Genomic DNA, 122,090 nt, shown 5'->3' on the forward strand with positions numbered 1-122,090 from the left:
TATGAAGAAGTATAGAAATTGAAAAAATAACATTTTCAGGCGTTTTCTTCATGGACCAGGTAATTTATCAACATTCATCTCTGTTGTAATATGTTAATATGAACAGCTCCCCAGGGAGTTGAATCCAGTCCTTGTCTACAAAAATTTGGACAAACTGAAAATATTGTTGATAAATTACCTGGTCCATGAAGAAGTATAGAAATTGAAAAAATAATATTTACTGGCGTTGCCTAGTCTAGTATGTAGGTGAAATAATTTAATTAGATGAATCTCACCCGCATAAATAAAGGTTTCAGCTCTTTAACTTCACAAACATCAACAGATGAAAGAATTGAAGGAATATAGATGTTTATATATAAGATGACCTTTATTGATGCGGGTGAGATTCATCTGATATTTTTCAATTTCTTCTTTTTGGACCAGGTGAATTCATCAACAATGTTTTGAGTTTGTCTAAATTTTTTCAACAAAAACTGGATTCCACGCCTTAGGAAGCTGTTGAAATTAATTACATATAACTTAGACCAGCTAATGACAGATCATAAGCTTGGTAGATGCCTAGACTTCTATATTCCCTTCTCTAAAATATTCTCCGTCTCTGTTGTAATATGTTAATTTTAACAGCTCCCTAAGGGGTTGAATCCAGTTCTAGTCTTCAAAATTTGGACACACTCAAAACATTGTTGACATACAATTTCCTTCATTTTTATTAGACTTCTCCCTTTACTATGGAGTTTTACCAAGAAATATCTAAGAAAAACTTATTTTGTCAATTTTAACTGGTGTAGGAGCCCCCGTATCCCTCACAAACCTAAATTATACCATTTTTACACTATATTCCATCATAAAAATTTTTTTTCAACATAATCAAAATATTATTGAATATATTTTTGTTTATTTTTTAACAGCCACAACAAATTGGAAGAATTGGACCACGCCGTGTTGGCAGTTGGCTACGGCACGATGAACGGCGAGGATTACTGGCTGATCAAGAACTCCTGGTCCAACTACTGGGGGAACGATGGCTACGTACTCATGTCCGCCAAAAACAACAACTGCGGAGTCCAAACTTCTCCCACTTATGTCACCATGTAAACATATAATAAAAATTATTTCCTAATTTTAAACTTTGGTTGTTATTACATTTAATTACGCCGATTAAAAGGTGCCACCGATTAAATGCCCGTATTATTGGGCTCGGAAAATCAGATTTTGAATCGTAAAATGTTGTGTTATGCAATACACATTTCAATATTTTTAGCTTCATTGTGCAGTGGTTAGCGTTACTACACATTACTCGTGTGTCTGTGTCAACTAATTGCTCGTCCCAACCCTACACAGGACTCTTAGTCCCATGGAGTTGGGACTTGTGTCTCAAATAATGCGTAGTAAACTGTCTTTAAATAAATGAACAATAAATCAAAGCCAACAAAAATAGCTTCAAATGATTCTAGAATTGAATTAAATTTACGATACGTTATTTTAAATATAAACATTAACTTTGTAGTGAGATTTTTCAACAGAGAGGTGGTTTTTTTGTGGACTATGGAATTCTTGACGTCTACAGAGCTCGTAATTTGTCATTGGCACGTTTGAGTGATGACTTTACACACCATGAAAATTCACCATTCTCCCTATGTTTGAACTTGTGACATCTCACAATTGAGAGCACGAATGTTTTATCTTAAACACCTTTGCAAAACTTGCTGAACTAACGCCATATTTTATCAAAAGGCAAAAGCAGTTGGTGTAAATCAAAATGGTGCTCTTTAAATCCTCGGGGCACAAATTACCATGGAAAGTTAACAGATTTATTTTTAATTGTCCATAAAGTAAAATCCGATTTTCTGTACGAAAATGTTTATACAGGTTGGCTGGAGAAGTGACGTCCAAAGGTAAAATGTAGGTGCCTCATATTGAGGGGTATCCGAATCACCCCCATGTGTGTTCCACGATTTTGCGTAGTTTTTGAGTTATAATTTTTTTTATGGGTTTTGAAAATTTTTGACCTGATCATGTTTGATTACACATGACAATAAGGCTGACTTACCTCCATTTGATTTCCTCATTCGGGATTTTTGCCTGAGAGCTGCCATCGAGTCAAATTCGATTAGACTTTTCAGATAACTCTTAACTTTCCTTTATAATATGAACCCAATTTGTCTTGAAATTTAATGTCCTGTGCAGTGTTTATATTTTAACAGCTCATGATTATAAACTTACATAAAAATGTGTGATATTAAAAACATTTTTTTTTTTTTTTTTAAAAAGAAATAATTGCGTTCTTATGATTTACCCAAATATTTAATTTTGAGGGCCATTTTCAACGAGTTGTAACTAACTCACTATTAGAAAATGGAATCGAGTTGGGGTAGAGTGGGATTTGAACCACGGACCTTTGGTCCGTGAGTCCGAGACACTAGCCACAGGACCACAACCCGATTTATTATAGTAAGTACCTATGTAAAAATATGTAATAATTAGATTCTCATTTTTTTTTGTTTAACTAAATCAAGGCTAACAAAAGTGTAGTAATTATTCAATATATGAACTCAATATGAAGCCAGTATCAAAGATGGCCAAACGCTAAAAATAGTGTCAAAAGTGGCCAACTGCATATTTAATACTGAATAAAAATAGTGTTTCTTGTAATGTCAACCTTTAGGTTAATTGTTCAAAGTGATAATGACACCAAATATTATCAAATAAATAAATAATATTTTTGTAAATATTTAAATCAAAAAGTGTTATTATCGTTTGGCCATCTTTGATACCGAGGGCCTCATGTTTTATGTATCCGATGTTTATTTAAGTGTGATGCGACTTTAAATTAAAATAAAAGATGCTAATATTTGTTGGAATGATTTTACTTTTATTGTGTTCAAAATGATGAAAGTTCATTCGGTGTCCCCATGGTACTATAAAAATGTACTTACCAAATGTAATTCTAATGTTGCCAGTACAGTAAAATTCCAACTATCCCGATTAATGAGTGCCAGACGTTATCCGAAAATGCAGGAATGAAAATAATTGGATTAACCCTTAAATTAAGGGAATGTTTTGAAATAGGTCGCTGGTTCAAATCCGGCTCGAAGGACCATGCGAGTCTTGAAAATGAACAATTATCCGTCTCTATAGGACCATGATGGTGGAAAAACGGATTCCCACCATTATGAACCAGAAAGAAAAAGCAAAATTTACTTTTAGATAACTTTTTTATTGCTTTTGAAACAATTCAGAGAATTGGAATCACATTAAAAACTTACTTAAGGTGATTCTAAACGAAAATATGAAACTAATTATTTTTAGATGGCGCTTTTATAATTTTTTATTGAAAAAATAAGATAAATATTGTTTGTTTTTTACACCATTTTGTGAAAACGACCTAAATTATATTGTTATGATATTTGTTACAATCAATATAGTGTAAAGTTTCCGCAAACCAAGTTTTGTAAAATTTCTTAGTTTTTAATAAAAAATGATAAAAGCGCCATCTATGAATAATTAGTTTCATATTTTTGCTTAGAATCACCTTGTCCAAAAAAGTATTTTTTGTTTTGTTATTTTAACACCTCTATTTTTTATTTCCTGATAATGATCCGGATATTTGGCAATTCAGATGACTGGAGATCGTATAAATGGAGTTCTACTGTACACAAAAAAAATTGTCAAATGATACCTGACAAATGTCCTTCGTGACTAGCAGCGATCCAGCGCATTCTGTCGGCCGATTTTTCACCGAAATGATGCGCGTTATATTAGCATCTAATGCTTCGAGAGTTGTTGGATTTCCATAGACCATGTACTTTTATAAGTAATAGTATAACTTAACTAAATTAAAATTTTGTTTAATTCTATTCTTGTGAAACTAAACTTAGAACATTTTGCAGCTTTCTTTTATTTCTTAATGGCACGTCAGATTTTATATGGCTAAACCAAGTATTGATATTATTTTTTATGTGATTCTCTCTAGCATCAATTCACCTTGAATTCTAATCATATTAATGTTTAAAATAATATCTTGGGATAGTTACTAAGACTAGGTAGCTTCAAAATCAGCATTTTTGATTTCGCCATTAAAAACATATCTTTTTATCTTCCTCCATTAATGCTACAAATAGACGAGTCGTGATGCATTCAAATAGTATTATGATGATTCAAATGCACATCTATTTGTGGCATTCAGAGAGGAGGATACAAAGATGTGTTTTAGTGATTAACTTTAAAATCCTGATTTTGAAGTTACTACAGCTGTCAAACTAATTTCATAAGTGATCGAAAATTACTGATCACCGATCAAATCGATTTTATCAGTTATTTCATGCAATCATGAAACTCTGTTCCGAAAATTGATATATAAAACACAAAAACAAGCCTAATATAGTGTGTTTAACACAATTATTCACCAAAAAATAAGACATTTATACTTTTCATGAACAACGAACTATTTTTTTATTTGATCAATTTGTTCCATCTCTAATGTTTTTGCATAATGATGTAACCTTGTAAGAACGTTGTTAATAATAAGGTTTATTTTAGTTTTTTTTAGTTTTAAAGCTGATTTAATATATTAATGTTTTATGTGTCAAGCATTGTATTTTTAAAAATAATTAACACGCCAGATACAAATGATTTTTCGTGTCAATATAAATAACTCCTTAGACGTTACTACAAAGTTATGTCGTCACTTTTTCTAACAAATGTCATTCTAATCAAGCTATATTTTAAGGACTATAGTTGTAGTAACTACCCCACATTATTATTTAATTTGCCAAATAAAATCTTTAGATGTAATCTCAAAACTCACAAATGAAGATCTGTTAAATTCTAAAGATATTTTAACAATATTATGTATGTAATGTATAAGCAATAATCAATAAAAAATGTTTTTACCTTTTATAAATGCTTTTTAATGTATTTTTGTATGACTCCACATATTTAATTAGTCCATTTTTACCTCGCGAGTTTATTTTCCAATTTAAACACAAAAACTGTGCCATTTTTAACTATTATACTTTTAATTAACATATTACAACAAAGATGAAGAACATTTAAGAGTAGGTATTATAGAAGTCTGGAATGTTACACAGTGTGTAAAGTGGCCACTTAAACCAGCCATTGACAGGTCATAAGCCATGTAGATGCCTAGACTTCTATATTACCTTCTCTTAAATGTTCTTCATCTTTGTTGTAATATGTTAATATAAACAGCTCTCCAGGGAGTTGAATCCAGACCTTGTCTACAAAAATTTGGACAAACTCAAAATATTGTTATTATACTTTTGTTAAACAATATTATTTATAATGGTTCTGTGTCAAGGCGGATCCTCAGCGGGCCTCAGAGTAATAATTCTCCAGTGGTTTTTTTGTTTTTTTTTTTAAGAAAAGAAATATTTGCGTTCTTTTGATTTACCCAAATATTTAATTTTGAGGGCCATTTTTAACGAGTTGTAAATAACTCACTATTAGAAAATGGGTAGAAAACACAAGTTGAGGTAGAGCAGAATTTGAACCACGGACCTTTGAGCTGTGAGTCCGATACACTAGCCACGGGACCACAACCTGATCATTGGTTTTTAGTTTAACAACAAACGTGTAACGGATGGTTTCGGTTAACGCTTGCAATTCTCAACCCAAGTACCTACAGGCCGTTGATTGCTGTAATCTGTAACTACCTTCGTGGTAAATAATAATAGAATTATTTTTCTCCATATGGGCGACTCTATTAGGTTATTACTCTAAGAATGATACAGTCCTGTCCTTCCTAGGTTCAATTCCTGGCAGGTTAATTGTACATGCACACCTGGACTAGCACATGAAGTAGTTTCCGTGTAACAACATGATCCTGATGCTGCGATCGGAGCACTAATGCAGTGCCCTATGCTCCATTAGGTGCGAATGAGAGAATAAACAAGAAAATTTAGATTTCGCCTGAAAAATATTTATAAAAATAACGTACTTGTAGGAATGAGGTTTTGTTTTATCACGAGTGCAAAATAATATGAAGATTAATTCAACTTTTTATTTCTAGCTTAGTTTGCACAGAATGTGCGAAAAGTTTTAAGCAATTTTCTAATAAGAAAAATAATATTATATTTTGTTGTGATAGTAGAACAACGACGGACGTGCGAAAAATGCAACATTGGCTTTCTTTCACATTTGATATTCTAGGTCTAAAAAACAAATTATAAACAGGATGTTCATTAAGCCCTGTCACATCCAAAACCACGTGGATCAGTATGAGCAAGAAGACATATTGGCAGATAAAATAATTTTTTTAGAATAAATAAAAATAAAAAAAAATCAAAAAAAGCAAATGGTTTCTTACTTCTGCAGGGGTAAAACGAGGAGGGGGGGAGGAGAGAGTCTACACTACGCCGCGCTCCCCTCACTTCTCCCCTGCAGAAGTAATCAACCATTTGTTTTTTTAAATAATTTATTTTTAAAATTTTTCCTTGTTCCAAATACTTTTTTAAATATGCTAATATGTCTTCTTGCCCACACTGATCATCGTGGTTTCGGATGTGACCGGGTTTAAAGAACACTCGGTATTTGTTTAAATTTAATGTTGTGCACACAGTGCTATGTTAATATAAATCTAGACAATATTACGAACAAAAAATAAACCTAACACAGCACCAATTACGTACACAACACAATATATGAAACAACTATCTAACAGTACAACAAGATGTAAGAAGAATTTGTGCTTTGTGTGAATTTACTAGTGATTGTGTTTTTATTGTTGTGAGTATGAAATGTAGTGCGTGGAGTGAGGTGTATGGAGTGATGTGTATAAGATGTGGTGTTTATGTAGTGTGTATTCTGGTAGTACCTAGTTTAGTATTAATTGTTTCTGTTTATTTTCAAAGAGGCTAAATGATACTAATATTACAGTAACTTTAAACTTTGAAGTATGGCACACATAAGCAAATTCCCTTATGTGCTCTAATAAAAACAATAATAATATGAGTAATACTAAACATTAAAATCTATAAGACTCAGCTTCCGTTTGTAGCAGAGAGCTGAGTCGTTAAAGATGTCTAAATCGTACATCTTTTCAATTTTAGAAAAGTTACTAACTGCTTTCCTAAGAGCGAATTTTGAGCTGCTCTGGTGTTGCATTTGTTGTAGCTCAGTAATACAGTATGTCGAGTGCGACGAATAGGAGTATTAAAGTTTATTTATTTATTTCAGTCGGTATGCAGGTGACTGGAACTGTACCCGCCATAGCAAATTTGCACATGGACGAGGTCATTTGCTAATTATTGGACCTTACTTTCCCTAGCTAAAGTTTTATAGTTTGGGAGATATGTCTATTTTTATACTTTTTTGAGATTTTTCCAAAGTTTGACCTCCAAGCATTCAGGACTTTATTTTTTTTATTATTTTAGTATTTTTTTATTATTTGTCGTCTCCGAATAAAGAATGAGGAGATAAGACGCCGTACAAAGGTGACCGATATCGCAGAAAGCATGGGAAGACAAAAATGGCAGTGGGGGGTCATGTGGCGAGACAAGAAGTCGATAGGTGGACCCCCAGAATACTAAACTGGAGACTCTACAGAAGTAAAAGGAAAGTAGGGAGACCACAAAGGAGATAGACTGATGACGTCGTCCAACTCGTGGGCCATGGATGGAAACAGAGTGCCCGGGATAAAAGAACATGGAAAAATTTAGAAGAGGCCTTTATCCAGCAGTGGAGAGAAATGGGCTGATAAGAAGAAGAAGAAGATCTTTTGGCTATTCATAGATCTCTTACCATTAACACGGAGTAGGACAAAGATGGATTGCCATGGGTAGCTCGAAGTCTTATTTGTTTTTGAATATATTGTATTTCATAATTTTATTACCCTTGTTCGTCTTTGCTACATAGTTTTATGTTCTTTTTGTTCAGTTTCTTGTACATATGTTTCTTCATATAACTGATAAATTATCATTTATCAGTCATATTAATAGCATTCATAATAGATCTCTAGAATGTTGGGTTTATTATCAGATCCATTCAAGATTTCAAAAATATCGGTGCACTTAAAATAATGTACACGTCACTTGTAAGAAGCGTTTTGGAGTACAACTCTACAATCTGGGCTCCTCATTATTCTAGGCACCAATATTGTATTGAAAAGGTCCAAAATAAGTTTTTACGATTTATTAATTTTAAATTAGGTGTTGGTATTGAATTTTTAAATTATAATTTGTTACTGTTTATTTTGAAAATATTAAGACTAAGCGATATGAGAGTTATAACTGATTTATTAAATTTGTATAAAATAATCCATGTTCGACATCCCTGCAATTTTATCACTAATTAATTTTAATTTCCCGAAAAGGACAACTCGGCAAACCTACCAATACTGTGGCAACAATACTTTGACATCATATGGTAAAAATGCAGTCATCAATAGACTTCACACTCTAGGCAATGAGTACCAGGACGTTGGTGACTCATTTCACATGAAATTTAGTGCATATAAAACGGCTCTTCTCCTGTATTTCATTAGTAATAGTTCTAGATAACTATTTGTTACTATTGTTAAAAATTGTTTTAACTACTCTATTAGTGTTTTTTTTCCTTTTCTTAAATTTATTTATAAATACAAAATATTTCTTTTCATCAATTTTTTTTTTACATCATATATTTTAATACATAAATATATACTATTTACCTTAGTATTAGTTCTAAATAATAATACATACAATTTTTGTTATTTTTATCATTTAATGTTTTTCAAAATGGTTTTCTTAGTTTTTTTTAACTGGTTCAAAGTATTTCTAATACCAAATTATAATTTTTTATCGACAATTCTATAATTGGTAATATTTAAATTTTTATATGGTTTATCTTTTTTAGACATTCTTAATTTGTTAATTAATAATTTATTTTTTAAATGCTCTGTATTACTCATAGTTAAACTTACATGAATGTTTATTTAATTATATTTATAACTAATATGTAAAAGGCACTAAGTGCCGTTTATTTCAATAAAATAAAATAAAACTTTTGTAATTGGCTTGGGCCCTTTACGAGTCAAAATCTGATTGTCTGATCACAATAATAAGAGCTTTATAATCGGTGACATCTTTTAATCGGTATAATTAAATGTAATAACAATCAAAGTTTAAAATTACGAAATCTTTTTTTCCATAGTGACATAAGTGGGACATGTCAAAACTCCGCAGTTGTTGTTTTTGACGGCCATGAGAATGTAGCCATCGTTCCCCCAATATGTGGACCAGGAATTCTTAAGCACCCAGAAATCCTCACCGTTCAATGTACCATAGCCAACTGCTAACATAGAGTGATTCAAGTCTTCCATATTGCTGCCGCTGTTGAAAAATAAATGAAAATATATCAATTAATATTTTAGGTAATTTCACATATAATTTGTAATGGCATTTTTATGATAGACCACTTATAAAAGATCGAACCTTTAGACTTTAGGTCGGTAGGCGATACGGGAGCTCATACGCCAGTTAAAGATGACAAACAAGTCTGATCTGATTAAGGGAATCATACGATTTTTCCATTTGATATGCCATTCTTTAAAATTAACACAATTATTACCAATGGTGTTCATTTATTATTACAAATACATTATTACCAAGAAAATTAACATAAGATTTAAAACTATCATTTTGAAAAATATACTGTAAGTTTTGTAAAACTAAAAAATAATTAATAACCAATATTACAAATTAAGCCTCTTGAAAACTTAACTAAAGACACGTTGCTACCAAGATTTGTTTGTATAATTTAAAGATAATAAATTAAATAAAAAAGGGGTTGAAAGAAAATCTAAAATTTTTGTTTTTTGAAAAGAAATATAAATATTTAAATTTGTTGCAGCAGAGAGGGAAAACATTTTAGAGAAGAGAATATGGGAGTCTAGGCATCTAGGCAGGGCTTATGACCTGTCATTGGCTGGTTTAAGTGACCACTTTACACTCCCTTCTCCAAAATGTTTTCCCTCTCTGTTGCAACAAATTTAAATATGAACAACTCCCTAGGGAGAAAATCCAGCTAGTCTGCAAGCATTTGTACATACTGAAAACATTGTTGAAATATAACTATTTTAAATCACAAAAAAATTGTGATATATTTTTTAAATTGTAGGTTTTATAATGCCTAATTTAAATAAATAATAAAAAATAAAAAAATAATAATAAAATATATAATAAAATAAAATTTTAGTTCAAATCCTCTTTTGAGAAAGCCGTCGTAGAGGTAAAAAAAGATTTTTGTTGTGCAGCAGGGAACTGTGTCTGAAATTGACGGAAAATGTGATTTGGACTATCAAAAATGACGAAGTTTTGATTGATTTTGTAAGAAAATAATGAAAAATTTAATTAATCCTTAAAATGCACATTTATAAACATATTACTCTCCTCCAAATGATAGTTTGCGACTTCCGACGACCCTTCATCTTCCAAATATACCTACTCTTAATGTGAAGTTGGTCTAGGTTGTCCATTTTCTGCTCCAGGATATTCTAGTTTTATTAAATTAGTTGATCAGTTAATCAAATGAGTGATCATGGCCGCTCTCTTTAAGTTGACACCTCTGGTCGCCGTTAAGACGGCCATCTTGTTATGCCCACTGCATCGTGGCCGGATAAAGGCACTGCCAGCTTAGGAAACCACAGCTTAACATTGTATTTGAAAATAAAACTCACCATTCGGGTTCATAGTAAATCCCACTACCGTATAAGTTGAATGATTTGTGAGATGCATCGAAACCCACAGAGACTGGCCCGTGTTTGACGATAGCAAGCTGAAAGAAATTATCCACATTAAAACCAAATAATACCATACTTACATTCTTATCTTTAATACAGGCCTTTCATGTCTGCTTTCGAAACGACTAGACTTGCATTTTTTGTTTATTTAACCATGCCACATCTTTCTTGGTTGCTTTTGTCCTACATTACCATTAATTCTTGCCATACACATCGGTTGTACAACTTTTTTGACATCTGTATTGTACTGGTATTATTTTTGCTACGGGAACTTGGTAGTCTTGTTAATCGAAATGTAGAAAAACACTTTTGATTAAACTTTCCTTTCACAAATTTAAAAGTACCACAATAACAAACAGGTAAATGTCGACTGCCAAGATAAGGCGTAAGAAAGTAGATGAAGCGAGGTTCATATACAGAGAGTAATACGGCGTTCTAGCCTCTCCGCCTATCCCCGCGGGGGAATGGCGCGAGTAACACACTCCACTGATCAAACTAACTGTTTGACTGTTTCTTTATTCTGACTACAATCTGATGGTGTTTTCAACGCAAAAAGAGAACCATTAGCTTGTTGTTAAATAAAATGGCCGGCATCAAGACGCCATAGTTAAAAATAAATAAGTGTAAAACAAAACTGCGTAATTCCAAACATGACCAAGTTTCCTGTTTAAGAAATATTACTACGCAGCAAATTTAACAATATAAGAGCTTTACATACGAATTGCATTGTTCAAAGAAATAAAGTCATACCCAAATATATTTTTCTTAAAGCGCCTTGTTTTACTGACTCTTATAATGTAACCAACACCATAGGTACACATTGTTTCTTATTCATGACACAATAGCCTAAAAATAATGATTAGGCAAAAGTACATCTTTAAAGCTTCAAAACTTAAATACAAGTACAAGAAAATGTTAGTATTAATTACGTCATACAAAACAACATCCATGTGCTTACTCGATAAGACATTATCAGAATACTCTAGTAGGCCAAATAGAAAAATAAAATATCGTCAGAAATCTGCTCATAAAAGGTCTAAACTATATTTATTTGTTAAACCATTTAAATTTCTTAATTTTATCAATTGAACCTGTCTCAGATTTGCACTCTCGCCTGATTTCATCATCCTTAATCCTGTTATTTTAAAAGACTATGCTGAAAGCTTCCTCTGCAAACGGTGCTGTAATGTCATGTTACATTAAGCAAAGGACCATATGTTTTAAAATACAGGTATTAAAAAAAAACTAAAGAAATCGTCCAATTTTTTTTTTAAGAAATATTTGTGTTCATATAATTTACCCGTGTATTTCATTTTTGGGCCCATTTTAAACGAGTTGTAAATAACTAACTCTTAGAAAATGAGAGGGATAGAGTGGGGTATGAACCACGGATCCTTGATCCGTGAGTCAGAGACACTAGCCTTGGAACCACAACTCGATTCTAATCTAATCTATCTTCTTATAATTCATATAATTTATTTATTTCAAGAAATATGATTTCATTAAACAAGTCTTGACTAAACTTGTCTAGGTTATTAATTTCCGTGTGTCGTTGGCACTCATGTATAGCATTTCGGAGCACATTACAGCGCCCATCATCAGGGTTGTGACATAATAGAGAAAAAATCATTGTGCGTCTAAATGGCCATAAAAATCTAAGAAAGTTAATCAGCAGAAGTACTGTTTTCAGTCTTTGGCTAGTGGCATTGTTTGTCTGTCGGGTTTTTTATGAAAGTGTCATTATTGGAATAGTCTAGTGTCTAGTACTGGGAACTCTGCATAAAGTCTGTCGGTCCGTCTCTGTAGGACATTTTGTTGGCTGCTATCAGAAAGGCTTTTTGTGCTTTGATTAATGAATTATTCCGTAATTGATAGCTTATATGTTTACATATTTTCTTGTTTTTGTGAAAAATTAACTTACCCGTAGAGCAGCAGGATCATTTGCAGTGACATTTACATATCCGGTTATAGGAGCCACTAGATTAACATCATTTGCGTGACAATATCCACCCTGTAAATATGAATACATGTCAAATTATATTATTAAAATTTTGACAAACTCAAAACATTATTGCAATTAATGTTTAAAAATAGCAATAATTCTGCAGTATTATTTTAAAACAGTGTAAAAAGATAATATTTTAATATTCGAAAGGCGGTAAACCCACTGAATTCCTAAATTTAAATATTCTACTTTGTCATACCTGTCCCAGATATGGGCCGTACTCATCTTCTAAGGGGACTCCCCCATGTTTCATAATCCACTGGTAGCCGCGAGAATCTTCACCACCATCACATCCATTGTTACCAAAACTGTAGATAATATAATAGGACCAATTAAACATACGAATCCACAAAGAATACAGATTTATTACTACCCTACCCGTCGAGTACAAAACACTGGACCAGGGTTTTGGTTCTTTTTCACACACAGAACTGCATTCATCATTGCTAAATTTATATATCTTAAATCAGCTCTCTTGAATAACAACTGTAAATGCTTTTGAAGTGTACATAGTAATAATCTACCCATCCATCATCATTATTCCATGTCCGCTCCCTAGTTGGAGCATATGGTATCCACAAAGAGCCTCCATGCATCCCTATCGCGTCCTCCCAAGTCAATTTCTCATCCCGAAGTTCTGACATAAACTGCCGACGTGCAGTGGACGTCTAGGACGTCGAGAACCAGATGTCTTGTAAAGGCATCATCTCTCATTACTTCATTCCTCACAAAGTCATCAGTCATTCAGTCAGTCATTCTTCATCACCGCACACCCAGATTCTTCGGAGACACCTGTTCTTAAAATTCAGAATAGGCTCTTTTGGGCCCTAGTGAGGTGCCGTGATTCGGATCCATGGAGGAGAATAATAGGTGTCTACACATTACTTTAATTTAGACATTATAAATCATATTTCAATTACATTTTCGTATAATAGTATTATCTTAATTTCAAGGAATCGAACCCAGGAACTCAAGAAAGGTAGGCGAACACGCCAACCACTACGCAACGAGGCAGACTTATCTTCACTTGATTTCCTTATTCGGAATTTTCACCCGAGAGCTGCTGAAACGTCGGAAACACCCATCGAGGGTTCCTGGTTCTATTTCACAAACATAACTGTCTTCGCCATCCGCCTGATCACAGAGATATCTGTAATATAATATTTATATTCCCTGGTCATTTGGTCAATGTTTTATCTGTACGTAAAGCTATTTTAACCATATTCATAAATTAAACACTGAATTAGTATCAGATTCCGTTCAAGTGGATTTAACAAATTTTTTATTTTTTTTATTTTTTTATTTAAATCTTAAAATAGGGCACACATATCATACATATTGTTATGTGTGTTCTAATAATAACATTACAAATATATTTAATTTATAAATTGTTTATCACATATGTCTTGACCATTATTTTAAATTTTGATATGTTTTTTTCTTCATAAATATTTTTTTTCATTTCGTAATACTTTTTAATTGCTTTAAATAAAATTGAATTTTGTGACTTTGCCTTTTTCCTAAATGGAAGTCTAATTTTGTTCTTTTCTCTAGTATTGTGATTGTGTTCATGCTGGTTCCGATCAATTTTTTTCCAAAATTCTGTTTTTTTATTAGAGTTTATAATTTTATGAACAAATATCATTGTATTGTAAAATATTCTTTGTTTATATGTTAATAATTTCATTTCATTTACCATCGACTTTACCCTCGTATATCTGTTTTTTTTCAAAATGATTCTAAAGGCTTTATTTTGTAATACAGTTAGTTTATCTATGTTTTCTTTGTTTGATAAAAATAAAATGCTACTACAGTAGTTAACGTGTGGTTCAATAATTGCTTTGTAAATAGTTTTGCAGGAGTCCTTATCAATAAATCTTCTGATCCTTCCCAAAATTGATATTTTTTTTGCAATCTTATTTATCACCATCTTAGCGTTTTGGTGAAATGTAAGTTTTGAATCCAACATTACACCTAAATATTTAATTTCAGTGACTTCATTAAGTTTTTCATTTTCTATTACAATTGATGGTGTAATTTCTATTCTTTTGTTTCCTATATTCATATATTTAGTTTTGTTAACATTTAATTTTAATTTATTAATTTTTAGCCACAGTGATACACTATTAAGATCATGATTTAGTCTGTCCATAATTGTTTTATAATTTTCTCCCGATATATATATTAAGGCATCGTCTGCAAAGAGTCTTATTTTTGAATATTTTAATGTTTCGACAATATCATTTATGTATATAATAAACAAAACCGGTCCGAGAACCGATCCTTGTGGTACTCCCAATGAAATTTTGAGGGGCTCGGAAATTTCATCATTCACCTTCGTTATTTGGTATCTATCGTCAAGGTACTCTTCAAACCATTTTATAGTTTTTCCTTTTATTCCTATTTTTTTCAATTTTTTAATAATTATTTCTCGGTCTATTGTTTCGAAGGCTCTTTTAAAATCCAAGAAAACTGCAATTACGAACATGTTCTTATCGGTTTCCTCTTTCCAATCTTCTAAAACCAAGTTAATAGCCATTTCACAAGATTGATTGGTTCGAAATCCACATTGTTCTTTGCATAATACTTCCCATTGTTCCAAAAAATTAACTAACTCATTCTTTACAATATATTCCAATAATTGTTCATATTTTGGAAGGGTGTTTATGGGCCTGTATTCTTCACACTTCACTGAACTTTTTATTTTTGCTATTGGAATGACACATGATGTTTTCCATGATTTCGGGAAGACTCCATGCAATAACGATTCATTTATAATATCCAATAAGTAATTTCCTATGATGGGTAGAGTCTTTTCCAATAATTTAATTGTAATTCCATCTGGACTAGGTTTTGATTTAATTGTTTTAATTATTGCGTAAAGATCTTTTTGTGTTAATTTTTTGAATGTTAATTTGGTTTCCTGTTCGTCATCTAAGTTAAAATTATAATTTATATGTTCTATATTCTCATTTATCTCTTCCACGCTTCTTATAAAATATTTGTTAAATTTATTAGATATATTAGATCCCTCTATTCCATTAGGAAATTGTATGTTTTCATTTATTTGTTTTTCTTTACTTTTTAACAATGATTTAATTGTATTCCACATTTTTCCACAAATGGTCAACTTTTCTGGCATGCAATAATCGGCGACAACCGACTGTAATCTGCTGGTTCATATTATTTTTAATATTTGATTCCTGGGGATTAAAATCAAAAGAAGAGTGACCTAAGTATTACAAAAAAGTTCTTATACCCCCAAGAGCAGTCTATGAGTGCTTGAGGACTGAGTCTCTTTAGATGTCCACCATTATGTAAGAAAAGCGCTCCTTCAACAGCCCCGAGAGCACTAAACGACCAGCATGATCCACACACCGATTGATCTGAAAAAAACATGAATTATTTTAGATGGATTCCAACTAATTTAAGATAATATTGTGAGGTAATAACTGCAACTAGATAACTTTAAAATCAGCATTTGTGAGTTACCTATTTAAAACATTTAAAATTTAGGATAAATTATTGATTCTAATTTTAGTTGGGGTTTTATATTGATGGAATCTGCAACAGATTAAGGTACTGGCTTTAAGTCATTTATGAAGTCAAAAGTATACTACCTTTTAAAACCTTAAGATACATATATACCTTGCTCATTGAATCCTTTATATCTTACGGAATGCGTGTCTGGGGTCTCACCTTCCAGTCTCATCTGAGTAAAATTTATGATATTCAGGGGAGACTGCTAAAAGGGATAGTACCGAGTAGCATAATCTGTGAGGCAATGTTTACGGGCGAAGGTGTATATTTAAAATTCTGTAATGTCGGCCTCGTGGTGTAATGGTCAGCGCGTTAGCCTGCCATGCAAGAGGTCTCGGGTTTGATTCCCGACATAGTTGATATGAAATATTTATTTAAAAGGATGTTTTCACACTAGAATCTTTCATAGTCCCTGGACTGGTACCTAAAGCGTAAGACTGATCATCTCACCTTCATGTAACAAAAATGATGCAGATACGTTGCGATTGGTGTACCAATGCAGCGCCCTATGCACCATTAAGTGCGGAAAGGGAAAGGGAATGATGTTGTTATTTCCTGTTGGTAAAACAACTTTGTGACTGCAAATTATTAAGCTCTCAAGGACAAAAACTATTTTCAAGAAAGGAGTTAAGGACTGGATTTTCCTTAGTGGGGGGGATTTAAGTGGGAAACTCTTTGATGATTTTTCAAATACTTGAGTTAACTGTTTACCATATTGATGTGCTATATATGTTTCTTAAAAAAATAATATTTTTTATGTTTCTGACCCTATATTTGTGGTGATATACTCATGTGTCTGTGTCATTTAATTGCTTGTCCCGTCTCAACACAGGACTTTTAGTCCCATGAGGTTGGGACTTATGTCTCAAATAATGTACAATAAACTTATGTATGTAAATAAGTAAAATTGATTGTAATTACTTTGTTGATCCGAAATATAAAAAAGAGTTTTCCACACTCACAAATCTAGAGTAAAAACTTAGGGTTCATATAATGAGAGACATTTTAACCTTAACTTACCTTTGACAGGATTCACAGCACCATAGTGTCTCCAGTCCCAGCTGGCGGGCAATTTCTCAACAATCTTAGTTACTTCCAGGTTGTCATAAGGGAAAAGGCTGGCCCCGTTGTCCAGCGTGGTAAATTGCTTGCCACATAGATATTTTGTTTCCTCGATAGTGCGGTCGGCCAGGTAGTTCATGGAGAGAGTGTAAGTAAGATTAGCGCGGTTAGTAGATTGGACATATCTGTAAAGAAATGTATACTTCTGTTGATCAATAGAAGAGATAATTTTAGTTGATCAATTGAATAATTCGAATTCATTTAGTTTTGTTTGGAGGTTTTTGGCATTAAATGGCATGTACTTGAGTCACCTCAGATTCGCAGATGACATAATAAAAATAATGTTTGGATAATTTCTATAGCGCCATTTTTGTGAAAATCACCTCAAGGGCGCTGTACAATAAATAAATATCCCAACATGTCTTGCAGCTACAGAGCGCATGGACAGTAAGAAATCTAGCCCCTTATTTACATTTTTATTTTTAAAATGTTTATTTGACAATGAAGTTTAGAGTTTAAGTGATATTTTAAAAACAAAATAAAAAGCAAATTTATAAAATTAGAAGTTAGATAACAACAAGTCTTGCAGCTACTGAGCGCATGGACAGTTGAAATTCTAGACCCCATTTACTAAATTTAGATATTTGATAGTTGATAACATTTACATAATATGATAAAAATAAGATAGCTAACATCACAAAAAGTCTTGCAGCTTCAAAACGCATCAACAAATGGAATTTAAACAACACAAGAATGATTTTAAAAAGTTAATAATAAAAAAGGATTTTAAAAAACGCAATAATAATACATCGAGCAAAGAACTAGTAAGTATGGCAATTAAGTGAACACGTAACAGCACAAAAAGTAAAATATAAAAAACTAAACAAAGATGGCATTCCTTTACTTATTATTAAGGTTAACAAGACAATAGACGATACTCAAACTCAAACTCGTCCCTGTTTTATTTTGGTATGCAGTAAACAGGATCTATTGTCCTTTTCCTAGTAAATAACTTTAAAAACATTTCGTTCACATTTGCCTGTTCCCTGAAAGATGATAGTAGAAACGCATCTGTGTGCGTAGTGTAGAGTGTAGGTACCAAGGAAGACATAGTGGTCATAAGTAAAGCCATGGATGAACTAGGCGAAATTATTATGGAACTACATGAGGCTTTAACTCTAGTGTGGCTGTGATGTCACACTAGTCGACATACGATACAAGACTTGAGATATCACTCTTATTTTTTTAAATGACATACTCGTATTTTTTGTAATCTTCAAATGGAAATGTTACACTGGATTTGGAAAGTAAAATTTGTATAACTATGCTGGATGTTAATTTAAAAAATATTTATCCTCGCTATGCGAAGAATGAATGGCCGCTAATTCAGCAACACATCTGTATAAGGGAGAGCACGAAAATATAGCTCATAACAAAGAAGACAGAGAGGCTGTTCTGTGGCGGGTGTTGTGTAAAACAGATACAGTGTATTGGATACAATATCCGTACTGTATAATGCTTTCACACCACATAGTGTATTAAAAATGTAATAAATCACCTCAAGTTCTGCCTGAAAATATCCTGTCTTCTAGTATGTTCCAAATCATCGTCGTACGTTTTGTTGTGATTGTCCTTAAAACTGAAATAAAAAATAAAATAGACAGATACAGTCATAGGTCATACGTAAGCACATTCTAGAGAACTGGACCGCTGTACACGTGCAAGCCACGAAGCCCACTGCGTGATACCACTTGATTGGCCCATTTTACACCAGAGTGTGTGCGGACCAATTACGGCTTTACAAAATTATGACCGAAATAGTTGACTGTACAGAACTACTTAGTTTAATAACAATACATGTGACAGACAGGATTTGTAAACGGTACCACTTGTTTAATGTACCAATAAGTGAAACATTGCATGTTAAAAATGCTTTTTTTCATAGGAATTTTTCAGTGTACAATACAAAATTTAAAAATATAGATTACACAAACATCACTCTGTCAGATTTAAAATTTACACTAAAAATGCATTATGTAACTTAGTAGACATTATAATAATAAATATGTACATTTCTCTTCCCCTCCTTATCCTCTCTTAAAGCATTCTTGCCCAAATCCCACCCAATTTATAATAACTTACTGTTCTAAAAAAAAAAAAAATCTTTGATTATCGAAAAATATTTACCAGTACATGAAAACAACATTTTTACATGTATAAAATTATATGTATTTATTTAATGTGTAATATATTTTCTTTACTAACTTTGTATACTTTGTGGAAATCTGTTATTAGTTCCGAGTTTGTACAATATATCTGTTTTTTTACTATAAATATGTATGTAGAACTGTTGATTTCCCAAATAAAATAAAATAATTCAATAAAATAACATAGGGAGAGTTGATATTTATGTTTTTGTTGTTTTTAATGCTAAGCAAACGCGATAACCAGTACATCATGAGGCCGACTAATCCTCCACTCCATTTTGTTTTGCAGGATTTCGATCTGAGAGTAGAGATAATTTTCCATTTTTTGTACTTCTTCTTGGACCAATTGGTATGAGTTACAATATTTTAAGTTTGTCCAAACTTATGAAGACAAAATAATGCATTTTAATCGTTTTCAGGCGTTCCCTAGTAATGTGAAATAATTTAATCAGATCAATCTTTTCACAACAATAAAGGTTTCAGAGATATAATTATAATAGTCCAGAAACCGAGTACGCACATCAAACTGAAGCCAAATAAGTTGTTTTAGGTTTTGGCCATTAGTTACTCTGTAGACGTAGCTTAGTACGCAAGTGCCAATTTAAACTCAATCATGGCGTGTTGTGTCGTTTCTAAGTGTCAACATACTGAACGGATTAAAAAAGAATAGGGTGGGATCACATTTCAAGTGTAATTATTATTTAAGAATTTGATTATTTTACCACCTGTCAGATTGTTAAATAAAACAAGATAAACATTTTATTACTATTGCCAGGGTGGTCGATTTTTCATAAAAATTTCGATCAAAGAGTCAATACGTAGGTACAAACCTGGAGAATTCACTATTAACATGATCTGTACTAATTGGGTGAATGAACTCTTTCATAGGGTTGAATGTGTGCAAATATTTCAGTCCTCTTCCGGGGAATGTACTGCATTCCATATCTGAAAATGAATTCATCGTAATATTATATTATGGTGAAGGTGTACAGTTGGATTTACACGTGAGTGTAATTAGTATCCTGAGGAAGCGACGGGTACGTCTCGAAACCGGTAGACATACAAAAGTTGGTAAGTGGTTATGTACAATTATTTATTAACATTGAATCAATTCATCATTTCTGCATTTTATTTTAAAACATCTTTTTCATCTTTTAAGAGATCCTAAGATCTTTGTTTACAGAAAACTAGTTGTTCTCCTGAGATAATGATGTCCAGCTGTTCCTTCATTTCTTGAGTGGTCTTTCAGACGAAAATTGTCGAGATGAGATTTCATTAGCTGCTGCAGCGTACACAAGTATATAATTTAAACCTATAATGTAAGAAATTCAATACTGATTTGAGTCTACTGAACACTTTATTTTAAAATAAAATAAATAAAACATTTTTGTTTTTAACCACTAATTCTTATTTTCCACCGACCGGTTTCAAAGCAAACAAGCTTCTTCGTCAAGGTTTACGTAACTAATGAATTGATTCCTTTTTTATTTTTATCATGTTCACTAAATACTAAACGTGGATCCAATAAATCAAGTCGTTTTTTCCTTACACGGATGGTAATTTGATATCATTATTTTCGAAGTAAGACAGGAGAGGACTAAAAGAATTATTGTTTATTTGGTTATTAATTATTGTTTTCTTATTATGAATCGCTTTTTTAATTTCTAAGATTTCTAAGTTGTCTAGTTTTAATATTTTATTTTCAACATGAAGTACTTTTAATCCAGTGTCTTTATTGAAGTTATGATTATTTTCTATCAGATGATTTGCGAATTCAGAAAAATTATTATCATTTAAGCATCTTAAGTGTTCTTTTACTCTGATATTAAAGTTTCTTTTAGTTTTTCCAATGTAGATTGAATCGCAATCATTACAATTAGTGGTTAAAAATAAAGTCGATTTATTTATTTTATTATAATGAATAACCACAAAGTTAGTGCTTCAAATATAACCTTTATATTTACATTATTTCATTTTTACAAATAAAAAACAAAAATTTCGTGCCAATTGTTTTGCCATTTCAACCGCGTTCACTCAGCTTTCATCCTTCCTCTGCCAGTTCCATGTTTCACTTCCATACATAAATGTTGTGACTAAAACTCTGCTGTGCACTGCCAGTTTAGCTTCAGTTGTCATATTTTTATAAGCAATTACTGTGCTTAGTGGGCCGTTCATTTTATTGCCCGCATTCACTCTCCTTTCAATATCTTTTTCTACTCTTCGATCTCTTGAAAACACGCTTCCCAGATACACAAATTCTTCTACTTCCCATCTCAAAAATATTTTCCCTCACTGTTGCAATAAATTAAGATTTTAATTCTCTCAAAGGAAGATTTTAATTCTCTCCACCTAGCCTGTCGACAAACAGTTGGACATACTCAAAATTTTGTTGGTTGAACTTACCAGGTTTTAGGCTAAATATTTCTTTGGGAATATCACCCACAATGTAGTCTTCATAGTCAAAATGATAGTGGTCATAGTGAGAGTGTAGAAGAGTGTTGTACCCTAGCATTTCATACCTAAAAAAATCACTTATAAAAATACATATTGACGCTGGAAAGGAAAAGTTACCACGTGGCATATGTAGTAATTTTGAAAAAGAGCCAATAAAAATATTAAAAAAAAAAAAATTAGAATCTTGCATTTTAAATTTTGATTTAAATTATGTAGGAATCACGCCTAAATAATATGTAGGTATGTGGTGGAAAAATGAATTCCTTCGCGGATGCGGGGCAAGAAGTAGCGGAGGGGTGAAGCCCTAGGGCTTCTACAATATTATTTAGCGGAGTGAACTCTATTTAATTTTAATGAAAATAAGAGAGTATCCTCGATATGCGGTATGCCGTGTCAAACGGTCACAACTCCAACAAATGAGATGGATTAGGAATGGATGCCACTAATCTTATCTTCGTTCTGAGATCCGACTGGTCACTTGCGAGCGGCACTAACACTAGGGCAGGCTGAACACTGGTGGTTGGTGGAAACAAAGTTTATGATGCGGCGTTCAACAAAATAAACGCGTGATTCATGACGCGAGGTCTTAATGTGGCGGGTGATCAAAGGATACTCAGGTGGGAAGTGAACAGTGGTTTTGGGTAAAAAGGATGTAGAAGTTGTGACAATACTTGACCAATGCATACCCACATAATTCGCAACCAGCATGTATGAAATTTTATTATTAATTGAAAAAAAGAAACTTCAGCCCTTCAATGCCCAATTTTTCTAATTCCAACTAAAAACATATTTTTATGGATGTTTTTTGATGCAATTGGAAAAACAATGAAAAAAAAAGTTTAATCTTTTCGATTTTAATTTCATATTTTAGTTTATGTGGACAATATGCTATACCAGGCATTAAACGGTTATTAAATACAAGAATGTAAGGAAAACAAGAAATGATGATTCATATAAACATCTTTTTATATAACAATGAAAGTTGCAGAAACAATTATAACTTCAAATCTATAAAAAAAACGAGGAAATCACCCTTTGAACTTTAGCTAAATTACGTGTTTGGCAGAATACGTGCAACTGACTTTTTATATCAAATTTATCGAAAAAATTTATCCTGGTGGCGACTTTTTAAAATAAATTATAATGGCTAGAATATGATAAACTAGTCACCGAGCGATAAACATGTTTGAAATCACCTTTGTACATTGATTAATTAATTTAATCAAGCTATATTTTAAAGACTATAGATATTGTAGGGTTAACAATTGGCTCTTCTGTAAAGTTGCTACATGTCACTTTGTAAATTTTTCCTTTCCAGCGTCGATATTATAATGTTAAAATTAAAATCAGGTAACAGAATAGGGCCGTAGCCACGACAGGCTCCTTTGTAAAGTGATTTTGGAACAGGCCACCCCAGTGAGGGCAAATAATTATTTCATGTTTAAAATATTTTTCAAATAAATAAATGTATACCAAACTAGCTGGGATTAAAGGGGTTAAAGTTATAAAAAAATTTAATACAAATAAAAAAAACATGCCTGACTGGAACAGGAAGGGGATCCACCGTTTCTCCGCATGGCTTCGTGTATTTAATCCACATGATGTATTCGTTGGTCTTTTCTCCATACTTCTCTTCCAATTTCCACTTCTGCGTCCGGTCGCCTCGGATCACCTCTTCGCCGGAGTACCGGAAGCCAGTCAGGTCGGGAAGGATAGACTGGATTGTCGTAGCGGTCTCGTTGGTGCCTTTGACCTGGAAGCAGGTGTGCTTGTTCAACTGTTCCTCGGTGGTGACGGGGACGATTTTGTAGCTGCTTCCGAAGTCGCCAATGACATCGGAAGTGAGCTGGTAGGTCTCGACCATACCGTCATAGTAGTCAATACGGGATGCTCCGTACGGTTGGTTATACCTGCAAAAAAAAAATTAACATTTATTACTCATTTTCGTTTCCATGTTTTCAATCCGATGATTAGGTACTACGTAAAACTGCTGTTCCAAGCCAGCATCAGGGATGGGCTGCAGGGAGCTCGGTGGGGCTCGCGCGAGCCCCTTGTTAAATTTGACTTGGGCCGGCGAGCCCCTTTGTTAAATTAAGAGAAATCAATATTCTCAGATCAAATCAGTGCATAAATGCAACTTCATTGGATGGTTCAAATGTATTATGAAACATAAAATTTTGTTGCCCTTTGAAATTTCTCGAGAAATATATTTATTAGGGATACGCAAAAAAAGAGACCTATCCGTTTTTTGTCTATATACTGTAAGAATCGCCCGCAATCGCCTAACACTGCTTTAAAACGCCGATGTATGATAATACACTATATTGCTTCCATATGTTCTTAAATGTTCAACGCAACATTTTTGCGATTCTTTAAACGATTATCCATCTTGCTTCATGCGTGCACATTTTTTTTCCCTTTACTGTAATTGGGCACTATTAGGCACAAATGAGTACACATATAAATAACATTTAAGTTAATATTAACATATTACAACAGAGATGAAGAATATTTAAGAGAAGGTAATATGGAAGTCTAGGCATCTACAGGGCTTATGACCTGTCATTGGCTGGTTTAAGTGGCCACTTTACACACTGTGTAACATTCATCATTCTGCCCATATTTGAAAATCTATATTCCTTAAATTCTTTCATCTGTTGATGTTTGTGAAGTTAAAGAGCTGCAAAACTAAAGTGATGACTGTGGCCCGTAAGAGGCAGCAAAAAATGTAGTCATGTTAGGAGCAACTCTGCAAAATGGGGAAGAGTTTGTGTAATTAGGAAGGATGATCATCTCTGGGACGGTAGAATAGAAAGAGTAGTCGACTGTCGCATACTTCAAACGAGGCTTGCTTTTGACAAAAAATCAAAGATTTTCGACTCAAGTAACACAGCTAGGTCTAAAGCGCTACAGGCAACTTGTTCTATGGATGTTCAAACATAGGCAAAATGGTGAATGTTACACAGTGTGTAAAGTGGCTACTTAAACCAGCCAATGACAGGTCATAAGCCCTGTAAATGCATTGACTTCCATATTCCCTTATTTAAGGTATTCTCCATACCTGTTGTGATTTGTTAATCTTAATGACCCCCGAGGGGGTGAAATCCAGTCTTTTGTCTCTGAACATTTGGACAAACTCAAATATTGTAATGAAACTAACTGGTCCAAGAAGAAGTTTAAAAATTGAAAAAAAAATTCAGGCGTTGCCTAGTATGTGAAATAAGTCAGTCAGATGAATCTCTTCACAACAATAAAGGTTTCAGCTCTTTAACTTCACTAAAATCAACAGATGGAAGAGTTGAAGAAATATGGATGTTCAAACATAGGCAAAATGGTGAATGTTACACAGTGTGTAAAGTGGCCACTTAAACCAGCCAATTACAGGTCATAAGCCCTGTAAATGCCTTGACTTCCATATTCCCTTATTTAAGGTATTCTCCGTCCCTGTTGTAATTTGTTAACTTGTTAAGACATGTGCATGGAGCATATTAATGTATGGCTGTGAGACATGGTGCCTTACATTTATAAGCAAAGGTGAATATGACTAACAAAAGTAAGCCAAGTGACATTAAAAAACAAAGGTGAATATGACTAAAGCTAGGGTTTCCTAGGACAGCGGTGCCCGTATCTTAACGGCCGTAGTGAACGGTAATGCGGTGGACAGCCGTCGTAACGGTGACTAGAGAGTGGTTTTATTTTTTAACGGTTTTATCAACACCGTTTTCCTAGGAAACCATTTTCTAGGCACCGTTACGACGGCTGTCCACCGCATCACCGTTCACTACGGCCGTTACGATACGGGCACCGCTGTCCTAGGAAACCCTAGCTTAACAATGAGTAAAGTGAGCTAAGTTATAAAATCACTAAAGGTGAAGTTAACTCATTACTTTTGTTAATTTTTTATAATCAGCTCAACCAAAAAGTTATTTTTCCGTGATCATTATGTACGAAACATCAATGTTAATTAAAAATATCAAACAGGTTTCTTAAAGGATAAGGCAAAAAGCTCATAGAGTTGAAACTTTGAATACAAACGTTTGTCCATTTTGTCGGTTGGAGCACTTCACCTGTAATGGGCTTAAATATTGTCCACAAATGAAATGGGGAATCAAAATAAGTATTTTCCTGTGTTCAATATTAAACTTACCACACTTGGAATGGCTCCTTGAGTTCTGCAGCTGGAATATACAGAACCCCCTTTACTGAATAAACATCACTCCACTTCGGCGGTTCATTTTTAGGATCTGAAAGAGTAAGGTAAAATGGGTAAATATGGTACCATGGAGAATACACCGCACTAACACGGACTTCAGTCATTTATCTTACTTCATTTGTTTGGTGTTTCTGTGTCATATTGTCACACAAAGAGTGTGATTTTTGTAGGAAAGGGTAAGAAGTGTATCAAAATATTTTCATCATTCTTTTTTCCTAGCCATTCTTCAACAGTGTGCCACTTATAAACGACTCATTATATAAGGATCAATGCTTCATTGATGTATTACATATCTCAAGCCGCTTCGAGTTTCTTTGCTCCTCAATGACATGACGTTTAGTGTATGACGATTTTAATTATATTATGGGATACTTATTTACGCCTGAGAGATTAGGTAATAAGTATAACCCCTTATATTATTTTTAGTACTTATTGGTTAAGTACTTATATTGCATGATTTTTACTATTCATTTACTCATTCATTCATTCATTATTCCCTTTTCACACCTAATGGTGCATAGGGCACTGCATAGGTACACCAATCTCAATCTATTTTGAGTATATTTGTTACATGTCCAAAGATGTGCTACAAAAATCTCAAAAATAAATTGAAAGGATGCCCTACCACGTTAGATTAAAATCACTGTAGTCCTAAAAATTGAGCTTAATTAAAATGACAGCTGCCAAACTAATGTCAATAGTGATGAGAAATTATTGCTCACTTATCATGTACCGAACAAATCGATTTTATCAGTTTTTTCATGCAAACATGAAACTCTGTTTCCGAAAATTGATATAAAAACGAAAAAAATTGGCTATTATAGTGTGTTTAAGACAATTATTCACCAAAAAATAAGACATTTATACTTTTTGCATGAACAACATCACATGAATTATTTTTTTATTAGATCAATTTACATTGATCAATTTGTCCCATCTCTAACATTTTTGCAAAATGATGTAACTTTGTAAGAACGTCGTTTATAATTAGGTTTATTTTTTAGTTTTAAAGCTGATTTTATACATTTATGTTGATTTATATGTCAAGCATTGTATTGAAAAAATAAATTAACATGCCAGATACAAATGATTTTTCATGTGTCAATATAAATCACTCCTTAGACGTTACTACGTCATTCTAATAAAGCTGTATTTTAAGGACTATAGGACTAACATAATTATAAAAATGACGGAAGAGAGGGGACTTGATATCTTGACTCAAATCGGATTGTGGTCCCGTGGCTAGTGTCTCTAATATACGGCTCAAAGGTCCGTGGTTCGAATCCCACTCTATCACAACTCAATTATCATATTTTAATAGTGACTTATTTACAATTTGTTAAAAATAGCCTTCAAAATTCAATATTTTGGTAAATCATAAGAACGTAAATGTTTATTTACTCAATGATTATTATGACTGCCCCCTGCATGAGATGTATCAATCAAATCCAAGCACAAATTTACGAAGTCATAACTGGAAGCTCTATCGTCCCCAGTTCTACTTCAATCCCGACAAAAACTTCCTTTCCAGCAGGGTGGTTTGAAACTGAAATAAATTGCCAAGCCCAGTTGTCCATTTAATTAGGGATAAGATGTTACGGATCGACTTGAAGATATGGGAAAGTTGTCTAATTTTTTGGGTTTTGTATTCTATGTGTTCTGTCCATTTATCAATAATTATAAATATAAGTTATTACATCATTATTATTTGATAACAAATGTAAACTAAAAAAAAGGTAAATAAATTAAATAAATAGGCTGACTTTGTGACAGAGGTGACTGGTGTCTCTCTTCAAACAACTAAGAAGATGCATTATTTGCTTTCAAATTTGTTATGTAATGATTACTTATTAAAAAAACAATGAAAAATGTTATTGGCTTGATACGTCACTGAAAATCAAATGCTGACCAAATATTTACCTTGAGAGATATATTGCGTAAGTACCACCTGTTCACTGATTTCCATGCAGCCTTTTACAGCATCAACAGATAAAAACTTTACAGTGCAATAGATATACCAGCAAAACCCTCTGACAATGTTCGAAGTACAATGCCAGATTAAAGTACTATCAGATGCTGATCTGATAGCTTTAGAACATACAATAACGTGAGACAGGGGAACGCCTTAACATGTCTCCTGTTCAACATGGCACTAGAGAAAGCCATAAGAGACTCGAGTATTGAAACAAACAGGAGCATATACACAAAGTCAGTTTAGATATTGGCTTATGCTGATGATGTTGACACTATCCATAGATCAGAATCAATAAAAAAAAGTGGGGCTTCGCATTAATGAGTCCAAATGTTTCCTGGCTGTTTCCAATCTTTCGACATAAACATCAATGACTGCACATTTTGATATTGTGGAGCAGTTCACATATCCTATTCAATAATAAGGAGAGGTATCAGCAAAATGCCCGTTCGAAGTTTTCCCAAAGCACGAATTATGTCATACTCAAAACCTGTACGACTTTTTCTCAGAGATATCTCTCATTTGTCGCACCAAGAGTATTCAATATTTTGGAAGAGCGTATTAAGCTCTCAAGGACAAAAACTGTCTTCAAGAAAAGAGTTAAGGACTGGATTTTCCTTAGTGGGAGGGATTTGAGTAGGAAACTCCTTAATGATTTTCCGAATGTTTGAGTTTACTGTTTACCATAATGATGTGCCAAATATATATATTTTTTGGGTTTCTGACCCTTTATTTATGGCGATATAGTCATGTGTCTGTGTCAACTAATTGCTCGTCCCATCTCAATAAAGAACTTTCAGCCCATGGAGTTGGGATTTATGTCTTAAATAATGGATAATAAACTACATGTGTGTAAATAAATCAATAAAATAAATAAATAACATTAAAAATGATGCCAGTGAAGAAATCAGAAAGAGGGTATTTGCAAACCGGAGTTATTTTGGCCTCATTAAGCAATTTAAGTCGCGTCTACTATCCAAAAAAACAAAGACCACATTATGTGAAAAACTGATTAGATTAGTTTTAACGTATGACTCGGAGACTTGGACACTTGCTAAACATTAGACCACTTCAAAAGGAAAATGAATCAGAATCCACTGAGCCTTTATGGATGGTCAGACATGGAAGAAAAGATTCAACACGATGCTCTACAATGTATACCAGAAAGCCAGCGTAGTCAAGTTTATTAAAATGATCAGATTACTTTGGCTAGGGTTACTCAAAGCGCACTCAAAAATAAATTGTTTAACAAACCAAGTGGGATAAAAAAGTGTTGATAGACTGAAACTGCGATGTTTGGATGTTGGATGGTGGTGGAGACGTTTCTGGGAGGAAGCTAAGACCCACCGAGGGTTGTAATGCTGAGAAGATAGATAAATGGACATGGAACGGAGGTCGGCAAACTGCGGCTCTTTAGCCACTTGACCGCGGCTCACACAGCCCAAGTTTCACCTCTATTTGATTTATTTTGGTTCTAAAGAAGAACTTTTAGTTGGTTCTAATGAATTACTACCTGGTAAAAGAGGAAGTATAAAAATTGGAAAATTGTTTTTAGGCGTTGCCTAGTAGGTGATTTGGTTCAGCCGGATGAATCTCACCCACGTGATAAAGGTTTCAGCTCTTTTACTTCACAAAAGTCAAGAGATGGAAGAGTTGAGGAAATGTGGATGTTCAAACATGGGCAGAATGGTGAATGTTACACAGTGTGTAAAGTGGCCACTTAAACCAGCCAATGACAGGTCATAAGCCCTGTAAATGCCTAGACTTCCATATTCCCTTCTCAGAAAAAAAAAAATTCCCTCTCTGTTGAAATAAATTTAAATAAGAACTTTTAGGATTATTGCCACTGAAAGTTCCCACACGTGGCGAGAATATTGAAAATTCTGTCAATGTATGGAAAACATCATAGTGTGGGTATACTGGCAAGATATATTAACTAAAAAATATGCGGATTTGACTTAATGATGCAGTTTTGTAAAGTTTATAACGCTCTACAAGCTGGCAAAATACACTAAGTCATGTTAAATTTCATATATCTGTAGTTTTAAAAATAAATTTAAGATAAGTCGTATACCCGGTTTTTTATTCAGGCTAAAAGCTTCAAACAACTTAACATATATGTAATATTAAATTAAGAAACAGACAAATTAAAAACATGTTCTTAAATGAGCACTTCACATCTTACTCAATTTAAATGAGATTTAAAAAAGCAAAATTGGAACAAAACTTAAATGCTTGATTTCTCAAAACAGGGATTTGAGAGTCAAAGCTTTTTGCCAGTATACCTACGATATTAAATTCGATAAAATTGTTTCAATGATGCAGATAGGGCAAAATGTCTTTTTTTAATATGTTGAAGTTAAAAATTAATCGCGAAATACTTCTTTACCATTGCATCATTCAATAAGAATCACCTTGTGCGCATTTCCAGAAAAAAATATTTAATGATCAATATTGTCATCACAGTTTTAGCGAAAGATTTTTGTCATTGCCAATTTAAAGAATTTCTAGTTAAAATGAAGAGCAAATACGCATATTTTCTGCTGGCTTGTACACGTACTTTATTATTAAGGCTCGTTGGCATTACAGAAGAAACAGTTCAAAAGATAAGGAATTTGGCTCTCAAATGAAATCTTAATCTTTTAAATTTATTTCAACAGAGAGGGAAAACATTGTTGATAAGAATATGGACGTCTAGGCATTTACAGGGCTTATGACCTGTCATTGGCTGGTTTAAGTGGCCACTTTACACAATGTGTAACATTCACCATTCTGCCCATGTTTAAACATCTACATTTACTCAACTCTTCCCTCTGTTGACTTTTGGCATGGCATCTGTTGCATATGTTGGCATCTGTTGACGTTTAAACATGGGCAGAATGGTGAATGTTACACAGTGTGTAAAGTGGCCACTTAAACCAGCCAATGACAGGTCATGCGTGGCCATGACGGTGTATCAGACTCCCCCCTCTCCTCTCCTCGCTTCACCCTCGCAGAAGTAAGCAACCATTTGTTTTTTTTAATATTTAATTTTGTAAATTTTATTAGTTTTTCAATAAAGATTTTTTAGTAAATTTTTGTAAGTTTACTTAATTATGTTCAATCTTAAAAGGAAACGCGGTCTGATTTTTCTTCATACAAACGTATTCACGTATTTTCTCTCTGAATTATGGCACTAGAGAAATGGTTCTTTTAGAATAACAACAACAACAAACTATCACGCCGCTTTCCCGTAAGGGTAGGCTGAGAGGATAGAACGCCTCATTACTCAATCTTTGCATTCAGATCTCGCTTTCTCTACATTCATAGATCTTCTCATGCACGCGCGCCGATTATTCCGACTTTTGCCATATCCATCATCAAGTATTTGTTGGATTTGGTCATGCCATGTCTTTTTCGGTCTTCCTCTATTTCTGCATCTATGAAAATTCGCATTGTAAATATTTTTAGCCGTTCTTTCGTTGTCCATTCGCTCTACATGTCCAAACCAGCGCAGAGCTCTTTTTTACTATAGATATTTACATGCGGTCCCTATATTGTTTTGTTTTATAAAAAATGGTTTATTATGGGAACTAGAACCACCCAAACCCGTGAAAAAGCACAGTTTTATCTGCTGTCTTCGGGCGCACGGCGCACGGTATACAAATATAACTATTTTTGAAAAACGCAAAACATTCCGATACTGAAAATTTTATTCTGATACTCTGTTTAAAAAAATAACAAACTCTGTTCAGTTTTGAGGTGCGGAAAACGGTAGAGCGAAACGTCGATTTTGTCAATTCTAACAAAAGGTCCGACATGCAGTTGTCTTTTTCGCACAGTATCGGGGAGGCATCTGCAAGACTGGGACAGGAAACAATTTATCTAAACCAAAACACAAACATAATAATGTATACGTAAATTTAGACATTTAAAGAATATAATTTGTATATATTTGCTAAAAATCAAAAACTCAAATCTAGCAATAGCAAAGCATTGCCGGGTTCACCTCGTGTATAATAAAAAACAAATATAAAGCAATGATAAAGATATAAATAATATGTATACCAATTATTTAAAGTACTTCGTTTTTTATCTACATAATATTTATATGTCCAGTTATTTTTATTTTAAAATTTGTTTTACATTTTGAGTCTTTTATATTTGGCAATAAATCATTAAATATTTTTGGAGCAATTACATTGTATTGCTTTTTACCAAAGGCGGTTGATATCAATATTTGTATAAATGGGACAATACAGTTAATTTGTGTTGCTGAACGAGTGTTTATATTTTGTTGGGTTCATTTGACATCACTTAATTTATTTATGTTTATTGACATAACAATATGATATTTTCACAAGTCGAGAATGACGTTAAAAATATAATATATATTTAAAACAGATTTTTACGATTCTAATGATGTAACTATCAATGTATTCAAAACAAGCTTTCATTAATAATTTTCGGGTTTAAAAATTAGAACATAAAACGGCTCTCAGTTGGCATTACGTCATTTTGACGTCACGCGTTACGACCGCCGACTAAGCTTCTAATAAACATTTATTTATTTATTTAATGCACAAAATACACAATTTTACGTAAACACAATTATATGTTTTTTATGTCCCGACTTGTTAGAAAATCCCGTGTTAAGTCGGGACTCTTCGATATATAAATCAAAAATATTTATTTACATATTAAAACAATATACAGGTAATCAAAACAATATGCAAAACAATCAAAACAATAATAGAAAAATAAAAATAATAAAAATTTATAATACATGTCGAAAATGGAATCAAAAGTTATAAAATAACACGTATGACAGTGATGACATACACATATACAATATACGTATATGGATAATAATGAAAACAGCAGCGATGTTATGCATTTATTCCCGAAGCAATCTCATACAGTGGTCTCTACCCCTCGATACAATCCAATTATGGATCTTCGTCTTAAATATAGACGTTGTTTAGGAGAACTTAATATGTTCATCCAAGACGTTGAACACTCTTGGAGCTACGAGTATATATGAAAAGTGTCTCCGAGCAAACATCGTACGCGTTCTCGGTATTAAGAAGTTTATGTCACGCGAAAACCTCGTACGGGCATTCTGTTGGGAGTTGGGACCTCCTTCCGTAGTCGCCTGACCAGAAAATTGTCAATACATTCTTGATAAAGATTTGACGAATATCAAGAACTTTTAACAATTGAAATAATGGTTCAGATGGGTACATGGCGACATTGCGTACAGGTTTGGCGCTAAACGCGCCGTTTGTCCCGCGGGACGCGAAACGCCTCGTTTTCGAGTAATTCAAAACATGCATATTTTAAATTTTCGTAGAAAATTTATCCGACGTTGCACGAAAAAAATATCAATACCGTCAGTACCTATCGTATTTTTTTCGCTTATTTAATTTAATTTTATTTTGTTTATTTAGAAAAACAACAGCAATACAAAAAAATATACACAACATTATAAAAAAAAATAATTAAATTAAACCAAATCAGTTTTCCACATAAATACAATTATAAAAATCCAGTTCAGTTAGATATAATTCATAGAAGTGCATGTGTGCGAGTTTTTTTTTGTGTGAGGATGCGTGTGTAAAAAAGTGGAGTGTGGTTTTGGTAGGTATGTGAATATGTGTGTGATTGTATAGGGTGTGAGGGTAGGTTTATGGACAGGGTGAGTGTGTGTTTAAAATTAAAAAAACTTGAAAAGACCCTATTCCTATAATCTACTACATTTTTGTGGTTACAATTTTCTCTGGATTGTGTGCAGTCTGCTTAACTGATGGAATATAAATGGAATATTTGCATTCTAACGATTTCCAGAAATATTTCAATTTTGGGGGGCATTTTCAATGAGTTATAAATAACATTTTTTTTAAAAAAATATTTTTTTTAATATGGGAGTTGCTTTATTATTTAAATTGCTTATAATATACAAGGTTTATATTTCAAAAAGTGGATTTTTCTGCAATTAAATATTTTAAAATTTATATAAACTATTGAGATCAGGAGAGATATATTTTTATTTGACTTTTTGTACATAATGTTATTTGTACAATGGCGGGCTTATTGCCAAATGGCATTTTTTTCCAACCAACTTTATAATTCAAATTACAGAACATATTCAATAGAAAAAAAAATTAAAAAGCTAAAGATACATAAAAATAGAAATAAATTTATAAATAACCTTAAATCAAAACTATTACTCAATGGTAAAAAGGAAAAAAGAGGAAAGAGGAAAAGGAAAGAAGGAGAGATTAAGGATGAGAAATGAGATGTTTCTTCAGACGTGATTTAAACAGAGGTAATGTAGTAACATCTTTGATGGTGGATGGGAGATGATTCCACAGTCGAGCCGCATGGACACTATATGAGTTAGAGAAGAAAGAGGAATTGTGTATGGGTATTAAGAGAGTGCCTTGAGAATCAGAACGAAGAGGTAAACCATGAACTTATATGATATAAAAGTGTTCGACATTTTGTTCCCTACTTTGGTTTAAATTACCAATTGCCTGCACGTTATAATAACTCACTATTAGAAAATGGGAACCAAGTTGCAATAGAGAGGGGTGCGAACCTCGGACCTCTGATCCGTGAATCTGCGGTACTAGCCACACGACCACAATCAGATTCTAAAATTCAACCCCTAGTATTAAAAAAAAAAATTGTCAGCGCGTTCGTCTACCGTTTAAGAGGTCTCGGGTTCGGTTCCGACATGGTTGACATAAAATATTTATTTAAATAGGTGTTTTAACATAAAAATATTTCATAGTCCCTGGACTCGCACCTGAAGCGTAAGACTAATCATCTTATCTTCGTGTTACAAAAATTATCAGGATACGCTGCGGTTGGCGTACCAATGTACCAATGAAGTGCCCTATGCACCATTAGGTGCGAGACGGGAATGATGATGATTTAAAAACAAACACATGAGTAGTATTCATTCATTTCATTGGGAGGGTCCGATGTCCTGCGGGGCACCCGCTGGCACAGCGCGGGTTTAAATTGTGCAACTAGGTAATGAGCCTTACGCTCAGATCAGCTACATCTGCGTCAAAAGGAAAAGTTATTATGCCTCTACGCAAACAGCGCACTAAATTCGGCGAACGCACATTTGCGGTCGCAGGCCCTACGGCATGGAATGCTCTCCCAGCAGAGGTGCAAGGCTGTGAGAGTGAAGTGATGTTTCGGAATAAAATGATAACCCACTTGTTCTCTAAATCATTTGAATAAATCCGTAGCATGTGGTAACAAAATAAATTAAAACTAACTCAGCTTAATTTTTAAATTTATTTATTTACATTATCACTTTGTAAAGCGCCCATGAGGTATTGTATTACGAAAATGGCGCCATATAAGTTATCGATAAAAATAATATCGACACTGGAAAAAAAAAGTTACCAAGCCATGTAGTAATTTTACGGAAGAACCAACTAAAGTAAAAAAAAAAAAAAAGAAACGATTGAACGTATGAGTTTTTTTTTTTTTTTTTTTTAATATTTAAAAAGGATTAACCCGCTAAGCCTTTATTGCAGAGGCTTGTCAGCAGGTAGAAAATAAAATAAATTTACAAATTATACACCACAACACCCAGACGAATGGAGATTTTTTATATCTTAAATCAATAGAGAATCTCAAGTTTTAAATTTAAATTATGTAGGAATCACGCCAATATGTACGTATAAGTTTTTGTATTTTTTTATGGAATAACCCGCTAAGCGTCTATTGTTGAAATAAAGGGCGCGGAAGGAATTTATGAATTATACACCACAACACTCAGACCAATTGAGAATAAAAATATTATTATTTTTTATTTAAATTATGTAGGAATCACGCCAAAATAAAACGAATGTATGAGTTTTTTTAATTAATTAAAAAAAAAAATTTTAAGGAATAACCCGCTAAGCCTCTATTAGAGGCAGGTAGAAAATAAAGGACATTGAAGGAATTTATGAATTACACTCCACAACACCCCGACGAATGGATTTTTTTTATCTTAAATTAATAGAGAATCTCGAATTTGAAAATTCGCAATTAATCGGGTTGTGGTCCCGTGGCTAGTGTCTCGGACTCACAGACCAAAGGTCCGTGGTTCGAATCCCACTCTACCCCAACTTGATTCCATTTTCTAATAGTGAGTTATTTACAACTCGTTGAAAATGGCCCTCAAAATTAAATATTTGGGTAAATCATAAGAACGCAAATATTTCTTTTAAAAAAAAAAAAAAAATTGAAATTGAAATTTTAATTGTATAGGAATCAAACCAAAATAAAACGTATGTAAGAGTTTTTAAATTAATTAAAAAAAAAAACAAGATATTTAAATAAAAAATCCTCTAAGCTTTTTATGTAGAGGCTTGTCAAGAGGTAAGCAATAAAGGATATGTAAGGAATTTATGAATTATACACCACAACACCTAAACCAATTAAAAAAAATAAAATAATCCCGTGTTTTAAATATTTATTTAAATTATGTAGAAATTACGCCTAAATAAAACGTATGTATAAGTTTTTAAATTAATTTTAAAATAAAACAAGATACTTATGGTCTAAAAAAAACCCCTATAAGCTTTTTATGTAGAGGCTTGTCAGCAGGTAGGCAATAAAGGATATGAAGGAATAGAATAAATATTTAAAAAAAATAGAATAGAATGTAAGGAATTTATGAATTATTTAAATTTTTTATTTAAATTATGTAGGAACCTCGCAAAAATAAAACGTATGTAAGAGTTTTTTAATTAATTTTAAAAAAAGAAATGTTTTTTTTATTTAATAAATAGCCCGCTAAGCTTTTTATGTACAGGCTTGTCAGCAGGTAAGCAATAAAAGACATGGAAGACATTTATTTATTTTATTTACCACAACACTCAGACCAATAACTAACTGTAACTGTAGTAGCTGGCGGGAATCGAACCCGCGACGCCAATTTCACAGTTAGTCGGCTAGCCAACAACGCATGTTCCGCCGCCGTTCTTATTTAAAGTTGTTACATTTCGCTTGGTAGCTTTTTCTTTCCATGTGATTGCAAGTCTCGTCAAAGGTACGTTATGAGTAAAGCATCCGTGATAAAAAATGCAATAATGAGTTATTAATTTTAAAAGTTTTTTCGATTTCCGTAAGATTAAGTCTGCGTTTTAATCTTACGATTCGCGTTCGGTTAAATGAATTTTATAATTACCCGCAATCGTTAATCCTGTTAGAAGAAAAACAGACAATAAATGCAGTAACATTCTGCCAGCAATGGAGATTCAGTCCAAAGGAGCTAAAACGTCCGCTGCGCTCGAAAGACACGGAATTTGTGAGTGGATAAAAATGCAATTATTCATTTATAAACGGGCCAACTGTGATTTCAAGCGACGCGGGTCATCCAAAGTTAAACATATTGACAATACAGCCGTGCTACTAAAGCACGCATATTTCCCTCTCAAATAGAAGAACATATCTTCTTCTTCTTCAGCCATTTTGTATCCACTACTGCATAAACGCTTCTTCCAATCGTCTCCATTCCTTCCAATCATCCGTGTTCGGACCAAATCTACACCTACCTACCCATCCTTCACATTTCCTAGCGCATTCCATGTAACAATAATTCTACTTGTGAGTGCCGAAACAAATATTTTATAATCAGTACAAAATCTAGTGAAGTTCTTTACTAATATTTCCTCAAGCGAGCTGTGCCTGCGTCATTTTAGACCGCCGGATCCGTCTAGACAAGCTGTGCAGCGTCTTCCGACCGCCGGCTTCACCAGGGTTCCAGCACTCATCACGCCTTATCATCAGCAGGTTAGTGGAGTTGCGCAACCTTCCTTCCTAACAATACAGTCCACTTATTAAATTTTCCTCCTCCTAGGACGAGGTATTCTTCACACCCTGTCCACTCCTCAACAATCCGCTTTCATCATCAGTGTTTTACTGGCCATAGAGGTCCACCTGCCATCATTTTGCCTCGCCACGTGTCCTGCCCACTGCCATTTCAATTTTGCTGCACGATCCGTGATATCCACGACTCCGGTTCGGCGCCTTATTTCTTCATTTCTTATTCTGTCTCTTAGGCATACACCGAGCATCTGTCTTTCCATGGATCGTTGCGTGCATTTTAATTTCTGGCTACTTTTCCGTGTTACAGACATGGTTTCTAGTCCGTATGCTGTCACCGGCAATACGCACGATTCATAGACTTGTCTCTTTAAGCATATAAGGACTTCTTTATTAAAAAAAAAAATAGTTTGCCGAAAGCAGCCCAACTTAGCCCTATTCTTCTTGGTAACTCTGGTCTTTGCCAAGTTTGACTTTGTGTCTTAGATATATATTTTCATCATCTAAGTATTGATAAATCATTTGCTCGATTGAATAACCAAGGTAATAACCAAATATTCTTGGCAAATATAAAATAAAATTGGCCTGGTTCCACATTTATATTTACGGATGGATCTAAAACTGCCCCAGATTGCGGTGCGCCATTTTATATTCCAACTTTTCAATTAAGTAGACTTTTCAAACTGCCCTTCGACTCTTTAGTTTTTACCGCCGAGTGCATTGCACTAAAGAGGCTTTGATGGAAGTTATTCACCTGGGGTGGTATTCTGAACGCAAAAGCGCGCGTAGAAAACGTATTTTTAACGTGTGCCTATTTACGTACTAAATACACGCTAACGGAGCGATCTCTTCGCGCGCAATTCGGTTCAGAATACCAGCCCTGGGGTGCTATTCTGAACCGCTCTCGTGGCACGAGAAAACAGTTTTTCGCCGGTACTTAAAATATTAAAATCAAACTATTACTAAGTCACTCTTCAAGCACAAAAGCTAGTCTCTTTTTTGGCTACGAACTGACTCAAATCCTCACAGGCCACGGAGGTTTTATGAGCTATCTTCACCGTTTTAAGCTCTCGGAAATCAATAGCTGTCCATGTGATGACGAGACACCCCAAGATGTCCCTCATTTGTTGATGCGTTGTCCCCTTTTCAGCTTAGAGCGAATGCAGACGTCTGAATAATGACCTAGAAGATATCGTAACAGTAATAAGTCAAAAGGACTTATCTCATGAGGTAATATCATACATGGTAAAAATACTAAAGGTGATTATTGAAATAAATAAAAATAGGACACAAAATGGCGAACACTGTCAAAGTGGAACGGAAGGTCGGTTGATGCCTGTCAATAGTCCGGCTTCTCCTGAATGAGTTTTCTGTGGTTTCCTCTTTTTAAAGCAAATGTGGAGAAGTTTCTTAACAAGGCCACAGCCGATTATCCCACCAGATCCTCACACTATAGTCCGAGTAATTAGAAGGAACATTCCTTTTGCAGTTAATATAAACCTTGTACATAATAAGCAAGTTAAAAAATAAGCAACTCCTTTAAAAAAAATTAAATTCGTCCTCTTTTAGAATGTGCATCCTCCCTTCTATGTAGGCCGGATAAATCATATCGAATCGGTGCAACATCGTTTGCTAAGAAAAGTAGCATAGATGATCGGCCTCAAGAGGGGAGACTACACTTACGGAGAAATGGAGTCAATGTAAAAAATCTCAAATCTACAGACGTAGAAATAACATTGACTCCATATTTATGTTTAATTTGCCGAATGGCTTAATTGATGTACCATCGTTACTGGAACAAGTGGCATTCAATGTTCCGATCCGCCGGTTGCGAAATAATAATGTGCTGTTCCTCGATCAACACAGCACAAACTATGGCTTGCATGCGCCACTGTCCCGATTGCGTCGTATTGTAAACTCGAGACAAGATCTGGACTTTTTTGGTATAAGTATTTATAGATTTAAACATTCACTAAGGTATACCGGATCTTGTCTTGGGAGAGTATTTTTTTTTGTCCTAGCTTTAATTTTATTTTATTAGTACCTGTATTTATTATAAGAAATTGTATTTACCATCGTTAGAATGGACTGCACAAGTCCGTCAAATAAATAAATAAAAAAGTCTATTTTTGGAAAGTAGTAGATTATATATATATATTTATATTTTGTTTGTCTGTGCTCTATATTAATTTGTTAACTATTATAATATATTAAAATGTAATTGCCTAGCTTAGAACGGGGTATGTACCCTTGTTAGCTGGGCAAAGTGAACATGGAATTGTATTTTGATAAAGAGTGTGAATAAATAAATAAATAAGTACAGAAAAAAATGTTTCTATTATTTAATTAAATTAATCAATAAAAAAAACACTGATTAGAATGTAAAAAACTGTTTATTTTATTTTCAAACACAAAAAACGATACTCGATTGACTAGAGTCTAGACATAGTGTTTGTACTTTTTTGACTAGACGGGCCAGCTGTTTGAGTTGCCACATCAAATATTGACTGTGAAGTCAAAACAATAGTATCAGCATGTGTATCGTTTGGCACAGTTTATCTTTTTTTTTCAATATCTTTCTTATGTTACGTCTAGGTCAAAAATATCCGCAGCCTTTCTCAAGGATTTTTCCATCACCACGTCTTCATACGCCTATTGACATGCACAATGTTCTTTGAGTTTCTGTTTCCTGAGCTGATATTCCAAACGCTCTCGCGGCCGTATTATCTCGCGTATTTACATACAAAATACACGAGAAAAACTGTTTCTTCGTGACCTAGGAGTGGTTCAGAATAGCAGGCTCTGTAGCTCAATCACAAATAACTATCGACGTGCTTAAAAACATGCTAAGCCTTTAAGCGATCACAATGAACAATAAAGAACACGCGTGTGTAATCGCTAAGTCAACGCTCGTGTCGGTTTGTTTTCTTGTTTTCCTCGTAAAAAAATACAGTTCGCTTGCGAAAAATCGGCGTTTACTATAAAAAATAATACAATATATTGCATTTGCAAAATAGTAAGGAGTATCTAATACAAAAAAAGTGAAAATTAAATTACAATTACTATGGCGACTGCTTTTCTTGACATTTGGTTTGCCAACCACCGCGCCGGCTAAATGCAATGAATAGCATGATAATAAATAAATAAATAAAAATAGCAGTTTTCGAAAAATACGTCGCAAAACGTAAATATTTTGACATATAATATTAGGTGTTCACGGATGTTCTATTGTGATCGCGAATACGATAAACAACCATGGTGAGAAATTGTTATTACGTCGCTTATTAGCACGTCGATAGTTATTTGTGATTGAGCTACTGGCATCTGAAGGAAAGAAATGGTTTTTGCCTTCCATTTTTCTGACACAATTTTGCTGTTCGCGAACTCAAATCAAAGTGATCATGAAATCTGGCACGAGAACTATCATTTTCATACAAACAACGTTTATCAGATCATAGTATAGTAGTTACTATTACTACTGCTACTACTACCATCACGCCATTTCCCCGTAGGAGTAGGCATAGAGAATGGACCGCCACACACGTCTATCCTGGCATACAATCCTAGCCTCTTCCACATTCATACATCTTGTCATACATGCCCTTCGGTTCTGTCTGCTTTTGACATGACCAGACTTGAGATTTTGGTTTATCTGATCATGCCACGTCTTCCTTGGTCGTCCTCGTCTAACGTTGCCGTTCATTTTTGCAATATATACTTGTTTAACCATTCTCTTGTCGTCCATTCGTTCTACGTGACCAAACCATCTCAAAGACCCTTTCTTAATCTTATCAATTATACTTGTCTCAGATTTACACTCTCGCCTGATTTCATTATTCGTAACCCTGTCATACATTGATTTCCCACACATTCGAGAGATCGCATTACAACCGCGTTCACTCGGCTTTCATCCTTCCTCTGCCAGTTCCATGTTTCACTTCCATACATAAGTGTTGGGACTAAAACTCCGTTGTGCACTGCCAGTTTAGCTTCGATTGACATATTAGTAGTTTTTCTCCGGAATTAGCTAATAGTGTATCAGTTTTAGTCTACAATATTTGATTTAAATATGTGCAGCTAGTGCTTCCTTCAACTGGCCACTTGAGTTCGCGAATAGGCAAAAAATGTACCTAAAATGTGGAAATATTCTTCGTCCCTTTCAGTGGGAAACGCCTTGATGATTTTCCGAATGTTTGAGTTTGCTGTTTACCACATTAATGTGTCATGTATTTACTTTTTAAATTTATTATTATGTTTCTGACCCAATGCAATATTTGTAATGATATACTCGTATGTCTGTGTCAACTAATTACACGTTTAATCCCATGGAGTTGTGACTTATGTCTCAAAAAATGGGTCTTAAACTACTTATAAGGAAATAAATGAGGAATATTTTTCTTTAATGAAATGAACAAAGATAATAAAAAGTACAGTCAGGAATACAATATTTTTAACCTTTACCGTACTGAAACTCAAAAAATTACGCTGGTTCCGAAGGGGTCTGAAATTACCCCAATGTACCTATTCATATTCATATACAACAAAATATTACGCATTTCGTCTCTTCGCGTGGTCCCATCTGGTCCGCAGGGGGCAGCGTATACTTTTTAAATATAGACGGTTTACAGAGCAATTATTTTCATAAAAAAATGACATAATTAATTAATGCGCCGGACACCAATTTTAAAATTTGAAATTTTATTTATCTTTTTTTTAATAATATTTTATATGCAATTTAGGAGATGTTATTCCGGATTCCCATTAATATCTTGCTGCAATTTTAATTCATACTTATTGGAAATTTTATATTTCATATTTTATATATTCAAAATGATTTCATATTTTATATATGAACTTTATATTTATTTTAGATGGTCCGACGCTCTCCGATTTTAATTTTGTTTAAGTTATTAATTTAGAATCATTTCGGTTGCACGGGTCATTTATTTCAGACTTTTAGTAACCACTTATTAATTTTCACCCCTTAAATTTTAATTTTCCCGTCGCTGCTGCGCCGTTTCGATTTGCCAAAACGCCCGGGCCTATTTACTTGATTCGCATTGAACACTATTTTTTGACTTGAGTGTTTTTCGTGTAGAATCAGGTAAAGAACTCGAATCCATCTTCGTTGGTGATTTCCGCGACAAAATCGGTCCCGGGGGGCGCCCGCCGCCACCTTGCAAAGTTTCAGCTGGTCGCGGAGGAAAGCGCGAAATTTTAAATTCAACCAGTTCAACATGGAGAGGGCGCCGGGCGGCAGCTGGTGCCTTTTTAAATTATTTACAATTCGGCATAAAAAAATGCACACACTTTTACATTTCAGTATTAACTTTTTGTTTTTTTTACAGTATACTTGTAAATTTTTTTGATTTAATAGCATAATTATACATTTTTACAATTTAAAAAAAAAAAAAAAATCACTTGTTATATTTTTGCTAAAACTAAAATCCCACCAAGCCACTTTTTGTAGCTTGTTGGTGAAGATTATATTTATACTGACTTAATAATATTATTTACATTTATAAAAACAATGAATAACATATAAAAATTAACATTCATACATTTTTTAAAGCGACCTGAGAAAGGATACCTGTAGCTCAATCACAAATAACTATCGACGTGCTTAAAAAACATGCTAAGCATTTGAGCGATCACAATGAGCGATAATGAAAACGCTTAAGTTATCACAGTCATAAGTCAATACGTGTGTAATCTCTAAATCAACGCTCGTTTCGGTTTGTAATACAGTTCACTGGTAAAAATCGACGTTTACCATAAAAAATTATACAATATATTGCATTTGAAAAATAGTAAAGAGTATCTAATAATAAATTAAATTAATTTGGCTTGCCGACCGCCTGCTGAATGCAATAAATAGCATGATAAATAATAAATAAATAAATAAATACAAATATCAGTTTTGGAATATTTTCCATATTTATACCGGTGAAATTCAAATATGTGATTGCGAATCGTAGATATTATGACATTTAATATTAGGTGTTCACGGATGTTTCATTGTGATCGCGAATACGATAAATAACCATGGTGAGATATTGTTATCACGTCGATAATAATTTGTGATTGAGCTACAGATCTGAGAATTTGCTGCTCCACAGTGGCGCAGTTTTTTTTTTGAAACTTGTAAACCAGCATCTGTGTCGAACTGTGTCAAGTAAAGTTCATTGACACTTGTTTTGCGAGGATGTGCGACGCAAGCTGGCGTAGTCTTATTTGCTCTGGGGTGGTATTCCAAACGCTCTCGCGGCCGTATTGTCTCGTGTATTTACATATATTTCTCGTGACGCAGGATCAGTTCAGAATAGAACCCCTGAACGGTCTAAAACAGTGTTTCCCAGCTTTCTTTATGCCATGCCCCACTGCAGTCTTTTTAAAAGTCAGATTCAATTCAGTCGAACGTCATGGTCTTTGAAAGAAATGTAACTATGACTGAATGTAAGATTGTAGTAAATGGAGATAGTTTGAAACAGGTCGAAGAATTTGTATATCTGGGTAGTATGTTTACAGAGATGGAAATGTGGACAAGGATATTGAAAGGAGGGTTAGTGCCGGTAACAGAGTTAATGGTGCCTTAAAGTCTGTCGTAGCAAATAAGTGTCTATCGCAAGAGGCTAAATTAGCAGTTCATAATGGAGTTCTGGTACCAACCCTAATGTATGGAAGCGAAGCATGGAGTTGGAAAAAAAGGGACGAAAGTAGACTGAATGCTGTTGAAATGCGATCCCTCAGGCGAATGTGCGGAAAAACAATGTATGATAGGTGCCCTAATGTCGAAATTAGAGCAGAATGCAAGGCTGAGTTAAGCATTATCGACAAAACTAAGAAAGGTCTTTTGCGATGGTTCGGTCATGCGGAGCGAATGAATGATGAAAGAACGGCTAAAAAGATTTATGATGCGAATGTGTCTGGTTGTAGAAGTCGAGGAAGGCCGAGAAAGACATGGCATGATCAAGTACAACAAATTCTTGAAAGTGGTCATGTGAAAAGTCGGAATAATCGACGTTCGTGCATGAGAAGATGTATGAATGTGAAGGAAGCAAAGGAAATGTGCCAGGACAGAGTGGTGTGGCGTTCTATCCTCTCTGCCTACCCCTCCGGGGAAATGGCGTGATGGTTAGTTAGTTAGTTAGTTAGATTCAATTCAATTCAATTCAATTCAATTCAATTCAATTCAATTCAATTCAATTTATTTATTTTAAATATAACATGTACATTACAAAAATATATTCAATACGTACATATTATGAAAAAGAAAAAAATACACGAAAGAGACTCATGTCAAAGTAGTCGAAGAATCCTGCTCCGGAAAACCCCTTCGGATACATGGAACAGATCAGATATCCAGAGCGAGCGATGTTGTTCAGCACAGCGGTAGCCCTTCCAACAGGCATAACCATAGGCAGGTTGGTCCTGAATATCGGAATATGAAACAATCTATGCTGACGCTGTCTTAGGTAATTATCAGGAACATACAAACCAATGCTCATCATAATTTCAGAATTATCGATCATACCGCGCAACAATCGATAAAAATGTGTAGTCAAATACACATTCCTTCTAGTCTCTAAACTGTTGTAGCCGAGCATACCCTGGAGAAACTCGGCCGGGTAGAGCCGAGGATAATACCCGCACTCTCTCATGTAGAGATATCTCAGAAACTTCTTTTGGATTTTCTCTATCAGATGCCCCACCGGCATCTTTTTTAACTAAACAGCAGGTAAATTTTCAAATCATATTGTAATATGTTTGTAAACATATGAACCCCTAATGGAATCAAATAAAACCTATTCTAATACATATATTATAACTGAAACGATTGCTAAACACAAATTGAGAATGTAATTAAGCAGAATAAAATAAAAATGAAAACAATAATAAAATACAAATGACAATTGAAATTGTGTACAAACACACATAATTTTGACGCCTAATTCATGATTAAATTCAGAAACGCTTGCTACAAAGAAATTTGAGATCCGGATCTAACTTAGTTAATTTCAGTCTCATGTCCCCTCTATACCTCTATTAGTTATTTATTTTTTTTATTTTTTTATTTATTTACAATTTTAAAAAACCCGTTAGGGTTACATTAGAAATTTAATATTGTCTAGTCATTTTATGTCTCGTCTAGTCTAGTTAGTTCAGTCATCATGTGCTTTTTCAGATTGATTTTAAATTTGTCTCCATTAAAAGTTTTCAAGTAGTAAGGTAGGTCGTTGTAGTGTTTAAGTCCATTATGTAGTATTTTTGACTGTCCTGTGTTTGTCTTTGCTTTTTCAATATGATAGTGTTTTTGTTGTCTGGTGTTATATTTATGTATGTCAGCATTTTTGACTAATATTATGTCGTCGTCTTGTATGTTTCCCAGTGTTATTTTGTGCACAATTTTTAAGGTCTCAATTTTAGTCAAGTAGTTTATGTCAAACTGGTGTGTTTTTTTGTACAGTTCAGTCGTAGAGGTCAGGTAGGGTAGGTTGTATGTTAGTTTAAGAATTTTATTTTGTTGTCTTTGTATTCTTGTTATGTCTGTCTTGTTACCAGTTCCCCAGAAGGCGATCATGTAACTCAATTTACTTTTGACATAGGCTTCGTACATCATAATTTTTTCTTTTCTTGATATAAAATCTTTAATTTTGTAGAAGAGACTATGTAGTGATGCCATTACTTTAGTGAGTCCGTCTATGTGTTTTGTCCATTTTAATTGTCTGTCCATTGTGAGTCCTAGGTAAGTCATATGTTCTAGTTCTAATCGATATTGTTTTTTAATGAGTAAATCGCTTATGACGCTAAAACCACATTCCACCAAATAAGACGAGGGAAATGTTAATAATGATTTTCTGGCATGCGAAGTAATATTAGGATAGTTTGTGTTAGTTTCTTCATGGTCTCCATTCTATGTCAATCGCATAAATCACATTGAATCAGTCCAACATCGCTTGCTTTGAAAAATAGCGTGGAAGCTCAGACTAGAGAGAGATAATTATTCTTACGCTGAAATAGAGTAAATGTTAAATATTTCTAGTCTACAAAAACGTAGAACTAATATTGACTCCATATATATCTTCGGCATACTAAATGGTATAATCGATGTTCCATCATTACTGGGACAAGTAAAATTCAATATTCCGACTCGTAGATTGAGAAAGAATGAAGTACTGTTCATCGATCAGCATAGAACAAACTATGGCCTAAATTCTCCAATGACCCGTCTTTGTCGTATTGTTAACTCAAGACAAGATCTGGACTTTTTTGGTTTAAGTTTACAACGATTTAAACGAGCACTAAATAAATAGTCCAGATCTTGTCTCGATGTCCCTTATGTTTGTCAATGCTTTTTTAATTTTTTTTTTAATGTTTTAAACTATTCTTTTATTGTAATATTTAAACCTTATAAATTGTATACATGGACAATGTCCGTTAATAAATAAATAAATAAATCCATGCCATTATTCCTTATCCCTGCACAGTTACTGTGTTTTTAGATAATTATTGAAATTGTAACGAGTTTCATTCTATTTTAAATACAATTTGGCGTATATTACAATTTTGTACATCTCAGGCATTTTTTTGTATGACCGATGAGTATTCCTCTTGATATGTGGAATGCCGACGTGTCTCATCTCTGAAGCGTGGTGCCCCACGCCCCACCTCTGCGGCGTTATGGCCTACCGGTGGGGCGTACGCCCCCTTGGGAAACACTTGTCTAAAACGTTCAGCAAAACTGTTCTTCAACGCTGCTGGGCCTCAATTATGAACGCTATATTAACTTCTGTACTATATATATCTTACCTCGGTATGTTCTATCTACTTGTTATATCGTAATCATATGATCGAAACAAACCAATGAATGACCGCAAATATTAGTCCACGTTCCTTACTTCATTAACATTTAAAATAGTTTTATTTTATTTTATTTTATTTCATTGGAAAGCCAACAGACATTTATACATTTATAAGAATCAATTATACCTTAAATACATATCATAAAGTCCAATTAGAGGCTTCCACATAATATTGTTATTGTAAATGTTGTCACATAAAAATTATACATAACATAAAATAACTAATCATACAAAACTTATAATATTACTTGAAATGTAAATGAATATTGGTCACACAGTTGCACATTACAATAAATAATACAACTATAGTTGACCATACAGTGTTCATTTATTATTATTGTCATTATTTATTATTATTGTTCTCATTTATATTTTAAATAGGCTTCTGTGATAGAAAGTGCCCACTTCAAAGCAATTATAAACTCCAATAAATCCCAATTCAAGCTAAAAAAGCTCGCTAGAATATGATTTTTATGCGACTTTTAACCATTGCCAAAACGATATGCTAAACGATCGTCTGCATTTATCTACTGAGATAGTACTGAGCGTTTTCTAGGCTGACACTCGATACGTTCTCTCAGAAAGATAATAAAACAGATGGAAAAAATATAATGACTAAATTATTTTTTACAATGGTATACATAGACTTTTTTAAAAAAGTCTCTTTTATTTTAACAAATAAATAACATACATAATTGTATTTTTGCTCCCGCAAAGTTAAAGCTTGTCTGCGGGTTACATTATATGTTTTTTTTGTATTAAATATAACAGTTTTGGTACTACACTCCCCATTGTTCTATCTCCATAGTAGTTCTTATGTCGTGGCACCGTCAGCTGCTGTGCCGATACTTGTCGGGTCACGATCTGGTGGGTTATTTTGGATTTAAAACTGCAATTGAGGAAATGATCTGTCATTATCTTGTACTGACACTGTTATAATCAAATAATATTATATTCCCTTCTGTAAAATCTTCTCCATGTCTGTTGTAATATGTCAATAATTTAAATTATTGTTTTAAGTGTAAACAGTTAGCTACGTAGCCATTTTTTTTTTAAATTTTTATGTATCGTTTTATCAGCGCTATGATTTTTTAACGTTTTCTATTTCTGAAATCAATCCGCATGTGACGTCGTAAGTTCTCTTCCGCTTCTTCGCGGTTAGTTCTGTCGATTGGTCCATCGACGATCGGTAAACCGGAAATCTTCAATCCTCCACTTTTTAAAAATTGACTTAAATTTATCGTCTTATATTTCATTTAAACATTTGATGATTCTTCTCATCGTTTCTTTGAATCCCATAAAATATGTTTGTAAATTATGTTTTTACTTTTTGGAAATGTGTTGTTTTTTTTACATCTGACCATGTTTTTGATTCTTTATTTTAATTCTTACTTTTTAATTACTTTTACATTTTTTTTTCTTCATTTTTAATATTATTTCCATTCGTAAATACTAACTACAAACTTTAAAATAACTTTGATTTTAATTTTTAAACAACTCCCATTTTCGTTTTTTTTTCTTATCATTTTCGAAGTTAAGTTTAAAAAGAGGAAAATTTATTAAACGGTGTAACATTGAATAGAATGCGGAATGTTTTTGACATTCAATTCCTGACGAAGAGACGGGTACGTCTCGAAACCGGTAGACATGGAAAAGTCGGTAAGTGGTTATATACAAATATTTAATAACATTTAGTAAAATGTTCGACCACAAAGTTAATGATTTATATGTCCAAGGAGACGTTTAAAAATTGAAAAATTGTTTTTAGGCGTTGCCTAGTATGTGAAATAATTCAGTTAGATGAGTCTCTTCGCAACAATAAAGGTTTCAGCTCTTTAACTTCACTAAAATCAACAAATGGAAGAATTCAAGAAATATGGATGTTCAAACATAGGCGAAACGGCGAATGTTACACAGTGTGTAAAGTGGCCGCTTAAACCAGCCAACGACAGGTCACAAGCCCTGTAAATGCCTAGACTTCCATATTCCCTTATTTTAGGTATTCTCCATCCCTGTTGTAATTTGTTAATATGAATAAAAAATTATTTGATTGAAAATCATGTTATTTAGTCAGTTTCCAGGCTAATATTGTTGGCAGTAATAATTTAGTCCTCGTGTCGGTTGTCGGCCTTGTGGTGCAATTGTCAGCGCGTTTGCCTACCACGCAAGAGGTCTCGGGTTCGATTCCCGCCATGGTTGATGTGAAATATTTATTTAAAAGGGCGTTTTCACACTAGAATATTTCATAGTCCCTGGACTGGTACCTGAATTGTAAGACTGATCACCTTACCTTCATGTAACAAAATTAATCGAGATATGCTGGGATTGGTGTACCAGTCCAGTGCCCTATGCACCATTCGGTGCGGAAAGGGAATGACGATGATGATGAATAACTTCGTCCATGCAACAGCAACAGTGTTGGTAAAACTAACTTTGAACTGTTCCACTCAAAAGAAGTCATTTTGCAGAACCGACATTGTTAAACGGACCATCGATATGTACGTAGATAGATCAAGTCAAACGAGGAATCGTGTGTTAGAAATACCACATTGTAAAACGAGGCTCGCACAGAGACATGCATATTTTATAGGCCCAAATTTTTAATTCCTTTTTTACTGATAATATTTCATTGATCGCAAACTTTCTAAATTTTCCTTCTTTTAAAAAACACACACTATCCTGGATACAAACTAAAGATATAAAGTCTTTTTTTCCATGATATATTTTATCGCCCTTTAATAATGAGAAATATTTTTATGTTTTTTTTGTATTTTTTATTTCCTTTTTTAATTACAAAAAAAAATACCTTTTAATCTTTAACACAATATTTTCTTTTCTCTTTCTTATATTACAGTAAAAAATTATAACTGTCTATTTATTATAGGAGCAAAAATTCATAAATATTTTTTGTATACCTTTGTGAGATTTTTTGTTTACTATTTTTACTGTTAATATGTATTTCATTGCTATGTAATTGTCCTTTATTTTTTTAATGCTCTGTTTTACCTCTTTTGTAAATTGTAAAAAAACCAAAAATAAATAAATATTTTTTTTAATTTTTTTTATTTTTTAAATGTAAACTATATAATACAGTCGTATGACAATTTGTTATGGCCACCCTCAATTTCTCTCTAAAACCGTGGTTAAGTATGAATTTTTCATATTTGCTAGTAATTTTTTTGCTAAAAGGTTATCATAAATTATGAAATAGGGTTTGTATTGACAAACAAAACACAGTTTTCTCCAAAAATTCAATTTTATTAAAAAATAATTACGAAATTCGGTCAACAGTACTAATATTTTGTTACTCCCCCTTTTGCCTCTTTTCTTTTTTTCTCTCTTCTCTTCTCTTTTCAGCATGCTTACAATACAATTTTCTGCCATTTCTTTGAGTCTACTGTTACAATTCAAGTGGAAGATGATTTTTTCTATCAAATATACTTTATCTGTGACATTTTCCTTCGCTATTTTCTTTTTAAGCAACTCCCAAACATTCTCTGTTGCATTAAGGTCCGGGGAATTTCCCGGCCAGTCCAACAATGAAATATTGTGCTCCTTCAGAAAATTTTAAACCGATTTAGCCATATGACATGGTGCCCCATCTTGCATAAAGGTTTTTTGTCTTCTGGAGAAAACCATTCTGCTAATTGGGGCAACAACTTTTTTCCAAGGCATTTTTGTATTGCACCTGATTCATCATTCCTTCAACAATGTACTTTCGTCCCATCTCTCAACCACATATCACGGACCAAATCATCACTGACGTTGGATGTTTAACCGTCCGAGTGATGCAGCTGGATAAATATTTTTCTCCGACTTTTCTCTTCACATATTGAGCCTTCTTTGTCAATACTTGGAAAGTACTCTCGTCACTAAAGCAGACATAAAATGCAATAACTTCGTTGGCAATTTCAGAAGGTTGGTAAAAATTTGTAAATTATATTTTTAAAGTGAATCTTACTGATTTCCAATCATCTTCAGTTATGTTCCTGTATTTTTTTTGTTCATTGTAGCCTTCTTTGCATATTTTTTTATGTCAATTTTGGTTTTTTTGCTGGACGTCTCGAATTTTAACCGAGAGCTCGTAGAAGACGTTGAACTGTCCGCTTGGACATCTTGATTCCAGATTCCTCCAATTTGTCAGTTATTGCATCATTTGTTGCCTGTCTGTTTTCTAAGACTATTTTCGTCCCACGCGGTGTTAAAATGAATTTTTTACCACATTTGCACACCCTTTTTGGTGATAAGTTCTCCACATGAGCCATTTTTTGCTGTATATTTTGAACAGATACTCGAGAAACATCACATTTTTTAGCAATTTCTCTTTGGAAATAACGAATATTAGCGAGTAGCGATCGAATTTCAGCAATTATTTGGGGTGATAATTTTTTTTTCTTGCCCATATTTAAAAACAAAGAACACATTTTAGTAAAATAGTTGAGTATTTGTTTGAACACACGTATTTAATACATAAATATTTATATGATCAGATATAGAAAATAATTCACAAAATAATATATATACTAACCGATTTTAGTACTTACTTCAACTTTAGCAATTAAGTACTCTCGAGTAAAATCCACATGTGCACTAAGAAAAAATGGCGTAATAAGATGGCGTTGTAAAAAAAGTGTTGCCAACAGCATAAAAAATGCACCTATTATTAAGTGTAGTTTACACCGTCATATACATTAAATACAATAATTTATCACTTCAAAATTAGAAAAAGAGGATTATATTTTAATATTTTTAATTTAAAAGGTGGCCATAACAAATTGTCATACGACTGAAAAAGACGATAAAGTGTTTAAATATATAAATGTCGTTCAAAGAACTCGAATGTTGCTCTTTTAAAATATGTTGCTTTTTATTCTCAAATATATTTTTTCATCCTTTTTTCTTTCCTTGGTTCCTCTTTCTCTCTCCTTCCAAACTCATTATCTGATCCCATATTCCCCATCATTTAATATGTATAACGTGTCCTTTTTTAAATCATTTTATTATGTTAATATTTGCAAGCCTTATCTCTCAATTAAAAAACAGCTGTTATTTTTAATAATTCAGGGGTTTTTTTTATTATTTAAACATGTGTATGTATCTTTTGATATATTTTTATGTTTTTTTAGTAAAAAAATTTGACCAATCTCTTCTTTTGAATATTCTGTTTTTTGGTTGGCTGGAAGATATTGCTTTTTGCAATAACTCCGTCAAAGTACTTATTCTTTGAACTTGAAGTTTTAAATGAATAAAATAAATAAATAAAAATTTGGGTGTTCTGTGTTGCAATTCACTACTGTAATTGGGCCTCCTGGCCTGTTGTGGTGCAAAAAAAAACTGTTTTTCTGTGATTTCTGAAAAGTTTACTCTGACTGACTATAGGGTTTCTCAAATGACCGAATAAATTAAAAATAAAAGAATTTGAGATAAATAAGTCACTCACATACCAACATAATATTAAAATTCCCAAATTCCACACAAGTCATGGTCAAAATAGCTTTGTCTTCAAAGGTGTAAAAAATTATAATAATCTTCCCAATGAACTAAAAACTATTAAAAACACTAAATCAATAAATAAATTTAAAGTTAATCTGGAGAAATTTTTTGAACACGTGTAAAAACAACATTAAATTTTAATTAGTATGAATGTATTATAGTTTTATGTTTTTTCTTTGTATATCCTATGTTTTTATTTTCATTTTTCATGTACTTGTATTTAAAATTATATAAACTCCTATAAATAAACAACTAAAACAGTGTAAGTCACTCTCCAAGCACAAGAGTTAGTCTCTTTTTTTTGAGAGTTACAGTGATAACATTTACTAGATGTGTTAAAGTAGATAAGTTTAGAATTTTAAAAAACATGTACTTTTTATAAAATTCATTAATAAAAAATATAAAAAATAATGTGGTTTGCCAATATTTTTCAGGCTTAAAGGACAATTGTAATGCTCAGAATCGGACGAATCTGGTCTCTGATTAAGTGATTTGTCAGTCTGTTGTACTGACAGCTGTTTGATATTTAAATAACCCGCGTCACCAGAAATTATTATTGATTCGTTATAAACTTATATTTAAAACTTAATTAAAATTCATACATTTAATTTTTGCCTTTCGTGCACAGTGGACGTTTTAGGAAGCAGTAATAGGTCTCCATTGCTAGCAGAATGTTACTGCATTTACTGGTTTTTCTTCTGGCAGGATTAACGATTGCGGGTAATTATAAAAATCCATTTAATTACAAAAAAAATGTGTATAAAAACCAGTTTTTGTTTGATCTTACGGAAATCTGAAAAATACAGATTTTAAAAAAACAACTTTAAGTAATAAGTTTATTGCTATATTTTTATCATAAATGCTTTACTTATGGCGTTTTTTTGACGAGATTTCCAATCACAATTTTTTAAATCATTTTTTTTCACTAAACAAACACAGTTTTGGAGACTTGACTTTTAAAATCTTTTAAATACTTCATTATACATAATATATAACACATGAGTAACATGAATGTCTCCTTGTTTAGACTACACACAATCTAGAGAAATATATTCTTGCCTAAAAAATGACGTAGATATTATTAGAACTGGTCTTTTCAGTTGCAATTTTACAAATTAAACTGTTTCTAAATAATAGTTAGGAGCAGCGTGGGCAAAATATTAAGTACTGGCAACTGCTGAAGCACAAAGATGAATTAAACTGTTACTTAAAACAAGTCACGCTGTTTTAAACTGCTATTTAAGAAACAGTTTCACAAAATGGTTTAATTTGTGAAATGGTAGCTGCTACTACGACTTCTTATAATAACTGAAACTCCCATCTCGAATAGCTACTATATTTTTGTGGGAATAATTTATTGCTCGTGTGTAGTCTGCATTAAGGGACTTCTAATTTCGCATAAATAAAGCGTTTTTACTGTTTATAATTTGATAGGATATTTTATAAGGTATATAGTGTATCGTACGCGTTACCACACGACTTGCTGGTTCGTCACCCGCGTCTGCCGCAGTCAGACTCCCCGGCGTAAACGGGAAGCCACCTCCTCCCAAACAGAGTCATAAGACGGAGTCGGAAGGTAGGGACACGACTGCATCGACTGCAAGTCAACCTCAACAGTCCTGAAAAGGACTTTCCACCTGGTCAAAGTGGTCTGGCGAGGCGATGGCAGTCAGCCAGCAGGGCGGAGCAAAGAGCGATGAGCGGGAGCACATAAGGCGGAGAAACAAAGTAAAACGCGCGTTCACTGTACATAGTTTGGAGCCCAACTGATTTATTCATTGAAATTCCACCCATTATATAGCGGCGCAGTGTCGAGCTCAGCGGGGCTGGCTGCGATACTGCGGCGGGGGTAGCTCTATCCCCACCATTCGAGGTACACTGCCGGCCTCAGGTCTCGTAAATAGAGGCGCGCACCGCTTTAACGGTCCATTACATTGATAGTTGCGACGCTCGAAACATGTTAAATACAATACAACGGTACTCTATAGGGCAGTACAAATATGGTTTGCATTTAAAAAGTATTCAGCCAGGCCTGAAAGCAAACCATTTGTCTTTATTGAGGGCCTAGAACTCAGCTAACAAATACCGGGGTATTTAACTATCATACTTATTCATTCATAACAATCTATTTATATTTATGTATATCTAGCTGGTAAATAATTGTATACAACCATTTACTAACATTTCTATATCTACCGGTTTGGAATCGTACCTAGTGCGCACATTTAATACATCTTAGCCAATCTATTTGTCTACCATCAGCATTACAACCCTCGGCGGGTCGTGCGGGTATTATCCTTGGCTCTACCCGACCTAGTTTCTCCAGGGTATGCTTGACTACAACAGTTTAGAGACTAGAAGGAATGTGTATTTGACTACACATTATTATCGATTGTTGCGCGGTGTGATCGATAGTTCTGAGATTATGATGAGCATTGGTTTGTATGTTCCTGACAATTACCTAAGACAGTGTCAGCGTAGATTGTTTCATACTCCGGTATACAGGACCAACCTGCCTACGGTTTTGCCCGTTGGAAGGGCTACCGCTACGCTGAACAACATCGCTCTGGATATTGATCTGTTCCATGACGAAGTATAGAAATTGAAAAAATAACATTTTCAGGCGTTGCCTAATATGTAGGTGAAATAATTCAATTAAATGAATCTCACCGGCATAAATAAAGGTTTCAGCTCTTGAACTTTACAAACATCAATAAATGAAATAATTGAAGGAATATAGATGTTCAAATATGGGCAGAATGCTGAATGTTACACAGTGTGTAAAGTGCCCACTTAAACCAGCCATTGACAGGTCATAAGCCCTGTAGATGCCTAGACTTCTATATTACCTTCTCTTTAATGTTCTTCATCTCTGTTGTAATATGTTAATATAAACAGCTCCCCAAGGAGTTGAATCCAGTCCTTGTCTACAAAAATTTAGACAAACTCAAAATATTGTTGACATTTGGACTCATTAATGCAAAGTCTCACTCCTCTGGCTGACGACTCAAGAGCAACAAATGTTTCATCTGATTCATTTTGATCTTGCGATAATTTCAATATCATCTGCAATACCTCAACTTACTTTGCGTATATGCTCCCGTGTGTTTCAATGTTCGAGTCTCCTATGGCTTTCTCTAGTGCTATATTGAACAGGAGACATGTTAAGGCGTCCCCCTGTCTCACGTTATCGTATGTTCTTAAGCTATCGGATAAGTCTGATTGTTCTTTAATCCGAAACTGTATTTCGGACATTGTTGGTCAGTTTTGCTGGTATATCAAGACTATCCATGGCTCTATAAAGTTTTTCTCTGTTGATTCTGTAATAGGCTGTCTGGAAATCAATGAACAGGTGGCACATGTCAATATGAAATTCATGAGTTTTCTGCAATATTTCTCTCAATGTAAATATTTGCTCAGCACTTGATTTTCTGTCACGTATTCAAGCCAATTCTTATTGTTTTTTTAATAAATACTTATTGCATAACGAATTTGAAAACATGCAATCATTATTTTTGTCCACCATCTGAATATATACCAATATATTCGTCGCTTGCGCCTTGTAGACACAGGCTTTTAGTTTTCTTAGAACATTTTGGATTCATTGTCTCCTTTTTGATTTCAATGGCCGGTTAAGTAGCTTTTTTAACCTCAATTACGCTTGGTGACGTCAAAATTTGCACATGTTGTTAACGATTGGAAGCATTCTCTACGAATAAATAAGACTACAAAAAGATTTCCCGCCTATAGTGCGAGGCATCTTTAACTATAAGAAATTAAGTAAATATTAAACGCTATGCAGTAAATATTACTACTCGTCTACCTCGTGGTGCGGTCAGCGGTTTTACCTACCTTGCATGAGGCCTCAGGTTAGATTCTCGACATGGTTGACATGAAATATTTATTTAAAGAGGTGTTTTTACACTAGAATTTTTCATATTCCCTGAACTGGCACCCGAAGCGAAAGACTGATCATTTTATCTTCATGTAACAAAAATGTTCCATATCTATTTGGTGTCACCACCATTTGCAATAAATGCATGGTTCATGGTGTACTGTTGGGTGGGTTTGTATGATCGAATTCATTACCAAGCAAACAATATGGCTTTTCTGAGATATCAAAAATTGTAAACGAAATTTACGAATGAAATTATTGATTATTGACTTTTTTAAACACTAAAATAATATTTGAGAAATCTTTAATATGTACAATTTAATACCCTATTCTGTCCCCTATGCGCCTATGTGCGAAAAGGGAATAATTAATGAATGAGTATTTATAAAGTAAGATTCATGTTACATAAGTACTAAAAATAATATTGTATGTATTACTCAATCCCTCTGAAAGAAAAGTAAGCACCTACTTCGAAATTGGGTTGTGGTCCCGCGGCTAGCGTCTCAGACTCACGGCTCAAAGATCCGTGGTTCGAATCCCACTCTACCCCAACTTGATTATCATTTTCTGATAGTGAGTTATTTACAACTCGTTGAAAATGGCCCTCAAAATGAAATATTCGGGTAAATCATAAAAGCTCAAATATTTATTTAAAAAAAAAAGTTAAAAAACTAATCCAAAAATTATGAAACATTGATCCTTATATCGAGGCTTTACCAAAAAAAGTCATTAAAACAACTTCCGAGATAATCGCATTTAAAGCTTTTTTATTATTTAACTCATTATTTCTCCAGCAATTTTCTTTTTTACTTTTTTTTTAAAGCTTTGAAAGAGTAATTTTTATTCCAGACATAGCATAAAATTTGAAATCAGCATTTTTTTTATTAAAAAATATTTGAAACATATTATAGAGGCTGTATACTTAATGCATTCTGTCAGTATAGCCTCGATATAATGGGAGTTTATATAAGTGGCTTACAGTTGAAGAATGGTTAGTAAAAAAGTATGATGATAATATTTTGAAACACATATTGAATTTTCTTACGAAAATCGTACTTTTTGTATAATGTGACAAAGAAACACCGAATAAATTAAGGATTTTTAAGTATTTAAAAAAATATATATATTTTTAATTTATTTATTGACAATTACGGATTATTACATTAATTTATTTCAAACAACTATATTCTATTTTATGTAACTCAATTATAACTTATGGCATAATAGGATGGGGAGGCACTAATAAATCGATATTAAAACCTCTCGAATCTGCTCAAAAATCATTCATTCAAATAATTTTTAAAAGCCCTTCAGGTACCCCAGCGTCAAGTTATTTGAGGAATTTGAGATCCATATGTTTAGAATAATAATGTTTGTGCAAGTATTTAATTATTCTATCAAATCCCAAAAGGTATACTCTCACACTACCAGAAGTCAAACAAGAGGATGGGTCATGGGGTCTACCACAATTTTTTTTCTGGGCTTCTGGGCCCCAAAATATTCAATATGTTTCCCAAAGATTGCAAAACCACGACCCGGATTCAATTTAACAAATTTGTAAAAAAATGGTTACTGGGTTTAGGCCGAAAAAATTGGAAAATTTACTCAAAAATAAATAAACTGTAAACTGTAACTGTAAAAAAAAAATAAACTGGATAGTAAATTAACTAGTAGGTAGTATTGTTATTGTTTATTTTTGCATAAAAATGTCTGCCTTAAAGTTGTACCTAGTTAGGCAGACTAGGCATGATCCATAGAAATCTTTTACCTAAATGTTATGGTTTATTTTTGCATAAAAATGTCTGCCTTAAAACAGGTTGTACCTAGTTAGGCAGACTAGACATGATCCAGAGAAATCTTTTACCTAATTGTTATTGTTTATTTTTGCATAAAAATGTCTGCCTTAAAACAGGTTGTACCTAGTTAGGCAGACTAGACATGATCCAGAGAAATCTATTATCTAAGTGTGTAAAATCATCAGTGTGGCCATTTTATGAAGCAAAGTTTCGTCACATTGAAAAAATAAAAATATTCAAGTTTATCATTTTTTAGGGGTAGAGTAGATCCATAATACTTCCCCTGGGTTCTGAGAGAGCCTTTATTTATCAAATTCAAATAATAAAAAATAATTGTGTAAATTGTTTAGGGGTTTATTTAACGAATTTTGTCTTATTTATGCCGTAAAAAAACTTGAAAGCACTATTTCTGCAGATTTGTGTTTTGGTCTGTTGGACGAAAACGGACTGAAGCGACGATATCTGTACAAGTTTTGAAATTTAAAAAATCCAATGCGTTAGTGCGGCATATTCCCCGTGGTGCCATATTTACTATTTTACCTTATTCTTTCAGATTCTAATAAAGAACCACCGAAATGGAGTGAAATTTATACAGTAAAGGGGGTTCTGTCTATTCCAGCCGCAAAACTCAACGAGCCTTTCCATGTTTGGTAAGTTTTATTAATGTTAAACATAGGAAAATAATCATTTCGATTCCCCATTTCATTTATTGACAATATTTGAGCCCATTGCAGGAGAAGTGATATTCGCCTTTGCTTATTAATGTCACTTGGCTTACTTTTGTTAGTCATATTCAATATTCACCATTGCTTATCAATGTCACTTGGCTTACTTTTGTTAGTCACATTCACCTTTGCTTATCAATGTCACTTTATTAACTTTTGTTACTCATATTCACTTTTGTTTATTAATGTCACTTGGCTTACTTTTGTTAGTCATATTCAATATTCACCATTGCTTATCAATGTCACTTGGCTTACTTTTGTTAATCACATTCACCTTTGCTTATCAATGTCACTTTATTAACTTTTGTTACTCATATTCACTTTTGTTTATTAATGTCACTTGGCTTACTTTTGTTAGTCATATTCAATATTCACCATTGCTTATTAATGTCACTTGGCTTACTTTTGTTGGTCATATTCAATATTCACCATTGCTTATCAATGTCACTTAGCTTACTTTTGCTAGTCATATTCAATATTCACCTTTGCTTATTAATGTCACTTGGCTTTCTTTTGTTAGTCATATTCACCTTTCCTTATTAATGTCACTTGGCTTACTTTTGTTAGTCATATTCACCTTTGCTTATTCATGTTACTTGGCTTATTTTTGTTAGTCATATTCAATATTCACCTTTGCTTATTCATGTCACTTGACTTACTTTTGCTAGTTATAAAATAAATGGACCTCTGTTTCGTTTTGATGCATCATATCAATTTGCCAAAAACCAATATATTTACTAATTGTTCGTTATCCTATCCCTCGAAAATATTTCTGAAGTATCCTGACACCATGTTCTTCACGTTTACCTATAACCTATAAAAAGATTTCTTTAACTATCGAAACTACCTCGAGTGTAGGTAAAAATGTAATATATTTTATTTATGTTCCCCGTGTTATAAAAAAATATATTTTGGATATTGTTTATGTTGAAATGCTTTTTCTGTTAAATGTAAAAAAATACAATCGAAACAAATTTCATTATTAAACTACACATTTTTCGATCCCATCAAAAAATGTCCACAATGAAATAACTCACGGAAAATAGCACTAAATACCTATATTACGAAAAACTAAAGTTTATAAATATTACAATTTTATGGTGAGGTTTTTTATTTGAAGGTAATTTTAATGTTGACGTTTGTATTTATTCTGATTTTGATATTTGAAGTCGGCCTTTGCTTTCATTTTTTTTTCTTAGATTTAAGGCTGGTGAGTTTATCTATACGTTATGAGATATATGCGTGCATAATCTCTTAATTGACTGACAACAGCGCGCTTGGCAAAAAATGAGTAGCGCTGTGGTTTGTAGCTAAATTAATAGCAAATACTACAGTGCCATTCGTGGTCGTTACGGAAATCAGTCATTTTAAACGCAATATTTCAAGCCAAAAAAAGCTTTGAGCCTTTGAAAAAATATATTTCCGTTTGATTTCAGTAAATTTGGCACATTAAGGAGGAAAGTAGATTTATGTCACTAACTTCACTCGGAAGCTTTTGTCACTAACTTTACTCAGTGGCTTGTCAAAACCTGTAAAAGTGCGCGTGTAATTTGTTGCGGGCCAGTGTTTTTTAATATACCCGATGGCAAAGACATAGGTAATTTTTTCTTGTTGCATGATATAGACAAAGATTTTCAGATCATTTTGTGTTTATTATGTGCTGTCAGTAGCTTAAATCAAGAATTATGACGATTGGCAAATCAACCCGCATAAGTTGAGCCTCTGGGGTGTCAATTTCGCCCAAACGAAAAAGTGTGTTAGGGTTGTCACTTTCTTATTTTCATAATTAGTTTAAATTAACTAACTAACTAACTAACCATCACGCCATTTCCCCGGAGAGGTAGGCAGAGAGGATAGAACGCCACACCACTCTGTCCTGGCACACTTCCTTTGCTTCCTTCACATTCATACATCTTCTCATGCACGCACGTCGATTATTCCGACTTTTCACATGACCACTTTCAAGAATTTGTTGTACTTGATCATGCCATGTCTTTCTCGGCCTTCCTCGACTTCTACAACCAGACACATTCGCATCATAAATCTTTTTAGCCGTTCTTTCATCATTCATTCGCTCCACATGACCGAACCATCGCAAAAGACCTTTCTTAATGTTGTCGATAATGCTTAACTCAGCCTTGCATTCTGCTCTAATTTCGACATTAGGGCACCTATCATACATTGTTTTTCCGCACATTCGCCTGAGGGATCGCATTTCAACAGCATTCAGTCTACTTTCGTCCCTTTTTTTCTAACTCCATGCTTCGCTTCCATACATTAGTTTAAATTAAATTATAATTATTATGAAGGTTTTGCACACATTAATTTTAGATTATCAAAAGTATTATCATTATTGTGGATAATTTAATTTAATTATTCTTTGCCTTTCTTAATTCATTTGATAATGTGTTTTTATATTCCTTTTATTGGTTTTTAATAGTTTCTGAAGCATTTCTATTTTTTTGCTTGGTATACAATTTGTTTCTAGATTAGATCATTTTCATTATACCTGGAGTAAACCGGTTATTATCCGCCCTCAAACGATATTTTTTTAGTTTCGTAGCTATAGACTTAGATTCCGAAATAATTGCTATTGATTTTTAAAATTGATGTCGTCTGGTTTAAACCTTTTTAGTTGTTCATTAACTATATTCCTGAAACAGTTATTATTTTTCACAACATAGGTATAAGTATTTATTTTTATTTATATCCCTACAGAGATGAGGTAGAATTTTTCAAATTCAGGATTATGGATATTCGAGCGTTTACAGGGCTTATGACCTGTCATTGGCTGGGTTAAGTGGCCACTTTAAGTACTACAACACTCCCCACTCCGCTTATTAGCGAATATTGTGTGTGTACAAGTACACGTACCAAAAATAATGTTGTGTATAAGTATTTGCCATTTCAAAAAAGGTGTGTACCTACCTACCTGATATTAAAAATGGTCATTTTGGTGATTAAGACTAGGATTATTGGTATGTGTACTTAAATAAAACATTAATTTCAATAAACAAGATTAATTCATTTGTCTTAAGTTATCAACCAGATTTTGACAACTCTAAGGCCTATAAGTTGCTTGTATGAAAACAGATAGAGTTTGGCGGGCAAATTTTCCCACTTGTTTTCGGACGAATATTTTATTAGTTGGCTATTGAAAATATGTTCAAACGACAATTTTGCCTTGCGTTGATAATTCAATAAAGTAGTTCTTTGACAAGAACACCATGTAAGCTACAGTTCAACAAATAATTGTCGCGGGCAAACATGGACAAACATGAAGATAATTTTGCCCAACATAATTTTTTTTAATTGCTTGGAATCGCATTTAAATATGATTGAAGTTACAATTGTACCCTAATTCAATGATTTACCATGGTCATTCTCAGAAATTAAAAAGTAGGGCATACGATTTTTTTTTTTTAAAATCATCATAATTGTAAAAAAGCGGGTAACATTGGACGGTTTTGCGGTACGTGAACTAACCTAGGCTGTGACACGCATTTGTATCGAGTGTCCCGTTTACTGTTAAAAAAAGGCACCCCATATAACTGTGTCCATACTCTTGTGTGTGCGTAAGCTAATTCGCGACCAACAACTGTATTAAAAAGATTTATTTCACACACAAGTGTTTTTTTAGAGACCCGATGTTGGCTGTGTTGTTCTTTGCGGAACACACTCGCGTATATATGTATTTTACAAGTATCTGTTTATTAAAGTTTACATGGGTTTGCACCTTTTGTATATGTTCACTATTTATATTACTGTATCAATATGTAAGGCATATCTGCTGCCATTATTAGAACAAAATGGCCGATAAGAATACATATTATATTTACTAAAACAAATAAGTTTTGTTTTCATTTGGCTTAAATGCCCCCCGAACTGTATGTTTAATCTGGCATTAGTTTGCTTGGTGTCATAGAATTATAATATACTCTATGCTTGGTGTATGCATAAATTATTTTTCTAACATAAGAATTTTTGTTGACGCAGCTTTCATATTTTCTGTGTTACATTTTTCTCCTAGTACTTAAAATGTTAACAATAGACTTCTTGACTATTCAAGAGCGTTATTTATTTCAATCAGGTTGTTGAATTGTTGTCATTGAAGAATAATAACGTCACAACCACTGACATATCGAGCAATGGTCGCCACAACATTGTTACCAACAAAAACAATATTTTACATGAGAACATTTCTTCCTCTCAATTAACAAGGAATACATTTTCAGAATTAAACTCTGTTTCTAAAACAAACATTTGAAACAAAACTTGGTTTTCAAAGTATGTTCCTTAATCATAGAGTATTATCACTTGAGAGGAATTTCGGATTTAACCTACTCTACAAATAAAAGATTTTTTAAAGATTCTCCTAGTATTTATCTAATCCCTTATAATGAATATTTTCATTCATTATTTTCGTTTGGAAAATAAGGTCTTTCGAAAACTATCGTTTCGTAAGTTGGTAATAAATTTTGTCACAGAAGTTCACGAGTAATGCATTGATTTTAATGTTGGTAATGCCACAGGCCACCGATACAAATATAAGGAGAGTTGTCTATGCATATTATCTGAAGCCCCCTCCCTTACCCCCTCCACACTCCAGTTCCAGGCACTGACAGATGAAAGTGAAATCGGATTACATCTTACATCTCGATTTTTTTAAATTATTATATGGTTTTCAACCTCTTGACACAAAGAAAAATGAAGCTATCTACAATAGTTTATAAAATCCATAGATATTGATTTAAAAAATCCGATGACGTCACAAAACATCCAAAGACGCCATACTTAATGACGTCACAATTTGTTTGTTTTGGCACCATTCAAATGACTAGAATTTAATCCTTTATATCTCCCTTATTTCTTAACAGAATTCAATAAGAATAGTACCAATTGGCTTGTGATTTTTTAGATTAATTTATTAGCTAATAAAAAAATAAATGATAATTGCCCATTATCCTTTAACATACTCACTTGAGTCACTGTGTGGTAACCTGAGGTTAGGAAATGATTGCCAGACAATCTTTGTCTCTTTTCATCTTGTTAAAATAATATGTGTTTCTTGCGCAGATGCGTATAAATAGATTACATCTCGACAATGTTTTGAGTATGTCCAAATGCTTACAGTCTGACTGGATTTCCTTCCTGGGAAGTTATTCAAATTTAAATTTGTGACAACAAAGAGAGAAAACATTTTTGAGAAGGTAATATGGAGATCTAGGCATTTACAGGGATTATGTCCTATCATTGGCTGGTTTAAGTGGACAATTTATACACTGTGTAACATTTACCATTCTGTCTATGTTTGAACATCCACATTTTCTCAACTCATCCATCTGTTGAAATGTTTTCCCTCTCTTTTGTCACAAATTTAAATACGAATAACTGCCTGGGGAGGAAACCCAACCAGTCTGCGAGCATTTGGACATACTCAAAACACTGTTGAATTAACTACCTGGTAAAAGAAGAAGTATAAAATTAGAAAATTGTTTTTAGGCGTTGCCTAGTAGGTGGATTGATTCAGCCGGATGAATCTCATTCACATTAATAAAGGTTTCAGCTCTTTTACTTCGAAAAGTGAACAGGATAGCACGTGCCAAAGGTTGACAATATCTCTCAATTCTTATCTATATGTAATTTGATGTGGACATCCTTGGACGGTAAATACAAAAGGCGACTGCCGATGGACGTTTTGAGATCCATGGCGACTCTAAGCAACTCTCGAACAAATGATATTTTTAACATTTTATTCGTGTTTTTTTAAAGAAAACTCTGTTAAATCTGGTTGGATAATTTTTACTTATGTCTCTTGTTGAAGCGGATTTTTTTTGAATGATTGATGAAGAGGGGTAGCTCGCTATTAATTTTAACATACCATCCGAGAAACCGATCTCATACAGCTTATTTAATAAGGCATCATGGTCGACAGTATCAAAGGCCTTGGCGAAGTCATTATATGAACAGTCTACCTGATGTCCTGCATCCAGAGCTTCCGTGACATAATTTGTAAAAACCATTAGATTGATTCACATCAAAGTGTGATGATTATCGAATATTACGAATATGGGGTTGAGAAACATAAAAGTTCTACTGAAAATCTAGATACATAGGTAGATTCAGTACTAAGACTTGTTGAAAAAGCTCTGGAGTCACTTAAAATAAAAAACACCTTTTTAATATGCTGTTTCAAATGTTTTATCATTTGGCTTTGGAGGCTAAACTTCAGCTTACAGATATTAGACGGGAGTTTCTTTACTCGTATAGCTGCGGCGTGGTTTTGGCAAAAGAGATCCTTCCCCGCGTGCAATAGTACCGTAAAAGCATACAACTTGGGACAATTTTCAACTTCAACTGATTATATCTTTTTATATATTCAATAGCCGATGACGCAGTCCTCCTAGCTGACAGCGAAGAGGAACTGCAATCCTCGGTTACAAAGGTTTACGAAGTGTGCAAGGAGAGTGATTTGCTAATGAATGTGCAAAAGTCGAACGTCATGGTCTTTGAAAGAAATGTAACTATGCCCAAATGTAAGATTGTAGTAAATGGAGATAGTTTGAAACAGGTCGAAAAATTTGTATATCTGGGTAGTATGTTTACTAGAGATGGAAATATGGACAAGGATATTGAAAGGAGGGTTAGTGCCGGTAACAGAGTTAATGGTGCCTTAAAGTCTGTCGTAGCAAATAAGTGTCTATCGCAAGAGGCTAAATTAGCAGTTCATAATGGAGTTCTGGTACCAACCATAATGTATGGAAGCGAAGCATGGAGTTGGAAAAAAGGGACGAAAGTAGACAGAATGCTGTTGAAATGCGATCCCTCAGGCGAATGTGCGGAAAAACAATGTATGATAGGTGCCCTAATGTCGAAATTAGAGCAGAATGCAAGGCTGAGTTAAGCATTATCGACAAAATTAAGAAAGGTCTTTTGCAATGGTTCGGTCATGTGGAGCGAATGAATGATGAAAAAACGGCTAAAAAGATTTATGATGCGAATGTGTCTGGTTGTAGAAGTCGAGGAAGGCCGAGAAAGACATGGCATGATCAAGTACAACAAATTCTTGAAAGTGGTCATGTGAAAAGTCGGAATAATCGACGTGCGTGCATGAGAAGATGTATGAATGTGAAGGAAGCAAAGGAAGTGTGCCGGGACAGAGTGGTGTGGCGTTCTATCCTCTCTGCCTACCCCTCCGGGGAAATGGCGTGATGGTTAGTTAGTTAGTTAGTTATTCAATAGTACGCTTTCAAATTTCAACGCAAATTTGAGTCAAAGTTTCAGGTTACAGAAGCATACCACATGTGTGGACATATTAATATCCTTTAATTTATTTTGTATTTTTTTAAATGTTGCAAACATGAGACACAGTTAGAAAGTTGTAGTTTCCCATGTTGTAGCATTTTATTGTTTTAACCACGAGACAATAAAAAATTAAAAAATATTCAGTTTCCATATTGTAAATAATTCATGCACAATTAGAGAAATTAAATAAAACAAATTTTCAGCTTTATAAAGCATAATATAATTTGAAACACTTACGTCATCAAAAAAAAATCCAATCTAAAACAAAATTAAACCCTTTTCAAAAATCGTAAAAAAAAACAAATTTAAAACTCAAAATTGAGACATGTATAATGCTAAATCAATAATAAAATGCATTCACTATCTTCACAGTCTGTACTTTTTTGTAATAAAATAACTAGGTACTGTAGTCGTACCTAATTATAAAATAATTGAGTTTTCTCCTAATTCTTAAATATAACTATCAGTAGAGATTTGAGACAATTTGAGACAATTTGAGACTTAATAATTGAGACTCCCGCACCTTATTTGAGACATAGTCTCAATTTACCTTCCAAAAGTTAGTTTCACTCTACCAACCTACGCCGAAAGTGTCAAACATGGCGTAGACTTGTTTACGGAAAAGTGCCTCACGATCACTGGCGGCTCCTGACCGAAAACATTGGCAGTGCATTTCTTTACATTTTGTCAACTTGTAACTTCAATAATATTATAACAATATGACATGATAAACGGGCAATAGTATGACAGATGACAGCCCGCGCATCGATACCAGAAACGCTAAATTCGCCTAATATTATACGCACGTTATAGGATACTGAATCAACTAAATTTGTACCAATATGTCATTACGCATGTTCAAAGTGACATTGCAAACGCACTTTAAACTTCAAATATGCGCATGCGTTGGCAATGCCCGGAGTATGTATATTATCTTCTCTCTCTAACGCACGGTTCACCGGTATAAATTATTATTATTATTATGGATAACTTATATAGAGCCATTTTCGTAATAAAATACCCCAAGGGCGCTTTACATAGTGATTCTATTGTATAAAGCGTTGTCTTTCTCGCTCAAATGACGATCTTAAGAGAAATGACATATTTCATAGAAATTCAGGGTAAAGAATTGTCCAAAACAGAACACGCACAGGGACGATTGCGCATGCGTAGACAAGATGTGAAAATCATCCGCTAGAGTCGATCTCGCTAGATCTTTTGGCGCTAGTATTGAATATTATGATGTTTATGAGTATAATATTGCAACGAATCCCTGTTTTTTTACCTATAACATATTTTTACTATCAATAAAATTACTTATTTATTTGAACATATTTTTACTTGGCAGTGCGCTGCACTTATGCACATACTAAGGAACCGCCTCTGCTCACGATATCGTATTACTAAATCGATTTAGATCATCACAGTTTTTTTTTTACTAACAATAGAGTTTCGAGGCATATGTAATTCAGAAAAATTAAAAATCAATGTCAATTTCTCAATAAATACTGTTTACCTTGTCTTAATTTCCTCTTGACAGCAATTGTACACTGAAATTGTGACTCTGCCAGTGCTGGCTGAGTAGCAATATGATACCACATTTAATATTATGTGCCGCGGAAGTTTCGTCTCAAACTACATTCAAGTCTCATGTTGTATGCTTTTACGGTAGTAGATGTTTCTGCAAATTTCCCTTATGGGCTCACGAGAAACTGCGCTCGTTACACGTGTAGAAAATTGTGTTTTTGCAAGACCTGCCTTCGAGCCAATAGTAATTCCAATTTCGATCATGGGGACGCAGCGCCAGTGGCGGTGGGAGTGACGCGAATATGGAAAATACTGCCAAAAATATGGCCAAAAAACTATCAAAATGTGACGATGTTCCACTTGTAGCAGTCATGGAGTTGAAAACATGGACACGAGAATTAATATAAATATTTTTTTTATAGGTTCGACAATTCGACAGGATTGTCCCGTATTGACTACTATGACGGCATGGTCAAGACCTACCAGCTCTCTGTCAAGGCCTTCAAAGAGTTTGGCACCAGCTACAAATTCGCCCCCGTTACTACCGAGGAACAGTTGAACAAAGAGACCTGCTTTCAGATCAACGGTACCGAAGATAACCCCATGACAGTCCAGTCCATCCTTCCCGACCTGACCGATTTCCTGTACTGCGGCGAAGAGATGGTCCGAGGGCTGAAGACGCAGAAGTGGAAATTGGAAGAGGAGTTTGGAGAAAAGACTAACAAATACATCATGTGGCTTAGCTACAGGAAGCCATGCGGAGACATGGTGGATCCCCTTCCAGTCCCAGTTAGGTATGTTTTTTTATTTGTACTGTATTTTTTTTTATTTACTATTTATTCAGTCCATTTACCAATGAAAAATAAACGTTCTTCTTACCACTTTGTATCCCGGAGCCGTGTAAACACGTGATTATATGACCACGCGTTGTGTCCCGGTCCCGTGTTTTCACGTTGTTTACCAGCTGTTCAAAAAAGTGCATTTTACTGAGAAAACATTTATCAATTAAATTCAAATAAAAATAATATTTTTAATAAATAATTAAAATTGTTTTTGACGAGTTTTGTCTCGAGTTGTGGTCATTTTTCATGCGTATTTCGTAAAAAAACTTTAAAGCTGTATTTCTGCAGATTTGTGATTTGGTCTGTTGGACAAAAACAGACTGAAGCGACGAAAAGATAAACAATGAATACATTGGTTGTTTTTATCTAACAAATATGATTATAATTATGTGTTTGACCAGTTTTAATGATTTTTGAAGTACAGTTAGATTTTTCTAGTGCTGTAGGTGTTTTCTGCAAATTAACACTTTGAGTACCGGCTGAATACACATAGAATTTACCCTGTGCCCGGCCCATTTTTGTGAAATTTCATACTTTGTGAAGGGTTTCTTAAAAGTGTTATAATTATGAAAATACCAGGTTAAATCAATTAAAACTTCTCCTATTTATTTTAAACAATTTAAAAAGTCATTTTTGTATGAGAGTATTGCCAACATTGGCCTTTAGGGAGAGTCACATTGCACATTGCAATGTTCGCACATACACAGGACTCGCTCCTTTTTTGTGCTTTGTATCCCGGAGCCGTGTAAACACGTGATTATATGACCACGCCATAATGGCAAAGGTTGGCAAAACTATAATACACAAATGACTTATTAAATTGTTTTAAATAAATGATCGGGTTGTGGTCCTGTGGCTAGTGTCTCGGACTCACAGACCAAAGGTCTGTGGTTCGAATCCCACTCTACCCCAACTTGATTCAATTTTCTAAAAGTGAGTTATTTACAACTCGTTGAAAATGGCCCTCAAAATTAAATATTTGGGTAAATCATAAGAACGCAAATATTTCTTTTTTTAAAAAATAAAAAAAATCTTTTCACGAATTTTTACCTAAGAGTACCCATCGATTACAAAACACTGGACCATGGTTCTGGTTCTTTTTTACACACAAAACTGTATTTTTCATCCGCCTGGTCAACGCAAATATTTATTTTTTTTAAACAAAAAAAAAAATAAAAAAATATGAGAAGTTACGATTGATTTAACCAAGTATTTTCATAATTACGACAAGTAACCCTTAACAAAACATGAAATTTCACAAAAATTGGCCGGGCACAGGGAAAATTCTATGTGTATTCGGCCGGTACTCAAAGTGTTAAATGACGCAAAAGACATTTTTTTTTACTTCCTCGATTTAGTTATGTAGTATTCATTCCGCTGGAATATTTTCAGAAATTTCAAATTTTTATATATTGTATGTCGCATATTTTCGCTATGTACATATTTCCCAGTTAAACTGAATTTTCGTTGAATCGAAGCCTCAACGGTCCCATCAAATTCGGTTAAACGGGACTGTACGAGTAGTGTATTGTAAGACTTTTAATTTAAAGTTGAAAGTTCAAATCCAACTCGCTCGAACTTAAATTCTGCATTTTAGGTAAAAAAAATTGTAGCTTCTATTAATGTTACGAAGCTGATTATATTACGCGTGAAAGTACAATAAAAAAATGAGTTACGAAAAACAATCCTGAAAAAAACTTCCAAAAATTGAAAAAAATAATCAAAAACCGATCCGCTCGAAAATTTTCAAAAATTCATGACAATATTTGAGTTTGTCCAAATGTTTGTAGACAAACTAAAACATTGTACAAACTCAAATATTGTAATAAAACCGACTGGTCCAAGAAGAAGTTTAAAAATTGGAATATTGTTTTCAAGCATTTCCTAGTATGTGAAATAGTTCAGTCAGATGAATCTCTTCACGACAGTAAAAGTTGAGGAAATGTGGATGTTCGAACATAGGCAAAATGGGGAATGTTGCACGGTGTGGGGAGTGGCCACTTAAACTGGCCAATGACATGATAGTCGTAGGCCCTGTAAATGCCTGGACTTCCATGTTCCCTTCTATAAGGTGTTCTCCATCCGTATTGTAATTTGTAAAAAACTCATAACTTGAAAACAACACAAAGTCACAGAACATGCATCGGGGTCATTCGGATACCCCTCAACATGGGGCACTTACATTTTCCTTTTGGACGTCACTTCTCCGGCCATCCTGTATATCTTTATATATATATAATTCGTCTATACGTGCGCTTAACGGATTTACGTGCGGTTTTCAGCAAAATGTAGATCTTTGCGCTGTGCGTGTTCGTAGATATTAAAATTTTCTATCGATTCTGTGAAAAAAAAGTAAGAAGCATACATCTTTTTTTCATCGACCTACCAGGGTTGCATTCGACGAGAATGCATATACAAAAAAATAGAAGGATATTGTTTTTTTTGTGTTTAAAAATAGTTTGTTTTTGAATGGTTACAAACAACATTTGCTTTTTATGGATCCCGATCAGATTCTTTCCTTGCATTCCTTATAATTTTTTCCCATTTATTTATTTTTACTGGATCTTTAGTAAAACTAAAATAAGAAAACCGCATTCATGAGTAAAGTGCTCCCCTGTTGGTGAGAAGAGCCGAGTTTGACATTTGCCAAAAAATTCAATATTTGAATATGAATTATTTTTAGTTTTTGAATTCAACCATAAACAAGTACCTATTTATCAATGAAAAGTCTTTTCCTGAGCTAATAGCAGGCAAGCCAACGTTCGGGCAGGACAACGTCTGTCGGGTCCGCTAGTATACATATATACACAATAAGTTTCTTGGTATGTGATATTTTTTTCAGGTACGAAATGCTGGGGATGAACCCTCTTCTCCGCTCTCACTACGACCACTACTTTTTGGATTACGAAGACTACAGTGTGGACGCTGTTCCAAGTGAAATATTTTACCTAGATCCCAGTAAGTTCAACCAACAATATTTTGAGTGTGTCCGAATGTTTGATTATCAGATCATGGTAATTTAAACGACAAATTATCATCTATTTAACACTGTTTATTCCTCTTTGTGGTGGTGCGGATATCCTAATCAATCTTCTGAACACATCCTGTGGTCTTGTCCCTTTCCCCCTCTCCATGAATACCAAATGGTACTTATTTATTTATCACTTTATATACATATACAATAAATATACATAAAAGGGCGGGCATATTACCTTAAGGCTTAACCTCAATATCAAATACATAGATGGCGCTCCAAACGCGCTAGCGAAAGCTTTCCTAGTTTCATGACATATATACAAAAACCAAAAATGTCACCGATATGGATATTCGCTAATAAGCGGAATGGGGAATGTTGTAGAGTACCTACATAAAAGTGGCCACTTGAACCCAACCTATGACAGGTCATAAGCCCTGTAAACGCTCGAATATCTATAATCTTGAAACAAAAATTCTACCCATCTCTGTAGTGATATAAATAAAAATATACCTTAAGGCAATTTCTTCCAACCTACCCAAACCGTTCAGTTTGAGAAAATTATAAGTACATGGACATATTGAATCTTACAATTTTATACAAAGATTAAAAAAATATAAATATATACAAAAAATTAACACATTACTCATGAGTATGAAAAATAAAATAAAACACTATACTATGAAGAGAGGAGAGGGGATGGGAAGGAAAGAAAAAGGATAAAGGAACAATTTAAGTATTTAGATTGTGATATTTCAATCTTGATTTAAATGTAAATAAAGAAGGCCTCTAAAATTAGGGGGTAGATTATTCCACAATCGAGCAGCTACTACTGTGAAAGAGGAGGCGAGAACATTAGAGCGATGAGAGGGTACTAAAAGGGTTCTCTCAACACTAGAACGAAGAGATAGTCCGTGTTGTGATAGAGGTTGGAAGAGCTCTCTCAGATAAACAGGCGAAGTGGGATTATTCGAAAGATTGTGAAGAAGTGATAGAATGCAAATGTTTCTTCCATGCCTGATACTGAGCCAGTGTAGTTGCGTGCGATATTCGGTTATGTGGTCGAATTTGCGAAGATCAAAGCTATAACGGATACATTCTGCAATCGTTCCAACTTATCAAGTAATTCAGAGTTAGCACTTCTCGCTAGTATCCATGGCTCTGTTATATCATGTCAGATTTCGAATCCGGTGGCTTCCGAAAGGAATTTCAAAGCTTAAAAATGAGTAAATTTGCTTGAAAATGTAATATTTCTTCATCGGTAACCTATAATTGAACACGAAGAAAAAAATGTATGCATATTCTGCTTTTCATACAGAAAACCATAGATTTAAGAATAGTCCAGAAAGAGCGTAGAATCATATTTGAATACATCGGACTGTGTTTAATAATTCCCCTACTTAGACACTAGACACACTTTCGCCGCGCACATACTTGAAGTCACCGGGTAATATTGCCAGATCGCGAAGAATATAACCATAACATAAATGTAAGGTTAAAAAAAAGCAATCTGTTAATTTCTCTAAAATTTTATTGTGCACGCGGAAATATTGATCGACACAACAGAGTAGATAAGTAAAGGGTCATTTAATAAGACTAATTGCATTAAAGAACTTTGAACTTAAAATAAAAAACAAATTTTATTTGACATGAAACGGATATTTTTATATCATGTCAAATAATATTTGATGATTTGAAGATAATGTCGGTCATACGTCCACCACAGAGTTGTTTAATTCGAGATTCAATTTTCTTTGATTCTCTCATTAGATGAGCAAAGTAGAGTAAAAAAAAATACTACCCTGGCAACACAAACGAAATTTCCATTTTGTATTTTCGACAATCTGACAGATGGACAAATAATTAAATTTTAAGCAATGCACTTGCTACTTAAACATTTGTTTGTTAATTACGCGTGAAATGTGATGACATCCTGTTTCTTTAAGATCCTATCAGTATTTTTTACACTTGAAAGGACACAACACGGCATAGTTTACAAAGAAACTAATGGGTCAAAACGTAAACCTACTTATTTATGAGTAGTTTAGTCGCCTACTGTTTGATGTGCGTATGCTGTTTCTGGACTATTCTTAATTCTTTGCAGATAACTTAATTTTACTTTATAGATAAAATTAAACATAAATGTAAACTTCTCATTGTAATCAGGGCCCTTAGATGGTATTTTAAACGCTCTGGCGGCCGTATTATTGCGCAAATTTTCATACAAAATACACGAAAAAAACTGTTTTCTCGTGCCGCTAAAGCGGTTCAGAAAAGCATCCCTAGAGTTAACTTGTAGCAACATAGAGGGAAAACATTTTTGAGAAGGAAATATGGACGTCTGGGAATATACAGGGCTTATGACCTGTCATTGGCCGGTTGAAGTGGCCACTTTACACACTGTTCAACATTCACCATTCTGCTATGTTTTAACATCCACATTTCCTCAACTCTTCCATCTGACATCTGAAGTAAAACAGCTGAAACCTTTATCATGTCAGATGTCGCATGGAAGAGTTGAGGAAATGTGGATGTTAAAACAAACGCAGAATGGTGAATGAAACTTGGTGTGTAAAGTGGCCACTTAAACCAGCCATTGACAGGTCATAAGCCCTGTAGATGCCTAGACTTTTTTATTACCTTTTCTTAAATGTTCTAATTTGGACAAACTCAAAATATTGTTGATTTTCATATGTCACTAGCTTTTCTATTTTTATTTTTTATTGAACATGTTTTGTGACTTGAAATTTAAAAATAAAACTTTAATTTTATTGATTGGTATGCAGTAATTGCCTTTGGTAATAAGCCCGCCAATGTACAACTAACATTATGTACAAAAAGTTAAACAAATAAAAAAAATGGAAGTCTAGGCATTTACGAGGCTTATGCCCTGTCGTTGGTTGCTTTGAGTGATCACTTAACGCACTCTGAAACATTTTGAATTGCCTATGTTTGAACATCTATATTTCCTCAACTCTTAGATATGTTTACAAGAGGATGGAACCTAGTCTTCGTCTACAAGCATAAGGACATAAATATAAACGAGAAGAGAACTCGCGCCGTACTAAAATACTAATAACAAAATATTGCATACAAATAGGATAATTTAAATATTTGTACTCAAGCAAAAATTAATAATAATTTATAAGATAAAACGTCTTAATATTTGTAGACTAGGCTGATTTTACTTCCATTAAAATGTAAAAGTAGACATAACATGGATTATAATATGTATGACTCTATTTAGATATGCAGATTTTCAAATAATAGCAGAATTTATTATATAAATAAAACACAAGTGATACTTTAATCCACAAATTTGGAATATCCAGTGACCGGTTTCATCGCTTTCGCGACATCTTCGAGACTGGTATCTTTATTAAAAAGTTAAATGTATTCATACAGAACAGAGGTAAGGATACATAATTCAAAGTTATATGTAAGTAAATTAAATAAAGTTATTTTTATCTTAAAGATCATTACCAACGAATTTTCTATGGGTTAACTAATGAATTGATATAATGCTATTTTAATAAGTTTAAGTATTTTATTTTATTTTTGGTGTCTCAAATACATTTAACTTTTTAATAAAGATACCAGTCTCGAAGATGTCGCGAAAGCGATGAAACCGGTCACTGGATATTCCAAATTTGTGGATTAAAGTATCACTCGTGTTTTATTTATATAATAAATTACAATGAACTTCCATCAAGAATTTTCACTTACAAACTTAAATGTTTTAATAGCAGAATGGCAAATAATACAGTTTAAAGTGGCCATTTAAACAAGACAATGACAAGTCAAAAGTCCTGTTAATTCTTAGACTTCCATATTAATGTTCTTCTTCTTTGCGCAATCAATGTTAAAATTCAAAAATAAAAAATGTGTTTTTTATTTAAGATTAAAAAAAAAAAAAAAATCAAAATAAGTTTACAATGTTAAATGGATGAAATTTAGTACTTGTCCGCAAAGATTACGACGTACCCAAAATACCTTTGAGATCCCCAAAAATCGGCTTAGATGGTAAAATGAAACAGTCTCTCAGCGAGTAAATAAGAAACAAATATCCTTACGGCGTAATCATGCCAACAGCTGGGAGACGCGCATAGCCGGGCGTCATGACAACGCCAACGCCTTAATAAGATACGCCCACAAAAAGGATTCTGAAGAGACTTTTGAATTCAACTCGTTGGCGTTGATCTGAAATTGACTTAGCCCGTAAAACTCTTCCGAATTCGATTAATTGCTGAAACTTGAGAGGAATAAAGGAGCAGATCAGATAAAGAAAGGGTTCATTTGATTAAGTTTTGTGTATGTACAAATGTTTCTTGAATTTTGCCATTTTCAATCAATATTTAACATCCTTTTTCAAATTTAAATATTCTCGTTAGACAGTCAAGGCAACTTTATACTGTCGTATGTTTATTTGTTTACTTTTCCATACATATATTTACATAGAGTTTTAATAACAAAAATACACTTTAAAAAAAATGCATTTTAAAATTAAGCAATAATGTAAATTGGAAAAAATGCTCACAAAGACTTCAGCATCTGAGCGTAGGCCATTCTTTTTTTAAATTATTATTAATTTTATAGCATATAAATATGACATGACATAACCATGAAAAGAAAAGAAAAGAGAAACAAAATTAACATATGCTGATATTATGAAAACAGGATTCATTTGCAGTATGCATTTTATTTTTAATTTTTTTTTTTTTTTTAAAAGGTGTATATCTACTCGTTTGTATACTTTTATGTCAATGATATAATAAATATAAAAACATATGATAATACTCGTACTACTACTACCATTTCGGCGCCGCAGTTTGATTCAACAATATTGTAAGTATGGCCAAATGTTTGAAGACCAAATGTCTCAATTTATTGCAATAAAAAAGGAAAACATTTTTGAGAAAAGAATAAAGAAGTCTATAATTTGGCTGTTGGCTTCGTGTTGTAATGGTCAGTGCGTTTGCCTACCATGCAAAAGGTCTCGGGTTCGATTACCAACGTGGTTGAAACGTAATAATTATTTCGGCGAATCGATCATATCTAATCAATTTAATTCCTGTCAGTGAAGAATTCTCTTTTCTGATTTCCTCAATATGTGTATTCTAGATTATCTTCTTTTAGCACGGCACCTTTAGCAAGGCTACCAGATTACAGAGAAATCCCTCGGGCAGTTTTTCTTGTTAGGTAATGAGCATTTTTTCTTTGCAATTTTTTCCTACTATTCACTTTCACCATAGATAATAATTTAGTATCATACATGGTCCATATAGTGCAGGCCATTGGTAAAATAAACCAAAGTAAGGAACGAAATGCCGAACACTCTTCTAGTGGAACGGCAGGCCTGTTGACTGCTGCCAACAGGCCGGCTTCTCCTGAAGAGTTTTAAGTGGTTTCTTCTCCACATGAGGAAATGCTGAGAAGTTCCCGGTTGGCCCACTTAAGTTTATCCTTCCTGATCCCAATAGTTTAGCTAAGTTTAAAGTAATAAAATTGCAGAAAAATCCACTTTTTGAAATATAAACCATGTATACTATAAGCAAGGTAAAAAATAAAGCAACTCCCATAAAAAAATATTAAAAATAACTAGGGTCAAAGCACCAGTAAATGACCACCCCCAAGTAAATGACCATTGGTTAATAAAACACAATATAATAAGAATTGCTAAATTACATATTTTGGTGAGAAACAAATCTATCAGTTTTGAGCTGTGAGTTGTCAAAAGGTAATAGTGCGTCTTCCCGTTATTGTTCTGAGATTGATCGTGTTTTTATAAGGAAGTGTTTTATTTGATGCTATTTCTTATGTAATTCTTTGAATACATCCATATTCTAATGTGTTAGGGTGTTTTATAATGTTATAATGTAACTGAATCTGAGTATTATTTTTACTGGGATAGGTAGTGGTCGTTCACTGGTAATTCTGCTGTTTTTTTAGAGTAATATTTATTATAATTGTAGTACTAGTGTACTTTTACTATTTCAATAAAAAAGTAAAAGTACTTAGAAAAATTAATGTGTTTTTTATTGGTTTCTTTTATTTTGTACGCTTAAATAATGAAATTTATCCCTTTAATGTGGATTTCACTACAATCTGAACCTTAAATGGTCATTCGTGGGTGCTTTTACCGTATTTTATTATGATGAATTTATTTTCAGATGAGGAATGCAAAACATTCCCCGGACCAGGGCAGAGAAAACTGTACTCATTCAACCCCATTCGAGAGTTTGTCTACCCAACCAGTACACACCATATTGATAGCGAATTTTCCAGGTTTGAGACCATGTATTAAATGCACCAGCAGAAAACACAGGAGGCTGTAACATGCTAAAACTCAACCAGTAAAACATTTTTCATCAACCCCATGTCAAACAGAATTACAGACACAAGTGGAGGAAGGCATTATATCACAAATTTTATCAAGATTTGTTTACTTTTCTTTGACAATTCATATTGAACGTGTTATCAATAATTCTTCAAACTCCTCGGATTTATTAACGAAAGCACAACTGACTTAAAAAAATATCAGCACTCTTAAAACTCTCTTCTGTTCCCTAGTTCGCCCGCACCTCGAGTATTCCTGCTATCTGGTCTCCGTGTTATGATGTTCACATCAAAAATATCAAATCAGTTCAATGTCGATTTTTAAGAAAGATAGGCAAGAGGTTGGGCCAAAGACCAATAAACGTATGAGTTAGAAACTAGCTTAAATATATCTTCTCTTCAAGACCGTTGGAATAAATCCAACCTTCTAGTCCTATTTAAAATTCTCAACTCACTCTCACTCTTTGATGCGCCTAAACTACTGAGCTTAATAAAATTAAATACCCCAACTAGAAACCTCAGACAAAACTTACTCTTTCATACCGATAACCATAGAACTAACAATGGTTTTCATTCCCCTATGCCCAGAATTCTCAGGTCTGCCAACAAACATACCAGTTTTGATTTTTTTTATATCAAGTTATCCTCTTTCAAAGGATCACTGAATCAAATTCAATTATTAACCCTCCCTCCCCGGTAATGTGTAGCTAATACACATTGCATCTAATAACTATAATATCTTAGAAATATAGTAAATATTGGGTTTAGATTTTCAGTTTTCCTCCATTACACTTTTACACATCGACTGAAACTATTTGTTATTAAATAATAAGTACTTATAAGGCACAAAAAATCTGAAATCGGGGATAAATTACAAATATCATCAAAAGTATACTCTCAGTCAGTCACTAGTCCAGTACTATAAAGCTACTTAGTAGCTCTCGGGAAGTTGGCGCGAGTGCTCGTTTCGCCCGATTCGTTAGTGATACCCATGGTTTTTTCATGTTTTGAAATAGATTTGAAATATTATCATCTTTGAATTAAATTATACTTAATTAAAGCCATTCCCTATAAATATTCCATTTTCCCTTTTCAAATCTCTTATTTTTTTAATGCGTAGTGACTACACAGCACCGTAACCCGCGGGTGTATTTAGGACAGTAAAGGAATGGTTAAGACCTCTCTCCCGCTTCCACTCCCACCAAGTGTAGACTATATACCATTGTGTCTTTCTACTTTCCTTTATAGTAATTTTCTGCGGATAAATATGTCTTTAAATACGCACACTGGGCGTATATAAAAAAAAAATACATTTGCCTCTTAAACATAGTTTCTCAAAGATGTGATAGATGTCTTTTGATGTTTGACTGCTCTTCCAATCGGTATAACTAGATGAACTAGAGGCAGGTTGGTTTTGGAAGTCGGGAGGTAAAACAGTATGTGCTGACGCTGTCGGAGATAACCAAAAATTAATTCTCTTTAAAATCGCTGAGTTCTCGATAAAACTTCTTACCAGGTCGAAAAAATTGGTCAGTGTGAACCCATCCCTTTTAAGTTGCTAATTGTTGGTCCCAGGCATGCTAAACGAATATTTATTTATTTATTTACGGACTTATTCAGTTCATTCAACAATGGCAAATATATTTCCCTATAATCAGTGGCGGCGTTAGGGTAGGGCGCGGTTGGGCGACCGCCCAGGTCGCCAGATGTAAAGGGACGCTGCAGGCGCCCCATTTTATCCTCTCGCTTATCGAGCGAGTCCAATTTACCCGTAAATTTCCTAAATCTAGCGACAAACTCGTTGTAGTGTCCCATGATGAGCCTATAACTTCTCCAAAAAATAAATTTTAAGTTTAATTTTTCTACAGCCTTTTGGACACTACCTTAATTTCACTCAATGAAGGGTTTCAAAAATATAATGAGTTTGGTTAAAACCAAGATTTCGAGGTTTTTAAAACCAGACCTTGAAAAACTCTGTCGTAATTTCCAATTGAAATTAATAGTATATTCTAAATACGATATATATGGTTGTATGTTGTGTCATGAACTCATAAGCCTGAAATCATATTTGCCTGATCAGAATGTGGTTAATCCTGTCATTGTTTTGAATTTTATCAAAGATCGTAACTAACAAGAACTGTATGGATAGCGTTGCGAATATCGATCACTATACCTGCAAAGGTTGCTAGTGCGGAAAGGAGTTTTTCTAAGCTTAAACTGATAAAAACTTATCTACGATCGACAATATCTCAATCTAGATTGACAAACTTAGCATCTTTGTCAATCGAAACGAAATTTCGGAAGTTGTCGTCCTACTTGTGTATTTATAAAAGAGTTCGTTGAAAGAAAGGCTTGAAAAGTACATTTTTTTTGTATTTTTCAATAAATGGTTATTTCATTATAAACTTTGCCTTTTTCGTATGGGTTTAAAGGGGTGCAAAATAGGGGGCGCCGTAGAAATCCCGCCCAAGGAGTTAGTAGTGCTAAAACCGTCGCTGTCTAATGCATACAGGTACAATTTAAATAAAATACATCTAAAGAAAATTAAAGCTAGGACAAAAAAATTCATTACTACCTCAAGACAAGATCTGGTCTATCTTAGTGATTGTTTAAATTTAGAACGTATAACACCAAAAAAGTCCATATATTGTCCCGAGTTTACAATGCGGCACAATCGGGACATTGGTGAATGCAAGCCATAGTTAGTACTGTGTTGATCAAGGAACAGCACGTTATTATTTCGCAACCGGCGGATCAGAACATTGAATGCCATTTGTTCCAGTAACGATGGTACATCAATTAAGTCATTCAGCATCATCCATGATACTTTTCTCAGCAAACGATGTTGCACCAATCTGATATGATTTATCCGGCCTGTAAAGAAGGGAGACCAGATCACGGAGCCATATTCTAAAAGAAGACGAACAAGTGAGCGATAGAATGCTTTGACTGTGAATATATTAGTAAAGTCACTGATGTCCTGCTAACGAAACCTAATAATGTGGTGGGGTAGAGCAACTAGCCAAATAGAGCCACGATGATGCTTAGATCGTGGTTTTCACATGTACAGCAGTCTGATCTTCGCTCATGTGCTTTAAATATAAATATCCCATGCCTGTATCAGATCTGTCTAATTTCTTTTTCATTTCAGTTATAAAGAAAATCACAACAAAACATATGAAGATGATTTGGAACATACTATAAGGCAGGACATTTTCAGACAGAACTTAAGGTGATTTATTTTATTTTTAATACATTATGTGCAAACCATTACAAAATATAGTAACCAACTCATTTTTTATAATACTTGAACACACTTGGCTAGATCCATTCCTAAAAATTCGTGCACAATCCATCTCCATTATCCTCTTTATAAAAGTTGTTTTACATCGCAAGTACTTACATAATTATAATAGTTGTCCCTGTGGACATGTAGTTATCAAATAAAGTGCCGCGAAACCGTCCAATTTTGCCATGGATGGATATTTCGGTAAATTTGGTACCAAATTTACCGAAATCAAATAGAAGTATGTTTTTTTAAATGTTGATCATAGATTAGACTGTTTGGGCAAAATATCCATCCAGGGCAAAATTGGACGGTTTCGCGGTACTAAAAATCCTTTCATTGAAGTAGTTAATAACCTTAAAATAAGTGGTTTTAATATATTGGGTGTTAACATAAGTTGAGTCCGATTTTTTCCAAATGAAGAGATCAAGAAGACACAACACCAAAAATGACAATAATTTATTCTCTATCATTATTTGATAACAAATTAGTCAATAATTCATGGCATCTTTGTTGTACACTGCGCAAATATCACAAACAAATCTGTTGCCAAATCTAGCAGCTTTATTTCCTTGATTGAACGCAAACAGAAGATGGTGTGGAAAATGCTCAATTTTGTCTACTTCACATTTATTTTTTAAAGGCTTGTAATCAAATAAAATAATATATGTAATGTAAAAGGAAAACTTTCTTGTTCCATTGATTAACTAAAATCATCTGTTATGTCAATCAATTCCATTGATCAATTAAAATCATCTAATATCTTATGTATTCCATTGATCAACCAAAATTATCTGTTATATCTATCTGTTCAATTGATTTATCTTAACTGTCTCTTTGATACATCTTTGATGGGCGGATATAAAAGTACAACTGCATTTTTGTCAATTTTGTGATTTATATGCAAAAATGTTCCTTGTACATGCCTGCATCAATGGTATTAACAGTACACTTGTACGACTACTCAAAACACAAACAACTTTGTCCTTATTAAACTTTGGTCTTAATAAAATAAGTATGCACATTTGTGTCATATTTTCAGGGGCACAAATAGAACGAGATGGTCTCAGTAATATAAATAGACTCATTTCTATCATTCATTGAGTAGTACAAACAGTAGACTCATTTCTGTCCCATCTTTAATGGTTCAAGTAGTATATCTGGAATATTTCTGTTATTTGTACAAATTACTTAAATGTTGTTACACAAATGAAATTATCTATAAATAACAACCCATTTTGTAAAATATGAGTTCTGTAGTTGAATAATTGGGTTCATAATAACGTTTTTTGGTCTCCTGAAAAGTTGCACTTTTGCAGTTATACTTTTATGTCCGCCCATTAAAAATAAAATGAAATATCTATAGAATTAAAAATAGTCCAGAAGGAGCGTAGAATCATATTTGAATACATCGGACTGTGTCCGATAATTCCCCCACTGTGCCTCACTTTCGCCGCGCGCATTTGTGAGGTCGCAGCGTAATGTTGCTCGATGGAAAAAAAAAATCATAACACAAATGTAAGGTAAAAAAAAAGCAATCTGTTAATTTCTCTTAAATTTTATTGTGCACGCGGAGATATTAATTGACTCAACAAAGTAGATAAGTAAATGGTCATTCAATAAGAGTAATTGAATTAATGAACTTTAAACTTAAATTATAAAACAAATTTTATTTTACATAAAACGGATATTTTTATATCATATTAAATAATATTTGATGTTTTGTAGATAATGTCGGTCAAATTTCCACCACAGAGTTGTTTAATCCGAGATCCAATTTTCATTAATTCTCTCATTAGATGAGCAAAGTAGGGTAAAAAACTTTACTACTCTGGCAACACTAGCGAAATTTCCATTTTATTTCTTCGATAATCTGACAGATGGAAAAATAATTCAATTTTTCAGTAATTTATTTGCTACTTACACATTCATTTGCTAATTACAATGAAATGTGATCCGATCCTTTTTCTTTAAGATCCTAGCAGTATTTCTGCACTTTAAAAGGACACAACACAGCATAGTTGAATTCAAATCAGGATTTGCGTACTGAGCGACGTCTACAATGAAACTAATGGGTCAAAACGTAAACCTACTCATTTATGAGTAATTGAGTCGCCTTCTGTTTGATGTGCGTATGCGGTTTCTGGACTATTCTTTATTCTATGGTAATATCATTAGAAATTTATATTAGTTCTTAAGATGTTGTGAAATGACATAATACAGTTAATGTGAAATATAAATATCTGTAATTCCATTAATCAACCAAAATATTATATTATACACCGCAAGACAAAAAAAATTACGAGTTTACCTGCTACCGCGCCCCTTGACTTTACTGAACCCTTTTTCTAAGAAATCCTTTATCGATACCTCTTTCTTTTGTTTAATAAATTAAGGACACTATGTGTCACCTTTCTACAATATTTACATTTTAAAATGTCTCAACAGTCTTGTTTTACCCGCGTTTGAGTGAACATAACACAACAATCATGGAAAGTGCAAAGCAAATGTCGATTGCGATAAAATCCAAAATAATCACATTGTCGCAAGAAAACATATCTAATTGTGAAATATCTCGTCGAGTTGGGTATTCAGAAGGTGCAGTGAGGTTTTTATTTAAAAAAATCCAAGAAACTGGATCCATAGAACGGAAAAAAGGAAGCGGACGGGGGCGCGTGACATCTGCCCGAGATGATCGCTTAATAAAAAAAATTGTTATGCGCGATCGATTTTTAACGGCACCTGAAATACACGCAGAGGTGCAGTCTACCAGCACATCAACATTTTCAGTAAAAACAGTGTCCAGGCGGCTGTTGGAGCATGGTTTCCAAGCACGGAGTCCCGCAAAGAAACCATTACTCACGGACAAAATGAAGAAGGCTAGACTGGATTGGGCGAAAGAGCACCAGAATTGGACCTTGGAGGATTGGCAAAATGTTGTTTTCTCTGATGAATCAAAATTCAACCTTTTTGGTCCAGACGGCAGAAAGATAGTTCGACGAAAACGTGGGGAAAGATATCATCCGTCGTGCGTCACTCGAACCGTTAAACATTCACCCTACGTGATGATTTGGGGGTGCATGACAGCATACGGTTTAGGACCTCTAAATTTTGTACAGGGTACGATGAATGCCATTCAGTACAAAAAAGTGTTAAAAAAACATATTATTCCAACAATCGAGGACATTACGCAGTATACCGCGGACCCAATTTTTCAGGACGATTCTGCGCCGTGCCATAGAGCCCGCACTGTGAGTACAAATATATATATTTTTAAATGCATTTTGTGACCACATGATAAATAATTTATTGTTTTTTTATAGATCAATGAATTCAAGGAGAAAATTGGCTTAAAATCGTTGACGTGGCCCGGGAATAGCCCTGATTTGAACCCGATAGAAAATTTATGGGCGATTATGAAAAAAAAAGTCGGGAAAAAAAAATCAAAAAACATTGAGGAATTTAAAAAAAACTTAATTCAAGTTTGGGAAGAAGAAATAACATCATAAATTTTAGATTCGCTTTACGCTTCTCTAAATAATAGAATTTTACATGTTATAAAAAATAAAGGTGAATTCACCAAGTACTAAATATTTTTAAATGTTATAAATATGTTTAAATGTAAAATACTTTAATTTAAAATAAAGCGATAAGAACCTACTTCTTAAATATGAATTAAAAAATAACATGTCTTTTATTATTCCATCACAAACACTCGACCATAAATGAACCGTTATGGGTCTCTAAGGTTCGGGTAATCTGATACCTGATATATAATGGCAATTTCTAAGTACAATTCATGAGTAAGATTTTTTATTTTAACCTTGAAATAACGAGTAGTCATCACATATGTCAAACAATATAAAAAAAACTAATTAAATATCAAGAATAATTCATTATATGTCAATTTTAGTTTTTTTTGAGAACTCGTAAATTTATTTGTCTTGCGGTGTATCTGGTTATTCCATTGATCTACTGAAATTATCCATTACATCCAATTACTGAATTGATCAAACGAAATCATCTTTTCCATTGATCAACCACAATCATCTTTCATATCCATCTTCACCATTGATGAACCGAATTACACATTTCTTCGCAGATTCATCGAATCTATTAACCGCTCTAATCTGACTTACACTCTCGCCACGAACTACCTGGCCGACCGCGCTATCGAAGACACCTTGTATCTACGTGGCAAGATATTTACCACGCAAGACAACGGGGGCAGCCTATTCCCTTATGACAAGGAGCACGTGACTAAGATTGCTGAGAAATTGCCCGCCAGCTGGGACTGGAGACACTATGGCGCTGTGAATCCCGTGAAAGGTAAGTTAGGGTTATGGTAGCCTGCTCGACGGCAAAGTGGGAGCGAGATTCGTTCCTTTTGAGAGTGATCAAGAATTACCAGGCAGAACATTTAAATTAGATAATTTCTAATAAAATAAATAGAACAACTTTGTTTTTAACCACTAATTTTTATTTTTCACCGACCGGTTTCAAAGCAAACAAGCTTCTTTGTCAAGGTTTACGTAACTAATGAATTGATTCCTTTTTATTTTATTTCTATCATGTTCACTAAATACTACACGTGGACCCAATAAATCAAGTGGTTTTTTATTACACGGGTGGTAATTTGATATCATTATTTTCGAAGTAAGACAGGAGAGGACTAAAAGAAATATTGTTAATTTGGTTATTAATTATTATTTCTAAGATTTCTAAGTTGTCTAATTTTAATATTTTATTTTCAACATGAAGTACTTTTAATCCAGTGTCTTTATTGAAGTTATGATTATTTTCTATCAGATGATTTGCGAATTCAGAATAGTTATTATTATTTAAGCATCTTAAGTGTTCTTTTACTCTAATATTAAAGTTTCTTTTAGTTTTTCCAATGTAGATTGAATCGCTATCATTACAATTTAATTGGTATATTCCAGATTTATTATATTTATGGACTTTTTCTATGTGATTTTTTAACAATGTTCCTATATTATTAGTTGTGTAGAAAGCCGGTTTAATGTTTTATGGTAGGAAATTTGATAAAAATGTCATTTATAAAAAGAATCCGCCTCCATTGTTTACGTGGGTTTGCTTTATTTACTGTGGGAGTCGAATATAAATATTTGTTTATAAGTTTGTGTTTTTGTTTTTGATTTAATATTTTATTAATTAAGTTCTCACTATATCCATTATTATTAGCAATCTGTTTTATTGTATTAAGTTCTTTTTTAAAATTAGTATCATCTAGTGGAACGTTAATTAACCTATGTATCATTGAACGGAGTGCGGAATGTGATTTGAAGAATTATGAGTGAAGTTGTTCTATTTATTTTATTATAATGAATAACCACAAAGTTAGTGCTTCAAATATAAACTTTAAATATATTTAATTTCTGCTCAGTTTTTCAGGCTGAACTACTCGCAATACAAGAAGCTTTCGAATGGTTATTAAAAAAATCACCAGAGAGATGATTTATTGCAAAAATATTATCAGATTGTCGTTCGGGCGTTCAAGCTATAACTGATACTCGGTCGGTAAATCCATTAATTGTAGATATTCAGAGTAAAATCAAGCACCTAAAAATAAGAGGGATGATCATTCAAATATGCTGGATAAGAAGACATGCTGGTATCGTAGGAAATGAGAGAGCGGATGAACGAGCAAGAGCTGCAACTTGTAAAATAACGGCACCTTTCTTCTCAGAATTTCCCCTTAGCTTTGCTAAACGCTGTATAAAACAAAATACGCAGCAGCGTTGGGAGGATCATTACCGCGCTTCTTCTACAGGTAAAGTCACTAAACCCAACGCTGGCTGATGCAGCAAACTTCCGTCATCATCACCAAAGTACTTTCGAAACGATCCAAATTTTTATCAGACAAGGAGCTATGAGAAGTTATCTATATAGGTTTAAATTAAGGAATGATGACTATTGTCCATGCGATGATATTTCTTCACAGAGTATCGAACATCTATTATTTCAGTGCCCATTTTTCAGTTTCCAACGCCATAATCTTGAAGCAGAATGCAGGAAAGATGGAATATCCTTAACAGATATCCACACTGTAGTTATAAGTAGTTATCACGCGCTGTTGTTCTTGAACTTTGCAACATTGGTGATTGGACTCATAAAGGTAATAAACCAAAATTAGTGATAGAACATCCCATTTCCAAGACAAACAAAACGATTTTTTCAGAGTACTTTAGCCTTGTACATGACACGTAAGGCTACTAAATACAGAGGTCCAAATATATATATATATACATAAAAAAGTTAAGGTTAAAATGTCTACCTATCTCATTATACTTGCACCATGAAATTTTATCTGTTAATGTTTTCCAAATATGAGGGATTGTAGAATGTTTCCGGTGATTAGTTTTCATCAACGAAGTTTTGAGTATGTCCAAATGTTTGTAGTCAGTTTGTAGATTTCAATCCCTTGGGTGTTATTAAGATCCACATTTATTGCAACAGAGAGGGAAAACATTTTTGAGAAGGGAGAGAAATTTACATATTAACTCTTAAAAGACTGTGGTAAATGTAACATCGTGTTATCACAAGCAAAAGACGGGATATTCTAAAGTTCAAACATTTGAAGAAAAAAAAACATGGAAACATACTGTTTTTTTAATTCGTTTTCTATAACTTATGCAAATAAACATATAATTTAGCCTTGTTATAGCAAAATAGATTAAAAATCGTAAATACGCCCCTCATATTATGCATACGCATCCTCCATCACTGTCATCAACCGACTGAAGATGGAATTTGTTTTACACAACGCCCGCCACAAAACAACGTCTCTGTCTTCCTTGTTATGAGTTCTATCTCCCTGCTCTGTTGTTGGTGTTGGTGTTGCTGAATTAGCGGACATTCATTCTTCGCGTAGCACGGATAGATATTTTTTGTATTAACATCCAGCATAGTTGTATACATTTTACTTTCCAAATCCTGTGTGAAAATGTTTATTTGAAGATTACAAAAAATACGAGTTCATCATTTCAAAAAATGAGAGCTTATATTAAGTCTTGTGTCCTATGTCTTGTGTGACATCACAGCCACACAACAGTTAACAACTCCCTTGGGAGTGAAATCCAGCCTTTCTAAAAACATTTGGACATACTCAAAATATTGCTGATTAATCTAACCTATAAAAAAGAAGTATACAATTGAAAAGTATTGCCTTGTCGACATGGGTAACTTAGTTTTGAACCGGTTCAAAAAGACGGTTCGAACGCTTTCAGCCGTGGTAGATTGTGAATTTCGTTCAAATCATATGTGTACGCGACGCTTTACAGAAAATGATATATCAGGTGATTAGAACCAGAAAAAATAATTTATAAGTTGTTAAAAACAAAGTTGTTTCATATTTATTTTATTATACAGTTAAACCCCCTTTTTATATTTTTCAAGGGAGCAAGAAAGTGTAAAACTGAGGAAAATGCTAAAGTGAGGAAATAAAAAATGTATGGAAAAAATAGGAATTACATAAAAATAAAATTGATTTGCAACACTATAGTGTAAATATTATTCTAGCCAAATGGTAAAAACGGTGATGAGTGGAAATTGACAGTATTTTTTTGACCTATTTTCAATGGTTTCACGAAAAATATTTTTATAATTTTTCAAACAATATTACATAATTTGATTTTAAAATGCATGTTAAAATTATTTTATGTGTAAATAAAAAAACGAAAATAGAATTTTGAATTTTCATAAAATAACATACAATAGTTTTTCCCCTAAATATTGGGAAAATTTATTTATATTGTATACTTTTTTTCTATGGCATCACTAAAAACAACTGTCATATAGATCGCGGCAAAATTGTTTCCACTTTTATAACAACCTTTTAAACCATATTTTTTATAACTTTAAATATTTCTTTTGTTGTTTTAAACATCGCAATTTAATGATTTTCAAACTTAATTGTTGTAAACATTTGTCAACTGCGTATCATGATTTGTACAAGTCAATCTGCCATTTTTGTTCAAATGAAAACTAAGACTAACCCTAAAGGAAGACACTTTAACAAAAATGTCAATTACACTGCACCTGCTTTGAATTTGGGTTAAGACAATAATTTATCCTTTAATAGTTGTTTACTTGTTTTTTATCTTTATTCGCGTGGCGCATGCGGTGGTGCGCGGGCCGGGCATCATTATTACGACATAATTTTAGCTTTTTGACACATCAAATTAATTCCGAAATTTTTTAAACGTAGAACCAGGTTGATGAAAAATATAAAAAACGTTCGAAAAACGTATGAAAAAAAATGAGTCCTGAACATTTTGGTGTAAAAAGCGGGAAAACATAAAATTGAGGAGCGTAAAAATGAGGTTTTAATGTAACCACAAAGCTATAGTGCTTCAAATATAAATTTTGTATCATCTTATATTACATGATGACTGAACTAACTAGACTAGACGAGACATAAAATGACTAGACAATATTAAATTTCTAATGTAACCCTGACGGGTTTTTTAAAATTGTAAATAAATAAATAAAATAAAAATATCGTGGGGTAATTACTCATCATCATCATAATTCCCTTTCCGCACCTAATGTTGCATAGAGCACTGCATTGGTACTCCAATTGCAGCGTATCTTGATAATATTTGTTACATTAAGATACGATGATCAGTCTTAAGCTCCAGGTGCCAGTCCAGGGGACTAAGAAATATTTTTGTGCAAAACACCTTTTTAAATAAATAACAAATGTCAACTATATTGGGAATCGAACCAGTAGCTCAATCACAAATAACTATAGACGTGCTTAAAAACATGCTAGGCATTTGAGCGATCACAATGAACAATACTGAACATGCTTAAATTTCGCAGTCAGTCAACGCGTGTGTAATCTCTAAGTCAACGATCGTGTCGGTTTGTTTTTTGTTTTCCTTATAAATAAATACAGTTCACTGGCGAAAAATTATTTACTTCGTTTAAAAATTGTTTACGGCGTTTACTATAAAAAATAATGCAAAATATTGCATTTGCAAAATAGTAAGGAGTATCTAATACAAAAAAGTGAAAATTAAATTACAATTACCATGGCGACTGCTTTTCTTGACATTTGGCTTGCCAACCGCTGGCTAAATGCAATAAATAGCATGATAAATAATAAATAAATAAAAATAACAGTTTTGGAATATTTTCCATATTTACACTGGTGAAATTCAAATATGTGATTGCGCAGCTGGATTATACGTCGCGAAACATAAATATTTTGACATGTAATATTAGGTGTTCACGGATGTTGCATTGTGATCGCGAATACGATAAACAACCATGGTGAGAAATTGTCATCATGTCGCTTATTAGCACGTCGATAGTTATTTGTGATTGAGCCATAGAGACCTCTTGCATGGTAGGCAAACCACGAGTTCGAGTAATTACTACAACTGGGTAACTTCCGAATCAGCATTTTTCAGTTAGCCACAAAAATAGATATTAATTTTTATCTTCCTCCATAAATGCTACAAATAGACAAGTCGTGATTGACTTATTATCTGTTTGTTGAAAAAAAATGGTTCTTAGTGGGTAACTCACACGTGCTTATTTTGCGGTTAAGTTGCAGCTATTACCCCACAGTTTTATCTTAAATAAATTAATAGTTGGGATCTGTCTAAGTAATTAATGTTTTTTCAGATCAATCGGTGTGCGGATCGTGCTGGTCTTTTAGTGCCATTGCGGCTGTTGAAGGAGCGCTGTTCTTGCATAACGGTGGGCATCTAGTGGAACTCAGTCCTCAAGCACTCATGGACTGCTCTTGGGGGTATACGAACTTTTTATAATACTTGCGTCACTTTTCTTTTGGTTTCGATCCCCAGGAATCAAATATTAAAACAATATTAACTCTTCCTTCTCGGTGACGTGTAGCTAGTACACATTTCATCTGATAACTTTAATATCTCCATAATTATACTAAATTATGGGTTGAGATTTTCGGTATTCTTTCATTGTACACTTACGTATCAGTTAAAATATTATTTTTATTAAATAATTAATGCTTATTGGGAACAGAAAAAGCATTTTATAAAAAATCAGAGATAAATCACCAATATGTCGCATGTTGCGTTAGGAGTAAAAGAGTAATCCTAATTTTTACAAACAATATGGCACATTTTAACCCTCTTGCAAGTATGTTAAGACTCTATAACAAAATGGAAAAAAAAGTTAACATTGACATTTATCATGATAGAGCAAATGGTTATAAAAAAAAAACATTACTATGTATCTTAGATCAAATGCCTAATCCTTATTTTTGTGTCTGTAAATTAATTTCAGTCTATTTTATTATATCTTACATGTTTTTAATTTCTCTTTTCTTTTCTTAAAAAAAAAAAAATCTTTCCTTATTTTTACCTTTCACTAAACTTAATCTTTATCATTACTTAAATTGATTTTACACTCTTATTTTATATAATTTATGAAAGATGTTGGAGGTCTATAATTGAGAATATATGTAAAGAACGTTAGTTATGCTCACTTAAAAAATGTATGTATTTAATGTATTCTTGTTGAACTTCCAAATAAATTTAAAAAAAATAAAAATATATACATATAAATATCAATTAGAATTCGCATCTCCTGCTTGGAGCCCTCAATACAAAAAATACAGTAACCGAATTGAATCTATACAATCAAAATTTATATTGTATTGCAATTTTAGACGGTTGACTCTGAAAACAGGTCTAGATAAATCTACAAACTAACCTAAACTCCAATCTCTTTAAACTCGCAGGAACATGGCTGATGCCATTTTCATATATAAAACTTTAAATAACATGATAGATTACCCTAAGATTCTATCACTTATTAATTTAAGAGTCCCAGTAACGCAGACCAGAAACCAATCTCTATTTAAAATGTCTAAATGTTCCACTAAATCTTTACAAAATTAATTTGTAAATAGAACCTGCAATATGTGGAATCAGAAATAAAATTGTATTGATTTTAATAACATATCTTCAACTTCCTTTAAAAATGAAATTTCCAAAAATAATTCAAGTTATGATGTTGCGCCTTGAATCCGCAGCCTTTATTATGCAGGTTATGTGCAGTTCTGTATGTAGGCACATTATAAATGTACACTGTATGGTCAACTATAGTTGTATTATATATTATAATGTGCAACTGTGTGACCAATATTCAAAAGTAGATATATTTTTTATAATATGTATTTCATTTACATAACATAAAAGTTGTGTATCATTAATTATTTTATGTTATGTATAATTTTAATGTAACAACATTTACAATAACAATATAATGTCTCACTCTCAATAATTCGGGAGCGAGAGAGACAATTTCACGTGACACACGCTTGAACAGTTTAGTAGTTTCTAGTACATCTCCCGAACGCTCGTTAGTAGATGCCCGACTTTTGTTAGGGGCGGTTATTTTGCACACGCCGAGAGCACGAGCAAATGATTTTTTATTATTTTAAAACTCATTTTATAATTAGATTCAAAATAATACCACTTTCGACTTATACTATAAATAGATGAAGCAATTGCCTATGAATATTACATTTTTCTTATTTAAAATCTCTCATTTTTGGCATTAATTTTTGCATTAGTTGCCGATTATTGCTCGGAAAGTCACCCCTTAAATAAATCAACTTATAGGGAATCTGATACTTATAAAGTGTTTAATCATGTCAATATGGTTAAAATAGCTTTCACTACAGATAAAGCATCAACCAAATGGCTGGAGAATATTAATATTACATTACGGATATCTCTATGACCAGGCGGATGAAAAAGACAGTTCTGTATGTGAAAAAGAACCAGAACCATGGTCCAGTGTTTTGTAATCGATGGGTACTCGTGAAAGGTAAAAATTCGTGAAAGGATTTTTTTTTTCTTTTTTTAAAAAATAAATATTTGCGTTCTATTCTTCTGTTCTATTCGATTTACCCAAATATTTAATTTTGAGGGCCATTTTCAACGAGTTGTAAATAACTCACTATCAGAAAATGGAATCAAGTTGGGGTAGAGTGGGATTCGAACCACAGACCTTTGGTCCGTGAGTCCGAGACACTAGCCACAGGACCACAACCCGATAAAATTACAAGTGGAGATTAATCCACCGTGAGGGTATTGTGTTCGCCTACCTTGTGAGAGGACTTGCCAAGAACGGAATCAAGAACCTCAGACATGGCAGACTAATCTCCATTCAGCAGTCATTGAGTGGAAACACACGTCCAGGGCTTTGATTTTGTTTCACGCGCAGATCTGTATTCTAGATTAGAGTGGATTCGTTTGTTCAATTGGTCCTTTTATATTCTCTACAGTTTTGGTAACAATGGGTGTGACGGCGGTGAAGATTCCCGCGGCTACCAGTGGATTATGAAGCATGGGGGAGTCCCCTTAGAAGATGAGTATGGTGGCTATCTGGGACAGGTATTTATTTATTTATACTTTTACATGGTTTGTATTCTTTTTTTTATACAGAATAATGTTCCCTCACTGGGGTGTCCCGTGCCGAGGGAAACATTTGACAAAATGTGAAACATGCCTTAAATTAGATAATTAACAAAGTTAACATAATAATAACAAAAAAAAACATAATCAATCCAATTAACCTAATTATCATTAAAATAATAAACAATATAAACTAAAATAATCATAAAAAACATAACCAATTTATACACACCAATAGAACAAATTTCATACTCAGTACACACATTTTACCTATTTGGCTTGATCCACTCACCGATCCGTACGCAACCCACCTCCACTATCCATTTCTTAATAGCAATTTTATATTGTGAGAACTTACTAATTGTCCTTATGGATAATGGGAGTAGATTGTACACTTTAACCGAGTAGTAGGCCAATCCTCTTTGACCGAAGGTTGTATTTATTTTTTAATTGTTTTGCAGCATCAGGGTGGAGTATCTAGTAACTCTTGTATTTGTAACGGAAGGTAGAGAATAATGTTTACGTGCGTATAGTAACAAAGCTTTTACATAAAGTTGTTTTAAAGATTTGACATTAAGATTTTCAAACATACCGAGAGAGCTAGTTCTGATTGGGACTCTTAAGATAATTTTTATTAAAGCTTTTTGTGCAATTATTATTTGCTTGATCAGTGTGTCATTTGCACATCCCATTCCAATCATCCCATATTCCAAAACTGATTGAGTTATTGCGTAATATATTTTTACAAGTTCTTTTAGGCTAATTATATTTCTTATAGTTTTAAAAAGTAAATTTGCTTTTTCAATTTATTTTTAATATGATCAATTTGATTAAATTCTTAAATTCCATCTTAAATTCCCATCTATATAAATTCCCAAATATTTAATTGAATCTTCTCTGTCCAACGATTTACAAATAAATTAAATATTCGGAATTGAATATATGTATGAGAAATTATATATATATATTTTTTTATTATTTATTTTATTTAGTTCTATCATTAACATAGTCTTTTCGTAATATTGAAATTAAAGCGATTACAGGGTTTACTGTCAGTCATGTATTAAAATACACTGGATTCTCTTTTTACACTGTTTCAAATCAGCACTGCAGAATTATTATTTTTTCAAACATTAATTAAACAACATAATATCTAAAAATATATTTGAAGCACTGGCTGTGGTTATTTATTATATAACTCTGCCGTCTTTTCCCCTTGTTTACACGTGGACAATATAATATTGTTTTGTCCCAACATTCGACCATTGTCCACGTGTAAACAGCAATTTGTAGGACAAAACTTTGTCTCTGGACTTCGCCTCCGAGATAGACGGGCAGGCCGGAAGCAGATTATCCTCCGCGGAACAACGATTACCCCCACCGACTCTCGACCATTGTCCACGTGTAAACAGCAATTGTAGGATAAAAACATGTCTTGGGACATCGCCACTGAGATAGACAAGCTATTACAAAGAGTGCAGTATCAGCATTTTTTGAAACATTTTCATTAATACAGATTTGGAACCAGTCGGTAAAACAGTAGGTAATAGCCGACTGTTATATGCTATTTAATTTGGTAATGTATCCAAAATAAAACAAGTTTATTGGATTATAATTCTACTTTATTTTTTATAAAATATACAAAGGGTATATTGTGAGTTTGTTTGAAAATGTTCTAACAAGACAAAACGCGTCATTTATTTACTTGATTTATTTGATTCGTTTTATGCATTAAATTCATTTAATTAATTTCATTCATTTTATGCATTTCATTAATTTTTTGTTAATTTTATTTGTTTTATTAATTTAATTAAAATTATTTTGTTCATTTTATTTAAAATATATTTATGTAACATTTAATTGAGACAAATGAAGGAATATACACATTCAAATATGTGCAGAATGGTGAATGTTACACAGTGTATAAAGTGGCCATTTAAACCAGCCAATGACGGAGTATGAGCCCTGTAGATGCTTAGACTTCTACATTCCTCCTCTAAAATGTTCTGCTGTTGAAAAGTGTTTGTATTTTAATTTTAATAATATAATGTGTACTATTCATATTTCCAGGATGGATATTGTCACGCGGATGAAGTAAAGCTGGTGGCTCCCATCACCGGATATGTAAATGTCACTGCAAATGATCCTGCTGCTCTACGGGTAAGTTCATTTTTGAATAATTTAAAAAAAATATGCAAACATTCTGTACCTCAGAGGCAGACGGATGTAAATCCAGAATTTGATAAAATGACTTTTCAATTTTCGTATCCAGTTTATGATCGAGTCCATTAATTTTGAAGAAATGTCAGTCTTATTATAAAAGAACCAATGCATTAATATACTAAAAAAATAAATGAATGCTTTAAATCCTTGACATTCCTAACTCAATGACTAATTATATGAAAAATAGCACTCTTCGAAGAATACAGATTACCTATAATGACAGTTTTAGTGACATCGACATACGAGTATTACAATGTAAATACCATATTTTTATCAGATCTATTAAAGACATTTTAAATTAAACCCCTGCTTAACTTTTATCTTTTAATTTTAACTTTTTAATTTTAATTCTTAATTTTAACTTTTGATTTCAACTTTTTATTTATACTTATTCATATGTACATCTACTACCTGCATCTAATTAATTATTGTTGGTTGTGAACTTTACTGAGAAATATAAATGTACATGGAAGCAGAGAGAAAAGGAGGAAAGTAGAGTTGGAGCTGTACAATGTCTTCTCCCTTTTATGTACTTTTTATTAAGTATTTATATTTTTATTTTTTTTAAATTTAATTATTTTTTCCCCTCTCCTCCTGCATTCATAATAAATTAATGTTAAATCTGTAGTTGGTCTTACTTTTTTAAATTGTTCTTTTGTACCTTGTATTTATATAAATACTGTTTGATTTCCTTAATAAATAAATAAATAAATAACTGGTAAGAAATTACTTAGAGAAAGTAGATTCTTTAGGCTTGTGTTGAACATTTGATGTTTGAATCTGCGTCCATCTGCCCCTGAGGTACAGATATTAGCTATTAATTATGGAATAAGAGGATGGGCAGGAACAACTAAAACTACACAAGAACCTTTGAATGACACATGGCATTATATCTCAGAAAAACACATCGTGAATATGAATGTCTACTTGTATATAGGATTCAAGAAGTTGTATTTTTGTCGACCTCGTGGTGCAATGGTCAGCGTGTTTGCCTACCATGCAAGAGGTCTCGGGTTTGATTCCCGGCATGGTTGATTTGAAATATTTATTCAAAAGGGTGTTTTCACACTAAAATATTTCATAGTCCCTGGACTGGTACCTGGTACTGATCATCTAACCTTCGTGTAACAAAAATGATCAAGATACGGTGTGATTGGTTAACCAATTCAGTGCTCTATGCGCCATTAGGTGCGGAAAGGGAATGGTGATGATGATAAAGCTGTTTTTTATGTAATAAATACATTATAATATGATTATTATTTATATGAAATTGGATACAAAAAAATATTTCTTACACGCAGTAATAATTAAAGAAGTAAATTGTACCGCAAAGTTTCGATATTAGTAAAAGCGAACTTTGAACAATGTCGCTATTTCATGTGAATCAACCAATGATAAGAAATTGGTAAAATATTTCCATTTTACGGTATAATGTTATTGATTTCATTGATTTGAAATGTTTCAAAGATATATATTTCTTTTTATTTACAATATATTTATGTAACATTTAATTGAGACATAAACTCCAACTCCATGGAACTAAAGGCCTGTGTTGAGTTAGGACAAATATATGTATAACATTTTAACAATCAATATCACCATACATATTGTACAGAACAAAAACATCAATTAAACATATATGGCATATCAACATATTAAAGAAACATGCCCAAAAATACTTCTTTATAGTAAATTTATGAAAAATAAAATTAATAAGTTTATATAAACTACCCCCAATATTTGATTCTTGCTCAAATTCTCCCCCTAAGGAAGATCTAGTCCTGAAACTCTTTTTTGAAAATGGATTTTGTCCTTGAGAGCTTAACACGCTCTTCCAAAATATTAAACACTCTCGGTGCGATAAACGAGAGGTGTCTCTAAACAAAAGTCGCCCGGGCTTTATTCAGATAATCAAATGTTCAGACTGTTGTTCTCATCAGTAATCTTATTTTGTTTTATATCTCTAGTTTAAATTAAGTATGACATTATTTGGTTTTATTGTGGATAATTTCTTCCAGCTTGCTATCGCCAAACACGGGCCGATCTCTGTGGGTGTCGATGCCTCAAACCTATCATTCTTCTTATATTCTAGTGGAGTTTACTACGAACCCGAATGGTGAGTTTTATTTTCGGTTACAATATTAAGCTACGGTTTCTAAGGAAGCGGCGCCGTTAACTAGTAGCCATGATAAACCGTGACGACCGGAGATGTCAACTTAAATAGAGGGGTCCCGTTACCCAGTGGCCGTCTTCACCTAATTTTATTAACTGATCAACTTAGTCCTTAAAATATAGCTTGATTAAATTGACAGCTGTCAAACTGATGTCATTAGTGATGGGAAATTACTAATCACTGCGGCCTCGGTGGTGTAGTGGTCAAGACACTTGACTCACTCATGGAAGGTTCCGGGTTCGATTCCCGGTGAGAACACAAAAAAATTAAATGAAATTTTTCTCAAGCCTGGGTGTTTTGTGATGTAATTCACCACTGTAATTGGGCCTCCTGGCCTGTTGTGGTGCAAAAAAAAATCACTGCTCAAATCGATTTTCTCAGTTTTTTCATGCAATCATGAAACTCTGTTTCCGAAAATTGATATAAAAACGCAAAAACAAGCCTATTGTAGTGTGTTTAACACAATTATTCACCAAAAAAGAAGAGATTTATACTTTTTTCATGAACAACATTAAATGAATTATTTTATTATTCGATTAATTAACATTGATCAATTTGTTCCATCTCTAATGTTTTTGCGAAATGATGTAACCTTGTAAGAACGTCGTTAATAATTAGGTCTATTTTTTTTTTGGTTTTAAAGCTGATTTTATATATTTATGTTTATTTATGTGTCAAGCATTGTATTAAAAAAATTAATTAACATGCCAGATACGAATGATTTTTTGCGTGTCAATATAAAAAACTCCTTAGATGTTACTACAAAGTTATGTCGTCACTTTTTCACATTTCACATTTGAACACATTTAAAATACTATTTGATATATTTTTGTTTAATTTTTAACAGCGGCAACAAATTGGAAGACTTGGATCACTCTGTGCTGGCTGTCGGCTATGGAACAATGCACGGTGAGGATTACTGGCTGATTAAGAATTCCTGGTCCAGAAATTGGGGAGACGATGGCTACATGCGCATTGCCGTCAAAGACAACAACTGTGGAATTCTATCTGCTCCCACTTATGTCACTATGTAAAAATATATTCAAAATAATTTTCTAATTTTGAACTTCGGTTGTAATTACATTTGATTAAACTGATTAAACGATGTCACCTATTATAAAGCTCGTATTATTGTGATCAGAAAATCAGAGTTTGACTCGTAAATTAAATCACTCCAGACTTAAAGTCTCCGAGTACGGCAGCCTGGCGAGGATGATTTTCCTCGAAACATGTCTGGTTTTTAGGGTGGCGGGTTACTGAGAGAGCTTTGTATTGTAACAAAACACAAATGTAAAAAAAAACATCATTAAATTGACAAGATACATTATTATTATTACCAATGAGGAAGTCCAGTGGTATTTATATATTTTTATTATTTATTAATAGACTATCAAACAGTCAATAAAATATTGATTTTTAAAGTTTTGTAATTTTTTTAATTACTCCGCGCGTGACGTCACTAGTTCTCTTCGGTGAGTTGTTTCGATTGGTGTGTTTGCTTCCCGAAAACTGGAAATCTATCACGACACTCTATCATTGGTCGATTTAGAAGAATTTGTTATGTCATTTAAAGGAGATCATTTTTATAAATTTTTTCATACATTTTAGAGAAACTTCGCCTTAAAATTTAATGCTCTAATTTTTAAAAGAAATATGAGCTATAGAGTTACAAAACTGGCCCTGAAAGCTATCGCTATTTTTGAGAAAATTGCCATTTAAAAAATAAAATTTTTAGCGTGTTCGCCTGGGTTCATGCCTAGGCTCGACCAGGTCGGCATAGTGAAATTAAAAGGTGTATTTTTCACTACATTATAATTTCATAGCTTGAAACGTAAGACTGATAATTTTGTCGTTTTGCCGTTCAGCAAGAGTCATTAACCGAAATAACACCATTTTTAAAGAGATCACAATTTGGAAGTTTGGAGGCTAGGGAAAAATCAGATTTTTGTATTTTGGACGTTTTATATGCACGGCACAACTTTTAAATTTTTTTTTAACTAATTCCATCGGTAACTTTTTTTTCTGACACAATAAAAAATATCTGGATGGTTTTTAATGAAGCAGGTTGGCTAAAATTAGATTAAATGGCTTTTGCCTGTTTATAAATAGGATAATGCATGCTAAAAAAGCTAGTGAAAATATCAAAAATTGTTTAAATAATGTAGTTAAAAATAAATTTTTCAAACACGAACAAAATGTTGTTTTTAGGATAAAAACTGTCGTACTTAAAAAAAACAAGCAAGCTTACAAAACACCACCTTACACCTGGATGTAGGTGCTAAAAGTAACAAAAAAATATACTCGGCATAAAAGCTTTTGGACTGATGATCGGCCCCACGGGATCAAAAGTTTTAATTTTAATAAAACTTTAATTTTGCAGCATAAATTTGTACTCTACATTATGCAGATATTTCTCTCCGGGCTGCAAGAATGGATTGGGAAAATTTTTATAATTCACCGCATTGGGTAAGTTTTGAGTTTCCAAACAAAATGCTCCATGGCGCACATATGCAGCTCCCGACTTTCCTTTAAGAGGTTTGTATTCCTTTCCAGCTGCAGGGTTCGGCAAGAAATTCGAAGTGTAGAACTGCACTCCGGGCTGGTTACTGTAGATCTCCATAGCCCGGCCCGATTTAGGATGAACAACTCTCGACACGAAAGCCAAACTTTGATCGACGCTCTTTGTAATACAAAGATTTGTATCATACCCGTTGCTTGGATTCTGTTTAATAAAATCGCCTAGCGATCGAGGTATCCTAAAGTCGTAAACTGTATTTCCTACTGACAATATTTCTCCCGTCGTAAGTAATTGTTCGTTTGTGGGCGTAAACTTGTCGGCGTTGATCGTAATGACATGGTTGTAGATTTCTTTTGCCCCGGAATCGTGTCCTGCTAAGTTGAAATACGAATGGTTTGTAAGATTTACGGGTGTCGTTTTAGTTGAAGCGCATTCCATCTTCACTTTGATAACATCATCGGACGTAACTTCGTAAGTAAGTTGCGTAAGAAGCGCCCCGGGATATTTTTCTTCTCCCTCCTGGGATAGATAGCTTAAAACAACCGAAGTTCCAGCTATATGGTAGTCCCAATTTACTTTGTCGAATCCGATTAACCCACCGTGAAGATGGCTTCCATCATTGTTCTTGTTTAGACTATAATTGATCCCGTCCAAATGGAATATTCCTCCGTTGATTCGATTGGCGACTCTTCCAATCGTAGCACCGAAGTAAGGATTAGAAGCATTTTGATATCCTTCCATGTTATCGAATCCCAAGACCATATCTGCACACACGCCATTTCTATCATGCACTTGGATACTCGTTATTGTAGCTCCGTAAGTTATAACTTGAACTTTTAAATTGTTCTCGGTTGTCCAAGTAAATCTTGTAACCGCTCTGTTGCAATCTCGAAGACTATCTTTCACAATCATATGCCCGAAGGAGTCTACTGACAGTTTCACTGCAGCGGAAGAATTATTAGTTGACATATTAAGAGTAATGAAGTACTTTGAAAAATATGATTTTAAAAAAAAGAGAAAATTTATGAATACTCGTTGGCTTGAAGGAGCAGATAACACTGAATTTAATGATGATAATGTCTGGATATTTATTAAGTAATACATATTACATAAAACCGATAAGAACTTGTTCATGGATAAAAATATTGGATATAAAAAATAACAAAGCCGTAAAAACAAGATATGCATTTTCAACAATATATTTTTCGCTAAGTTCAACCACATCAATCATTATCTTACATAATATTTCATATCAGAAAATGAAGGTGTTATGAAATAGTTCACAATCAAGGCAGAAATAAGAAAATCGGATTATTTATTTTTGTTAATTCATATAATGGTTTTTTTTTACTGTACAATAAAGTTGTTATTTTTTAACAATGTTTGATTATGTCCAAATGCTTGCAGACTGGCTGGATTTCCTCCCTAGGGAGTTGTTCATATTTAAATTTATTTCAACAGAGAGGGAAAAATTTTTGAGAAGGGAATATGGAAGTCTAGGTGTTTTCAGGCGTTGCCTAGTAGGTAATTTGGTTCAGTCGGATGAATCTCACCCACGTGATAAAGGTTTCAGCTCCTTTACTTCACAAAAGTAAACAGATGGAAGAGTTGAGGAAATGTGGATGTTTAAACTTGGGCAGAATGGTGAATGTTACACAGTGTGTAAAGTGGCCACTTAAACCAGCCAATGACAGGTCATAAGCCCTGTAAATGCCTAGACTTCCATATTCCCTTCTCAAAAATTTTTCCCTCTCTGTTGAAATAAATTGTTATTTTCTTGTTATGTTTTAATATTTTTTTTAAAATTGATGTGAAAGCTTTATTCTTTAAAATTGACTGTTTTTTATACCTACTCCTTTTTAAACAATGTTTTGAGTTTGTCCAAATTTTTGTTGACAAGGACTCCACCTGGTCCAAGAAGAAGTATAAAAATTGAAAAATATATTCAGGCGTTGCCTAGTATGCAGGTGAAATAATTCCATTAGATGAATCTTACCGACAACAATAAAGGTTTGAATTGAAGGAATAAAGATGTTCAAATATAGGCAGAATGGTGAATGTTATACAGTGTGTAAAGTGGTCACATAAACCAGCCAATGACAGGTCATAAGCCCTGTGGAAACCTAGACTTCTATATTCCCTTCTCTAAAATGTTCTTCATCTCTGTTGTGATATGTTAATACTCCTTTTTAGATAATTTTATTAAATGATAGCCCATATTTTTATTACCATTGTGTTACTAGGTGTTTTTACTGGTTCATTACCTCGGCGTCTACCTCAGTCAGACTTCCTAGTGTAGTCGGGATGCCACCCTCCCAAGCAAAGCCGGGAGGTATGAGCAGACTACGTCGACTGCGAGTCAACCTTCATAGCCCTGATAAGGGTTTACCACCCGGTCCAAGAGGTACAAAAAGGTGAAGGCAGGCAGATCGCAGGCGAAGAACGGGACAGTGGAGAATACACGGGGCAGAGACAAATAAAACACTATATTCACTTGTGAGACTCATACTTAAGGCAGAGACAAAACTTAAGATGAGGAAAGTACATTCTATTGTCTTCACCTTCAGGTTATTCTCCGCATTTGAGATTAGAATGTACTTTCCTCACCTCAAGTTTTGTCTCTGCTTACGGGTATCAAGTCCTTTATTAGAACTGACCCAAGGGAAGCGACTCGTTCTCAGCACTGGGTAAGAAGGACATATTAATACACATGGGCGCCTATAGAGTAAGATATTTTTAAAAGTAGTAACACGAACACGTATCCATAGTCACCAAAACAAAAAACAACATGTTTTGAATCAAAAATATTTTTTCATGGATCCCAATCAGAATTGTTCCTTTATCCAATCCCAGAGGAACTATCTAGGGACAGTGTGAGAAATCGAGTCCCGTACGGGGCGGGGCAACTGTCTTTAGACATTTTCGACTTTACAGGCTGATAATTTGATAAGTGCACGATGGCTGGCCAAAATGGTTGTATTGAAATATTCCCTGAACATTTGTTGATGAGCGACATCTCTAAATAACTCCTAGAATTATATTTGTTCATATTATTAAACACTTTAATCAGACCGGGTGAAAAAATTACCAAACACTTTTAAAATTTCCGCTCGTGGTGACCTCGTGCCGTGTTTCGAGTGTCGTTTTACCTTGGTTATCTCCATGGAACTGTGCGTTGACTGTGTTATATTTGTACTGATAAGGCGTAAGAATTATATTTATAATAATAATGACTTCAAATGATGTCTACTATATTAATTACATTAAAAACCTCATTATTATTAAAATTATTATTGAATCGGGTTGTGGTCCCGTGGCTAATGTCTCAGACTCACGGATCAAAGGTCCGTGGTTCGAATCCCACTCTACCCTAACTTGATTCCCATTTTCTAATAGCGAGTTATATACAACTCGTTGAAAATGGCCCTCAAAATGAAATATTTATTCCTATTTTGAAATAGGGCTATCTTTAAATCTGTCTTTACTGGAGAGACGTAGAACTTTGGTGGACTTTATATGCATTTTCAAAATACTTAATGCCACAAGTGATGTCCCATCTCTGTTGTAATCAATTTCTTTTCATGCTCCCAACTGTGTCACCAGAAGTCAAAATCAGCTATTTATAAAATCTTCTCAGAGCAACTTTGGTTTTTATGCCCCAATGTCCAGAATGTGTAGATTAGTCAATTCATCACATGACTTGGAATTCTTTGGGATAGATCTTCCGGCTTTTCGTAGATCTCTTCGCGACTAAACAGTGTGGGATGAAGTTGGATTGGCATGGTTTAGCTCGAAGTCTTAGGTCTTTCGTCTTTATGAATATATTGTATACAATTATTCTTTTGCCCTTGTTTGTCTTTGCTAAATAGATTTATGTTCTTTTTGTTCAGTTTCTTGCATTTATGTTTCTTTACGTAACTGTTGTAATTGGCTTAGGCCGTATATATAATAAATTGATAAATAAATTTGTGTAAATTATAAGAACGCAAATATTTCTTTTTTTTTAAATAAAAAATGTTAAAATGATAAGCAAATTTGTGCCACAAGGGCGACGAATACTAGGAAGGCCCAAAATGCGATGGATGAACTGCATTGGCTCGGATATGACAATGTTGGAAGTAAGGAACTGGAAAGGAAGGGCAGCAGATTGGCAAGAGTGGAGGAGACTCCTGGATTCACCCAAGGCCCACCCAGGGCTGTCAAGCTTTTGATGATGATAATGATGAGCAAATTTGCGAGAGAGATTTTAAAGTAAGTAAGAAGAGTCTTCCATGTTGAAGGCAATATTCGAAATATTGTCATTTCCATATATGCCATGGAAAATTCCGATATTAACCGACGATAAATTCACTTATAGTATATTATATGTAGAATCTTAAAATCATAAAGGTATGTATTTTTATTTAAAAAAATAACATAAATATGAGTTTTGCTTCTCACACATTTTGAAATTTGAAAAATAAATTAAATTAAAACATAATATTGGATGAATTTCAAAGAAACAATAATTTTGTTTGTTGAGTTTGTTATAAACAAACGCATTGAAGATATGATTTAGGAATGTAAAAACTAATCATTGCGTTTTAGTGTCCCCGCGCAGAGTTCCATCATCACATACATAAACACGAGTGAGTACATAGGTACTATGGAGCTAAGTGCTGATTTTCGCTATTTCAAATTTACTGCGTTATCTTTGTTTTTTATTTTTATTTTTTAAACTAAGTTTCTGAATCACAAAGTATTATTTATTTATTTATTATACGGCACAAGTGCCTTTTACAATATAAAATATACAAAATAATGAGTTAGTTAGATATCTAAAAAATTTAAAACAATATTAAAACATGGGTATAAAAAAAAGAAGAAAAATAACAAGAAACATATATACATACATGTATGTATGTCAGCATACTTATTATACAGCATACAGCATACTTATAGCAGATTTATAAAAAATATAAAATGAATAAACACCAGTTTTTGCAAATAATTCGTTAATCGTTACTTTAGAACATCATTAAATATTTATAAAGAGATGATTTTAAATCACAGACTCGAGTTAAAAATGTCGATATGAGAGGTACATTCGTTTCCTGGTCTGTGTATACGCGGTTTTGGTGAGCGACAAAGATAGTTGGTTTGAGAAGGGTGACAATAATATAAACTATTTTGTCTAGTTCTACGTATTGGTGTATTAATGTTTATTGAATCCAGCAGTTCGCAACAATCGAATTGAGAATTAATGTTTTTATACAAAAATATTAGGTCAGTTATTTTCCTGCAATCCTCCAGAGTAAGTAAATTCAAAAAGTTTAACAAAGACATGTTGTCAATTTGTTCTATAGGAATACGCAGTTTGAAATTGATGAATCTTAAAAATTTTCCTTGGACTCTTTCAGCATATGAATTTGGTAAAAAGAGTTTTTGAGAAGAGAATATAGAAATCTAGGCATTTAAAGGGCTTATGACCTGTCATTGGCTGGTTCAAGTGGCCGCATTTTTTACAAAAGTCAACAGATGGAAGAGTTGAGGAAACGTGGATGTGGATGTTTAAACATAAGCAGAATGGTGAATGTTACACAATGTGTAAAGTGGCAACTTAAACCAGTCAACGATAAGTCATAAGCCCTGTAAATGTCTAGACTTCCATATTCCCCTCTTAAATCAGTTTTCCCTCTCTGTTGCAACAAATTTTGATCTATATTAGGAATGTAACACAGTATTTAAAGTTATCACATGAATCAGTCATTATTTTAAATATTAACTGATTGATTCTACAATTTTTTTTTGGTTGAAAATTAGTTTTTAATTATATATTTAATATTGGTACGCTAAATAGAGTATATTATCTTGATTATCTATTGCATGAAGGTGATATGATACTAGTCTGAAAATAATAAAATATTAAACTAAAAAATTACCTTAAACAAATATTTCAAATCGACTTTGCTAGAAATCGAAGCCGGGATCTAAAGCATAGTAGGCGAACGCACCAACCATTACATTACCAAACAGACTTATTTCCATTGGATTTTCAGGATTTTTACCTAAGATCAGCCATCAAGACCAAATTGAAAGCCAGTGATTCTGGTTTTATAATTAATTTATTTTTAAAATAATTTTTAATTTGTTTATATATCCACTATTGTTTATTATGTTATCTAAATTCCACTTTTTATCCATAAACAGTAATTATTTTAAAAATGAGGTACTTACCCTTTCTATTAAACTGAAACCGGTTGGTAGCCATTAAAAATCGCTGAGTAAAAAAATCGTAATTCTTGGAAATATTTTTTGATGCCTTGTTGAAATAAATAAATTTTAATTATGCAACCAGAGACATCAAAAGGGAAATGTGTTTTTACTTGTGTTATACACATAGAATTAAGAACAGTCCAGAAACCGCATACGCGCATCAAACAGAAGGCGACTAAACTACTCTTATAGGAGTAGTTTGACGTTTTGACCCATTAGTTTCTTAGTAGATGTCACTCAATACGCAACTCCTGATTTAAATTCAACTATGCCGTGTTGTGTCGTTTTAATGTCGTTTAAATGTAGAAATACTGCTGGGATCTTGGAAAGAAACAGGATATGATCACATTTCGTGTGTAAGTAGCAAATGCATTACTTAAAAATTGAATTATTTTTCCATCTGTTATCTAACACAATCTTGTCAAAAAAAACAAAATGGTAATTTTTTTAGTGTTGCCAGTTTAGCCAAATTTGATACGCTACTTTGCTTATCTAATTAGAGAACCAATGAAAATTGACAACACTGTGGTAGACATTTGATCTACATTTTATTTGAAATATTATTTAGTATGACATAAAAATATTCGTTTTATGTAAAATAATATTATTTTATTTTTTAGGTTCAAAGTTCGTTAGTTAAATGACTCTTACCTTATCTACTCTGTTGTGCCAAACAATTTTTGTACAATAAAATTTAATAGAAATTAACAAATTGTCTTTTTTTAAAATATGATTATCTTACATTATGTATGATTATATTTCTCGCGATCTGGCAACATTACGCGGCGACTTCATGCATGCGTGCGGCGAAAGTGGAGTAAAGTGGGAGTTTTTCGTACACAGTCCGATGTATTCAAATATGATTCTACGCTCCTTCTGGACTATTCTTAATTCTAAGGTTTATGGATTATCAAACTATAATTATAAAGTAAAAGAAAAGTGTATTTGCACCTTAAAAATAAGATTCCCCATCTACCTGTCACTTTTATCTGCGCGTCGGCCCGAAAACTTTCTCTCCGCTACGCGTCTGCGCGCAATTTTCTTTTCTATGCATTTGCAGATATTAGAATTCAGAATAACCGGGGTAAATCTGCGCGCGGCTCGTCTGTTTCCGTTTTTCGCGAAACGTCAAAGAAAATCCAAAACATGGCGAACTGTCGCTTGAAGTCGTGAATAATTCTCTTCCTGTCCCGCCATTTCTGAATAATCATTCATGAGAGCCCGCGTTTGAGACGTTCCGGAGTGGTTTCGCATCAATTTGTCGTGCAGAAAAGAGCGAATCAACGATCCGAGATGAAATATTTTGCTGCCTTTGTGTTCACCTTTTTCATTTTACACCACGCAGGTAAGGGACCCTTTGATTCGACATATAAAACCCTTTAATGCTTCTGTAATATAAATTCAAGTGTATATTAGGCGATAAAAACATTCGAAACGGAACATTAATCAATTTAATTGTTATCATTACGCGTTGACATCATTTATACTATAAATTTCACGTAAAATAAATAAAAAATGGAATATTTTCCTTATGTAGGTACATTTTATTTTATTTTATTTGGGAAACCAGCAGTTCTACAAACATATTTATAGTAAACAAACAGATATAGTGTATAAACTCAGAACTAATAACAGATTTCCACAAAATATACAAAGTTAGTAAAGAAAATATATTACATATTAAATAAATACATATAAGTTCACACATTTAAAAATGTTGTTTTCATGTATTTATTTTTTAATCAATGAAAATACTTAATTTTTATTTTAAGAACATTAAGTTATTGTAAATTGGGCGGGATTAGGACAAGGATGCATGAAGGGAGGATAAGGAGGGGAAGGGAGATGTACATATTTGTTATTATAATGTCTACTAAGTTACATAATGCATTTTTGTGTTATTTTTCAAACTGCCTTTGTTTTCAAATAATGCTACATACCACACACCTATGGCCCGCATGTGTCAGGAATATAATATATACTGCCGAAACAATAAAATTGTCATTTTTCGTGATACTCTCTCAGCTTTTGCTAATAATCTCTTAGGAATAAATCCTATTTAATAATTACACACATACAACTTTTTTTCAAAATTATGTATTAAAAATATGTACAATTGTATCGACGAATGCTTTCAAATTGTATGTTTTCTAGTATGTATCTTTGTTGAATTAACCTAATTAAAAAAAATAAATAAAAATAAAAATAAATTTGTGTAAATTTCAAATCTGACAGTGATGTTTGTGTAATCTATGTCTTTAAATTTATATTGTACACTGAAAATGTCCTACTAGAAAAAGCATTTTTAACATTAGATGTTTTACTAATTGGTACATAAAACAGGTGGTACCGTCTACAAATCCTGGCTGGAACGTGTATTGTTATTAAACTAAAGCTAGGGTTTCCTAGGAGAGCGGTGCCCGTAGTGAACGGTGATGCAGTGGACAGCCGTCGTAACGTCGACTAGAGAGTGGTTTCCTAGGGAAACGGTGTTAAATGGTGCTTATAACACCGATTTCCTAGGAAACCACACTCTAGTCACCGTTACGACGGCTGTCCACTGCACCACCGTTCACTACGGCCGTTAAAATACGGGCACCGCTGTCCTAGGAAACCCTAGCTTAAGTAATTCTGCAAAGTCTGTAAAAAAGTCATAAACAATAAAATCTCAAATAAATCCTATAATTGGCTGCCCAATTTCAAAAAATGCCTAAGTCCATTTTTGTAGTTCTGAGATATTTCAAGTTTAAGTGTTCATTTTGTTCCTGAAATGTTAAATGACAGAATTTCGGAAAATTGAAAATATATGTAAAGTTTTTCTTCTTCTTTATTTTAAGATAAAAAAATACAAAATTGTTACATGTTTAGTTACAAAATTATTGCTTGTGAAAAAGTGGACTTAAGCCTAAGGTCAGGACTTGGGGATTTTTTAAAAGTATTTAAAGGACTTAGGGATTTTTTCTCAGGGAAAAAACTCTTAGACTAAGAGATTTTTATGATTTAAGGATTTTTCGAATTTGAAATAATATTTTTTATATAAAATTTGAACAGTTCAAACAGGCGTAATGGTAAATGTTACACAGTGTGTAAAGTGGCCACTTAAACCAGCCAATGATAGGTCACAAGCCCTGTAGATGCTTAGACAACTATATTGCCTTCTTTAAAATCTTCTTCATCTCTAATGTAAAATGTCAATAAAAAATTGAAGTATGAAAAAAATTTGAAGTTAAGTATTGTATCAGTTTATTGCGATTTGCTCAAAATAATGAAAGATGGATTTTGCCGGGTAAGCAAATAGTACCCTTATGTATGAATTAAGGTATTCCATTTTGTAATGTACAAAATATATATGAATAAATATTAATAATAATAAATAAATTGAGTAAAATTGAGTATAATATTAAATGGTATTTATTTACTAAATTACTAAATAATATTTTTTTTTTACTTTAAATTTATTTCAACAGAGGGAAAACGTTTTTGAGAAGGGAATATGGAAGTCTAGCCATTTACAGGGCTTATGACCTGTCATTGGCTGGTTTAAGTGGCCACTTTACAAATGCCTAGACTTCCATATTCCCTTCCCAAAAACGTTTTCCCTCTGTTGAAATAAATTTAAATATGAACAACTCCCTAGGGAGAAAATCCAGCCAGTCTGCAAGCATTTGGACATACTCAAACATTGTTGATTTTTTTGCGTTTGCCTAGTAAAAGTCGGCCTCGTGGTTTGATGGTCAGTGCATTTACCTAACATGCGAGAGGTCTCGGGCTCGATTCCCGACATGGTTGATATGAAATACTATTTTAAAGGGTGTTTTTACACTAGAATATTTCATTGTCCCTGGACTGGTACCCGAAGCGTAAGACTGATCACCTTACATTCTTGTAACAAACATTATCAAGATACGCTGCGATTGGTGTTCCAATGCAGTGCCCTATGCACCATTTGGTGCGGAAAGGGAAAATGATGATGAATAAATGTACCTGTTTTTTTTATAGTCAAGTTAGTAAAATATTTTTTGTCGTAAAACATAACATAACAATACACAAAATTATCTTATATTTGTGTTATCTTAATACAATGTTCGCGGTCTGGTAACATTACGCGGCCGCTTCACGCATGCGCGCAGACGGGATGTCAGACTTTTGGATACAGTGGTATATTATAATTCCATGATCTATGATCTACTTTGGAAACAAATGTTTATCGCAGGAGGCTAAACTAGCAGTTCACAACGGAGTTCTAGTGTCAACTCTAACTATGAGAGCGAAGTGTGGAATTGGAAAAATGATGATGAAAGTAGGTTGAATGCTGTCGAAATCCAATCCCTCAGGCGAATGTGAGGTAAAACGATGTATGATAGGTGCACAAATGTCGAGATCCGTGAAGTGTGTAAGGCTGAGACATGCATTATCGACAGAATCAAGAAAGGGGTGCTGCGTTGGTTTGGACATGTAGAGCGAATGGACAGCGAAAGAACGGCTAAAAGGATCTACGATGCGAATGTTAATGGATGCAGAAAACGAGGAAGACCGAGAAAGACATGGCACGATCGAGTCCATCAAATACTTGAAGATGGACATGTCAAAAGTAGGAATAATCGGCGTGCATGCTTGAGAAGATGTATGAATGTAGAGGAAGCGAGGCCTGTATGCCAAGGTAGAGTGATATGGCGTTCTATCCTCTATGCCTACCCCTATGTGGAAACGGCGTGATGTTTGTTGTTGTTGTTGATCCAGACTGTTAAATTCTCGTTAAATGTTTCACACATAGAATTAAGAATAGTCCAGAAACCGCATACGCACATCAAATAGAAGGCGACTCAACTACTCATAAATGAGTAGGTTTACGTTTTGACCCATTCGTTTCTTTACAGACGTCATTCAGTACGCAATTCCTGATTCGAATTTAACCATGCCGTGTTGTGTCCTTTTGAAGTGTAGAAATACTGCTAGGATCTTAAAGAAACAGGATGCAATCACATTTCACGTGTAATTATCAAATGAATGTGTTTGTCACAAATCTATTAAGTAAAAATTCAATTATTTTTCCGTCTGTCAGATTGTCGAAGAAATAAAATGGAAATTTCCTTAGTGTTGCCAGGGTCGTAAAATTTTTTACCCTACTTTGCTCATATAATAAGAGAAATAATGAAAATTGAACCTCGGATTAAACATCGCCGTGGTGGACATTTGGCCGACATTATCTTCAAAACATAAAATGTTATGCAACATGATTAAAAATATCCGTTTTATGTAAAATAAAATTTGTTCAAAGTTCATTAATTTAATTATTTTTATTAAATTACCCTTTACTCTGTTGTAACAATCAATGTTTCCCACAATATTTCCCTTTATAATAATTTTAATAATTTCCCACATGTGCACAATAAAATTTTAGAAAAATTAACTTATTGTTTTTTTTTATCTTATGTGTTATGGTTATATTCTTCGCGATCTGGCAATATTACTCGGTGACTTCAAGTATGCGCGCGGTGAAAGTGTGTCTCAGTGGGGGAATTATTGGACATAGTCCGATGTATTCAAATATGATTCTACGCTCCTTCTGGACCATTCTTAATTCCATGGTTTCACATATGCGAGGGATGGTAGAATGTTTCAAAAACGAAATTGATTTGTATGACTAGTTTTTAATTTCAAAACGTGTATGCATTATCCTTGCGTTATTATTTCGTACTTGTCCGAAAGTGATACCATTTAGATTTATAGTTACTGCAATTATTGAAAACACTGTTTTATTTTGCATTTTTACTCACACGCGAGATCCGAATAATTTACCCAGGTAACTCACTCTACGCAGCAATTAAATATACAGATTCCTACATATTATTAACATTTTGTATCCCGGAGCCGTGTAAACACGTGATTATATAACCATGCGTTGCGTCCCCCCGTCCCGTGTTTTCACGTGGTTTACCGGCTGTCTAAAAAAGTGCATTTTATTGACATTTAGTGAGTTTTATTAGTACTTTTTTGCTGCTGGTAAACCACGGGACCGGGACACAACGCATGGTTATTATAATCACGTGTTTACACGGCTCCGGAATACAAAGCACAGAAAAAGGAGTGAGGCCCTGTATATGTGCGAACATTGCAATGCGCAATGTGGCTCTCCATAAAGGCCAATGTTGGCAAAACTATCATACAAAAATAACTTATTTAATTATTTCAAATAAATTAAGAAGTTTCAATTGATTTAACCCAGTATTTTCATAATTATGACACTTTTAAGAAACCCTTCACAAAGCATGAAATTTCACAAAAATGGGCCGGGCACAAGGTAAATTCTATGTGTATTCGGCCGGTACTCAAAGTGTTAATATTAATCGAAAATCATATTTTTTAAATATTAAACTTCTAACTCTTTTTCATTTTCATTCCTTGACAAAAACCGTGGGAAAAAATAAAAGAATTTGAGATGAATAAGTCACTCAGATACCAACATAATATTAAAATTCCTTTATTCCACACAAGTCATGGTCAAAATAGCCTTGTCTTCAAAGGTGTAAAAAATTATAATAATATTCCTAATGAACAAATACTATTAAAAATAAAATATCAATAAATAAATTTAAAGTAAGTCCAAAGAAATTTTTTGAACACGTGTAAAAACTACATTAAATTTTAATTTGTATTATTGTTTTATGTTTTTTTTTTATATATCGTGTGTTTTTTATTTTTTTCTCATGTACTCGTATTTAAAATTATATAAACTCTTATAATAAACAATAAACAACTACAACAGTTTAAGTCTCTCTCCAAGCACAAGAGTTAGTCTCTTTTTTGAATAGTTACAGTGATAACATTTACTAGATTTGTAAAAGTAGATATGTATAGAATTTTAAAAAAAACATCTACCTTTTATGAAATTTATAAAAAAAAAAAATACTCAAATATCAACCTCCTCAATCTATATATATATATTAAAGACAATGTTCAAATGTGTGTCATCAATGAACAGAATAACAACTGAACCGATTTACGTGCGGTTTTCAGCGAAATGTAGATCTTTACCGTGAGAATATTTATAGTTCTTAAAATCATCAATTAATTAAGTGGAAAAAAAATTAGCAGCGTAAATGTTTTTTTCCATCGTTAACCAAGGCTGCATTCGCCGAGAATGCATTACACGAAAAAATTGGAAATATGTTATTTTTTTATGTTAAAAAATAACGTTTTTGAATGTTTAAAAATAACATTCGCTTTTTACGGATTCCAATCAGATTCTTTTCTTAAATTCCTTGTAATTTCTACCCATTGATTTCCTTTTACTGGATTTTTGGTAATACTAAAATAATATTATGTGACATTTAATGCATTTTTGAGAATCGCATTCCTACATAAAGTGCGCCCCCGTTGGTGAGAAGAGCGGAGTTTGACGCTTGCAAAAATAATTCTATATGTGAAAATGATTTATTTCATGGTTTTGGAATTGAACCATAAACATGTACCAAGGTACCTACTAAAATTCAATATTTGAAAATAAAAATTTGAAAAGTTGAATATAATATAATATAGTTTATTAAATATAATTATTTTTGAAAAACGCAAAACGTACTGATACAGAAAATTTTACTCTGATATTCTGTCTAAAAAAATGGCAAAATAGGTTTAGTTTTGAGGTGCGGAAAACGGGACAACGGAATGTCAATTTTGTCTATTCTAACAAAAGGTCTGACATGCAGTTGTCTTTTTCGCACTGTATCGGGGAGGCATCTGCAAGACAGTGACAGGAAAACAATGTTCAAACACCTATTTATCAAAATTCTCTGTCCTCATAATTTATCTAAACAGAAACACATAAATAATTATGTATGCGTACATATTTTATTTGGACTAAATACAATAATTGATATCAAACTTACGATTGTGTTAATTTAATCTGTGCACGAGTTCTACGAATGTACTCAAATCTAGCAATATCAAAGCGTTGCCGGGTTCACCTCGTAAAATATAAATAAATGCGGGATTGAAAACACTCAGACATCCAGATATCACTAGCCCAAAGCAACATTGAGATAAACCCTAAATTTTTGATTTTGAAAACATTTTTGAGAAGGGAATATGGAAGACTAGGCATTTACTGGTTTAAGCGGCCAATTTACAAACTGTGTAACATTTACCATTCTGCCTATGTTTAAACATCGACATTTCCTCAACTCTTCCATCTGTTGACTTTTGTGAAGTAAGAGCTGAAACCTTTATCACGTATTTTCACATTTAGATCTAAATAACTCCCTAGGGAGGAAATCCAGCCTGTCTACAAACGTTTGGACATGCTCAAAAAACATTGTTGATTAAACTAACTTGTATAAGAAGTATAAAAAATTAAAAATTATTTTTAGACGTTGCCTAGAAGGTGTATTGGTTCAGCCGGATGAATCTCACCATCATGATAAAGGTTTCAGCTTCTTTTATTCAAAAAAGTCAACAGATGGAAGAGTTGAGGAAATGTGAATGTTTAAACATGGGCAGAATGGTAAATGTTACACAGTGTAAAGTGGCCACTCAAACCAGCCAAAGATAGGTCATAAGCCCTCTAATTACCTAGACTTCCATATTTATTTTATTTATTTACTAATAAAAAGTTTATTATAAATTCCAAAAAAATATTATTACTTAAAGCAAAAGAATAGTTAATGTGTAAAACAAACGATTAGTTTTTTAAAAATAATTTTACTACCCAGATTTGTCAAGCATAAATTAATACCCGTATTCAGAGACAAGACTCAAGCTGAGCAAAGCTAATCTCATAGAATAACTTGAAGGTGAGGCTGAGGACAGTAGTTATCAGATGAAGGTTACCACTACAGCCCTTACAGGGCACTGCAGATTGAATAAACACCTTGCCAGAATAAACCTTCCCGAAACTTCTAGATGAACGTTCAAAACCTTATGATCAAAAATAAATAAGAATTTGGCAAAAAATGCAAAATTTTAATTTCAAATAAAAAAAATATTATCCCCTCGCCATCTGCGACGATACATTAATGCCAACGCTTAATCCAATTGTCCATGCACTTTTCACAGGCCTGCAAAGGTATGGCTTTTAGCTCTCGCAGCAAATTCTCTTTTATGGCATCGATCGTCTCAAAGCGCGTTCCTCTTAATAGCAATTTTAGTCTTGGGAAAAGAAAAAAGTCAGACGGGGCCTGGCTTGGTGAATACGGTGCTTAGCTGATGGGATTAGTCAAATTTTCAACCAAAAACTCCGAAACAATCATTGCTGTATGAGACGACGTTTTATCGTGGTGTCAAATTTTGGGACGAGGGGGGCAGGGCAGGGCAGTGACGCGTTTCATATCCAAAACATCTCAATGATGAGATGCTCCATAACACAGTAAGCTCTCGGATTGGTACACATCGATTTTTCAACACGATTTGCTTTGCCGATTCGATGTTTTCTTCGGTTCTTGACGTTGCTGGACGTCCAGTGTGTTTATCATCATCTAAGCATTCACGAACGTCTTTCGACCTCTGTATTTTTGGGACAAGGTGGGCAGCGACGCGTTTTATGTCCAAAACATTGGATAAAATATGATCTGCCGATCCATATGAGGTGCTTAATAGCACAGCAAGATTATATACATATCAATTTTTCAACACAATTTGCTTTGCCGATTCGATGTTTTCTTGGGTAACTGGCGTTGTTGGACGTCCATTATGTTCATCATCATCTAAACATACGCGAACGTCTTAAAACCTCTTATACCATTCGTGTGTCCGTGTTTTTGACACACACAATTCTCCAAAGGCTTTATTCAACATATTTAAATTTATTTCAACAGAGAGGGAAAACATTTTTGAGAAGGGAATATGGAAGTCTAGGCATTTACAGGGCTTATGACCAGTCATTGGCTGGTTTAATTGGCCACTTTACACACTGTGTAACATTCACCATTCTGCCCATGTTTGAACATCCACATTTCCTCAACTCTTCCATCTGTTGACTTTTGTGAAGTAAAAGAGCTGAAACCTTTATCACGTGGGTGAGATTCATCCGGCTGAACCAAATCACCTACTAGGCAACGCCTGACTTTAAACCTCTTATACCATTCGTGTGCCCGTGTTTTTGACACACACAATTCTCCAAAGGATTTATTCAACATATTTAAATTTATTTCAACAGAGAGGGAAAACATTTTTGAGAAGGCAATATGGAAATCTAGGCATTTACATGGCTTATGACCTGTCATTGGCTGATTCACCATTCTGCCTATGTTTGAACATCCACATTTCCTCAACTCTTCCATCTGTTGACTTTTGTGAAGTTAAAGAGCTGAAGCCTTTATCACATTCCCTTCTCAAAAATGTTTTTTCTCTCTGTTGAAATAAATTTAAATATGAACGACTGCCTAGGGAGGAAATCCAGCCAGTCTGCAATCATTTGGACATAATCAAACATTGTTTATTCATTATTTTCAATAATTCGGCACTCGAAATTTCATTAGCAACACAAAATTTGAGGCACGCCCGCTGGGCCAATTTTTTATCCATTGTAAAAATTGCCTCACAGCAATTTTTCGACTCGCTCAAACAGACGCTGAGAGAGTACCGAGCATCCGATCGCCGTCAAACTTTGATAGATTGTCAAAAACAGTGCTGTCAATGTGACCGATTGGTGAAACGCGGGCATTTCAAATTAGAAGTTCCCATTTATTTTTTATCATATGCATAGGTGGGCTACAGGGAGCTGGAAGGGCTCGCGCAAGCCCCTTGTTAAACGAAGAGAAATCAATATTCTCAATCAAATCAGTGCATAAATGCAATTTCAGTGGATGGTTTAAATGTACGAGTATTATGAAACATGACATTTTGTTGCCTTTGTAATTTCTCGAGAAATATATTGATTAGGGATGCGCAATAAAAGAGACCTATCCGGTTTTGGTCCATATAGTGTAACAATTGCCTGCAATCACCTAACAATGCTTTAAAACGCCGATGCTTGATAATACTTGCTTAATAATTTTTATAATCCGAATCATTCCTATTAAACTTATATGTTATTCTTATTTGTATATTATGTAGGTGCATATAATATGCATTTGTGTGTTCGTTTTGAATCAACGTTCGCGTATTGTCAAACCTTATTTTATTGATGTCATTATTTCGTATTTACTGTATTTTGTGGTTACCTACTGTATTGTATAGGACTCGTCGCACATTATTCATTCGATGTGTATTAGTTAAATTTAAAAAATAAGATGCTTTTTTTTTTTTTCAGAATACGGTTTTGAAATTTAACATACTTAAAAAAAAAAAAAAAACAATTTATATCATTTAGTCATTTAAATTTTAACAAAAAGGTTTCTAACTTTTTACTAAGCTCTTAATTGTACCATTTTTAATACAATTTACAAGTTTTAAGCAAATATATTATTTTCATACTTACGCACCCATACACACGCACCCTCTCCCTCATTCACTCCCACACGCACATGTATCCTCTCCCTCATTCATTCACGCATACACACATTCACATACACATGAATACAAACGTCACACAAATACAATTACTAAACTTCTTTTCTTATATATTTTGTGTCATTATATTTACAGTGGATTTTTTTAATTGGCTTTAGTATTGTTAAGATTTTTCTAATTATTTTGTTTATGTAATAGCTGTAAAAATCCCAAATAAAATAAAATAAAATAAAATAAATAAAATAAATACACTATATTGCTTCCATATGTTCTTAAATGTTCAACGCAACATCTTTGCGATTCTTTGAACGATTATCCGTCTTGCTTCACACGTGCACATTTTTCTTCCCTTTGGGCACAAATGATAACACATATAAATAATAATATTAAATATTTGATTTATTGAATTAAAGAATTTTCTACCATAAAAAAACAAGTAATACCTATATTTTGTCGTTCAAAGTGCATATTAAGTATTTTCTATTATTTTTAATTAATATGTATTAGTGTTTTGGATAGTTAGAACAAAATGATACACCTCCCCCCTCCCCTTCCCTCCTTCCCCTCACCTATCCGCCCATCTCACAAAAAACCCCCGCGAGCCCCTTGTTAAAAAATTGGCAGCCCACCCCTGATCATATGGTATATGTTTTTTTTTAAAACAGCTGAACTTCTTTACGATTAACAATATTTTGAGTTTGTCCAAATTTTTGTAGACAAGGACTGGATTCAACTCCCCGGGGAGCTGTTTATATTAACATATTACAACAGAGATGAAGAACATTTAAGAGAAGGTAATAGGAAGGTGATGCCTAGACTTCTGTATTACCTTCTCTTAAATATTCTTCATCTCTGTTGTAAAATGTTAATATAAACAGCTCCCCGGGGAGTTGAATCCAGTCCTTGTCTACAAAAATTTGGACAAACTCAAAATATTGTTGATAAATTACCTGGTCCATGAAGAAGTATAGAAATTGAAAAAATAATATTTTCAGGCGTTGCCTAGTATGTAGGTGAAATAATTCAATTAGATGAATCTCACCCGCATAAATAAAGGTTTCAGCTCTTTAACTTCACAAACATCAACAGATGAAAGAATTGAAGGAATATAGATGTTCAAATATAGGCAGAATGGTGAATGTTACACAGTGTGTAAAGTGGCCACTTAAACCATCCATTGACAGGTCATAAGCCCTGTAGATGCCTAGACTTCTATATTACCTTCTCTTAAATATTCTTCATCTCTGTTGTTCTTTACGATTCTTTTCCTTCGTCTTTCAAAAATGAATATCTTTTTTGAAATTTTGATTGGAACTAACAGGCTAAAAAATTGAATTTTAAATCAATGTTGGACTTACTCGTATCTCCACGGGAATTCTCTTTTTAGGATTTTCTCTCGAGTCTTGCGGTAGGCCGTCAATCCACAGTAAAAAAGATTTAAAAACATAACAAGACTATCCGATGTAGATTTATTCCGTCTGCAGCAAGGTAGTGACTTTCCACAGTGCGACTGATCACGCGAGCTTTCTACCGACATTACGAGTATGTAGGTATAATAATTTAAAAGATATATGTACACACGTACGATCAAGGGATACAGATTGCGTATGAATGCTTGTTTCTGGGAAAAATGATTTGATTTCCATTATCATAGAACTTTTGTCTGACATATAATAATATTTAAGAGCTAGCCAACACAGACCATTTGTTCTTCCAGAATGCAGACAAAATTACCGTTGATGATGCCTATGAGAAAAATTATTGGACTGTTGAACAGCCTACCGAGAGGTGTATCTTTTCCATGCTGGGATTACCAGCTTTAGACTCTTTCTCTCTAACTATAGTAACTTATTCTTCTTTGTTTACTATTGTTCTTATGGACCATAATAATCTGTTGTGTTTTTTTTCAAGCATGTTTTTGTAATTGCCTGATATAATTCATGTTCATTGTTGTGATGGCATGGCTGTAATGTCACACTGGTCGACATAGGGCACGAGACTTAATATAACTATCTTATTTTTTTACACTCGTATTTTTCTTAATCTTCAAATTGACATTTTTACACAGATTTGGAAAGTAAAATTTATATGACTATGCTTAATTTATTATATAAATAAAACACGAGTGATACTTTAATCCACAAATTTGGAATATCCAGTGACCGGTTTCATCGCTTTCGCGACATCTTCGAGACTGGTATCTTTATTAAAAAGTTAAATGTATTTATACAGAACAGAGGTAAGGATAGATAATTCAAAGTTACATGTAAGTAAATTAAATAAAGTTATTTTTATCTTAAGGATCATTATCAACAAATTTTCTTTGGGTTAACTAATGAATTGATATAATGGTATTTTAATGAGTTTAAGTATTTTATTTTATTTTTGGTGTCCCATCCTTCGTGAGTGTAGTTTTATAAATAATGATTTCTGAAAAACAAAGGGTAAAAAGTCATTTGTAAAATTATATTACAATGGGTAAAGTAATGGAGAATGCACGGCACGTGTGTTATCTGTTCATTAAGTAATTCTACGTCGGGTTTATTTTTTAATCTATTAATTTCGAGAATTTCTAATTTGTCAAGTTTATGGCCTTAAGGTGCAATATGAATTATTTTTAAATTCGAAGGAATGTTTATTTCTATTAAATGATTGGCAAAATTTGAATTATCTTTATTATTAGACCATGATTGTGTGTGCTCTTTTATGCGTGTTTTAAGGGCTCTACCCGTTTGGCCTAATAAATTACAATGAACTTTCATCAAGAATTTTCACTTACAAACTTAAATGACTATGCTTAATGTTAAAACAAAATATTTATACTTTCTACGGAAGAATGTTTGTCCGCTAATTCGCAGTAATTTGGTAATTTGGAGTTTGCGTCCGTTGTGTAGAGCCCGCAATACATAACAAACATAGAAAGAATTGAAAATGTTAAACGAAAAAATTTTAAATACCTAGATTATAAACAATAAACGCTTTGTACA

General features: G+C 33.3%; 3 protein-coding genes across 3 annotated transcripts; 1 reads left to right on the forward strand and 2 right to left on the reverse strand.

The window, feature by feature from the left end:
• Positions 1-9,065: 9,065 nt before the first annotated feature.
• LOC148272024 (digestive cysteine proteinase 1-like) lies at positions 9,066-37,498 on the reverse strand. Its single transcript, XM_088240603.1, has 12 exons — positions 37,373-37,498; positions 26,154-26,250; positions 23,545-23,916; positions 21,956-22,071; positions 20,383-20,497; positions 18,904-18,984; positions 17,304-17,530; positions 16,003-16,129; positions 12,943-13,051; positions 12,660-12,749; positions 10,676-10,773; positions 9,066-9,329 (listed from the first exon to the last, which is right to left on the reverse strand). The coding sequence occupies exons 1-12, from the start codon at positions 37,422-37,424 to the stop codon at positions 9,128-9,130; spliced, it is 1,686 nt and encodes a 561-aa protein (XP_088096729.1). The 5' UTR covers positions 37,425-37,498; the 3' UTR covers positions 9,066-9,127.
• A 16,468-nt stretch (positions 37,499-53,966) lies between these two features.
• On the forward strand, positions 53,967-100,006 carry LOC148272025 (cathepsin L-like peptidase). The gene is made up of 12 exons (XM_088240604.1): positions 53,967-54,086; positions 59,611-59,707; positions 69,037-69,408; positions 72,299-72,414; positions 78,601-78,715; positions 81,918-81,998; positions 86,155-86,381; positions 91,710-91,836; positions 94,360-94,468; positions 96,560-96,649; positions 98,731-98,828; positions 99,733-100,006. Exons 1-12 carry the CDS (start codon positions 54,038-54,040, stop codon positions 99,917-99,919), a joined length of 1,668 nt encoding a protein of 555 aa, XP_088096730.1. The 5' UTR covers positions 53,967-54,037; the 3' UTR covers positions 99,920-100,006.
• Positions 100,007-100,827: 821 nt separating this feature from the next.
• On the reverse strand, positions 100,828-102,771 carry LOC148272026 (galactose mutarotase). Its single transcript, XM_088240605.1, has one exon. The coding sequence runs from the start codon at positions 102,625-102,627 to the stop codon at positions 101,254-101,256; it is 1,374 nt and encodes a 457-aa protein (XP_088096731.1). The 5' UTR covers positions 102,628-102,771; the 3' UTR covers positions 100,828-101,253.
• Positions 102,772-122,090: the final 19,319 nt, after the last annotated feature.

Source organism: Micrasema longulum, unplaced genomic scaffold (genome assembly GCF_059751315.1).
Source record: "Micrasema longulum isolate JH-2025_06_02 unplaced genomic scaffold, ASM5975131v1 h1tg002524l, whole genome shotgun sequence".
Taxonomy (NCBI): domain Eukaryota; kingdom Metazoa; phylum Arthropoda; class Insecta; order Trichoptera; family Brachycentridae; genus Micrasema; species Micrasema longulum.

Excerpts from the sequence above, each read along its gene's own strand:
- LOC148272024 (XM_088240603.1), bottom strand. The coding sequence starts at position 37,424 with ATGTTACTGCATTTATTGTCTGTTTTTCTTCTAACAGGATTAACGATT. Across the intron at positions 12,750-12,942 it reads ACGGCCCATATCTGGGACAG|GGTGGATATTGTCACGCAAA; the intron begins GTATGACAAAGT and ends TCATATTTACAG. Across the intron at positions 9,330-10,675 it reads ATTTACTATGAACCCGAATG|CGGCAGCAATATGGAAGACT; the intron begins GTGAGTTTTATT and ends ATTTTTCAACAG.
- LOC148272025 (XM_088240604.1), top strand. The coding sequence starts at position 54,038 with ATGTTACTGCATTTACTGGTTTTTCTTCTGGCAGGATTAACGATTGCG. Across the intron at positions 81,999-86,154 it reads ATTTTCAGACAGAACTTAAG|ATTCATCGAATCTATTAACC; the intron begins GTGATTTATTTT and ends ATTTCTTCGCAG. Across the intron at positions 86,382-91,709 it reads CGCTGTGAATCCCGTGAAAG|ATCAATCGGTGTGCGGATCG; the intron begins GTAAGTTAGGGT and ends ATGTTTTTTCAG.
- LOC148272026 (XM_088240605.1), bottom strand. The coding sequence starts at position 102,627 with ATGTGGTTGAACTTAGCGAAAAATATATTGTTGAAAATGCATATCTTG.